General features: G+C 48.8%; 1 protein-coding gene across 3 annotated transcripts; it reads right to left on the bottom strand.

Annotated features, from left to right (window-relative positions):
• Nucleotides 1-1,182: 1,182 nt before the first annotated feature.
• Nucleotides 1,183-99,174, bottom strand: AP2A2 (adaptor related protein complex 2 subunit alpha 2). Of its 3 annotated transcripts, none has more exons than XM_064287552.1 (22): nucleotides 99,034-99,174; nucleotides 46,737-46,805; nucleotides 44,810-44,952; nucleotides 42,767-42,960; nucleotides 37,908-38,037; nucleotides 36,580-36,681; nucleotides 24,519-24,627; nucleotides 21,016-21,166; nucleotides 19,012-19,180; nucleotides 18,436-18,573; nucleotides 16,094-16,276; nucleotides 15,348-15,445; nucleotides 14,301-14,532; nucleotides 14,001-14,174; nucleotides 10,094-10,260; nucleotides 7,145-7,227; nucleotides 6,192-6,281; nucleotides 4,514-4,637; nucleotides 3,656-3,772; nucleotides 2,839-2,908; nucleotides 2,584-2,718; nucleotides 1,183-1,919 (listed from the first exon to the last, which is right to left on the bottom strand). In XM_064287552.1, exons 1-22 carry the CDS (start codon nucleotides 99,098-99,100, stop codon nucleotides 1,842-1,844), a joined length of 2,823 nt encoding a protein of 940 aa, XP_064143622.1. In that variant the 5' UTR covers nucleotides 99,101-99,174; the 3' UTR covers nucleotides 1,183-1,841. The 3 variants fall into 3 exon arrangements, with proteins under 3 accessions (XP_064143622.1, XP_064143623.1, XP_010600741.1); XM_064287553.1 differs by having other exon boundaries at nucleotides 21,016-21,163; XM_010602439.3 differs by lacking the exon at nucleotides 99,034-99,174 and adding an exon at nucleotides 94,290-98,446.
• Between the last annotated feature and the right edge of the window lie 7,717 nt (nucleotides 99,175-106,891).

Genomic DNA, 106,891 nt, shown 5'->3' with positions numbered 1-106,891 from the left:
AGAGTGGCACTCACCTGGCTGGCCAGCACTCCCCTGGAGGGAGTTAACCCGTCGGAGTGTCAGGGCAGAACGGCCACCCATTGCAGCATTGCCACGGGACACAGGGCGAGCATGGGGCCTAGTCGCTCCGGCGCCATCACCGAGCCATACGTTGAGCCCAGCACAGACTACAAGGCGGTGCTGACTCGCACAGGTGGGACGTGCTTCCCAAAGGCTTCTAGACAGCCTGGCAAGACCAGGGCCCACAGCGGACCGCAAGCTTCTGCCGAGTGCCTAGGTCTCCCACAATTCCCTATGACATCACAGCCAGCACACAGATGGCACAGATGAGACTCAGCCCCAGTGAGGGGCTGTCCACTGTGGGTCTGCACGTGTACCCTCAGTAACCTGGGCAACAGGACAAGCGCTCCAAAGCACCAGCAGTAGGTGGTGGCAGAGGCCCCACTCAGTTGGCATCTCCTCCATGTGGCAAGACGACAGAGTGCTCTTCAAGACACACCTGCCACCCACTTCCTCGCCGCTGAGCCCCTCCTGGAGTGTCCTCTCAGTGCGGTGTTGGACGCCACACTGAGCCCCTCCTGGAGAGTCCTCTCAGCGCGGTGTTGGACGCCACACTAAGCACCTCCGGGAGGGGCCCCTCAGCACGGTATCGGACACCACGATTAGCACCCTTAGCCTCTAAACCCTGCTCCCCACCGCCCCCCCATCTTGGTGTCACTGAGGCGTCAGCCTTGGCGACCTGTGCCAGAGACCGCGTGTTGAGGGCTGGGCTTCAGCAGGCTCACATGCAGTGACAGTGCCCGTGCTTCCTCAGCACGTCCCTGTCTCTTGGGCCGTCCACTGGCTACGGTCCGTGTAGGTCCCATGCCCAGGATGCCTGCCATGTGTGCCCCCCACCCGTACAGCTGGGCCACAAGGCCCAGCAGGGGCAGGCCTGCAGCACTGCCAACTGACAGGACAGTTGCTCCAAGGGAAAACCAGCCTCTGCCGACCTCGGAGAGATGCAGGATTCCTTTGATAGCCTTGCTCCGCCACCCTCGTGGGACTCCCATCACACACGGCTGCCGCCAAGCAAATATCAACAGCAAAGAAGACGTGACTTCAGGACACACACGAGGCCTCTCCCCTAGCCTGTGAGTTCACGGACTCAACGAGCAGTCAGAACAACACAACACACAGCCCTTTCAGAACAGTGGTATTAGGAAGAGGAAACCACAGGAGTAAATCTAGCCGGGATAAACATTTTTGCTAACAGAGTCATTAAAAACACAAACGTTTCTGATTTAGAGATTTTAAAACTTGCCCCAGAGAAACTGCCCCATGGGTGCTGGCTGCCACAGAACATTGTAGGCAGCTGCTCCCACTCAAGGTCAAGGACCATGCCTAGCCACACGGTGCTCTCCACACCTCGGCACGCCCAGCCCGTGGTCTCTCAGCCACCCAAACAGCTACAGCCTGACTGAGGCTCCGGCTCCCCACCCACAAACGCGCTGTTCCTCCAGGTCCAGAGCTGATGGTCACCACAGAGCAGGGCAGCTCTATAAAACTGCAAGAAAATTCCAGTTCTAGTCACATGTCTGATTCCCTTTAATATGCAGACTTAGCCAGGGACGTGTCCTGAGTTTCTGCAGAAGTGGACCCAGGACACACGGCTGCCCTGCGTGTGGCACTGCGGTTGGGCCACTCTTCCCAGATGCACACCTGTCCTTCTGTCCACGGCCCCCGGGACAGGGCTGGAGAGGGCAGGAGGTGCCCAGACCGGGACGCTGGTTTTTAGGGTGGTGATGGAGATGACGGTCAGGATGGGGACGCACAGGGACAAGCCAGCCCACGCCCGGGGCCTAGAACTGCTCTGACAGCAGCCCGCACAGTCGCTGGGAGACAGTGTCTTTGCTGGTCCGCACGGTGAGCCGGTACATCTGGAAAAGAGGGCACGGTAGGTCAGGCATGGCTTTGTGAGAGCCCCAGAGGGCAGCGCTGGCTCCCCCGAAGCCTTGTGCAGCCCCCCTCAGAGGAGGCCCTCCTCACAGGGGCCTGAGCATCTAACGTGCTGTCGGTAGCTGAAGGAAAATTATCCAACACTACCCAAGGCCACAGGAGGCGGGGCGACGGTGCCCACGCTGTTGGGGTGGGGCGGTGGGCAGCCCAGGAGGATGCCTGGCCAGGAGGATGGCCGGCAGCCTTGCACAGTGGGCTGCCCACGGCTGGGATCACCCAAGGGAGGAAAACTGACACCCACAAGACTTGTCCAGAGATGGCCATAAACCACAGGAGGACTGAACAGCCCATGGCACTGAGGAGCAGGGAGGGGATGTCATAAGTAAGCACAACACTGAGCAAAGCATGCCGGTCACAAATGCCAGCACACGGAGCACAGTCACGTGACATCTGAGCAAGTGGCACCGGCAGTCACTGCCCAGGGCACAGGGACAGGGTGCTCTGTGCACAGCTGGGGTGGGGCCCCACGGCACACACAGTGACAGAGCGCATCCCACGGCACACTGAGCCCTTGTGCCTCCCTGTGCATCACCCACACCAAGACGGGCCCCGGTGTGCGCTCAGAAGCGCCTCTCGCAGCCTGACCTGGGCTTGCAGGTTGGGCTCCAGGCGCAGCAAGCATCCAATCTGGGTGGTTTTGGTGTGGATAATACCAGCACCCACAAAATTTGCAGGATTAGGATCAACTTCTTCGAGGAGTGCAGAACCAAACCCGATAATCTGCCCAGAAGAAATAAGGAAACCGGGACCTGAGTACCAGAGCAGCAGATGGTGGAGACCCAGAACCATTCTAAGGTAAGGACAGAGCTGTCTCTGCAAAGGCCCGGAACCAGCACTCGCCTTGGCTTTGGTGATCTCCGTGTCCATCGGGTGCTTGGCTTTGAAGATGTTCTGCACTTCTTGCTGCGGACTGTGTAGAACAGCACCGAGCGTGAGCATGAGCAGGGCCACGTCCTGTCCCCCGCCCCTCCAGCGACAGTGAGCGTGAGCAGGGCCACGTCCTGTCCCCCGCCCCTCCAGCGACCGTGAGCGTGAGCAGGGCCACGTCCTGTCCCCCAGCCCCTCCAGCGACAGTGAGCGTGAGCAGGGCCACGTCCTGTCCCCCGCCCCTCCAGCGACAGTGAGCGTGAGCAGGGCCACGTCCTGTCCCCCGCCCCTCCAGCGACAGTGAGCGTGAGCAGGGCCACGTCCTGTCCCCCGCCCCTCCAGCGACAGTGAGCGTGAGCAGGGCCACGTCCTGTCCCCCAGCCCCTCCAGCGACGGTGAGCGTGAGCAGGGCCACGTCCTGTCCCCCGCCCCTCCAGCGACGGTGAGCGTGAGCAGGGCCACGTCCTGTCCCCCGCCCCTCCAGCGACGGTGAGCGTGAGCAGGGCCACGTCCTGTCCCCCGCCCCTCCAGCGACGGTGAGCGTGAGCAGGGCCACGTCCTGTCCCCCAGCCCCTCCAGCGACGGTGAGCGTGATCAGGGCCACGTCCTGTCCCCCGCCCCTCCAGCGACGGTGAGCGTGAGCAGGGCCACGTCCTGTCCCCTGCCCCTCCTGGGACAGTGAGTGTGAGCAGGGCCACGTCCTGTCCCCTGCCCCTCCAGCGACAGTGAGCGTGATCAGGGCCACATCCTGTCCCCCAGCCCTGCCCACCAGGCATGCCAGGCCTCTCACTTGCTCAGCTGCTTCCAGCGCTGGAAGAAATCCTGAGACGCCATCTCCGTGGGCTGGAAAAACTTGTTGAGTGTGATGGGCAGCTTTACAGACACGTTCTGGAAGGTTCCCCCGTACCTAAATACAAAGTTAGGAAATCTGGAACTCAAACAGCCAAGCTCCAAGCTGGCAAAGCGACACAGAACAGGACAGGGTGCACGCAGGTACACACATCCCACTGACTTGGGGCTCGGGGGCTATCCTGGAAACAAAGGCTGACCAGGTGTATGGGGGAGTCATGGGCGTGAGCGTGCCCACTGCTCACGGCTCCAGGTCGGTATCACCAAGGACCAGGTGCACACCAGGCCCGAGCCCGTTCAAGTGACTGCCAGCCGAGGTGACTGCCAGCCCAGGTGACTGCCAGCCCACGCGTGCACATGCCTCTGGTGGTCACTCCTTCAGAGCCTTCACCGCCACCTCACTCCCCATTAACCCAGATCCTAAAACTCCAAATCATTTAAGTTGGGTTTTTTTTCCCCATGAAAAGACTGAAAAAAATTAGAGTCTACCCACAGAACAAACAAGAATTTGTGGGTCTATTTTCCCAAACTCAGCAAGGTACACAACCTGGAGTTCCCCGCTATTTTCAATGTCTGTGTCCTGGTCATACAGCCCCCAGGCAGGGCAGACGGAGAATCGCTCTCAAACCCCAGGAGCTGGACATGCGAGCAGTGGCAGAGACCTGGAGGACAAGCTGAGGGCCCATCGTGTCCCATGGTGCCCCACCCCCACCGCCGACCACCCTCCTCGCCTGCACCTGAGACACCAGGAGCTGGGCAAGAAGCAGAAAGTTCCAACACTCTGGTGACAGCTCCTCACCTGAACTGAATGTTGAGGACCGGCGCCTCGGAGAAGTCAGAGAGGCACTCTATGTTGACCACCTGCTGCACCTGCGCACCCCCGTCCACGGTTGGGTCCACGGGCTTGGTCTGAAGGTTCAGATGTAGGTGCGCGTTAAGGAATTCAGGCCCCAGAGAAGTGTGGGCCCATGCCCAATGCCACACCAACAGCAGAGGGCAGCTGGCAGTGACCCAGGAGATGCTGACTCTCCACAGGATCAGTCACGCCTCCAAGAAGAGCACGCAAGCCTCCACACCAAGGGGACCTCACAGACCAGGAGTTGGAGCCAACTCAGTGACAGCTAACAACATTCCTAAATTAACTGTTCATTTTTCTAAAGTCACTTCAATTACGTATTGGTACTGAGGTACAGATAGCTGTTGTTAGCAGACAGCAGCCTGAGGTATCACAGGGAGAGAACCTAAAGTGAAGAATTCTAGGAACAGGCCTCTGAGTCATGCGTGAGTCACAGAGAATTCACCACCGTTCCACTAGGCTTGTTTTCATGCTGGCGCCAGAAGGGCTTCTCTATGACCCTTCGTGGAGAACAGTCTAAGTGACCAATGCCAGCCCCCTGCCCTGTGCCCATGCCAACAGCTGCTGAGCTCTGCTGTCTCCGCAGAGCCCAGAGACTCCCAAGAATGGGGGCTCTGTAGGAGTCAGGGTTTCCGCTCCTGATCTCAGACAAGACTTTCAGTATAGTCAGTCCTACACATGTGTGTTTTACATGAGTGTTCTGAAACACTTAGCTTTAATGGTCTAAGAGTTTAAAACGTCCTCATCTCAAAAGAGGAAATGGGTCTGGCCGCTTGGAAAGGCGGTTACAGTCACACACGTCTTTTCCACAACCAAGGGCTTGAAGGAAGATGTAGCAGGCTTCCCTTGCCACACTGGGGCTCTTTTTCACCCTAATTTTATTGGGTGGACCTATCCTTAGAGAAGAGTCCTTGGGTGGCGCAAACAGTTAAGCGCTTGGCTGCTGATCAAAAGACTGGCGGCTCAAGTTCACCCAGAAGGGCCTCGGAAAAATCGCCTGACGATCCACGTCTGAAAAACCAGCCACTGAAAACCCCACAGGGCACAGTTCTGCTCTGACACACGCAGATGGAGTCACCACAAGCCAGAGTCAACTCAAGGGCACCTGGATGCTGGATCCTCTAAGAGGTATCTGGATAACCAAAATGGTATCAGTTTCTCCTTTCTTTAGCTGGAAAATGTTCTGACAACATTTTAATATTCATGAAATGACAAGAACTTGGTCTGAATAAAGAGCCCCAGAAGCACAAGGCAAACCCCAGTCTGCCCCCATCGGCAAGGCCCTCCACCCCATGCACCTGATGTGCACATAGAAAAGGGAACCAGAGCTCAGAGCGAAGGGAGATAACCTCAAAGGAGAATGAAATGAGCTGAACAAAGTGACGCAAACTAGCCCGCCACTAGGGAAGCACCGTGGGTGTGGACAGGACGTACCACCACCTCATCCACTGTCGCTCATCCAGACTTGGAAGGCTGACCTCACTACAGACGGACGAGGGCCTGGCGTCACCGCAGCACCAAGAAACTCCATGCTATGCAGACCGAGAACACGGCTTCAAAAGCCTCCTCTGGACCCCAAGCTTCTGTCTAGTTGTGGGCACGAGGGAAATGGAAAGGATATTGGACTGGAGGCCATCTGAACAGATCAGCGTTGGAGTAAAATTTAAGAACTGTGTGGAGGTCTTGTTACCATAAAATATAAACATCCGACCTAGAGGGAAACAATAAGAAACAGTTTATTTCATACACACCATTTCCCACTTGACCTAAACACCAACAGTGGAAAACTCAAGAGCCCCCCAGCCCTCATGGAATTTAAACGGTTGTAATCTACAGCTCTCGTTAAAATTAACAACCAACTTGTCTAGCTTTGCAGATAGCACGCCTAAGTTGGACGATCACCCACCCTTCTACCTCAGAGGTAGCTGCTGCCCCCCCTACTCTTTACACTGTGGGCTTGCACACACCCACCTACATGCATGCATGTGGTGTACACAAGGGTGCACAGGTGCACTCATACATCTAGGCAGGAATAAGCACCTGGAGCTCCACACTGCGCTGCTTCCCCATGTCTACTCGGCACCCCAGGGTCCTCCCAATCCCACTCGTCACACAGGGGACCGCAGTCCACTCCGGAACCCCTGCCCACTGCAAGCACGCCCCTCACTCGGCACCAGCGTACACGCAGGGCGCCTGGCTTCCCCACGCTCACACGACGCTGAACCATCAAACAAACCCTTGACTTCAGAGTAGAGGGTGAGCCTCACATTCCGAAAAGGACGAGCAGCTTGGCATCCCCTCTCCCACAATTCCAAACTAAACCAAAGCGCAGCGTTTTGCCACCAGGACCCAGGGTTCTGGAACTTGGCCCAATCAGGAACAAACACCGCAAGTGTGTTTTCACAGTAGGATTTCTGGGGAGACAGACTCTGCGAGCTCGCACATCATTGCTCGCAGAGCCTGGGGCAGATGGACCACGCTCTGCTTTCCCTCACTCCCTGTGCCCCTCCCAACCCCGACAGGGCAGGCTGGGCAGCCAAGCAGGTACCATTTCATTAAGGAGTTAACACGTACCTAAATTCTGCCGGAATTCCGATTTAAGTCCTATTTGAAGCAGCTGGTTCTCAAATAGCACACCGTTATTTTTACAGACGAACCTAGGAGACAGGAGACAGCATGTGTTACTTGAAGTCACCCCCTGAAAACACAAGGATCAGCCAGAAAGGGGCTTAGCTGAGGCCAGAGAAGCCTGTTGGGGGCACAAGGGGAGGTACAGCAGAGAAGCGTTCCTGAGGCATCCGTGGTGCGCCCGCACTGGGGATGGGAACTGATGGAGAGCAGCGGGTGGACCGGGACTGTGAACCTCAGGCCCCTCTTGGACCCTGGACAGGTGTGTGAGGCCTGCATGTGCTCCAGTGGGACACTCTGGGCCCGTCCTGGGCTGTCCCTCAGCACCCGCCTGCTCTGGGCTCACGTGGACACACACGCACAAGGCTGCCTCTATGCCTGCTGGTCCCCATGCCGTGTGTGGTCCTGCTGGGGCGCTGGGCACCCTGACCCTCCTCAGGGTGGGCTTGGGGTTGGGAGGTGGGGGAGCCAGGGCAGTGTGTGGAGGACACAGTGATAGCGATACGCGGCCCGGCTGCTCTGCGTGGCACCGAGGAGCACCAGGATGCACGCCTGAGGCAGGCTGCCCCACCCTGAGACTGCAAGTCAAGGGTGCTGCCTCGGTCCTCCGACTTTGCTGTCACGCTGCTCGAGGGCCCGCCCTGACAGATGCGAGTGGTGCTTACTTGCATATAAGTTCATCGGCATCGTGCACAGTTTCAGCGGGCTCCTCAGAAACTACCTCAGTGGAAGCCAGGTCAGGGCTAATTCAAGCAGCACAGAAAGAAGACAGAGGGAGCAGCAACAGAGACGCAAGAGGAACAGTTAGTACAGAGAGGACAGCTTTGCTCACGTTCACCTCGGCGTCCGGCTCACTGCTCACTCCATGTGGACACAGACCTCAGCGGGCCCACACATGGAGGGCCCACACATGAGGGGCCCACACATGGAGGGCCCACCCATGGGGGACTGCAAGCACAGCTGCAGCAGCCTGGCACATGCGGGGCAGTGGCCGTCATGTGAGCGCACGCCCTGCCAGGCCACGGCCGGTTCACTCCACGTCCTCCGACAACACTCGACAGCTCGCCATCCTCTCAGCTATGGTTAATGCTTTTCACAGTAAAACACTAAGCCTCTAGTGCAAACACTGCTTTTCCAGAACATTCCAGGACAGAACATGTGCAGCCACTGCCTTGGCATTCGCCACAACAGCCACGGCCCAGGAAGGACGGGTAGCACGAGAGGCCCAGGCTGTACGCTGAGCAATGCCACGGCCCCCAGCACCGCCAACGTTCGATCCAGCCTCTGCAGCAGCAGCCAGCACGCTGTACAGGGCAAGGCTGTGGGTGCCCACAGGTTCTGGCTCAGCCCCTGAGGCTGACATTTACGGACAGGGTGGGGGAGGGCACTGGTTTTCCATCTGCTCAGGGACAGGAGCAGCCCCACATCCACATGACGCTGGGTCATCCCACAGAGCAAATGGAACCAGGTTAGAGGTCCCGTGGAGCACACAGACCTCCCTATGCCACAGGCTGCATGGCAGCAGGTGACCTGCGTGTGAAGAAAGTGCCTATGGCCTTCCACCTTCTGTAAACACACACGGAATGCCCCAGCTGCCAAATGGACACTGCACTAACCAGCTCCAGCCCACCTGCCGGAAGCTTCACAACACAGGACAAGAGCTACCTGGAGACGCTGCCCAGCACAGGGAGCAAGCAAGGAGCATGCCAGCTTCAGACGGTCTCATGGAGGGGCAGGTGCTGGACCGTGCGCCCAGAAGGGAAGGTGCCTCCGCGGGCCTCACCACTGCAGCAGCCTCCCCTGCTCACTGTCCTACCTCTGTGTGGCCCTGCTCAGCCAGGCTGCAGCTCCCACAGACACCAAGAGCTGCCAGCATCACCTGCTGCACCTGCATCACCTGGGAAGCCTTGGAAACACCCTGAGCCCAGCCAGACCAAGGCCTCAGAGGCCTACCTGGAGCTATGCATCCGAGGGTGTCAAGCTCCCAGGGGCTGGACCCGGCCAACTCTGACTCAAGCCCTCCTGTGATGCACAGCTGCTCCAACCCAGGGGCCTGACTGGATCCCTGCAGTCCTTTCAAGTCCCCACTCAGCAGCTTAAGGCCAGTGAGACACCTGTATTCAGCCACAGAGAACTGACACCAATCCAAACTGCCTTTCGAATTCAGTTTTCTCTAAGTAACGAGGTAAGAATTTCTGTGTAATGTGAATACAAACAGGAAAAATTCAAAACCACAAGAATGCTATAATCTCAAAAACAAAATGGAGACAAAAGATCATTTCCTAAAGACTTTATAGTCTCAATTTGGGCCAAAACCTTGCACATACTCCCCGCCAAGGGGCCTGGAGGAGGGCCCACAGGACGTGAATAAGCAGACCAGATGGGGATGGACAGCAAGCAGGAGGGTACAAGACCAACGTGACGAAATGAAGTGAGAAAGAATAGCGCTGGGAGGACAGCTGACGCCTCGGTTTCACTTGGGGGAGGGGCAGAGGGGCAGGAGACAGCACGCGGGCAGAGAACGGAGGCCTAGTGGCCTGGGCTGGCGGTGAAGCAACAGGAGCACAATTCCCTTAAGAAAGGACAGTGCCCAGAGGGTGCAGTCACAGAGGGAGAGCAGCCTGACTAGGGGAGGGCAAGGGGCTGACGAAATCCCGCTACAGATAGTATCACACGCTCCAAGAAAACCAGTTGACACAACACGACAGAACATCACTACAAACAGACCAACCAACATCCACCTGCTGGCTTCTCTGACCTCGTTTTCCTTCTTGAGAAATCATCTTTATCTAATGGAAACCAACAGTCTACAAAGGTAGGGGCAGGAGCAGAAGATCACAGAGCAAAATGTGAGAGAGAGGCGGCCCTCCCGCCTGACAAAGCTGACCCGACTACCTGGCGAAGTTATCTTCGGAGCCGGGAGCCAGAGGTGCGACCGCCGAAGCCGAGTCCGAGAACACGTCCACGAGTAGCCCACCACCGCCGGAGGAGGGTGGGGGGCCTGCGGGAGTAGGGGGCACTGCCCCGAGACCCAGGAGGTCTGCCGACGGCGATGGAGTAGACTGGAAAAGAAGGAAGGAGAGCATTAGCACCGAACCTCCCTGGCATGAGCTGACTCCAAACACACTCCAGCACACACGCGGGCCCCCGGACACGTCCCATGGCCCCCACGGCCATCTCCCTCATGACAGCTGCCTCAAGGTTTTAGATGTCCTGATCAGCCAGGGTGAATGGGCATTTCCTAGAAAACTATTTCTCAGAATCGCACCTCAGAGTCAAGCCTAAACTAAAGCTTAAACCATAAGTCACAATTTCACACAACTCAAAAAACAGCCGATATTTTTTTCACAAATGTTATTTGAATGAAAAATACAGTTCTGAAAAACCCTTTGCCCTGAAAGAAATAAAAAAGAAACATATGTTTAAAAAATAAGACTGTGCACTCCACTGTCCGCTGTCCGAGATTAAGCTTTTAGAAAGGTGAAAAGTAAGAAAGCAACTATTAAGTGTACCCTTATTTAATCGTTAGGGTTTATTTAGCCATACAGAAAAAGCAAATGGAAAGTCTGCAGACCAGACTTTTAAAAAAAGAATAATAGATGCTTTTAGATTTTGGGCCTAAGACACAAAAAAAGCCACAATGAAATCCACGACCGAACCTCATGACGAGGCACGAAACACTGGTAGCTCACCCATCTCCTGCTCACTCTTCAAACAGAGCTACCTTCCTCCCCGCTCCTGGCCACACGCTCACTAGGTGCCCCGAGCTCCGCTCTGCCCACTCGCCAGGCGCCAGCCACTGCCACACCCACACTGTCAATGCGGAGGCACCGTGTGTGGGGTCTGGACTATCGCCAAGGTTATGGAGCGCACCCCCTTGTGGTCGCCGTCCCTCTGTATCACGAGTTGGAACACACTTTCGTCTTCTCCCCACCACGAGCTGCCACAGGCCACTCTTCAGGGGCGACACCTCCTAGCCCACCAATACCTCCCTGGAGCCCAGATGGCACAGCTTGCTCGTCCTCTCTGACAGCAATGGCATGGTAATCAAACACGAGAACCAACCTGTGTGACTGTTCAAGTGCAACAAATGGACTCCTCCACTCGCCCCAAGAACAAGCAAATGACAGCCTCACAGGGACGGTTTCCTTGGACCCATGGAACAGACAACTTCTCAGGGTGTTTTCCTCAAGAGCCACAGGACAGCCTCGTGGGGGGGTGTTTTCCTCAGAGCCGTGGGACAGCCTCTCAGAGCATTTTCCTCAGAGCCATGGGCAGTCTCTTGGGACAACAGGGCACTTCTCCAAGCAGCTGAAACCATATTCCCAATAAACTCAAAGGGCTCTGATGGCCCATGCACCTGAGGGGCTCTTCCCAGACACTGTGTCCACCAGATCCAAGTTCTGCAAAGGAGAAGAGTCTTCCACCTGAAGTGAGAAGGTGTACTGAGTCAGCCTTCTGGAAGGGCCCTGCCCTCCCCACACCAAGAACGGGAGGTTTCTCAAAATGCAAACTCTTGTCAAAGCTCCACCTTAGCCTCACGGGCCTTCTCAGAGCAAGCCGCTCTACGTGCGCTGGAGGTCAGGGACGGTGCATTTGCTGTCTGCCAAGTGCCTGAGCGAGCCCCAAAACCAGGGCCGCAGTTCACCTGGAGTCATGTGACCCTCAGGTGCACTGCATTCTGACCGTGCTCCTCACTCTTCAGGGTCAACTCAGAAAGGAAAACCAGTCACACACAAATACAGAGGCAATAACACTTTCCAAGTAGATGCTGAGGCACACTGGCCTGAACATCAAGCTTGCTCCTTTTAAAGAGCTCCGAAAGAGGACGGAGAGGGCCCAAGGTCCCTCTGCGGCAGAGACGAGCAGGTCACGGCTTTCTCTGAAGGTTAACCCATGGCTGTTACTGACACCAGCAACCAGGAGCCCAGCATGCATGATGCCCTTGTCACCTTGCAGTGAGTGTCTTCCTTCCAAAGCTGCGCCACCTCGTGGGATCATATGGTGCAGCACACGGGCAGGTTTAAGACAAATCACCCCACTCCATCCACCCAGAAGACTACCTCTCTGCTGCTCCAATCTACCAGCACAATCTCATCTCTGGAGCTAGAATGGCCTTCCAGGACACAGTGACGCTGAGAGATGGTGAGAGGGGTCTGCTGGATGCCTGCCCTGTAAGGCCATGCCCAGTGTCCTGACCCTTCAGCTCCAGTTCAGAGGTGCGGCACGGGACCCATAGAGCAAGGTCAAAAGCACTGGCAGCGTTTGAAAAGCAACCCCATTTAAGAGGGCTCAGCAGGGAACAGACCACCTGGAGAGAAGTACAGCCATCACCTACCTGAGTCAACACATCAGGAAGTGCAGCCATCATCTATCTACCCAAGTCAACACACCAGGAAGGGAAGTCTCATCTATCTACCTGAGTCAGCACACCAGGAAGTGCAGCCATCACCTACCTGAGTCAACACACCAGGAAGTACAGCCATCACCTACCTGAGTCAACACACCAGGAAGTACAGCCATCATCTACCTCAGTCAACACACCAGGAAGTGCAGCCATCATCTGCCTACCCGAGTCAACACACCAGGAAGTGCAGCCATCACCTACCTGAGTCAACACACCAGGAAGTACAGCCATCATCTACCTGAGTCAACACACCAGCAAGTACAGCCATCATCCACCTACCCGAGTCAACACACCAGGAAGTGCAGCCATCACCTACCCGAGTCAACACATCAGGAAGTGCAGCCATCACCTATCTGAGTCAACACATCAGGAAGTGCAGCCATCATCTATCTACCTGAGTCAACACACCAGGAAGCACAGTCATCAAATATCAGAGAAAACGCACCACAAAGTATAGTGCCAGCAGCCGCTGGGGAGGCTCCAGAGGTTCAAGCATGGCGTCAGGACTGAAAGAGTCCCTGGGGAGAAGGCCTGAGGCTCAGATGAAGGCAGTGAGCGGACACCACATCAGGGGAAGGGTAGAACGGGATGTCTGTTGAGAGGCTAGCTGCTGAGGAGTGTCAGGGCCCGCACAGCAAGCACCCAGCTGGGCCAGGCTGCCAAGGCCATCTTCCTGTACACAGGCCACAGCACTCCAGCCTCATTCTGGCCACGCACCCAGGTACCAGTGGACAGCCTTATTCCTCTCCCTGAACTAGCGTCCTGGAAAGAAAACCCTCCCCACAGCACTCCTCTCACTGGAAAAACAGAAAATGTGCACAGCAAAGCCACAGAGCACCCTCACAATCTTGTCAGGGCTGCAGGGTCACCAGCAACACCAGGGTTACCTGGGCTCGGCAGGGTGGCAGGACCCTGCTCTCGAGGAGTTCATGCTCTAGTGGGAGAAAGAAAGCAGATAAACACGACTTTCAACATGTACCAGGGGCTACACTTTCATTATGTGTGCATTCTCACCACCTCACACCAACAAAGAATCTGCTACAATTCACCACAGAGAGCTTTGGGGGCGAGTGGGCAGGCAGAATGCCCCAACTCAGCGTGGGGCAGCCACCCAGGGCTCTCCTGCAAGAGGGTGAGTAGCTACTCTCTCCAATCCCAAGTCAGGACGTGCAGCCCTGGGAAGAGAGTCTTAACATGAGCTGGGGGCCAACCGCATCCTCAAGGGGGCTCACTGCTGGGAAGTGGGAGTACAGACTGCAAGCTGCCACCAAAGGCCCCAGGTATACACAATCCACCGAGGACGACGCACCCCCGCACAGGCTGTGCTCGGTTGGCCCTGTGTCTCAGGCCGGGAGTGGAGCAGTGCCGTGCGGCAATGTGGCCATGGGGACCCACCGCAGTGCTGGCGCTGGCAGGGGCGGGCTCGGCACCCCCGTTCACATCGGTGCTCCGCTCCCGCTTGGTCTCCTCCAGGTCTGTCACTGTGCCTGGGCCCTTCTTCTTCTTGAGCTTCGCCAGGATGGAGGACTCGCGCTCTGGGAACGGAGGCATCTCTTCCAGGACAGTGGCCTGAGCAGGAAGCAGGAAAGGCTCAGCTCTACTCAACACCCAGACAAGTGACAATGCCAAGGGGGCAGGGGGCAGGGGGCAGGGGATGGGGCGAGAGGGCCACGGTCCCCGCACAGGTCTCCCTACCAAGATGTCAGTGCTGGCAATGGTGCTGAGCCGCAGGTACTCCACGGCACGCTGCTGCAGCTCCACGTCAGCATTCTTGAGTTGGCTATCACTGCGCAGTACGTCCTGGATAGTGGCCTTCACCTCTGGGAACAGGTTGACGAACTTGATGTAGGTGGACAGGAGAAGTGCCCTGGTGGGGACGCTGCACAGATGGAACTTGGAGTGGAGCAGGCTGAACTGGATCAGGGGGCTGTGGGGTGGAGACAGGCAGGTGGTCGGCAGCAGCCCTCCACTGGCACCCCTTACCTCTACAGCCCCGCACATCCGTATGCCCAGCTCCCTGCCCTCCTCCACTCTCCGCTCCCAAAAGCACCCAAGCCTCCACTGTAAGGAGGCAGGGAGTAGAAGGCACAAGCTCGGGGCCACCACCACGCCTGAACCAGGGCTACTCCTGTAAGGAGGAAGGGTGTGTGTCAGGTGAGGCTCTCACATGGCACTGCAAACCCTGCCTTGTTACCTACGACCACTCCTCTACATTTTCACTCAGAATCCTCACTTTGTGTGTTGATTAAAAGAAATAAAAACATGAAACTGCGTTTAGCTTAATCAACAAAGAGTGCCCTGAGCATCAAGCTCTTTTAAGAACTAACTATACTAGATCAAATTGACAACAGCAACTCAAAAGATCAGAGAAGAATGAGCAGTGAGTTTATGTTAATGGGGAAGAACAACTCAGAAAAAGAAGGTGAGAATGGCTGCACAAATTGAAGAATGTAATCGACGTCACTAAACTGTACATGTAGAAACTCCTGAACTGCCGTATATTCTGCTGTGTATGTTCTCAGTGACATGGACAAAAAATAAATTAAAAAAAAAGATGTATCTCAGGTTGGCGGGGTTCTGCTCTCCTTCCCAACAGAGCCAAATTCCTACCTCCCAGCAGTCTGACAACCCCATGAGGACACTGCCCACCTCCACTGGGACCTTCAGCACAGGCTCGGGGCTGGGGCGTAGTGATGTGATTGGAATGCAAACTCCGACACCAGTTTCCACAAGGGTTCTTACCTGGATCTTGGGTCCCCAGCTATCAAGTTTCCGAACTCCCCTAAGATGTAGCCGCCCACTTTCACCAGATTTTCATGGCACGCTGGTGCTTGGAGAGCCTGCAAAGCCACAAGGGAGGCAGAGAGCTGGCCCACAAGCTTCAGAACCAGGGGACCTGGGCACCTGCTTCTAAGGAATGTGGCTGAATTGTCATTACGGGCCCAAGAAAAGGGTCAGACCACTTTCTTCTGGAGTTTACTTTGTACGTCAGCGCCACCCTTCCCCCCAGAACTTCCTGCACGCCCCGACTCCAGGCGGCCCCTTCTCTCCTCAGCACACATGTCAAGAGACATGAGGCCTCCAGGTGGCAACTGGTCAATTCCAGCCCTGGCATAGGACAGCCTGAGAGTGGATGTTAGGAACAAGGCTAACATCCCAGGTGGGGCAGGTAGGCGTCACATCCTCACGGGCACCCAGGGCCCAATGGCCGCTCCTTCTTCCGCCAACAGGATGGCCCTGACCGTGTACCCACACAGTGTCAAGCCAAGGCGAGAAGCCCAGGCAGCTCCCTGGGGTAGTATCTCACTCGTGGCCTGTGGCTCGGAAATTAGGAAGAGAAGGAGCTCAGAGAATGAGACATGGGGGGCACTGGTAATCCCCACTGCAGAACCCCTTATCCAGCAGAGTGGCCCCCCAGTGGCCCAGCCCACAGCCTCTGCTCTCATCAGCACCCTGTGCCGGCACAGCCCGCCCTCCGAGGCGCCCACCTCAAACACGGTCTTGGCAGCATAGCCCTGCACATCGTCCCTGTTGATGACAATCTGGATGACGCGGTACCACACCTCCTCGCTGACATAATCGCCCGCGATACGGATGAGGTTCAAGATGGTGTCCACGTACCACGTGTAGTCCACGGCGTACTTCTCTGCCAGGATGGCCACCTTGAGCACCTGCAGACAGGTCCTCGTTAGCGCGTCACCCACGCACTACACAGCTCTCCAGATCCCTGAAGGGCCCGCAACGCAGGAGTCTCAGGACTCACGACTAACGGAAGACAGTCAAGCAGAGCCAGACACACAGACAATAAGTCAGTCCAGGGGACGATGGGGAAGGCTGCACAGACCCATGAGAGAGCAGGGGCGCTCCCGGCCCTCCCTTGTACCTGGGCAGGGCGTTGCCTCCTCAGCTGCACTGCCACAGACCATGTGGGTACCACCCAGCAATGGCCGCCGCCCACCATCCACCTTGGCTTCAGCTGAGTACCTGCGCTCCCAGGCCTTTCTTTCTCACTGTCTCCTCAGTGCCCCTCCCAACGTGGGCACCCCTGGGCCCCACACACCCCTCTGCTCTGCCCATGGGACATGCCATCTACTCGCTTCCACGTGCCCTGGCGTTCCAGCCCAGAGGGCTCCCCACATGCCGGACACCCGTTCCTGTGCTGAGGAGAGCAGCTATCAGCCACTCCCCACCCCCCGACACGCTCCCACCCTCACACAGGCACCCTGCCCAGCTCACTGGTGCCCCCTCCCGGTGCCCTCCAGGCCAGTACGCCCAGCTCCGCTCAAGCCCACACCCTCTGTCCATCAGTCTGCCTGCCGTCAGCCCCCAAATCTACCCTCCACGATGCCACAGCAACACCGCAAAACATGTCTCCTCACCACCCTCAGCGCCCACAGTTGCATGCCTGAACCTTTCATGGCACGCTGCCCAGTTCCCACTGCTGCCTCCCCGCACCCCTGCTGGCCCATCTCCCAGCGCTGCCCAGCTGCTGGGGGCCTCAACACTCTGCCCCTCCTGGTCTCGCCTCGTGCTGGGGCCCCTCCCTGCCTTCCTGGCAGCAACCTCCATTGTCCCCTCTTGGCAAGTCTCCTGGCTCCAGCCAAAGCCTCCCTGGCTCCCGTGGGATGAGACGCCCTGTGAGACTCCAGAGCTCCCTGCACAGGGCTGCCTCCTCCCTCCCCACCTTGCAGTGTGCAGGGCTGAGCAGTCCGAGTGAGTCCCAGGCTCTGACACTCCCACTCGCTGTATGGATGGATGGAGCACTTATCCTGGGGTTCAGAGACTGTCCCTGCCTCCTTCTTGGTACAACTAGACTTGACCAGAGGTCATTCCTCAACATTTAAAGGGAAGCACAAGCAAACTCTGCAAACCTCAGAAGCCCCACAATGCACAGAAAAGTGCGCTGCTGCTGTCTCTGCCCCCTAGCGAGGAGGACATCACGGGGACCACAGCCCTGGGCCCCACCGGGCCACAGACGCCTAGAGCGGGCCACAGACGCCGAGAGCGGGCCACAGACGCCGAGAGCAGGCCTCTCGCCCCGAACTCTACCCCTCCACAGGTCGCCTTCCCGCAGCTTCCCACCAGGACCGTCCCAGCCTGCCCACTGCACCCTATTCCGCCCTCTTCTCCAGGTGCCGCTGCCCCCTTGCCCTCCCAGGCCCATTCCTGGCTGACCCCCTGCAAGGGAAGGCCCCATGCTGTTCCTCACGAAATGCTGTCTCAAGGGTGACGAACACACACACACAGGGGTGGAAACACACCTGTGAAGTGAGCACCACCTGGACATTGGGCCGTCTCACCGTGGGTGCAGCACGTGCTCAGGGTCCTTCCTCTCCTCAAGACCCAGCTCAGGAACAGCCCTGACACTGGAGACTGTGACAGCGACACTCACCCCACAGAACTCCCGATTAGCTTCAGATCCCATTCTGCTCCCCACAAAAGGCAACTAAGAAAAAAGCTTTTCATAAGGTCAAATCCTGTCTCAGCCTCAGTGGAAGACAGGGATGCTGGCGAACACAGGGGCTGGCTCCTTTGTAAGTCACAACACACTGCAGCGCTGTCCTCCCCATGGCAGTAACCCTCCACTGTGCATCCGTGAGGGAACTGCCTCAGGTCCCAGCAGGTAAGGTACGGCTCAGGTCCTCTCAGCCAGCATGCCCCTCACGCAGATGGGCCGGCACCGAGCTCCTCAGAACTGTGCTGACAGGCTGACAGACACTGCCCAAATGTTGACAGGAAGCACACACACGGCCTCTTGTCCAGAACCTAGCAGACCCCCAACCCAAGGCTGCGCAAAGCCCTGAAGCCCACGGCTAGTCTGCAGACTCACAATCTCCTCGCGGATGGAGTAGTCGGCCGTCTCCAGGTAGCTCAGCATCTCTGCCACGATCTGCTGGGCATTGCTGCGGTCACACATGGCATACAGCAGGTCCACGGCCCTCTGCCGCACGCTCACATCCCGCTCCGTCTACGGAAACAAGGCGGCCACGTCAACAGCTGCTCCTGGAGACCGTGGCCCACTGGGCCATCACCACCCATCACAGCATACACGCCACAGGCCACCGAGTCACCAAAAGGACACGAGCTGCTTTCCCGTGTTTACCAGGCAGGTGAACCGTGGCACCCACACCAGCACAGACACCTGCAGGTTGGCCATGGTGCCCACACTGGCACAGTCCCCACAGATAGGCCGTGGTGCCCACGCCGGCACAAACCCCCACTGGTGGGCCATGGCACCCACACCGGCACACACCCCCACAGGTGGGCCATGGAACCCATGCCGGCACAGACCCCACAGATATGCCGTGGCGCCCACACTGGCACAGACCCCCACAGGTGGGCCATGGCACCCACGCTGGCACAGACCCCGCAGATAGGCCATGCACTTGGGAGCATTCGTACTTGCCTTCAGGGCATTGATGACGGTCTCGATGTGTGTCTTGACGGCCTCGTGGGAGAATTCGGAGCTGGCCAGCGTGCACATGCTCTCCAGTGCCAGGTAGCGCAGGTTGGTCTCACGGTGCTGCAGGAACTGGCCCAGCTGGTTGCAGGCGCGGACAAGCAGGTTGGGCTCACTGGGGGAAGATGGGGCAGGAGTCCTCAGCACGTCCCACAGACAGGCAGCATGGCCAGCCCTGGCCATATGCCAGGATGGCAGACAGTTGTGTCACACTGAGTCACCATCACGTAGGCAAAGGGAACACCTCAAGGGGCCTCTAGGCCTGAAAGCCCTACCCTAAAGGCTGAAGTCCTGAACTCTCTCTTGCCTGTTCTACCCACGGTCACATCAGCAACCCCTATGCCCACTGATTCCACGCACACTGCAGAATTCCATCCACTCCAGGAGCCACGGACAATGGAAGCACCATCAGAGCCAAGCAACCACGGAACACCCTGCCCGGCCACACAGGAGAAGGCCACCAGCCAGCTACCAGACCCTGAACAGACGCAGCTGAAGCCTCGGGGCAGTTCAGTAAGGAAGCTAGGACTTAGGAAGGCTCTCGAGAGAGAGAGGAGCTGTGAGGAAGAGTCAGGTAGCTGGACTCAGATTCATCCCCTTGGCACATATCTAAAAGTTAGTGAATATTTACCTGCCAGCTACCATAAAATCTAGATTAAATCTATACTTATGCTTTCCTTTGTCCTCATAATTCCTGTTTCTCTTTATTTAATGAGAAGAGGTTTCCTCTGATATTGAAAATCTGGGTTTTTTGTGAGTTGTTTTCTTTGAAGATTTTAACAGTTCCCAAAACTGCTGGCATGTAACTCTGAGACTGGTTTTGACACAGGGACTCATACTCGTCCAAAGTGCTGTGGTAGAGAGCGGTGGTCGTGGCTGCACCTGTAGAACATGCCACGAAGGATGCTGCTGGCCGACAACCCTGACGCGGGCCTGGCACAGCCAGGATACTGAGGTTCCTGCTGCAGTCAGCCTGCGCCAGCCTGCCGCAGAGATTGGATTCTACAACACCCAACGCCACCCCACACCAGGATGGACACGCACAGGAATGCAACTGCGAGAGCCAAGCAGAAAAGGAAGAGTGTAAACTCCGCCAGCCCAACATCTCCGACTATGCTATCCTGGTAAGAGACGGTCACCCACCACTGCCCACGACGGCCTGGGATACATCCAAGTGCTGCTTGGTGCCCCAGCAAAGCTAACGGGACACACGTGCACTCTCACACACATACCTACAGATGTGTGCACACATGCAAACACGAGTGCACACCTCTTTTCATATCCACACACATGTACACATGTGGGCACACTCCTTTTAATCTCTGTACAATAATGGGAGATGTCAGTCAGAAGCAGGAAAGCTTGGGTGAGGGAGAGAGACAAGAGAAAGTGAGACCACAGCAGCAGAGCTTCGAGGCTAGACAGAATGTGAAATACTGAAGAAAAGGGAAGAAAGAGCATAGGTACCGGTGAGAAAGGAAAGGAGAGTGTGAAGCATCAAAGAGAAACGATAAGGTGAGAAAGGAAAGGAGAGCTTGAGGCACCAAAGAAAAGGGATAAGGTGAAAAAGGAAAGGAGAGCTTGAGGCACCAAAGAAAAGGGATAAGGTGAGAAAGGAAAGGAGAGCGTGAAACACCAAAGAGAAGGGATAGGAGAGAGTAAAGTACCACTGAGAAAGGTACCGAAGAGAAAGGAGGGAAGGGTGTGAAACACTGGAAGGAAAGAGGGAGAGAAAGTAGGAGAGAAAGGAGGGAAGGGTCTCACGGGAGCATGCACTGGTCAGCGTGGAAGATGGAGGAACGTCACAAGTGTCTGCTGGATGGATGCCAAGCACCACCTGCCAGGCGTAAAGCCAGCAAGGAAGCACACATGCTTGGGTCTGAGGCAGCTATCTCCCAAGCTCCCCTGGGGAGAAGGCAAGCTGAAGGGGCGCCGCAGCCACCGACTCACCTGTCATGGTGAATGATTAAACTTATCGCCTCGAACAGCACAGCATTCTTGGCGTTTGAATGTTGGACTTTCTTTGACTTTGGTGGCTCCTGGGCCTTGTTAAGGATCGTCTCCAAGCACTCTGTCAGGCGGCCTCGCACTGCGGGCTCTTCTGGGCGAGACAGGAAGTGTCAGAGGGCGGGCTGTGCCCAGTACACCTGCCCCACCACAGTTCATGCTACCCTTGGGGACAAGCCGCTTATTCTGACACTCTGCACGTCTGACGGAAACTTTTAGTACAGTTTATCCACATTTGTGTACAGGGCAGGCGTCTTCACAGAAACGTGTGAGAAAATGGTTGGATTTTGTAGCTTTTATAAATCAGGGGATTAGCAGCCACAGTAAATACACAAGCTGTTCAACACACGCTACACAGAGAACACTTTCGCCGAGATATAGGATACAGACAGAGAAAAAATAAATCTCAGAGACATGGACAAAACACACGACACAAAATTTGGGACAAGTGGGCAAAAGATTTTTTACCAACAGAAACCGAAAAACGTAAACAGCAATAAAAAGACAGAGGAAAATAAAAAAGTTCCATCTGAACCAGAAGAAAGGAAACAACGGACCAAAAGGAATAAGAAAGCGACACCAGCACCAGGACACCAGCCGACTAGTGCGGTGCATCAGCCTGAGGCAGACATGGCATCGAGACAGAGACGGTGCTGAAGCTGCCGGCTTGGCGTTGAGCTCCACCCGAGACAGGCGAGAGGGCGGGCTGGCTGAATCACCTAGCCTCTGACTCAGCATTCCTGGAATCTAAACCTAAGTGCAGACCACCACATAACTTTTGCTGCTGGCACCCGAGAACTACTCGTGATTAACAGACTAGGTGCTCAGATAAGATAAGGGGCTACATTTCAAGGCCCTGCGTGCTTGACCAGCTATAAATTACCGATAATCCTTTTTCAAGACTCCCGAGCTGTTTTTCAAGGCCCCATCAGGTGCAGAACCCGCGCAGTAAAGATCAACATGGCCTATGAATGACCTTCCGCGTGAGACGAACATGAACAGGGACCCCTCGCCAGGGCTCGAACCAAGATCCAGAGGCATCACGCATGCACAACATCCCAGAATACGTCCTGTTCAACATCCCGGAAGCCTTTGTGACAGACTCCATCTTGGTTCCAGCAACCTCTGCGAGGAAGTCCATCTTGAATTCTAACTGCATGTGTATTTGATTTTCATAATCCCTCCCCTTCTGGAAATCTCCACCCATCTAATGAATAAAGATAATGCCTTTTTCCTGCCTAAAAACTTTCATAAACCCCAGGGAAACCCTTTGTTCGGAGAGAGACTGGAGGCTAGCGTAGGTGGAAGCCCCTCTCCGTCTCTCCCTCGCAAGCCTTTACTCTCTTTCTGTCGCTAATAAACCTTTGTTTGTGCAGAACCTCTGAGCCTCTCCTGGTCATTCTTTGTCAGAAGAAGGCAAGAACCTAGGAAGGGCTTAGTCCCGAGCTGGGAAGCCTCGTTGCGGTGTTACAGACAGAGACACCAGTCTGAGAAGGGAGGAGATTCCGCAGACCCCATCGAGAGAATCCTAAACACTGGCCTGAAGGGGGAACAGAATGACCAAATTGATGGGCCTGGGCCTGATGGGGAGTGGGCTCGACCCGCGTAGCCCCAGGGCTCAAAAAGAATGAAGGGGGAGGGGCCCTAAGCAGGCCCTGCTCCTGGGCTCAGAGGGGCCACATGGGCATGTCCCTCCCCTATTCAAGGCTCTGCAGCTGCAAGTTTAGTAAGACGGGTGTTTGCGCTTTAGTATAAAAAGGTATTTAGCATAGAAAGTTACTCAAATTTAACAAAGGAATATCCTGTATGAAAAATGACTCCGATTAAAACTTAAAGGTTACAACAACAAAGCAATCTTTTTAAGAGGGTAGTTTGGAAGCATCTAACGAAACTATTAATGTACATTCTTCAACCGAGAAATCCTATTTCCAGAGACTTACCTTTGAGTCACATCAATGCTTTAGAATGAGACAGGAGCCTAAGACGACAACCCTGATGTACACATAAAGGTTCCCCAGACCGTTAAAATTGAGGGTGCTGCGGTAAAACGCTCCTCGGAAACTCTGTGGGGCAGTTCTACTCTGTCCTATAGGGTTGCTATGAGTCGGAATCGACTCGACTGCAGTGGTGGAGTGGTGGGTAGTAAAATGCTTCCCTTTATGTGGTCTCTGGTTCTTTGGAAAGACATCTTGAGGGACTTTCCCCCGAGCCCTGAGGAGTCACCTTTGCCCTACTTTTCTACTCCAGAGGGTCTGTCGCTTTTGTCCAGGTTGACTGACATTTCCTTGGTAAGCTGTACACAACCTGGTTGGATGCTTTTCTCCGGCCCTAGGCTGCAGCAGGCCCTGTGATTAGCATGCACCTTGCAGGGATTGGCCAACAAACAATGCAGATGAGGTTAGTTGTAGCTCAGCTGCACCTACTATGCAAATGACGTATCTGTGGCCTACCAAGAGGGGATTGGTCAGTTTGTGGCCCCCACTGGAATAAGCCATGCCTTGAAATTGACAAAGAGTTTGTATATATACACAGCCAACTCCCGAGAGGTTTTTCAGACAGAAAGTTGCAGAAATGGAAGCAGACAGAAGAAAGAATAGAAGGGAAGCAGTGAGAGAGAGAGAGAAAGAGAAAGAGAGAGAGAGAGGAGGAGGCAAGGAACCTCTTAAAAGAGGCATAACATGGGTCAGGGGCTGTAACGCTGAAGACCGCGAGAGGCCCAGAAGGGACCCAGTGGCAGAGCCAGCAGCAACAGGCCCAGGTGTCCGATGGCAGAGCAATGACAGATTGCAGGGCCAAGAGGAGGCCTGCCCTCAGGGGGCCGAGAGGAGGCCTGCCCAGCAGGGAAGAGCTAAAAGAGCTGTCCTGTACTAAAGAAGGGAGACTTTGCCTACACGCTTCCTGATCCTGATTCTGAGTGGCTGCCTGTTGATCCCCAGTTGCACCCTGTAACTTCCTCAATAAACCACTTAACTATAAGTATGGTCTGTGAGTTCTGTGTGGCCATCGCAATGGACTATCAAACACAGAAGAGAAGTAGAGAGTGCCATGGTGTCAGAATTGACGAAATGGTCAGAGAGCGGAGGTACGTCTGACTTCTGCCTCACAGGGACCAGCCTTGGGCTGACAGTGATTCCCATTATAGCTGCTGCTGGAACAGGTCCCGATGCTACTGCCGCCGTTTTACAGGCACAAAGCTTCTAAAAGCTTCAGGTTTTATTTAGGAAGGGTTTTTTCTGATCTATCTCAAAGCATGAACAACCCCACATCTTAACCAAACTGTGACTGTCTAGTACTGCTCTGAGGATCCAAAACCCTAAAAGCCGAGACACGTGACCAAGGGAGGGCCCATCAAACAAGCACCAGTGCCGGCTTCAGAAACCCGAGACAGACAACGACCAGGCCTGAGTGGCAGGACATGAGGTCCACCTCTGCTGCCCTGCCATTACCTGGGGGCGGGTAGCACTGCAGCAACCTTAGGAGCTTCACCGACAGCCAAGGGGCCGGGACAAAGTAGTAGGTGTAGTCCTGAAGGTCCGTCGATGCAGACGTCACGATCTGAAAAACAACACAGGCGGTCACCGCTCCGGACACACGTGAACATCCAACATGCTAAGAGTACTCAATACCACCTTCTACACTTTAAAGGACAGAGTCACAGCCTACCCCCAGGGCAACTGTGCTTCCCAACCAGGAGCCTGTGTGCAAGGAAGGCGCCACCAGCTGCTCCACTTGTATGCTGCTCATGTGCCTGCTTTGATGGCGTCCAAACTGGCCACTTGTTGCTCACTATGAACATGAGCTAGATAGCAATTATCTTCTGGGACAAAATGGGATTGGAGCTGCAGCCCTCTCTGGGCTGGAAACAATGAAACGCAGCAGGGAGGGCTCTCACCCCTTAGAAGGGGAAGCTGGCATTCTCTGCTGCCTCCCTCCACACCCAAATGCAGACCTGTGAGCAGCCTCGCCGAGCTCCTCAGACAGCACGCTGACATCATCCTCAGGTGCAGCCCCACCTCTTACAGCCTCACACAGCATATACCTGGTCCCCTATCCCCCACTGTCTCCTGCGGCAGGGAGGCCAGAGCAGCTTCTCCCACAAATCTCACGTGTGCAACTTTTCCGGACATACTGCACACATCAGGAGGCTCACCGTGACCTGGCCTAAGCTGCAAGGCACCAGCCAGCTCCTGCAGTGAGCTGGGCTCCGCTGCTGGCCAGAGAAAAGACTGAGTGGGACAAACAGCAGTAGTGAGACCCAAACAACTGTGTGCCAAGCAGAAGGGACATGGCGCACCATCTCCACATAGCAGAGACACAGCCAGTGCGAGGTGTCTTCAAAAGCAAGGAATAATTCACTTCAAGAGTTAGAAAGAGGCTAGCAAATTAATCCAAAGAAAGCAGAGGAAATAAAATAAAAAGATAAAAACAGAAAGTAATGAAATAGAAAAATTGCAACAGAGAGAACCAACAAAGACAAAAATTAACTGTGAAAAGAAATTATTACACACTTGATGAGACTAAGAAAAATGACAAGGTATAAAAAAATCCAGTGTCAAAAATCAAAGGGGGGACATCACTACAAATCCTATCCATAGAACTATCTTTACCAATTGTCATGGATTGAATTGTGTCCACCCAAAAATGTGTGTATCGATTTGACTGGGCTATGATTTTTTTTTTTTTTTAATGATTCCCAGTATTCTGTGACTGTCCTCCGTTTTGTGATTGTAATTTTATATTAAAGATGATATGGGTGGGATGTGATAACCTTACTAAGGTCACAGCCCTTATTCAATATAAAGGGAGTTTCCCTGGGATGTGGCCTGCACCACCTTTTATCTTACAAGAAATAAAGGGAAACAGAAGCAAGCAGAGAGTTGGGGACCTCATACCACGAAGAAAGCAGTACCAGGAACAGAGTGTGTCCTTTAGAACCAGGGTCCCTGCACCTGAGAAGTTCCTCGACCAGAGTAAGATTGAGGACAAGGACCTTCCTCCAGAGCCGACAGAGAGAGAGAGACTTCCTCTGGAGCTGACACCCTAAATGTGGACTTTTTTTGTGTGTGTGCTTTAAGTGACAGTTTACAAATCAAGTCAGTCTCTCATACAAAAATTTATACACACCTTGCTATGTACTCCTAGTTGCTCTCCCCCTAATGAGACAGCACACCCCTTCTCTCCACTATCTATTTTCATGTCCATTCAACCAGCTTCTGTCCCCCTCTGCCTTCTCATCTCCAGACAGGAGCTATCCACATAGGCTCATGTGTCTACTAGATCCAAAAACTCACTCTTCACCAGTACCATTTTCTATCCTATAGCCCAGTCCAATCCCTGTCTGAGGAGTTGGCTTTGGGAATGGTTCCTTGTCTTGGGCTAACAGCAGGTCTGGGGACCATGACCTCCAGGGTTCTTCTAGTCTCAGTCAAACTATTAAGTCTGGTCTTTTCATAAGAATTTGGGATCTGCATCCCACTGCTCTCCTGCTCCCTCAGGGGTTCTCTGTTGTGTTCCCTGTCAGGGCAGTCATCGGTTGTAGCCGGGCACCATCTAGCTCTTCTGGTCTCAGGCTGATGTAGCCTCTGCTTTATGTGGCCCTTTCTGTCTCTTGGGTTCTTAATTACCTTGTGTCTTTGGTGTTCTTCATTCTCCTTTGCTCCAGGTGGGCTGAGACCAACTGATGCATCTCAGATGGCCGCTTGCTAGAGTTTAAGATCCCAGACGCCACTCTCCAGAGTGGGATGCAGAATGTTTTCTTAATAGATTTTATTGTGCCAATTGACCTAGATGTCCCCTGAAACCATGGTCCCCCGGCCCCTGCCCATGCTACACTGGCCTTCGAAGCATGCAGTTTATTCAGGAAACTTCTTTGCTTTTGGTTTAGTCCAGTTGTGCTGACCTCACCTGTATTGTGTGTTGTCTTTCCCATCACCTAAAGTAGTTCTTATCTACTATCTTATTAGTGAATATCCCTCTCGTTCCCTCCCTCCCACTCTCGTAACCATCGAAAGTATTTTCTTCTCTGTTCAAACTATTTCGTGAGTTCTTACAATAGTGGTCTCATACAAAATTTTTCTTTTGCAACTGACTAATTTCACTCAGCATAATGCCTTCTAGACTGAATTTGGACTTTTAACCTACTTTACTGTGAGGAAATAAATTACTCTGTTTTAGCCATTCACTTGTGGTATTTCTGTTACAGCAGCACTAGATGACCAAGACACCAATATATTTAAATATTTAGATAAATTAGCAAATGTTAAGAAAATGCACCTTACTGATTAAAGAAGAAACAGAAAATACAAGTAGTCTTATAACTTATTAAATAAATTGAATCCACAATTAGAAACTTTCCCACAAAGAAAACTCCAAGTTCAAATGGCTTTGCCAGTTAATGAATGATAAAAACATTTAGCAAACAATTATAGAAAGGAACTTCCTTAATGTGATAAAGAGAGCCAACAACAACAAAAATTCTACAGTAAGCATCACACTTAATGGTGAAATACTGAAAGCTTTCCCTCTGAGATGAGAAGCAAGACATCAGTCATCTCTTAGAGTCAGTGTCATAGTGGAGGCCCAGGTCAGACAGGAAGTGGGAAATATAAACAATCATCATATGGATTAAAAAAGAGAAAAATTAAACTGCCATTATTCATAGATGGTATGGCTGAACATAAAGAAATCTATGTATAAATTACTAAAATTAGTAAGTTAGCTTAGCGAATTTCCAATTTCAAGATACACAAAAATCAGTTGCAAAATTTGAAAACAGATAATGGTGATGGCTGAACACCACGATAAACACAGCTAACGTCACTGAGTTGACGTGGGAACGATGCTGACGTGGCAATTGTTCTTACATATGTATTTACCACCATTTTAAAAAACCCTTTGCATCTCTATAAACCAACATATAATTAAAAACAAGAAATACTTAAAGGTATTGGCAATAGCATTTAAAAAATAAAAGTATATAGCAATAAATCTAACAAAAGGTAACTCAAAAGATTATGAAACACTACGAAATTACAGATAATAAGTGGAGGGATACATTATGTTCATGGATTTAAAGGCTTGATACTGTAAAGATCTCAATTCTCTTGAAACTGACCTCTAGATTAAATCCAATTCCAATCAAAGTCCCACTAGGGTTTTTGAGGGGGGGGGAACAGGTGGGAGGACTCGCTCTACTAGACGGCAAGGCTTATGGCAAAGCTTCAGTAGCTAAGGCAGCACATTACTAGTGCAAAGACAGGCAGACAGACAGACTGATGGGAGTGGAGAACACAGAAACAGACCCACTTGATTTGGGGCAAGGTAGCAGGGCAGGGGGGCTTCAACAGTGGTACTGGGAGAATTGGATCTCATATGAGAAAAGCCATCACCACACACAGAAAGCAGTTCCAGGTGGACGTCAATCTAAACATGAAAACTCAGAAGACGGAACAACTTCTTAACTAGGACACAAGAGCACAACCATAAAGGAAAAGATTAATACATTGACTAAAATGTAGAATTTCTGGTCATAGAAGACATCACTAAGAGAGTACAGTGGACCAAATGGGAGAATATCTTTAGAAGCCATACGTCTGATAAGAATCTAATAACCAAAATATATATAAAGCATTGACAACTTAACAACAAAAAGACAAGTAACACAATCATAAAATGGGCAAAGAACTCGAACAGACATTTCCCTAAAGAGGACACTGAAATGGCCACCAAACACATGGAAAGACGCTCAGCGTCATTAGCCATCAGAGAAATGCAAATCAAAACCACAATGAGATACCATTTCACTCCCACTAGGATGGCTAAGATTAAAAAAACAGAATAACCAGTGTTCACGAGGATGTGGGGATAAACTGAAACCCTTAGCCACTGCTGCTAGGAATGCAAAATGGTGCAACCATTGCGGAAAACAGTGTGGCAGTTCCTCAAAAAACGAAACATAGACCACCACAGGACCCAGCAACTCCACTCCCAGGTACGCACCCAATACTCGAAAGCAAGAGTCTCCACCAGAGCCCTGTACACCAACGTTCACTGCAGCAGCGTTCACAACAGCCAACAGGGGGATACCATCTAAATGCCCGTCGAGAGATGAACAGACAAACAACTGTGGTCCACAGATACAACGCAACACTACTGAGCCAGCAGAAGAAATGAAGTCTTGACACAAGCTACAGTATGACGAGAACTTGCAGACATTACGCTGAGGAAAATAAATCAGTCACAGAAGGACAAATATTCTATGATCTTACTCAAATAAAATACGAGAAAAGGCAAACGTATAGAAACCAAACTTTATTAGTGGTTACCAGGGACAGGAGGGAGGGGAAAAGGGAGGTTAACAGCGATGGAGAAATCTCGTTGATTAGGGGGAGAATTGCACAGATGATTACTGTAATTGCTGTCACTAAGTTGTACATCTGTAAAAACCTGAATTGGCAAAAGTTGTGCGGTAGATAGATTTACAACAACAACAAAAAAAGAGGAGCTGCTGAGTCTGTTTATGAACGACCAAAAACCTCATGAGATTTGGTTCCTTGGTTTGGAGGTTTAGGGTCATGGTTTCATGGAACGTCCCAGTTAATTGGTCTAATAACACGTTTAGTGCTTCTGCTCTACCTCCTAGTTCGTTGCATAAGGCCTGGGATCTTAAATGTTTACAAGCAGCCATCCAAGGCATGACAACTGGTCTCTATTTGCTTGGAGCAACAGGAGAGTCAGGAATAGGATATGGAATGTGTGGCTAATTGCCTCCAAGAACAACTGCCCCCTTTGCCATGAGGCGAGAAGAACTGGAAGGTGCCCAGCTACCATTACTAAACATTTTGATCGAAGATTCTATAGAAGGATCCTGATCAAAAGGAGGGGGGATATAGAACAGAATTTCAAATTTTCATGGACGCCAGACTTTTTGAAGCCAAGGGGGTTGGATGCACCCCTGAAAACTATTACTCCTAGATAGTCTTTAAAACTTAAACCAAAAATATCTTCTTACAACCAAACAATAGTTTAACTTAACCAGTAAAAAAAATGTCTGCCTTGAGCACTGTGCTCTTTTACGACTACATATATGAGATTGAAGTGACAACAGCAACTCAAAAGATTGGACAGGAACCCTGGGAGGCAGTGAGTTTATGCAAATGGCGGAGGAACAATTAAAAAATTAGGGTGAAGATGGCTGTACGACTCAAAGAATGTAATCGGTATCACTGAACTGTACATGCAGAAACGGCTGAAGTGGCATATATTTTGCTCTGTATATTCTCAACAAAATAAAAAAATTTTAAATGGAAAAAAAATTACACGTTTATAAGTATTATATGTACATAAAGGAAATCTTGATGGCGTAGTGGTTAACGCTAGAGCCACTAACCAAAAGGTCAGCAGTTCAAATCCACCAGCTGCTCCTTGGAAACTCTATGGGGCAGTTCTTCTCTATAATACAGGGTTGCCGTGAGTTGGAATTGACTGGACGGCAAAGGAATTTGGTTTGGTTTTTTTAACTGTACTAATGCATAATCATCAGGATAGATCTTGAAACGTTCTTTTAGACGTTGAATGCAACACCATTCCTCTTTGAGCTGTCATTCCCAGCACGGTAGACTATATGATTGTCTGATTCAAAATGACCAATACCAGTCCATTTCAGCTCACTAATGCCTAGGATATCAATGTTTATGTGTTCCATATCATTTTTGACCATTTCCAATTTTCCTAGATTCATACATTGTACACTCCAGGTTCCGATTATTAATGGATGTTTGCAGCTGCTTCTTCTATTTTGAGTCGTGCCACATCAGCAAATGAAGGTCCCAAAAGCTTGACTCCATCCACGTCATTACGGTAGACTCTACCTTGAGGAGGCAGCTCTTCCCCAGTCATCTTTTGAGTGCCTTCCAGCCTAGGGGGCTCAACTTCCAACACTATATCAGACAGTGTTCTGCTGCTATTCATAAGGTTTTCACTGGCTAATGCTTTTCAAAAGTAGACTGCTGGATCCTTCTTCCTCGTCTCAGTCTGGAAGCTCAGCTGAAACCTGTCCTCCATGGGTGACCCTGCTGGTATCTGAACACCAGTGGCATAGCTTCCACAACACAAAAGCCCCCACAGTATGACAAACTGACTATGCAAAGGCATTCGACTGTGTGGATCATAACCAACTATGGATAACATGGTGAAGAATGCGAATGCCAGAACACTTATTCGTGCTCATGAGGAATCTTTACATGGATCAAGAGGCGGTTGTTCTGACAGAACAAGGTGATACTGATTGGTTTAAAGTCAGGAAAGGTGTGCGTCAGGGTTGTATCCTTTCACCATACCTATTCAATCTGTATGCTGAGCAAACAATCCGAGAAGCTGGAGTATATGAAGAAGAATGGGGCATCAGGATTGGAGGAAGACTCATTAACAACCTGCGTTATGCAGATGACACAACCTTGCTTGCTGAAAGTGAAGAGGACTTGAAGCACTTACTAGTGAAGGTCAAAGACCACAGCCTTCAGTACGGACTGCATCTCAACATAAAGAAAACAAAAATCCCCACAACTGGGCCAATGAGCAACATCCTGATAAAGGGAGAAAAGATTAAAGTTGTCAAGGATTTCATTTTACTTGGATCCACAATCAACAGCCATGGAAGCAGCAGTCGAGAAATCAAAAGACGCATTGCATTGGGTAAATCTGCTGCAAAGGACCTCTTTAAAGTGTTGAAGAGCAAAGATATCACCTTGAAGACTATGGTGCACCTGACCCAAGCCATGGTATTTTCAATCGCATCATATTCATGTGAAAGCTGGATAATGATAAGGAAGAATGAAGAAGAATTGATGCCTTTGAATTGTGGTGTTGGTGAAGAATATTGAATATACCATGGACTGCCAGAAGAACGAATAAATTTGTCTTGGAAGAAGTACAACCAGAATGCTCCTTAGAAGCAAGGATGGCAAGACTGCGCGTTACATACTTTGGACATGTCAGGAGGGATCAGGCTCTGGAGAAGAACATCATGCTTATCAAAGTACAGGGTCAGTGGAAAAGAGGAAGACCCTCAACGAGGTGGACTGACACAGTGGCTGCAACGATGAGCTCAAGCATAACAACGATTGTATGGATGGCATGGGACTGGACAGTGTTTCCTTCTGTTGTGCATAGGGTCGCTATGAGTCAGAACCGGCTCGACGGCACCTAACAACCACCACCACCAACCCATTAAAAAATAAATAAACCTAATAAATAATAAATCCTCCATGTGTCTGTCAGTTTGTCGTACTGTGGGGGCTTGCGTGTTGCTGTGATGCTGGAAGCTAAGCCACCAGTATTCAGATACCAGCAGGGTCACCCATGGAGGACAGGTTTCAGCTGGGCTTCCAGACTAAGACAGACTAGGAAGAAGGACCTAGCAGTCTACTTCTGAAAAGAATCATCCCTTGAAAACCTTATGAATAGCAGCGGAACACTGTCTGATACAGTGCTGGAAGGTGAGCCCCCCAGGTTGGAAGGCACTCAAAAGATGACTGGGGAAGAGCTGCCTCCTCAAAGTAGAGTCGACCTTAATGACGTGGATGGAGTAAAGCTTTCGGGACCTTCGTATGCTGATGTGGCACGACTCAAAATGAGAAGGAACAGCTGCAAACATCCATTAATAATCGGAACATGAATGTACGAAGTATGAATCTAGGAAAATTGGAAATCATCAAAAATGAAATGGAACACATAGACATCGATATCCTAGGCATTAGTGAGCTGAAATGGACTGGTATTGGCCACTTTGAATCGGACAGTCATATAGTCTACTGTGCTGGGAATGACAGCTTCAAGAGGAATGGTGTTGCATTCATCGTCAAAAAGAGCGTTTCAAGATCTAACCTGAAGTACAGCGCTGTCAGTGATAGGATAATATCCACACGCCTACAAGGAAGACCAGTTAACAGGACTGTTATTCAAATTCACACGCCAACCACTGGGGCCAGAGATGAAGAAGTTGAAGATTCTCATCAGCTGCTGCAGCCTGAAACTGACTGCACATGCAGTTAGGATGCATTGACAATTACTGGAATGCGAGAGTTGGAAACAAAGAAGAAGGACCAGTAGTTGGAAAATATGGCCTTGGTGATAGAAACAATGCCAGAGATCAAATAACAGAATTTTGCAAGACCAACGACTTCTTCACTGCAAATACCTTCTTTCACCAACATAAACGGCGACTATACACATGGACCTTGCCAGATGGAACACGCAGAAATCAAATCGAGTACATCTGTGGAAAGAGACGATGGAAAAGCTCAACATCATCAGTCAGGACAAGGCCAGGGGCCGACTGTGGAACAGACCATCAACTGCTCATGTGCAAGTTCAAGCTGAAACTGAAGAAAATCAGAGCAAGTCCACGAGAGCCAAAATATGGCCTTGAGTATATCCCACCTGAATTTAGAGACCATCTCAAGGAACAGATTTGACGCACTGAACGCTAGTGACCAAAGTCCAGGCGAGCTATAGAATGACATCAAGGACATCATACATGAAGAAAGCAAGAGGTCACTGAAAAGACAGGAAAGAAAGAAAAGACCAAGACGGATGTCAGAGGAGACTCTGAAACTTGCTTATGAACATTGAGTAGCTAAAGCAAAAGGCAAAAATGATGACATAAAAGAACCAAACACAAGATTTCAAAGGGTAGCTCAAGAAGACAAAGTAAAGTATTATAATGACACATGCAAAGACCTGGACATGGAAAACCAAAAGGGAAGAACACGCTCGGCGTTTCTCAAGCGGAAAGAACTGAAGAAAAAATTCAAGCCTCGAGTTGCAATAGTGAAGGATTCCCTGGGGAAAATATTAAACGATGCAGGAAGCATCAAAAGAAGATGGAAGGAATACACAGAGTCTTTATGCCAGAAAGAATTAGTCGACATTCAACCATTTCAAGAGGTAGCGTATGTTCAGGAAGGAAGAAGTCCAAGCTGCCCTGAAGGCACTGGTGAAAAACAAGGCTCCAGAAATTGATGGAATATCAATTGAGATGTTTCCAGAAACGGATACAGCACTGGAAGCGCTCACTTGTCTATGCCAAGAAATTTGGAAGACAGCTACCTGGCCTACTGACTGGAAGAGATCCATATTTATGCCTATTCCCAAGAAAGGTGATCCAACCAAATGCAGAAATTATCAAACAATATCATTAATATCACACGGAAGCAAAATTTTGCTGAAGACCATTCAATAGCGGCTGTAGCAGTATATCGACAGGGAACTGCCAGAAATTCAGGCTGGCTTCAGAAGAGGAGGTGGAACCAGGGATATCATTGCTGATGTCAGATGGATCCTGGCTGAAAGCAGCGAATACCAGAAGGATGTTTACCTGTGTTTTATTGAGTATGCAAAGGCATTTGACTGTGTGGATCATAATAAACTATGGATAACACTGCAAAGAATGGGAATTCCAGAAAACTTAGTTGTGCTCGTGAGGAACCTGTACATATATCAAGAGGCAGTTGTTTAGACAGAACAAGGGGATACTGAACGGTGTGTGTCAGGGTTGTATCCTTTCACCATACCTATTCAATCTGTATGCTGAGCAAATAATCCAAGAAGCTGGACTATATGAAGAAGAACGGGGCATCAGGATTGGAGAAAGACTCATTAACAACCTGCATTATACAAAGGACACAACCTTACTTGCTCAAAGTGAAGAGGACTTGAAGCACTTACTAATGAAGATCAAAGACCACAGCCTTCAGTATGGATTACACCTCAACATAAAGAAAACAAAGATCCTCACAACTGGACCAATAAGCAACATCATGTTAAATGGAGAACTGAAGTTGTCAAGGATTTCATTTTACTTGGATACACAATCAACACCCAAAGAAGCAGTCAAGAAATCAAAAGACGCATTGCATTGGGCAACGGACCTCTTTAAAGCGCTGAAAAGCAAAGATGTCACCTTGAAGGCTAAGGTGCGCCTGACCCAAGCCATGGTATTTTCAGCAGCATTGTATGCATGTGAAAGCTGGACAATGAATAAGGAAGACCAAAGAAGAGTTGATGCCTTTGAATTGTGGTGCTGGCGAAGAATATTGAATATACCACGGACTGCCAGAAGAACAAATAAATCTGTCTTGCAGGAAGCACAACCAGAATGCTCCTTAGAAGCAAGGGTTGCAAGATTGCATCTTACATACTTTGGACATGTTGTAAGGAGGGATCAGTCCCTGGAGAAGGACATCATGCTTGGTAAAGTAGAGGGTCAGTGGAAAAGAGGAAGACCCTCAACAAGATGGATTGACACAGTGGCTGCAACAACGAGCTCAAGCATAACAACGATTGTAAGGATGGCGCAGGACCAGGCAGGGTTTCGTTCTGTGCTACACAGGGTCGCTATGGGTCCGAACCAACTCAACAGCACCTAACAACAACAACAACCAACCTAATATAACCAACAAAGTGCTCATATCTAAAATATATAAAGAACTGGTATAAAGCAACAGAGAAGGCATCCCAGTAGAAAAATGGGGAAAAGACTTAAACAGGCACTTCAGACAAGAAGACATCCAAACGGCCAGCAAGGACAAAAGCTACTCAAGCTCACTGACAGGCAGACCAGTGTGTGTTTACACCACATGAAAGCCTGCTGCACACTCGCCAGAGTGGTTAGGGTCTCCAAAACCAACAACCAGCTGCTGGCCGCGGCGCACAGCAACAGGAACTCGGGCATGTTGGGGAGCCGACGGGTCCCACCACCAGGCAGATGGTCAGCACCTTCCTGAAGTCGGAGGGCTGGTTCCCTATGCCCACCATCAATCCAGGCACATGGACACCAAGAGATGCCCCGAGAACGCTCACGGTGGGTCATCCATAACTGCCTCCAGTGGAAACGAGCTGAATGTCCAACACCACGATGGACAAATACACTGTGGCACGGCTGTCTGATGGCACTCCACACAGCACCAGAACTGAGGGGACAACAGCTACACAAAGTAAACAGGAGACTCACAAACAATGCTGAGCTAAACAAGTCAAACGCAAAAGAACGCACACTGCATTTCCACTTACGTAAAATTCAGAACACAGGCAAAGCGAAACTGCAGGCTGGGGGTGCGTGCTCGGGTGGTCACAGCTGAAGGAGAGCAGGAAGTGAAGGTGCCCAGGTGAGGGCAGCGATGCCCTCTGGTGAGGAGTGAGGAAAAAGGCCTGGGGGATAGGAGGGCCTTCCAGGTACTCCTGCTAGATCTGGACAGTGGATACAGGTGGCTCACACGAGGACGCCACCGTCAGGACGTCCCTGCTCTGTACACGTTTCCATGTGGACACGACATCTCACAGTTTACAAAAGCTTAGAAAGAAAGCCAATCAACTCGCAGCTGAGAGAGCTTTCATCCTTTACAAATTTGGCCAAACACCCTGCATTCTAAAAGGAGTAAACAAATGTACTAATTAAATAAGTACAGCAGAAACGCAGCCCTGATTGCGTCTCCCCATCAACACACTTACTCTGCTTAGTCTGGAGACAGCCAAGGAGACAGAGGTTTTGAACTCTTCCGGATTCTTCTGTGCTAGTGTGGTGATCAGACTTGTGGCAGCAGTCACCACGCCCTGAAGGAAAGACAGGTGCACAACAGTAACACATGCACACAACAGTAGCACACACACACAATAGTACGTATTTTGATTCCAATCAAAACACTTGGAGCTGACTGTTTTAAACTCACTTTCCAAACAAGAGCAACAAGTTGGCAGGCAGCCCACAGGCCGTCTCAGGCCCCAACACATGGGACTGGCCGGCTCACCGCGTCCTCAAAGGTGAGAGGGATCAGACAGGCTGCTCTCTTCTCTCCAGCTCCTCCTTGGAACTGGGACCTCCCAGTATTAGCCTGGCCCTGCGTGGTAAGGCAGCTGGCAGCAGCCCCCTTCTGGGCCCCGGGAGGCCTGTATGGCTACAGTGCTGCCCTCTCTATCTTCTCACTGTTCTTCACCTCTCACCTGTCTGTCCTCTGTCTCTTTGCCTTTGCCACCTGCTTTAAGTCATTCTATGCTGATTACGGGGCTCTGGTGCCAGAGTGGTTAAGCATCTGGCTACTAACCAAAAGGCTGGCAGTTGATATCCACCAGCTGCTCCTTGGAAACCCTATGGGGCAGTTTACAGAGGATGACATTTTTATCTTTAGACTCATTTGAGTCTTTACTACCCAAAACTAAGATTGTAGAAAAGGTACCTTAGAAAGATCCTCCTTCCCCTTTTTGAGATGTGGTCCAGGTCGTGTCTCTGCAATCTAGCTGAGAACCCGTGGGGTGACATGCACCAAGCCAAAGCAGCACAGCCCCCTCCCTGTGGGGCCTCTGCACGCTGCCAGCCATGGGGAGACAGACGAAAACCCCAGGGTACACACAGTCTTACTCGAAGCATAGGGGAGGTCCTGCTAGAGTCCCAGGACAACTAAAGCCATTCACGGTGTAAACCTATCTCTGGAAAGAGGTTCTGGTTAAGCATGGAAATTCTTTCACAAATATAAAAGACTGAGATAAAGGAACGATACTTATCGACTCTGAAGATGTGAACGACCTAGCTCAGCAAGCATGCAGGTGTAACAAAAGACTTGCTTAAACATCCCTGCGTAGTCCCTGGGCATCGTAAGAAAGTGCACTGGCTGCTTTCACAAGGGCCACTTCAAGACAGCCTACTCAGTGGGCGACGCAGAGCCTGGCCCCAACACTCACCAGATGCTGGTCAGCTTACTCCAGGGACAAGGAGCCCGACCCCGACACTGACCAGATGCTGGTCAGCTTACTCCACAGGCAAGGAGCCCGACCCTGACACTCACCAGGTGCTGGTCATTGAGGAGGTGCACCACTCGGGACGTCCAGTCACCCATGGGCACCAGGTCAGGGGACGTCCGGTAGAGGCGCAGGAGGCACAGGGCAGCGCTCTGCTTCACGCTGTCCATGGTGTCCCTGAGAGAGACAGCCCTGATGAGCGCCACTGGTGTGCAAACCACTCACAGCAGCCACACCGGCCCAGCCCACAGCCCTCCATCAGAGCTGCTCGCAGACCACCCACTGCTGCCACACAGGCCCAGCAGGCTGCTCTCCATCAGAGCTGCTTGAAGACCACCCACTGTTGCCACACAGGCCCAGCACGCTGCCCTCCATCAGAGCTGCTCGCGGACCACCCACTGCTACCACACAGGCCCAGCACACTGCCCTCCATCAGAGCTGCTCGCGGACCACCCACTGCTACCACACAGGCCCAGCACGCTGCCCTCCATCAGAGCTGCTCGCGGACCACCCACTGCTGCCACACAGGCCCAGCACACTGCCCTCCATCAGAGCTGCTCGCAGACCACCCACTGCTGCCACACAGGCCCAGCCCACAACCCTCCATCAGAGCTGCTCGCAGACCACCCACTGCTGCCACACAGGCCCAGCACACAACCCTCCATCAGAGCTGCTCGCAGACCACCCACTGCTGCCACACAGGCCCAGCACACTGCCCTCCATCAGAGCTGCTCGCGGACCACCCACTGCTGCCACACAGGCCCAGCACACTGCCCTCCATCAGAGCTGCTCGCAGACCACCCACTGCTGCCACACAGGCCCAGCACACTGCCCTCCATCAGAGCTGCTCGCAGGCCACCCACTGCTGCCACACAGGCCCAGCACGCTGCCCTCTACCAGAGCTGCTCACAGACCCCCAGAGTCGTCAGGGCAAGAGGGGCCAGGGCTCTGAGTTTGGCGGGCTCAGGACTCGTAGGCTTGAACCACATCAGAACGGTCTGGTGCACTCACACCCATGCTCACTGCCCATGACCATGGCGATGGCACCATCTTCCCTGAAGGGCCAACAGTGCAGGGCCCACAGTGGACTTGCCAACAGAAGTCTCAAGTGTTAACATTCTTGCCTCCAAATGCATTTCTCAAATCCTTCTCGACTGCTGAATACAACTTTGGCTATGCAGCCTGAATGCTATTCAACCGACGTTCCTCATTAAGTGTGTGAACTCGAGTTGGTGTGTTCTTTATCAGCTCACTGAACATACAACCAGCACTGTAAGCACAGAGACCCACACACCACGTGTGAACTCGAGTTTGTTTGTTCTTTATCAGCTCACTGAACACACAACCAACACTGTAAGCGCAGAGACCCGCACACCACGTGTGAACTCAAGTTGGTTTGTTCTTTATCAGCTCACTGAACACACAGTCATCACTGTAAGCACAGAGACCCGCACACCACAGACCTCCCGGGGTCCCCTGGCAGCCTTCTTCCTGGCCTCGCCCTCTCCTCGCCCCCTGCATGCGCACTTCCAGCTAAGGTACCTCTTGCCTGCCAGTGACGAGGGCGAGAACATAACAGCATTGAAAGCACTGGCACTACTACTGTGCCCAGAAAGGGCCAGGGGCTCAAATCCTCCCCACAGCCACACCGTGACGATGTCACACAGCTGTGACTGCTCCCTCTGCCCTTCATCCGTGCACGCCCTGCCTTCCAAACCAGGCTGGGTCATGTTCCTGGGCTGGTGGGGAAAAGCAGCACTCAGGACCCAGAAGCCCAGGGCCTGGAGCTGGAGGTGGATGCTCTCTCTCTCTAGACAGATGGAGGTTATGGGCCAGCCCAGGCCCCGTGGGATGGGCGGCGTTTGTCAGGTTGTCCTCTCTGGTTTGAATATGTGGCGGGGGGGTGGGGTGCAGAGAACATCCTGTGCTTTGTCCGCCTCCCCTGCCCTGGCCAAGTCGCTAACAGCCAGGAACAGGCGGCCGAGGCGCGCCCCTGGCTAAGTCATTAACAGCTGGGAACAGGTGGCTGAGGAGCGCTCCTGGCCAAGTCGCTAACATCTGGGAACAGGTGGCCAAGGCGCGTCCCTGGCCAAGTTGCTAACAGCTGGGAACAGATGGCCGAGGAGCGCCGCCGGCCAAGTCGTTAACAGCTGGGAACAGGTGGCCGAGGCGCGGTCGAGGAACAGCCCCGGAGCTCTCCAGTGACGTCAGCACAGCCGGAACAATAGCCAGCACTCCACTCGGAGGCCTCAGTGAGATTAGGTCGGAACTGCTGCCCGTTTAGAAAAAAGAAAGGGTTTGGGGGCTGTCTTCCCACTTGCCCGCCCCCTTCTGGTTTCTTATTCCTCATCTCCGCCACACACACACTATTCCAAGGAAAGACTTATTTGGATAACAGTCTTCTTTTGGATGCAAAGATCCTAGGGAGTGCAAGGATACCTGCCCCACTTTTTGCTCCCCCACTTCATGTTGGTGGTTTGACGGGCAGCCAGAATGCCAGCAGGGCATCTGCCTGATACGCTCTTGGCCGCCCAAGACCACGCTTCCCAAGAGCTATCGACTGGGAAGTGGATATCCCATCCCTCCAACAAACATCCCCATTTCTGAAACATGACGTCCACTGTGTCTCCGTCTGCATCACTCGCTGCTCCTCTGTCCACCATCCTGTCTCCCACCTGCACCCACGCCAGCCCCGGATCACGGCCTCCATTCCTGAGACCTCAGTTCCAAGTCGCCCATCGCCCAGCTGGATTTCAAGTTGCTGGTTTTCTTCAAACAGGCTCACGGACGCTGTGTTCCTGAGCTTTCTGACGCAGGAGAGCCCGCCTGTTCCCTTTTTCTCACAGGACAGCTCAGCTGGGGCCAGCAGCACCAGCCCAGACTTGGTTTCCCCATATCCTGGAAGCACTGCCCCCATGGCCTGCCTCATCCTCCCATTCCAACAGCTCATCCAGGCTGTGCCGCGACCTGACCTTCCTATTCCTTTCTGCCCACAGGTGCGGTGCGTCTTCTGTTTCAGGGAATGTCCTCTCTCCTTCTGAATACTTTGGCTCACTTACTGGGTTCTCCATCTCAGAGACCACCTTGGTCTGCTTTCGTGTTCATTTACTCAAGCATTTCTACGCACCAAGTACTGCTCCAGATGCTAGAGACAAAGCAGCAGTCAGAGACAGCTACCTCTGGACCAGAAAGCCTGCATCCTGAGGGCAGAGACGGTAACATACATGTGGTGAAAGGGCAGAGAATGCCAGCGTGTAAGCGAGGAGGGGCCAGGAAGACCAGGAGGGACCTCTGTGGCAAGACACACAGGTGGGACCGAGGGCACGAGCGGCCATCGAGGGAAGGCACTCTCAGTGGAGGCGGCAGGAGTGCGAGGCCCCGAGACAAGGCTACTGACATTCCTTCTTATTGCTTTTAATCTCCCCACACACGCGCACACTCACACATGTGCTCACACACTCGCATGTGTGCACACTTGCACACACGTGTGCACACTTGCACACACATTCACACATGCATGCACTCGCACACACGTGCTTGCACGTGCACTCACACACGTGCACAACACCCATGTGCACGCACTTATACACATGCACACGTATGTGCAACCACACATGCACGCACACTCGTGCACGTACACGCACTTGCACAGTGCACTCACGCATGCACACTCGCACGCTCACACTTGCACACATGCAAGCATGTATGCATGTACACTTGCACACATGCACACACACATACGCTCAAACGCTCGCCCTCATACCTGCGCATGCGCACACACACACACACAGACACACCTGCACGCTCACTCACACACGTGGGTCAGCTAGAGCTTCTCTTCCATCCTGGCAGTTTTATTCTAGGGCATCTCCGGAGCTCTTTGTTTTTCTAATCTATGCATTACGTAATGCCATCTTCTGGCTCTCCACTTCCTTCCTTAGTTCCGTTGTGTCCACCTGTCTCTGAGCTCCTATGTGTGGAACCCATGCTCAATAGGTCAGTCTGCAGGTATGTCCCAAGCCGGGGCTCTGTCAGGTCTCCTGTATGACATGCCCCAGGGCTTGCTCGGCTGATGTGTTGCTGCTCTTGGTGCTGCTCGTGTGTGGTCAGGTTCCCCCACTGCTGCACTGCAGGCACTCAGGGCTGGTCGCCCTGGGGCCATCCTTGACCAGCTCTCCACCCACTAGACGGCAGCAGAACCCCAACCCCACTGTGACAAGGATGTCCTGAGATGCTGCCAGATGTCCCCTCAAAGCAAAATCATCCCCACTGAGAACCCTGTTTGCTCTGACTCCCCCTTTCACTGTGAGGCTACAGGCTGTGTTCCACCCACTTTCCTGGGCCCGAGGGGCTGGAAGCTTGCTGGATGCTGCCTGGTCTCTTCACAGGTCCTTCTGGAGCACCCAGGTCCTCTATCTGAGGCCACCCCACTCGCAGGCCATGCACCTATGAGCTTCCCAGCCGTCAGGACACCTGGAAAACGCACGGACGGCACACGTGCTTCTCAACTCCTTTCCGAGCCATTGCTTGTTCCCTCACTCAGTTTCTCTTAAAATTATTGGGGAGGGGGTACTAAGAATTCTGAGAGTCTGGGTGCTGTGCTGCACCCCACCAGAGGGACTGTTTGCCCATGCTCCTCAGCAGCACGCGGGTGAACCTCTCTTGGCAGCTGTGGCTGGCAAGGTTGGGCTGGCTTTCCTTGATCTTTTCTAAACCTCAAAGGTCCTGAGGATAGAAACTCCAGCTGGACTTCACCTGGAGTCTAAACTTGTACTTCTTCATCCAACAGTACACCGTTCATGTCTCCTTAGGACGTAAGGTGAAGAAATTAGTACATTCTACGGGTTCTTTAAATAGTTACACAATCGTAACTGTTTTAACCTGAGACACGCCATGAGACACATACCCGGCCACCAGGATCTTGGGAATCTCCCCGGCAAACGCCTCAGCCATCTCGCGGCTGCCCACATTGGCGATGCAGTGTAGCGCCAGGCCCATGAAGGTGGGGTTCCGGCTCGCCAGGTCATTCTTGATGGCATTATTGATCAAGCGGATCAGCTCACTGTTGGAGTTCACCAACACAGAGATGAAAAGATAGCCCTGTGCGCCAAAGAGAGAAGAAAACAGAGCTCACAATAAGCCACAGCATCTACCACACGACAGCACACCAACACTTCTGTCTGCAGGAGGCCTCCAGCACTAACCCACCAGCCCACGAGCACGACAGGGGAGACTCATCTTCACGTGGACAAAGGTGTTAATCCTGCCGTGGGAGTAAAGAACGTCTGTGTGCACAATTCCACCACAGGACAGGCAAATGCACTCACCAAGTGCTGTCACAGGGACAAGCCCGAGAAGCTGCTCACGTGTCTCAGTGGGATCAGACCCCTCAGTCCCTTCCTCCCCACGGTCCCACTCACTGATCCGCAGCTTACACAGCTGAGCATCCAATGTCACCAACAACCCGGCCTGCAGGTTCTCTTCCCCCCCTTTCTTGAATCTGTATTTCTCCAGCCTCACTACCACTACCCAGGTGAGAGCCCAGCACAGCTTCCCAGTCTTCTTAGAGGGAAGGCCTGAGCAGCCTGGCCCGACCACAGAGCCATACCTTCCTTCCTCCAGCCCAGACACAGCTGCCCTCTTGCCACATGCCCTCCACCGTACGCTACCTGCTCTGTTCCGCATGCCTCCCGTCCTCCTCCCCCTACAGGCTCCTGCTCACCCTTCAGGTTCCACCTGAATACCCCCTCCAAGAGCCTCCCCCAACCCAGTCCCCTCCCTCCCTCCCAGGCTCCCAGGGAATTCTGCACTCCACAGCTATCGTCTCTGGGGGTTGTCTGATGCCCTTGTCCTTCTCCACTGGGCAGGGCAGGCCTGTCTCTCTCTGGAGCTGAGTCCCCAGGGGTCCCCGGCACCCTGCCTGACCCAGAGCAAGCTCTCCATGAACTCTAGTTGAACAGGCACCAATAACCCTAGAACACCTAGGGTTTTCTTTTTACTTTATGTAACTTTCTGACAAATGGAAGAAAATGTTACTTTATAACACTGGGTAAAACACACAGGAATAACATTACTCCAAGAGAGCGAGGACACTAAAAAGCTGGAGCCAGCTCTGGGACCAGGGGCCCAGTGTGTCTGGGGCACCAAAAAAAAACACAAAAAGCCAAATCTATTGCCATCGAGCCAATTCTGAGTCATAGCAACCCTAAAGGACAGAGTAGAACTGCCCCATAGAGTTTCCAAGGAGCACCTGGTGGATTAGAACTGCTGACCTTTTGGTTAGCAGCGGTAGCTCTTAACCACTACGCCACCAGGGTTTCCTGGGGCACCGAGTGACTTTTAAACCACGTGAATGGAGTGTCTCTCCACAAACAAAGGCTGTACAGGGCGGCCAGGCACACTTACCTGTGACAGCGCATTAACATGCATCGTGGGGAAGGAAACCCAGGAGTGACCCCCCCCAGCCCTCCCTTTAGAGGCTGACCTCAGGACAGCTTGACCCACGGGTGCCCAAGGGACCCACCGCACCACACGCTGGGCTCCAGGCAGCATCAGGTAAATGCTCCCCTAGCCAGCAGTGAAGGCAAAGTACACAAAGAGAGCAGCCAGAAAAGCAGCAGCTACCTTACTAAGAGCCTTTCGGAAAAAGAACACCTCCAGGACTACTGAGGCTTTCCTGAGGGTGGCCATTCAGATGAGTTGGTTTGTGGTGCTAGGGGAGGGGTGAGGAAGGGGAGGCCTACTCAGACACATGCCATGGAACCACAGCTCCAAGTGCAGGCGCCTGGGGTTCACACGCAAAGCCCTGCGGTCTACGTGTGCCGTGTTTTGCACCATGCCCACACTGTGTTAAAAGATGGGACTAAGAAGGAAAGGAAACAGAAGGAAACCGTGAGCTAGTGCGGGGCCTCCAACACCATCAGCCCCCAGGACTGTGCACAGTACTCACGATCTGCTTCTCCGTGTATCTGTTAGAACTCAGCAGGTTCACCGCCTCCATGTGTCCAAAGTCAATGTCGTGGCCCAGAAGAAAGATGAAAAGCAACTTGCAGACGTATTTTTTTTTGCTATAGCCATCAAGAGCCTTGTCACCTACAGAAGAGAAGGGGGAGGGCTTACCCTGGGCAAGGGGGAACACTCCCCGCAGGAGCAGGACCACCTGTGGGCACAGCGACCTTTAAGCGGAGCACGAGCAGCACCCTCACCAGGCAGTGCACATCGAGGCCCGGCTGCCGCTGCCCTTTCACTGGGGACTCTCTGCTTCATGCTTCTCATTTCCTTACTTTGAGGCAGTCAGACCCATGCAGTCCTGAGATAAAACCGAGAACACCAGCAACGAGAGCCACGCTATCGTAGCTGAGGGCAGGCATGCCTCACTGGGTCTCAGCCATCTGTCTCAACCCTCTTCAGCCCTGAAGGTGATGGAATTCCACAACACCTACCTGAAACTTGCCCGTCAATCTTTTATTACTAACTCAGGCAGATGAACGTACTCTAAATAAATTAACTTCCATTTCACAACAGCTTCAGAACAAATTGCCTAGCCACAAAAAAAAAAAAAAAAACCAAGTTCCATAAAAACTAAACACAGATCCCAGCATTGTTCTTTTCCACACCAGGGGTTCTTTCACTTGAGAAGTGTAGAAAAGTCCTTAGATTCAACCCTCAGCCAGATGCTGAGTGGCCAACCAAAGGCCTGGTCTTCTTCCTGTGAGTTCAGGGTGACGCCTGCTGCTGTGGATGTGGGAATGCTCCCAGCCACGTAGCCTCGGCCTGGCCATGGTATTCCTGTGGCCTTCACCACGTGAGCCGGCCCCAGAGGGCTCCTGCCAGCAGCAGCAGCCTCGCACTCTGCAGCTCACCTGCAGCCTAGAGGCCCCAAACCTCCCCAGTGCCGACACCATCAGCCTGCACTTGCCCACTTCCAGCTTGCCTGGCAACTACAGCCAAAGGGTCTGAGCCCCAAGCTGCCTGCCTTGGGGATGCTTCCCTCAGCCCTAGGGGTCCTGGGATTTCCTTACAGCTTGTAGTCAGTCCCTCTGATCAGAGACAAATAGTCCTTTGTAGTAACTGTCCCTCCTTAACCAGCCGCATGGCTTCTACCTCCTGACAGTCCCCTGGCTGACCCAGGCTTCAGGGCACAGTGCAGGGCTGCAGCCACGTCTTGTAGCCAACAACCTACCTGTAAGTCCTCCTAGTGGATCCTGGGGCCTGGCTTAAAAATGTTAAAACGGGCTGTCTTCTGCCTGTCCCTGTGGTTCCCCAGGGTTCTGTCCTCGCCTTCCCCTCAACACAGCGTTCCTGGCAATCTCTGCCCCCGGGTGGTTAGAATATGAGACTGGAACCAGGCCTCAAACCTGTGAAAATGTCCCTAAAGCCTTTACACCTCTCCAACATAGGGAAGATGGGGCAGGTGAGCACACCACAACTGCTCTTGGGGTGTCTTCCTCTGTGTGTCAGTCAGGTCCCTGCGGACAGATGCCGAGAGGCTGTGCATTAATGCAGTGAAAAGCACAGCAGCACCCGCTCTGACAGCTCCGTCACACTTGGAGCTCTGAGGCATCAGGTCCGAGCTGCCTCCACCCCGGCATGTCTGCGGAGGGAGACAGCTGCACCCATCAGTCCAGGAAAAGAAGGGATCCTGGGGCGGGGGGGAGTGGGGGCATGCCAGCTACTCAATTAAATGTACACCAAACAACTCAAGAATAACCCATGGCTTGACTTTAAACACTTTCTAATCCTACAAAGCCACAACGGTAACTGTGTACTGACAGCTGAACTTTGGTTTGAGATTAAAAAAATAATATTAAAAGGTTAGTCCTTACTATATAAAATTTACAGTAGACCATTTCGTGGAATAAGTTAAACACACTTACCTTTAAATTTTGATCTAATGTTTGCCAGTTCTTTATTTATCCTCTTTATTTCTGCTTCTTTACTTTTGCCTAAAAAAGAAGGAAACACTTTCTTACTTTAACTGATTTCTAACAGCAATACCTGTTTCGGGATATGGCCCACATTCTGAGAACTAAAGGCACAGCCACTGCTTTAAGGGTGAAATGAGACCCCGGACGCCTCCGGTTCAGCGCCTTTTACGGAAGAGCAAAAGGAGAGAAGCCCTCTGCCCAAATATAAGCCAGGCGGGAGTGCCCATGGCAGAGCCCAGAGGCCCTGACCCGCACCCTGGCCCAGCCTCCACGGGCCCAGCACGGGAGCATCCATCCATATGACGGGACAGTCAGGACGGGGCACATCTGTGAGCACGCCCCCAGGAAAGCAGCTGTCTCCACAGGTGTGGCTGGATGTGATGCTCGGCCGCACAGCTTCTAATTATGACTTTCTGCCACGTTTCTGGGCTGAGAAGGCCCTCAAAATACCTGCTAAATGTTTTCCACAGTAATCATTACCAGCCGATAACAGTTTACTCTGAAAATTGATTTTCAGTGCCACAGATAACAGAAGTATAAAGTTCTAACTACTGTATGCATCCAATTTTCTTTCCTTATGCAACTCACCAACCTGCAAAAGCTGGTAAGTCTACTTTTATACTATCCAATGAAGTTTGGGAATTCTCCATTGTATGAAAACGGTATAGAAAATAAATTATACATGTTACAGGTTGTCATGGATTGAATTATGTCCCCCCAAAAATATGTGCTGACTTGGTTAGGCCATGATTCCCAGTATTCTGTGGTTGTCCTCCATTTTGTCATTGTAATTTCATGTTAAAAAGGATTGGGGCGGGACTGAAACACCCTTACCAGGTCACCTCCCTGATCCAAGGTAAAGGGAGTTTCCCTGGGGTGTGGCCTGAACCACCTTATATCTCTCAAGACATAAGAGGAAAGGGAAGCAAGCAGAGAGTTAGGGACCTCATACCACCAAGAAAGCAGCACCAGAAGCAGAGTGTGCCCTTCGGACATGGGTCCCTGGACCTGAGAAGGTCCTCAACCACCTGAAGATTGAGGACAAAGACCTTCTTCCAGACACTTGAAGCTGATGCCTTGAATTTGGACTTTTAGCCTACTTTACTGGGAGGAAATAAATTTCTCTTTGTTAAAGCCAGCCACTCGTGGTAGTTCTGTTACAGCAGCACTAGATGACCAAGACATAGGTCAGTGTTCACGACCTACTGAATCTACCGCTAACCTTGCATGAAGTCAATAAACATTTGCATTCACGTGTCCAGCACGGGGTGGAGACTAAGCCATATTGAGTTTCACTCCATCGTGACTAGCTGTGCAAACTGAGGCCTAAACAGACAGCATGGGCAATTTTACAAGAGCTACGTGAAGTCACCAAGGATTTCAGTTCACTGGGATCCACAATCAACGCCCATGGAAGCTGCTGCACTCAAGAAATCAAAAGACGCAGGGTCTTAAACGCTAACAAGCGGCCATCTAAGATGCATCAATTGGTCTCAACCGACGTGGAGCAAAGGAGAATGAAGAACACAAAGGACACAACGTAATTATGTGCCTAAGAGGCAGAAAGGGCCATATAAAGAAGAGACTACATCAACCTGAGACCAGAAGAACTAGATGGTGCCCGGCTATAACTGATCACTGCCCTGACAGGGAACACAACAGAGAACCCCTGAGGGAGCAGGAGAATAGTGGGATGCAGACCCCAAATTCTCGTAAAAAGACCAGATTTAATGGTCTGACTGAGACTACAAGGACCCTGGAGGTCATGGTCCCCAGGCCTTCTGTGAGCCCAAGACAGGAACCATTCCCAAAGCCAACTTTTCAGACAGGGGTTGGACGGGACTATGGGATAGAAAATGACACTGGTGAAGAATCAGCTTTTTGGATCAAGTAGACCCACGAGACTATGTTGGCATCTCCTGTCTGAAGGGGAGATGAGAGGGTAGAGGGAGTCAGAAGCTGGCCAAATGAACACGAAAAAAGAGAGTGCAGGGAAAGAGTGTGCTGTCTCATTAGACGGAGAGCAATTAGGAGTATATAGTAAGGTGTTTCTAAATTTTTGTAGGAGAGTCGAACTTGATTTGTAAACTTTCACTTAAAGCACAATAAAAATTTTAAAAAACGGGAAAAAAATAAATCAAAAGATGCACTGCACTGAGCAGATCTGCTGCAAAAGACCCTCTTTAAAGTGTTAAAAAGCAAAGACATCACCTTGAAGACTGAGATGCACCTGACCCAAGCCAAGGTGTTTTCAATCGCCTCATATGCATGTGAAAGATGGACAATGAATAAAGAAGACTGAAGAAGAACTGATGCCTTAGAATTATGGTGTCGATGAACAATACTGAATATACCATGGACTGCAAAAAGAATGAACAAATCTGTCTTGGAAGAAGTACACCCAGAATGCTCCTTGGAGGCAAGGATGGAGAGACGTCTCACATACTTTGGACATGTCAGGAGAGATCAGTCCCTGGAGAAGGACATTACCTTAGTCATCTAGTGCTTCTATAACAGAAATACCACAAGTGCATGGCTTTAACAAGCAGAAAAATTTATTTTCTCATGACCTGTTGCTGTTGTTAGGTGCCGTCAAGTTGGTTCCAACTCATAGCAGCCCTGTGCACAACAGAATGAAACGCTGCCCGGTCCTGCGCCATCCTCACAATCGTTGTTCTGCTTGAGCTCGTTGTTGCAGCCACTGTGTCAATCCACCTCGTTGAGGGTCTTCTTCTCTCCCACTGACCCTGTACTCTGCCAAGCACGATGTCCTTCTCCAGGAACTGATCTCTCCTGACAGCATGTCCAAAGTATGTAAGACACAGTCTCGCCATCCTTCCCTCTAAGGAGCATTCTGGCCGCACTTCTTCCAAGATAGATTTGTTTGTTCTTTTGGCAATTCGTGGTATATTCAATATTCTTCGCCAACACCACAATTCGAAGGCGTCAACTCTTCTTCCGTCTTCTTTAATCATTGTCCAGCTTTCACATGCATATGATGTGATTGAAAATATGATGGCTTCAGTAAGGAGCACCTTAGTCTTCAGGGTGACATCTTTGCTCTTCAACACTTTGAAGAGGTCCTTTGCAGCAGACTTGCCCACTGCAATGCGTCTTTTGATTTCCTGACTGCTGCTTCCATGGCTGTTAATTGTGGACCCAAGTAAAATGAAATTTTTGACGACTTCGATCTTTTCTCCATTTATCATGATGTTGCTCATTGGTCCAGTTGTGAGGATTTTTGTTTTCTTTATGTTGAGTTGTAATCCATACTGAAGGCTGTGATCTTTGATCTTCATTACTAAGTGCTTCAAGTACTCTTCGCTTTCAGCAAGCAAGGTTGTGTCATCTGTATAACACAGGTTGTTAATGAGTCTTCCTCCAACCCTGATGCCCCGTTCTTCTTCATATACTCCAGCTTCTCAGATTATTTGTTCAGCATACAGATTAAATAGGCATGGTGAAAGAATAAAACCCTGATGCACACCTCTCCTGACTTTAAACGAATCAGTATCCCCTTGTTCTGTCCGAACAACTGCCTCTTGATCTATATAAAGGTTCCTCACGAGCACAGCTAAGTGTTCTAGAATTCCCATTCTTCGCAGTGTTATCCATAGTTTGTTATGATCCACACAGTCAAATGCCTTTGCATACTCAATAAAACACGGGTAAACATCCTTCTGGTATTCGCTGCTTTCAACCAGGATCCATCTGACATCAGCAATGATATCCCTGGTTCCACGTCCCCTTCTGAAACCAGCCTGAATTTCTGGCACTTCCCTGTCAATATACTGCTGCAGCCGTTTTTGAATGACCTTCAGCAAAATTTTGCTTCCATGTGCTATTAATGATATTGTTCTATAACTTCCACATTCAGTTGGATCACCTTTCTTGGGAATAGGCATAAATATGGATCTCTTCCAGTCAGTTGGCCAGGAAGCTGTCTTCCACATTTCTTCACATAGATGAGTGAGTACCTCCAGTGCTGCATCTGTTTGTTGAAACATCTCAATTGATATTCCATCAATTCCTGGAGCTTTGTTTCTCACCAATGCCTTCAGAGCAGCTTGGACTTCTTCCTTCAGTACCATTGGTTCCTGATCATATGCCACCTCTTGAAATGGTTGAACATTGACTAATTCCTTTTGGTATAATGACTCTGTGTATTCCTTCCATCTTCTTTTGATGCTTCCTGTGTCAATTAATATTTTCCCCATGGAATCCTTCACTGTTGCAACTCGAGGCTTGAATTTTTCCTTCAGTTCTTTCAGCTTGAGAAACACCGGGCATTTTCTTCCCTTTTGGTTTTCCATCTCCAATTCTTTGCACATGTCATTATAATACTTTACTTTGTCTTCTCGAGACGCCCTTTGAAATCTTCTGTTTAGTCCTTTTACTTCATCAATTCTTCCTTTTCCTTTAGCTGCTCGATGCTCAAGAACAAGTTTCAGAGTCTCCTCTGACAACCATCTTGGTCTTTTCTTTTTTTCCTGTATTTTCACTGACCTCTTGCTTTCTTCATGGATGATGTCCTTGATGTCATTCCACAACCCGTCTGGTCTTCGGTCACTAGTGTTCAATGCGTCAAATCTATTCTTGATATGGTCTCTCAATTCAGGTGGGATATATTCAAGGTCATATTTTGGCTCTCGTGGACTTACCCTGGTTTTCTTCAGTTTCAGCTTGAACTTGCATATGAGCAATTGATGGTCTGTTCCACAGTCGGCCCCTGGCCTTTTTCTGAGTGATGATATTGAGCGCTTCCATTGTCTCCTTCCATATATGCAGTCAATTTGATTTCTGTGTGTTCCATCTGGTGAGGTTCATGTGTATAGTCACCGTTTATGTTGGTAAAAGAAGGTATTTGCAATGTAGAACTCATTGGTCTTGCAAAATTCTATCATTCGATCTCCGGCATTGCTTCTATCACCAAGGTCATATTATCCAACTACTGATCCTTCTTCTTTGTTTCGAACTTTCACATTCCAATCACCAGTAATTATCAATGCATCTTGATTGCATGTTCCATCAATTTCAGACTGCAGCAGCTGATAAAAATCTTCTATTTCCTCATTTTTGGCCTTAGTGGTTGGTGTGTACATTTGAATAATAGTCGTATAACTGGTCTTCCTTGTAGGCGTATGGATATTATCCTATCACTGACAGCGCTGTACTTCCAGATAGATCTTGAAACGTTCTTTTTGACGATGAATGCAACACCATTCTTCCTCGAGTTGTCATTCCCAGCATAGTAGACTACATAATTGTCCGACTCAAAATGGCCAATACCAGCCCATTTCAGCTCACTAATGCCTAGGATATGAATGTTTATGCATTCCACTTCATTTTTGACAATTTCCAATTTTCCTAGATTCATACTTCATACATTCCAGGTTCCGATTACTAATGGATGTTTGCAGCTGTGTCTTCTCATTTTTAGTTGTGCCATATTAGCAAATGAAGGTCCCAAAACCTTTACTCCATCCACATCATTAAGGTCGACTCTACATTGAGGAGGCAGCTCTTCCTCAGTCATCTTTTGAGTGCCTTCCAAACTGGGGGGCTCATCTTCCAGCACTATATCAGACAATATTCTGCTGCTATTCATAAGGTTTTCACTGCCTAACGCTTTTCAGAAGTAGACTGCCAGGTCCTTCTTCCTAGTCTGTCTTAGTCTAGAAGCTCAGCTGAAACCTGTCCTTCATGGGTGACCCTGCTGGTATCTGAATACTGGTGGTACAGCTTCCAGCATCACAGCAACACGTGAGCCTCCACAGTACGACAAACTGACAGACACGCAAGAGTCTCATGACCTAGTAGGTTAGAAGTCTAAATTCAGGGTGTCAGCTCCGGGGAAGGCTTTCTCTCTCTGTTGGCTCTGGAGGAAGGTCCTCATCAATCTCCCCGTGGACTAGGAGCTTCAAGAGGTCATTGAAAAGACAGGCAAGAAAGAGAAGACCAAGATGGATGTCACAGGAGACTCTGAAACTTGCTCTCGAACGTCGAGCAGCTAAAGCAAAACGAAGAATTGATGAAGTAAAATAACTAAAAAGAAGATTTCAAAGGGCGTCTCGAGAAGACAAAGTAAAGTATTATAATCACATGTGCAAAGAGCTGGAGATGGAAAACCAAAAGGAAAGAACACGCTCGGCGTTTCTCAAGCTGAAAGAACTGAAGGAAAAATTCAAGCCTCAAGTTACAGTAGTGAAGGATTCCATGGGGAAAATATTAAATGACGCAGGAAGCATCAAAAGAAGATGGAAGGAATACACAAAGTCATTATACCAAAAGGAATTAGTCAATGTTCAACCATTTCAAGAGGTGGCATGTGATCAGGAACCGATGGTACTGAAGGAAGAAGTTCAAGCTGCTCTGAAGGCACTGGCGAAAAACAAGGCTCCAGGAATTGATGGCATATCAATAGAGATCTCTCAACAGACAGATGTAGCGCTGGAGGTGCTCACTCATCTATGCCAAGAAATATGGAAGACAGCTTCCTGGCCAACTGACTGGAAGAGATCCGTATTTATAACTATTCCCAAGAAAGGTGATCCAACTGAATGTGGAAACCATAGAACAAAATCAAAATTTTGCTGAACATCATTCAAAAACAGCTGAAGCAGTATATCGACTGGGAACTGCCAGAAATTCAGGCTGGTTTCAGAAGGGGACGTGGAACCAGGGATATCATTGCTGATGTCAGATGGATCCTGGTTGAAAGTAGAGAATACCAGAAGGATGTCTACCTGTGTTTTGTCTAGTATGCAAAGGCATTTGACTGTGTGGATCATAATAAACTATGGATAACACTGCGAAGAATGGGAATTCCAGAACACTTAATTGTGCTCATGAGGAACCTTTACATAGATCAAGAGGCAGTTGTTCGGACAGAACAAGGGGATACTGATTGGTTTAAAGTCAGGAAAGGTGTGTGTTAGGGTTGTATTCTTTCACCATACCTATTCAATCTGTACGCTGAGCAAATAATCTGAGAAGCTGGAGTATATGAAGAAGAACGGGGCATCAGGGTTGGAGGAAGACTCATTAACAACCTGTGTTATGCAGATGACACAACCTTGCTTGCTGAAAGTGAAGAGGACTTGAAGCACTTGCTAATGAAGATCAAAGACCACAGCCTTCAGTATGGATTACAATTCAACATAAAGAAAACAAAAATCCTCACAATTGGACCAATGAGCAACATCATGATAAACAGAAAAAAGACTGAAGTTATCAAGGATTTCATTTTACTTGGGTCCACAATCAACAGCCATGGAAGCAGCAGTCAAGAAATCAAAAGACCCATTGCATTGGGTAAATCTGCTGCAAAGGAACTCCTTAAAGTTTTGAAAAGCAAAGATGTCACCTTGAAGACTAAGGTGCCCCTGACCCAAGCCATGGTATTTTCAACATCATATGCATGTGAAAGCTGGACAATGAGTAAGGAAGACAGGAGAAGAATTGACACCTTTGAATTGTGGTGTTGGCAAAGAATGTTGAATATACAATGGACTGCCAAAAGAAGGAACAAATCTGTGTTAGAAGAAGTATAACCAGAATGGTCCTTAGAAGCAAGGATGGGGAGACTACGTCTTACATACTTTGGACATGCTGTCAGGAAGGATCAGTCCCTGGAGAAGGACATCATGCTTGGCAGAGTACAGGGTCAGCAGAAAAGAGGAAGACCCTCAACGAGGTGGACTGACACAGTGGCTGCAACAATGAGCTCAGGCTTAGCAAGGATTTTAATGATGGCTCAGGACCGGGCAGTGTTTCGTTCTGTTGTGCATAGGGTCACTATGAGTCGGAGCCAACTTGAGGGCACGTAATGACAACAGAAGCTTCTCTGCCCAGGAATGCCGTGTCCAAGGGACACTCTCTGTTCCTGGCACTGCTTTCTTGGTGGTATGAAGTCCCCTGTCTCTCTGCTCACTTCTCTCTTTTACATCTCAAAAGAGATTGGCTTAAGACAGTATCTGATCTTGTAGATCTCATCAATGTAACTGCTGCTAATCCATCTCATTAGATCATTGTGATAGGATTTTACAACACACAGGGAAGTCACATCAGATGACAAAACATACAATACTGGATATCATGACCTAGCCAAGCTGACAGATATTTTTGGAGGACACAATTCAATCTGTGACAGATATCATGCTTGGTAAAGTAGAGGATCACTGAAAAAGAGGGAGACCCTCAATGAGATGGACTGACACAGTGGCTGCAACAATGGGTTCAGGCATAAAAAAGAACATGAGGATAGTGCAGAACCAGGCAAAGTTTCGTTCTGTTGTACATAGGGCCGCTATGAATTGGTGCTTACTCGATGGCACCTGACAACAACAACAACATGTCTTTAAAAGGTGCTGCATTAAAAAAACAAGGAATTAAGACAGCAAGGGAAATTAGAAAATACCGTGAAATGAATGAAAACAAAAACACAACATACCAAAACTTATGGGGTGCAGCGAAAGCCATGCTGGGGTAGATTTACAGCTGTAAAAGACAGGTACATCTCCAAGAGTTAGAAAAAGAAGAGAACCACAAGGAAGGGCTTCTGGGTGGTAGGCAGAGCTCTGTTTCTGACTGGGTGGTAGTTACAAGGGCGTCTGCCTTATAATAACTCTGTGATTTTCTATACCTCTGTTTTATTTTACAATAAAAAGGAAAAATAAGAGTAAACTGCCTTGTGAGGCAATGGATTTCCAACTCCCTGCCTTCTGCTGGTTCCTCCCATCCATCTGACCATGGCTTCCCCTGCTTAAAACCTGAGTCTCTTCCAAGTGCAGTGGTGACATCCATGCCTGGTGTGGCCTGTGTATGAGGTCCTGCATTTTCTGGGCCCTGCCCACCTGTTCGCCCCTCCCTAAGGGCCAAGCTTGGAGGGATGGACTAGAACACCGCCGGGCCCAATCCTCAGGCATTCTGCCTCCTCTGTCTGGTACACTTCCCTTTGCACCTTCAGCTGAGCCATCAGACTGTCTCTACTCTGAGAAATCCTCTTCCACCCACTGGCTGGGTTGGGTGCTCCAGAGCACCATGCTCAACCTCACCACAGTGAGCGCGGGACAGCAATCTCATGCGCGTTTAGCTTCACTGTCCCCGCTTGACTACCCGACTAAGCCACCCGGCCCTTAAGAGCTGGGACCAGCACCTCGTCATAGGCACATTTCCCATGGGATGGCTGCCAATCAACACAGACCAGGGCTGAGTGGTGGCAGGAGGGCTCTGCCCTGGCTGGAGGCTGGACGGGATGAGGGGCGTCCCTGGCCTGCACCCTCCCTCCCGCAGCAAGGGCAATCAGGAAACCGTGCAGACACAGGTGTGGACGGCAGAGGCACCACTCCAGGAGACCCATGTGTTCCAGCACTGACAAGACTACAGAGGGATAGAGCCTGCCGGGACCGCTGTGAAGGCTGTGACGGGAGCTATTCAGGAAGGAGCCTCTCACCCTCAGAGTCCTTGTGTGAACATGGAGAGGGGGATCAAGGAGCATAAAGCACCAGAATGGCACCCAGAACACAGCCCGAAACAAGAGCCCTGAACCAACTATTGTTTTCTATCTAGCTGACCAAAGCTATCACTAAGTATCATGCCCTGCCGACGTCTAAAAGAAAACGCGAGGAAACAATCTGCTTCTCTTGGTACACGGTGCCGATCAAAGTGAAAATTTTAAAGAAAATCTGGTCCAATTGTGGGTGACTGGTTTTTTTTTTTTTTTTTTTGGTTATCTAGACACAGACGGGCACACTGCATTGACTAAGATGCTGCGGTAGAGGCGTTCCCGCTGCGTGGCCCAGGAGCAGCCGTCTGTGTACACTGGCGCCCCCTGTCGAGGGTCTCCTGCAAGAGCACGCAGGGAGGATTTTAACCTCCCACATTGCTAGGAACAGGTCTAACAAAAAAATCTTATCTCTTTTTAGATAAAGAATTCTCTATGGGGAGAAAGCAAGGCTGACCTGCCCTGACCTGAGAAGTGGATGGTAAAGGGCGAAGTCTGGGGAGGGGAAGGAGCTGCAGGGGTCAGCCCTGCCCTCCTGGAATCCAATCTTTGCTCCACAGTAAAAAGGTCCTGGTCTTTGCCTCTAAGTTGTCTCTAGACACAGCAAGTCTTCAGGCACTGGGTCACCATACTTATAGCAGGTAATTCCTACAACGGATTTAGGAGCTCTGTTGGCTAATAAGTAATCTAGACCAGCCCATAGCCACTTCGCAAAAGCAAGCTACAATTTACACCAAGTACAGGGTCGCTATATTCGATGACGACGGGTTTTTGTTTTTTTTTTTTATATAGGGTCGCTAGGAGTCTGAATTGACTCAACAGCAAGGGGTTTGGTTTTTTTAAGTAGCAACAAAGGAGTCCTGATGGCGCAATGGCTAAGCACTTGCTGCTAACGAAAAGGCTGGTGGTTTGAACCCAGCAGCGGCTCCATGGAAAAAAAGACCTGGCAATCTGCTCCCGTGAAGATTTGCCACCTTATAGGGTCGCTATGAGTCAGAATCAACTCGATGGCACAGAACAAGTAGCAATAAGTGGACTGCCAAAAGAAGGAACAAATCAGTCTTAGAAGAAATACAACCAGAATGTTCCTTAGACGCGAGAATGGTGAGACTTTGACTCACTTATTTTGGACACGCCATGAGGGAAGATCAATTGCAAGAAAAGGACATCACGTTTGGCAAAGCAGAGGGTCAGTGTAAACGAAGGAAACCCTCAATGAGACGGACTGACACAACAGCCCCAACAATAGGCTCAAACACAACAATGATCATGAGGATGGCACAGAACTGGGTAACATTTGGTTCTATTGTACATGCGGTCGTCCTGAGTCAGAGCTGACTCAAGGCAACTAACGACAACAACTAGTAGCAAAGAATGTGTTCTGTGGGGCCGGCATTTGATAAAGGATCTCAGGTTGTGAGAACTACTGCCCCTGGTCATTCTTCAAGAAGAGCATGTTCGTGAGACTATGCAGGTGACCCCTGTCTGGTGGCGAGAGGAGAAGGACGAGGGGGACAGGGAACACAGGTGGAGAGGAGGAAGGTGCTGTCTCGTTAAGGGGAGAGCAGCTGGGAGCGCGCGGCAGGGTATGTGTGGCTTTTTGAATGAGAGACTGACTTGATCTGTAAACTTTCACCTAAAGCACAATAAATAAATTAAAAAAAAAAATCATAGCACGGTTAATTATTTCCTCTCGCTTGCAAGCTGAACTCATCAACTGACCGTGTTACTATTCCAGAAGCAGTCCAAGTTCCCAAACAAACAATACAGGTTTGGGGAACAGATTGCACCGTGCTATAAAATTCCAAAATCTTAACCGTCTAAGTCTTTGAAATGACAATAAAACTTGGTCGAAACAAAGACCGTTAAAACCAACCACCAGTTGCCGTCAAGTTAATTTCCACTCACGGTGAACCCATGCGTTGCAGAGTAGAACTGTGCCACAGGGTTTCCAAGGCCGTTAACTTTCAGATGCAGATCTCTTGGTCTTTCTTCCCAGGTGCCTCTGGATGGGTTCAAACCATCAACTCTTCAGCCAGCAGCCACACGCTTAACCATCTGTGCCACCTGGGGTTAGTCTTGGTATAAAATGATTTTATTAGGTAACTCAAAAGCCTAAAATTGACAAGAAAAGCCTATTTTTTTGGAGAAAGGTACTATCGTTAAAACTGTACTGAAGGTATTTCTGAGATCAAGCCAGGGCTGCAATTCCACTCCATGGCTTACTAGCCCGGAACGTTGAGGACTGGTTTGGCTTCTTTCAGCCTCAGTTTCTCCTTCCTGAAATGGAAGTGTCAGCAATCAAAGGGTTTTAACGAGGACCGCACATGGCAACATTCAGAAAGCACTCGAGATGCAGAGCATCTGGGGCGTGGGTGGCTACCAGGTCATCAGAGAGGTCTTCTACATGTTCTCTTAATTAACAGATTGGAATAATGGACCCCAGGACAGAAATTCACAGCAACAGCAGATTGGGATAAAAAACATCACAGAATATTAAAACTTTTACTCTCACAAGTCACTGAAGACAAGCCCAATTGGCTCTTACAAATGTTAGTTGGCATATGATTTTTTAAATGTGGCTTAAGACATAATTTACAAACCATACAATTTGCCCCTTTGAACTGTGCAATTCAATGGCTTTTAGCCTATTCACAGAGCTGTGCAGCCACCACCACAAGCTAAAAAGAAATGTCTTATCCATTAGCAGTCACTCACAACCCCTCTCTGGCAACCAGTGATCTACTTCATTCCTTTTTATTGCCAACTAATATTCCATTTTCCTGTCTTTTCAATGACTTCATGCTTTCTTCATGGACGGTGTCCCCCATGTCATTCCATAACTCGTCCAGTCTTTGGTCACCAGTGTTCAATGTGTCAAATCTGTTCTTGAGATGGTCTCTAAATTCAGGTGGGATATACTCAAGGTCATATTTTGGCTCTCATGGACTTGCTCTGATTTTCTTCAGTTTCAGCTTGAACTTGCATATGAGCAATTGATGATCTGTTCCACAGTCGGCCCCTGGCCTTGTTCTGACTGATGATATTGGGCTTTTCCAACATCTCTTTCCACAGATATAGTCAATTTGATTTCTGTGTGTTCCATCTGGCGAGGTCCATGTGTACAGTCACCGTTTATATCGGTGAAAGAAAGTACTGGCAACGAAGAAGTCATTGGTCTTGCAAAATTCTATCATTCGATCTCTGGCATTGTTTCTATCACCATATCATCATACATGAAGAAAGCAAGAGGTCACTGAAAAGACAGGAAAGAAAGAAAAGACCAAGATGGATGTCACAGGAGACTCTGAAACTTGCTCTTGAGTGTCGAGCAGATAAAGCAGAAGGAAGAATTGATGAAGTAAAAGGACTGAAAAGAAGATTTCAAAGGGCATCTCGAGAAGACAAAGTATTATAATGACAGTTCAAAGAGTTGGAGATGGAAAACCAAAAGGGAAGAACACGCTCGGCGTTTCTCAAGCTGAAAGTACTGAAGGAAAAATTCAAGCCTCGAGTTGCAACAGTGAAGGATTCCATGGGGAAACTATTAAACGACGCAGGAAGCATCAAAAGAAGATGGAAGGAATACACGGACTCATTATACCAAAAGGAATTAGTCGATGTTCACCCATTTCAAGAGGTGGCATACGATCAGGAACCGATGGTACTGAAGGAAGAAGTCCAAGCTGCTCTGAAGACATTGGCGAAAAACAAAGCTCCAGGAATTGATGGACTATCAATTGAGATGTTTCAACAAACCAATGTAGCACTGGAGGTGCTCACTCATCTATGCCAAGAAATATGGAAGACAGCTTCCTGGCCAACTGACTGGAGAAGATCGATATCTATGCCTATTGCCAAGAAAGGTGATCCAACTGAATGGGGAAATTATAGAACAATATCATTAATATCTCACACAAGCAAAATTTTGCTGAAGATCATTCAAAAACGGCTGCAGCAGTATATCGACAGGGAACTGCCAGAAATTCAGGCCAGTTTCAGAAGAGGACGTGGAACCAGGGATATCATTGCTGATGTCAAACGGATCCTGGCTGAAAGCAGAGAATACCAGAAGGATGTTTACCTGTGTTTTATTGACTATGCAAAGGCGTTCAACTGTGTGGATCATAACAAACTATGGATAACACTGCAAAGAATGGGAATTCCAGAAGACTTAAATGTGCTCATGAGGAACCTTTACATAGATCAAGAGGCAGTTGTTCGGACAGAACAAGGGGATACTAAATGGGGTAAAGTCAGAAAAGTTGTGCGTCAGGATTGTATTCTTTCACCATACCTATTCAATCTGTATGCTAAGCAAATAATACGAGAAGCTGGACTATAAGAAGAAGAACGGGGCATAAGGATTGGAGGAAGACTCATTAACAACCTGTGTTATGCAGATGACACAACCTTGCTTCTGAAAGTGAAGAGGACTTGAAGCACTTACTAGTGAAGGTCAAAGACCACAGCCTTCAGTATGGATTGCACCTCAACATAAAGAAAACAAAAATCCTCACAACTGGACCACTGAGCAACATCATGATAAATGGAGAAAAGATTGAAGTTGTCAAGGATTTCATTTTACTTGGATCCACAATCAACAGCCACGGAAGCAGCAGTCAAGAAATCAAAAGACGCACTGCATTGGGTAAATCTGCTGCAAAGGACCTCTTCAAAGTGTTGAAGAGCAAAGACGTTACCTTGGAGACTAAGGTGCACCTGACCCAAGCCATGGTGTTTGCGGTCGCATCATATGCACGTGAAAGCTGGACAATGAATAAGGAAGACTGAAGAATTGACACCTTTGAATTGTGGTGTTGGCAAAGAATATTGAATATACCACGGGCTGCCAAAAGAACGAACAGATCTGTCTTAGAAGTACAGTGAGAATGGTCCTTAGAAGCAAGGATGGCGAGACTACGTCTTACATACTTTGGACGTGCTGTCAGGAGGGGTCAGTCCCTGGAGAAGGACATCATGCTTGGCAGAGTACAGGGTTAGCGGAAAAGAGGAAGCCCCTCAAAGAGGTGGACTGACACTGTGGCTGCAACAATGAGCTCAAGCATAACAACGATTGTAAGGATGGCGCAGGACCAGGCAGTATTTCATTCTGTTGAGCACAGGGTCGCTATGAGTCGGAACCAACTCGACAGCACCTAACAACAACAACAATATTCCATTATACGGATACACCATATTTTGTTATCCATTCATCAGGTGATAGACATTTGGGTTGTTTCCGCATTTTGGCTATTATGAATAACATTGCTATGAACATTCACGTGCAAGTTTTAACGCAGACATAGGTTTTCATTTCTCTTTAGTAAATATCTAGAAGTGGAATTGCTGGATCATGTGGTAATGCTATGTTTAACATTTGAGGAAGTGACAGGCTGCTTTCCACAGCAGCAACACCATTTTACATTCCCTTCAGCAATGAATGAGGTTTCCAATTTCTCCCCAACCTAACAAACACTTGTTATTCATCTTTTTATTACAGCCATCCTAGCGGATGAGGAGTGGTAGCTCACTGTGGTTTTGATTTGCATTTCCCTGATATCAGGCTAATGATGTTGAGCATCTTTTAATGTGCTTATTGGACATGTATGTCTTCTCTGGAGAAATGTCAATTCAAATAATTTGCCCACTTTTAATTGGGTTGTCTTTTTATCACTGAGTTCTTTATATATTCTGGATACAAGTTAATTATCAGATTCATAATTTCTAAATATTTTCTCCCATTCTTGGGTTGTCTTTTCAGTTTCTTGGTAGTATTGCTTGTAGGATAAAAGTTTTTAATTTTTATGAAGACCAATTTATCTTTTTTGGTCACTTGTAACTTTTGCTGTCATATCTAAGAAACTTCTGCCTAACCCAAAGTCACAAAGATCTACTCCTATATTTTCTTCTAAGAGTTTTAGCTCTTACATTTAGGTTCATGATTCATTTTTAGTTAATTTCTGCACATGGTGTGAAGTAGGGGGTCCAACTTCATTCTTTCGCATGTGGATATCCAATTATCAGTTTTCGTTTCTTGTATTTGGGGCTTGGTTGCTAGATGGACATATGTTTGTATTTGTTATATCTTCTTGATGGATCGACCGTTTCATCGTTATAAAATGTCCTCCTTTGTCTCTAGCAACAATTTTTGTCTTCGAGTATATTTTAACTGATATTAGTATAGCCTTCCAGCTCTCTTTGATTACTATTTGCATGGTATAGCTTTTTCCATCCTTTATTTGTATCTTTTAAGTGTTCCTTCCTCTTACATTTTTTGGCAGAGTTTGTAAAAGGCTGGTAGTAGTTCTTCCTGAAATGTTTGGCAGAATTCACCAGCGAAGCCATCTGGACCTGGGCTTTTCCTCTCCTTACAGGGAGTCTTGTTCGTTTTTCTTCCAGATGAACGCTCAATTCTCGTTATCTCCGTTGCCACCAACTTCTCTTGTCTGGACCATAACAGCTTCGACTTTCTAAGCCTGGCCTCCTATAAGCTATTTTCTACAGAGAAGCCAGTATAACGTTTCTAATACAAGTGCCATTCACTTACTTATCTGCAGCGGCTTCCTTCATAGGCCCCAGGATAAATTCAGAACGGTTACCAGGGCCTTCAAACCACAGCACTCTCCAGCCACCACCTGGCAATCTGGCTTCATTTCACACTACGCCCTCACTGACTATGCTCTAGACTATGCTTCGGGTCTTGAAACAGAACAAGTTCTTTACCACCTGGGCCCCATGCAGCATCAGGACTCAGCTTAAATGTCACCTCCTCAGAGAGGCCTTTTATGAACACTGTACATTAGGTACCAAACCGAAAATACCAAACTTGTTGCCACCAAGTGAATTCCAACTCATAATGACCTTACAGGACAGTGAAAAACTGCTCCACAGGGTTTCCAAGGCTGTAATTTTTATGGAAGCAGACTGCCAAAGCTTCCTCCCACAAAGCCTGTGGTGGGTTCGAATAGACCTTTCGGTTAGCAGCTGAGTGCTTCACCACTGTGCCACCAGGGCTCCTCTCCCTTTTATTCTTTGCCATGTTGAAGTATATTCTAAAAATTATTTCTATTTTTAAAAGTTTGAGTTCAAGATTTAGACATAACTCTTCGGAAAATTCAGGTATCCAAACTCCTGTGGATTGACTCATCAGTACCAGTAACAGGATCTACTGACTGAACTACAGAGAATTTCCATTCACCGTATTACATCACTGTCAAGAACTGACTCAACAACACAGGCCATTTCTATGGAACAAAAGCCATTACACAGCCACCTGTCTCCCTTGCTTTGATTTCTGGGTTTCAAAGCACTGCAAACTAAACCCATAAGATATAGGTTTGCAAAAATACATACTGTACTGTTCTGTTTAGTGGAGAACAAGGTTCCTGTCCTGCTTACTTGCTTCAGATAAGAATCAGAATAAACGCCAGTCACATTCTCCTCAAAATTCCACTTAGAAACACATGCCAAACAAGCGTCATATAACCACCAGCCAAAGCTGATTTACTAACAATGAAAAACAGGTATTATTATCTTATTTAATAATAAGAAAGTAAAACTACTGAAGTCAAATTACTCTTCCTCAAGGCCTTCTCTCAAAGAATGATTAACCAAAAAATGTAAATAAAAGCCATACAACCCCATACACAGAAAAAGTAGACAAAAACTTAATAAAGAAGGAGAGAATGGTATGACTTGAGAGGTCAACACAATCTTGGCTGCTGGAAAGCAATGGCCAAGTGGTGACTGACTCAGCCCAGCAAAGCCATTGGGGCCCACCTGTCTGCAAGAAGGGAGGAGCAGTCAGAAGCAAGCTTCAAACAGCCTGGAAGAGGCCCAGGAATTCAAAGTGCCGGGTCTCCCAGGAGGTGGGGCACAGGGAGCAGCAAATGTCAGGAGGTGAGCTGAAAGTCTGTATGAGAAGCAATAGACCCCTTCCGCCAGACCCTACAGCCAGGAAGAATCCCCACATCCCAGCAAAAGGCAAGAGGCCACTGAAAACCTACATACTGACAGGTCATGTGGGTGGGGGACCAGAAGCAGTGGGAGAGCCACGCAGGCGAGAGTCTGTGCACAGGAGGTGACGGTGATGGTGAGCCTGTGGGGGAGCCTCAGCACACAGAGACAAGGACAGGTTTCTGACAGCAAGAGACACAGCTCCTTCAACCTAACCATAAAGCAGTATCCCCCCAGTTTCTCAAATGGCCAAGGAGCACCCCATTCACAGGATGAGCACAATGGCGACCAGCACATGCTCTGCTTTCCTCCAGGTGGGAGTTTACACTGGTGCCCGGCTGTGGGCAGTGTGGCCAGAAAGACAGGCAGTGCAGCAGATACACACTGCAGGCAGACTGGCAGGCTCTTATCAGTCAGATGACTTCGGGTGAATCACTTTTACCTTCTCTGTGCTCCAGTTTCCTCAATCGAAAGTGAGGAACTTACAGAGTGTTGAGAATTAAATGAGTTAATATATGTAAAAGCATACAGTTACCAAAAAATATATATATAAGTGCTAGCTATTATTATAAGATCGCTATGAGTCGGGACCGACTCGATGGCACCTAACAACAACGGCAACTATTACGTATTACATATTTATAATTTCAAAGCCAGAAATAGTATCCAACACAAGGGACCTTTCAATACACTATGGGCGCCCATGCTCATGCCCCAGGCTGTCAAAGGAGCAGCAGTCCAGCACCTGAGCTGCCCTGGAGCTCATTATCCTTGGAATCCACTACTAGGACAGGTAGCCTTAGGCTCCTCACCTGACATGACATGACAGCACTCTACCAAGATACAAAGCTGAACAGGATAAATGTGACAGCGCATTGTAACTGTAAAGCGCTCCACAGTGGACAGATGAGTAGGAAGTCTGAGGCCAGCCTCATCAGCAGGCCCTTGACAGGTACCAATGGCACAGAGCGCTACCATCAGGCCTGCCACGAGGACCGAGGAGGCCCAGGTTCAGGCAAAGGTTCTCGCCTAGGAGTTTATGTCAATGAGGGAGAAACAACCCAGAAAAGGAGAGTGAGAATGGTTGCACAACTCGGAGAACGTAACCAGTGCCACTGAATTACACATGTAGAAACTGGGGAACCGGTATACATATATTTTGCTGTGTATATTCTCAACAACTACAAAATAAATTCAAAAGTAAATAAAGTCCTCACCGGGGCACTCAAAGCAACACCAGGTCACATCGCTCAGTAGTCGCTCTAAAAGTCTGTGCCCTGGGTCTGTCTCCAATGACTATGAGCTGCCTGCGGGCGTGTCCCACTTCCCCACCATAGCACCCTAGCACGAAGCCAGGGCAGCAGCAGGTACTCCAGAAAAAACGGAGGTGTCTGCAAGAATCAGTGGGATAACCAAGTAAAACAGAAGAGGTGAGGAACCTAGAAGACTGACAAGTCACAAACGCCCAAAACTGAACCTAAAAGAACACCCAAAGCAAGCTGTGCTTCACGCACTGTGGCTCCACGAGGAAGGACAGAACACCCCGTTGTGGCTTTCCACAGCCACAGGGGCCAGGAGCTTATAAAACCCCTACACCGACCAGATTTCAAATTTCACAAAGCAAAAGTTTCCTACTTTATCAGCTCCATAGAACAAAACTCAAGTTTACTGAAGCGTAAACTTTCAGAGCTTCATAAAGAAGAAATTTTGCTCAGTTAAAAAAGCAAAAGACAGTCAAAAGACACTTAAACATGTAACCAAAATCCGCTGTCATCAAGCGAATTCCAATTCATGTTTGCTTTATCGGGTGACGCCAAGTTGGTTCCAACTCATTGCCACCCAATGTACGACAAAGTGAAACACCACCCAGTCCTGTGCCATCCTCACAATCTTTGTTGTTTGAGCACATTGTTGCAGCTACTGTGTCAATCCATCCCATCGAGGGTTTTCCTCTTTTTCTCTGACCCTCCACCTTGCCGCACATGACGTCCTTCTCCAGGGACTGGTTTCTCCTGATAACGTGTCCAAAGCACATGAGATAAAGTCTCACCATATTCACTTCCAAGAAGCACTCTGGTTGTACTTCTTCCAAGACAGATTTGTTCATTCTTTTGGCAATCTGTGGTATATTCAGTATTCTTCACCAACACTCTAATTCAAAGGCATCAATTCTTCTTTGTTCTTTATTCACTGTCTAGCTTTCACATGTATATAAGGTGACTGAAAATACTATGGCTTGGGTCAGGCACACCTTAGTCCTCAAAGCGACATCTTTACTTTCCAACACTTTAAAGAGGTCTGTTGCACCAGATTTGCCCAATGCAATTAAAAAAAAAAAAAAAAAATGCAATACACCGTTTGATTTCTTGGCTGCTGCTTCCATGGCTGTTGACTGTGAATCCAAGTAAAAGGAAATCCTGACAACTGCAATCTTTTCTCCATTTATCATGATGTTGCTTACTGGTCCAATTGTGAAGATTTTTGTTTCATGTTGAAATGTAATCCATACCAAAGGCTGTAGTCTTTGATCCTCATCAGTAAGTGCTTCAAGACCACCTCACTTTCAGCAAGCAAGGCTGTGTCATCTGCATACACAGGTTTTTAATGTGAGTCTTCCCCCAATCCAGTTCTGATGCCCCATTCTTCTTCATATAGTCCAGTTTCTCAGACTGTTTGCTCAGCATACAGATTGAATAAGTGAAAGGATACAACCCGGACACACACCTTTCCTGATTTTAAACTACACAATATCCCCTAGTTCTGTTCGAACGACTGCCTCTTAGTCTACGTACAGGTTCCGCGTGAGCAGAATTAAGTGTTCTGGAATTCCCATTCTTCACAATGTTATACATAATTTGTTACGATCTACACAGTCAAATGCCTCTGCACAGTCGATGAAACACAGGTAAACGCCTTTCTGGTATTTTCTGCTTTCGGCCAAGAGCCGTCTGACATCAGCAAGGATATCCCTTGTTCCACATCCTATTCTGAATCCAGCTTGGATTTCTGGCAGTTCCCTGTCTATGTACTGCTACAACTGTATCTGACTTATCTTCAGCAAAATTTTACCTAAGAAACCAAACCCACTGCCGTCAAGTCAATTCCTACTCATAGCGAGCCTACATGACAGAGTAGAACTGCCCCATAGGGTTTCCAAGGTTGTAAATCGTTACAGAAGAAGACTGCCACATCTTTCTCCTGCGGAGCAGGTGGTAGGCTCAAACCACCTACATTTTAGTTAGTAGCCAAGCGCTTTAACCCCTGCACCGCCAGGGCTCCTCAAGGGGAGGAGAGGTAACTGAAGATGCCTCCATCAAGTCTTAAACTTGGTAAGTGGTCTCAATCCTATAAAAAGGAGACCCTGCTGGTGAAGGCAGGATTATATTTCAAGTGAAGACCCTTCCACCCCCACAAAGAACAGGCGTGGGGCTCTCTTTGAGAACCAACGCGTGTGCTTTGAAATGGGATAACTTAAATTATGCCAACAGCTAACATAAGACTGCACTAGGGTGGAAACCAACCAGGTAAACACTCCTTCTCTTACAAATGTTTCTTGAGGGCGACCGTAGGCCCAGTGCTATGCTGAGCCCTGGGACAGATTCCTCAGGAATCAACAAGACACTGTGGCTGGCCTCAGGCACAGCTGTCCAACAGGGTGGCGGCCTGGCAACAAGAGTGAAGTGAGACCCCTGCCAGATGCACAGAGCAAAACCAACTCCAGATACGCATTTTAAAAAAACACTGGCATCTCTCAACACCTAAACTGCCAAATCGCTCACCTGGCGAATGTTGATAGTATACAATGGTTTGAAAACAACACTATAAATTTTTAAATCTTTCATTTCTTTTAGTGGTTTCTAATGTTTATAAGAATTTTTGGTAAAAACACCATGAACATTTTAAAACTACTTTTCCTTCTTCAAAAGTTATACATGTTCATCGTAGAAAACCTAGCAAATATAGACAAGCAAAAACTACACAGCAGTAACACCCTGGGTGATTCCTTAGTTTTAAAATATGCTTATAAACCTCTAGCAAAGCTGATCAAGAAACAAAAAAAGTACACAATCTGTCAGCACCAGGAGGGAACTGAAGTCTGCCATTATAGACCTCACGACACAAAACGAGTAATAAAGGAAGATTAGGGAGGAATTTATACCAATGAACTCAAAAATACTTTGAAAAACAAGTCTTACTAAAACTGTAAACAAAAACTGATACTCTTTACATAAATAAAATAAAAACAAAAACAAGAATTTACATACTTGTTTTGATCACGTATATTTTAACCACAAGTTTTTTAATCCACGTCTTACTTTTTTCTCCTTTTCCCACTTAATATAGCAAGAACAGACCATCAGTTGCTCATACAAAACTTCAAGTTGAAGCTGAAGAAAAACAGACCAAGTAAACAAGAGCCAAAGTACAACCTTGAGTACAAACCATTTGAATTTACAGACCATTGCAAGAATAAATTTTATGCTTTCAACACTAAAGACCAAAGAATAGACAAGTTGTGGAATGCCATCAAGGACATCATACATGAAGAAAGCAAGAGGTCATTAAAAAGACAGGAGAGAAAGGAGATCAAAATCGACGTCAGAAGAGACTCTGAAAGTTGCTCTTGAACATCGAGTAGCTAAAGCAAAAGGAAGAAATGACGAAGTAAAAGCACTGAACTAAAGATTTCAAAGGGTGTCTCGAGAAGACAAAGTAAAACATTATAATCACATGCGCAAAGAGCTGGAAATGGAAAACCAAAAGGGAAGAACGCACTTGGCATTTCTCAAGATGAAAGCACTGAAGGAAAAAATTCAAGCCTCGACTTCCAATTCTGAAGGATTCTACCGGGAAAATATTAAACGACGCAGGAAGCATCAAAAGAAGATGGAAGGAATACACAGAGTCATTATACCGAAAGGAATTGACAGATGTTCGGCCATTTCAGGAGGTAGCATATGATCAGGAACCGATGGTACTGAAGGAAGAAGTCCAAGCTGCACTGCAGGCATTGGTGAAAAACAAGGCTCCAGGAACGGAGGGAACACCAACTGAGATGCCTCAACAAACAGATGCAGTGCTGGAAGTGCTCACTCATCTATGCCAAGTAATTTGGAAGACAGCTACCTAGCCAACCAACTGAAAGAGATCCATATTTATGCCTACATCAAAGAAAGGCGATCCAACAGAACACAGAAATTATCAAACAATATCCTTAATATCACAGGCAAGTAAAATTGTGCTGAAAATCATTCAAAGCAACTGCAGTAGTGTATCAACAGGGAGCTGCCAGAAATCCCAGCCAGATTCAGAAGAGGACGTGGAACCAGGAACATCATTGCTGCTACCAGACGGATCCTGGCTGAAAGAACACCAGAAAGATGTTTTATTGACTATGCAAAGGCATTCAACTGTGTGGATCATAACAAATTATGGATAATACTGTGAAAAATGGGAATTCCAGAACACTTAATTGTGCTCCTGAGGAACCTCTACATAGATCAAGAGGCAGTCGTTCAAACAGAACAAGGGGATACTGAGTGGTTCAAAGTCAGGAAAGGTGCGCATCAGGGTTGTATCCTTTTGCCATATTTATTCAATCTGTCTACTGGGCAAATGATGTGAGATTATTGTTGCTGTTGTGAGGTGCTGTCGAGTCGCTTCCGACTCGTAGCGAATGTATGCACAATAGAACAAAACACTGCCCGGTCCTGAGCCATCCTTACAACCGTTGTTATGTTTGAGATCATTGTTGCAGCCACTGTGTTAACCCACCTCATTGAGGGTCTTCCTCTTTTCCGCTGACCCTGTACTCTGCCAAGCACGATGTCCTTCTCCAGGGACTGTTCCCTCCTGACAACATGTCCAAAGTATGTAAGACGCAGTCTTGCCATCCTTGCTTCTAAGGAGCATTCGGGCTGCACTTCTTCTAAGACACATTTGTTCGTTCTTTTGGCAGTCCGTGGTATATTCAGTATTCTTCACCAACACCACAATTCAAAGGCGTCAACTCTTCTTTCGTCTTCCTTATTCATTGTCCAGCTTTCACATGCACATGATGCGACTGAAAATACCATGGCTTGGGTCAGCCATACCTTAGTCTTCAGAGTGACATCTTTGCCCTTCAACACTTTAAAGAGGTCCTTTGCAGCAAATTTACCCAATGCAATGCATCTTTTGATTTCTTCACTGCTGTCTCCATGGCTGTTGACTGTGGATCCAAGTAAAATGAAATCTTTGACAACTTCAATCTTTTCTCCATTTATCATGATGTTGCTCATTGGTCCAGTTGTGGGGATTTTTTTTTTTTTTATGTTGAGGTGCAATCCATACTGAAGGCTGTGGTCTTTGATCTTCATTAGTAAGTGCTTCAAGTCCTCTTCACTTTCAGCAAGCGAGGTTGTGTCGTCTGTGTAATGCAGGTTGTTAATGAGTCTTCCTTCAATCCTGATGCCCCGTTCTTCTTCATATAGTCCAGCTTCTCGTATTATCTCCTCAGCATACAGATTAAATAGGTATGGTGAAAGAATACAACCCTGACGCATGCCTTTCCTGACTTTAAACCAATCAGTATCCCCTTGTTCTGTCCGAACAATCGCCTCTTGATCCATGTAAAGGTTCCTCATGAGCACAATTAAGTGTTCTGGAATTCCCATTCTTCGCAGTGTTATGCATAGTTTGTTATGATCCACACAGTCGAATGCCTTTGCATAGTCAATAAAACACAGGTAAACATCCTTCTGGTATTCGCTGCTTTCAGCCAGGATCCATCTGACATCAGCAATGATATCCCTGGTTCCATGTCCTCTTCTGAAGCCGGCCTGAATTTCTGGCAATTCCCTGTCGATACACTGTTGCAGCCGTTTTTGAACGATCTTCAGCAAAATTTTGCTTGCGTGTGATATTAATGATATTGTTCTATAACTTCCACATTCAGTTGGATCACCTTTCTTGGGAATAGGCATAAATATGGATCTCTTCCAGTCAGTTGGCCAGGAAGCTGTCTTCCGTATTTCTTGGCATAGATGAGTGAGCACCTCCAGTGCTGCATCGGTTTGTTGAAACATCTCAGTTGATATTCCATCAATTCCTGGAGCTTTGTTTTTTGCCAATGTCTTCAGAGCAGCTTGGACTCCTTCCTTCAGTACCATCGGTTCCTGATCATATGATACCTCTTGAAATGGTTGAACACTGACTAATGAACACTGACTAATTCCTTTTGGTATAATGACTTTGTGTATTCCTTCCATCTTCTTTTGATGCTTCCTGCGTCATTTAACATTTTCCCCATGGAATCCTTCACTATTGCAACTCGAGGCTTGAATTTTTCCTTCAGTTCTTTCAGCTTGAGAAATGCCAGGCGTGTTCTTCCCTTTTGGTTTTCCATCTCCAGCTCTTTGCACATGTCATTATAATACTTTACCTTGTCTTCTCGAGACGCCCTTTGAAATCTTCTTTTCAGTCCTTTTACTTCATCAATTCTTCCTTTTGCTTTAGCTGCTCGACGCTCAAGAGCAAGTCTCAGAGTCTCCTGTGACATCCATCTTGGTCTTTTCTTTCTTTCCTGTCTTTTCAGTGACCTCTTGCTTTCTTGATGTATGATGTCCTTGATGTCATTCCACAACTCGCCTGGTCCTCGGTCACTAGTGTTCAATGCATCAAATCTATTCTTCAGATAGTCTCTAAATTCAGGTGGGATATATTAAAGGTCATATTTTGGCTGTCATGGACTTGCTCTGATTTTCTTCAAGCTGAAACTGAAGAAAATCAGAGGTAATAATCTGAGAAGCTGGACTGTATCAAGAAGAATGGGGAATCAGGATTGGAAGAAGACTCATTAACGACCTGTTTTATGCACATAACACAACCTTATTTGCTGAAAGTGAAGAGGACTTGAAGCACTTAATGACAAAGATCAAAGACCACAGCTTTCAGCATGGATTACATCTCAACATAAAGAAAACAAAGATCCTCACAACTGGACCAATAAGCAACATCATGATAAACAGAGAAAAGACTGAAGTTGTCATGGGTTTCATTTTACTTGGATCCACATAAAACACCCACGGAAGGAGCAGTCAAGAAATCAAGACACATTGCATTGGACAAATCTGGCACAAAAGACCTCTTTAAAGTGTTAAAAAGCAAAGATGAAGGCTAAGGTGCACCTGGCCCAAGGCATGGTGTTTTCAATCACCTCACATGTATGTGAAAACTGGACAGTAAGGAAGACTGAAGAAGAATTGACACTTTTGAACTATGGTGTTGTCGAAGAATATTGTATATACCATGGACTGTCAGAAGAATGAATCAATCCATCTTGGAAAAAGTACGGCCAGAACGCTCTTTAGAAGCAAGGATGGCGAGACTTCGTCTCACATACTTTGGACGTGTTATCAGGAGGGACCGGTTCCTGGAGAAGGACATCATGCTTGGTAAAGTAGAGGGTCAGCAAAAAAGAGGAAGACCCTCAATGGGATGGCCAGACACAGCGACTGTTAACAATGGGCTCAAGCATAAAAAGAACTGTGAAGATGGCACAGGACCGGGCAGTGTTTTCGTTCTGTTGTACGTAGGTTCACTATGAGTTGGAACGGACTTGAGGACACCTACCAACAACAACCAATCTTATAGGTAATATCCTTTGTGTGCTATCCTACTAGTATTTCGCTAAAAGTTGATCTCGGGTTAGACTTGATTCTAGGCTTATAGAGTTTCTCAGGGTGACAGTCTTAGGAAGTCCTTTGTTCTCTACTGTTCCAGTGTGTCTGGCAGTTTTGAGGTGAAGACAAAATTAAGTATTAAGTTGTGTTGTCTGTAAGTGCTATTCACCTCAGAAGTTCAGAGCAATAAAAATCAAGGAGGACTCAGACACCACATCCTTCACCTGGCTAATTCCTCTTTGCCTCAGCGCCAGCTGGGGTGCCATCTTACCATACACGCCTCCCCGATCACGTCAAAACCCGTCCTATTTCCTGCCATGTCCTTCTGTGGCACCTGGTGCCTGTCCCCACCACGACACCTAGAACTCGGCAGTGCAGCTAGAAGCAGGCTGGGGCAGACATGACTCTGGTTCATGGCAACAGTCCAGTTTCCAACAGGGCACCTGCACGTAGTAGGCAGCTTCCTCTACAAGTGCTAAAGAACAAAGGGAAGGGGAGGGTCTGTGGTCCCTGGACGGGAGGAGGAAAAAGGGGTGAGGCTTCACAAAGGAGAGGCGAGAGGCCAGGCTCCCTGTATGACTCCTGAATTTTCAAGCAGAGAAGAGGAGCTGGGAGCTGAGGGAGGAAGTACATTCTGTAGTGGGAGAGGAGGGTGGCAGGGGGACAGAAGCAAATCAGAAAGTCAAGGTGGGTCATCCACACGCTGCCAATGCAGCTTCCTCTGCCTCCTCCTCCTCCTCAGTGCATCTAAAAGTGGGGAGCCTACCAAAGAGCTATTCCATCTGCTCAAAGCAGAATCTCCCACAGGTTTTGGTTTTGTTTTAGGATTTTAGTTCTTATTCTCCCAGCAGTTTTTAGAAAAAGGAATCTATACATTATTTTTCTACAAAAATTAGATCACGCCATATATGCTGTTATAACCATTTTTTTAGTTAATAAGACATTCCGAACATTTTTCCATTTCTCACCTATATCATTTTTTTAAATAATATTTTACTGTGTTTTACATGAAAGTTTATACAGCAAATTAGGTTCCCCTTTAATAATTTTTATACAAGTTGTTCTGTGCCATTGGTTACAATTTTTACAATGTGTCAGAATTCTCATTATTTCCATTCTGTTCGTTCTTTTTCCATTGATTAACTTCCCTTCCCCTCCTTACCTTCTCATCTTTGCTTCTGGGTAAATGTTGACCATTCGGTCTCATAGAGCTAATTGTTTAAGGCCGCACATTACTCACGGGTGATACTGTTCACTTTACAAGCCAATCTACTCTTTGGCTCAAAGGTGACCTGTGGAAACAGCTTCAGTTCCAAGTTCAAAGGGTATCATAGGGCGATAGCCTTAGGGGTTCCTCTAGTCTGTATTGGTCCAATAGGTCTGGCCTTTTTTTAGGAATCTCAGTTTTGCTCTCCCTTTGTCTCCCATTCTCTCCGGGACCTTCTACTGTCTCTGGTCAGAATGGTTGGTAGCGGTAGCCAGGCATTATCCGGTTTTTCTGGTCTCAGCTTTAAAGAGGTTGTGGTTCATGTGGGCTATTAGTCCTCTGGTTTAATTTCTTCTTTGAGTCTTTCATTTCGTTTATTCTCTTTTGCTCCATACAAGTAGGGACCAACAGTTATACCCTAGGTGGTTGCTCATAAGCTTTCGAGATCCCAGAACGACTCACCAAACTGGGATGCAGAACATTACCTTATAAACTGTTAGGCAAATTGACTAAGTTTTCCTCCAAGACTACGGTCCCAAGCCCCTTGACCCAGTAAACCAACCCATGAGTTGTCTGGGTAAGTCTAGGAAGCCGCTGTAACTGTGCCCACTATGTAGTTTTGTTACATATGTGGATACGTATGCAGCACACACAAGCGCGTGTACACATATGCCTACCAAACCAAAGCCCAGCCCACGCCGTGGAGTCAATCCCGCCTCACAGCAACCCTACAGCCGAGAGATGGACATGCATTTACTCGCATAGACCTTCCTATAAACATATATATATATCCATATCTGCCTATATAACCACACCCACATTTTTTGGTTGTTTTTATTACTGTTGCAAAATTGTATATGTTATAGCATTTACCAAAACTGTCCCTTTTTCTCATGTACTTTTTAGTGTCTTTATTTACCCTGGTTGAATCGTACTGACTTCACCCATATTTGGGACTGCCTTTCCCATCACCAAAAGTAACAAGTTTCTACTATCTAGAAAGTGATTCCCCCTCCCTTCCCTCTCATCCCTGGTAACCATCAAAGAATTTTGCTTTCTGTGTGTGTGATGCGATGGATCACTTCTGTGTGGCCTTTCTCACCACGACCTTGTAACTCCCACCCAAGTGACTGGGTGGGACTGTGTAACAAATAGAGTAATTGTGGCCCACCAATGGAAATGGTCAGTTTTGCCATCTCACCAGGCTTAAAGGATATCCAATTCCAGAGCAGAGAAAGGATACCACCACAACCAAGACAGGAGAGCCAAGAGCAGGGTGTATCCTTTGCACCTGGGATCCTTGTGCTGAGAAGCTCCTGGAACCAGGAGAATGAGAGAGAGAGAGAAAGAGGGAGCTCTAACACTGAAGATGGTGAGAAGCAGTGGCAGAGAGAGAAACAGCAGAAGGAGAAAGCAGCAGAAGAAAGCATGGTGGGCTTCCCTGCCCACTAAGCAAGAGAGCTGAGTGCCTTTGGGCAGAAGGCTTGCTGGCAGCGTACGGCACCTCCGGGCACTTGGCAGGGCTAGGTTTGCTGACTCACGGAGCTAAAGCTGAGCACCTTCGGGCCAAGGCTTACTGGTGGAGTGGGGTGCTTTGGGACACCTATCGGCAGAGGTAAGAGAGTAACACTTGCTGTAGCAGGGCAGAGGCCGAAGGGACAGAGAGAGGCGTGCCTGCGAGCACAGCTGGGAAGAGGCTGTCTTGAGGGAAGAACTGTACCCTTGAGTGTTCCTGAGACTGAATTGTAACCTGTTACTTCCCTAATAAACCCATAATTGTGAATATTGTCTGTGAGTTCTGTGCAGCCATTGGAATGAATTACTGAACCCAGAAGAGAAGCAGAGAGCATCATGGGAGGGACGGTTGGCGTCAGAGTTGGTAAAGATGGTGCACAGAGGAGCCATGTGTGAGCACCGCCTCACAAGAATCAGCCTTGGGCTGCTGATCTTGATTCTCCTTCCCCCCTGTGCGCTTAGAGACAGTCAGACAGCACCCCACACCTTTTTTTTTTTTAATAATTTTTATTGTGCTTTAAGTTTACAAATCAAGTCAGACTCTCACATAAAAACTTACATACACCTTGCTACCTTACTCCCAATTACTCTCCCCCTAATGAGACAGCCCACTCTTCCCCTCCACTCTCTCTTTTCATGTCCATTTCACCAGCTTCTGACCCCCTCCACCCTCTCACCTACCCTCCAGGCAGGAGATACCAACATAGTCTCAAGTGTCCGCCTGATCCAAGAAGCTCACTCCTCACCTGCATCCCTCTCCAACCCATTGTCCAGTCCAATCCCCGTATGAAGAGCTGGCTTCAGGAATGGTTCCTGTCCTGGGCCAACAGAAGGTCTGGGGGCCATGACCACCGGGGTCCTTCTAGTCTAAGTCAGACCATTAAGTATGGTCTTTTTATGAGAATTTGGGGTCTGCAGCCCACTGCTCTCCTGCTCCCTCAGGGGTTCTCGGTTGTGTTCCCTGTCAGGGCAGTCATTGGTTGTAGCTGGGCACCATCTAGTTCTTCTGGTCTCAGGATGATGTAGTCTCTGATTCATGTGGCCCTTTCTGTCTCTTGGGCTCGTAATTACCTTGTGTCCTTGGTGTTCCTCATTCTCCTTTGATCCAGGTGGGTTGAGACCAATTGATGCATCTTAGATGGCTGCTTGCTAGCGTTTAAGACCCCAGACGCCACTCCTCAAAGTGGGATGCAGAATGTTTCCTTAATAAATTTTATTATGCCAATTGACTTAGATGTCCCCTGAAATCATTATCCCCAAAACCCTGCCACTGCTACACTACCTTCGAAACATTCAGTTTATTCAGGAAATTTCTTTGCTTTTGGTTTAGTCCGGTTGTACTGACCTCTCCTGTACTGTGTGTTGTCTTTCCCTTCACCTAAAGTAGTTCTTATCTACTATCTAATTAGTGAATACCCCTCTCCCACCCTTCCTCCTTCCCTCCTCTCGAAACCACAAAAGAACGTTTTCTTCTCAGTTTAAACTATTTCTCAAGTTCTTATAATAGTGGTCTAATACAATATTTGTCCTTTGGCAACTAATTTCACTCAGCATAATGCCTTCCAGGTCCCTCCATGTTATGAAATGTTTCACAGATTCCTCACTGTTCTTTATCGATATGTAGTATTCCATTGTGTGAATATACCATAATTTATTTTTATCCATTCATCTGCTTATGGGCACCTTGGTTGCTTCCATCTTTTTGCTATTGTAAACAGTGCTGCAATAAACATGGGTGTGCACATATCTGTTGGTGTAAAGGCTCTTATTTCTCTAGGATATATTCCGAGGAGGATTGCTGGATCGTATGGTAGTTCTATTTCTAGCTTTTTAAGGAAGCGCCAAATCAACTTCCAAAGTGGTTGTACCATTTAACATTCATTTCCTCCACAGCCTCTCCAACATTTATTATTTTGTGTTTTTTGGATTAGTGCCAGCCTTGCTGGAATGAGATGAAATCTCATTGTAGTTTTGATCTGCATTTCTCTAACAGCTAATGATTATGAACATTTCCTCATGTATCTGTTAGCTACCTGAATGTCTTCTTTAGTAAAGTGTCTATTCATATCTTTTGCCCATTTTTTAATTGGGTTATTTGTCTTTTTATAGTTGAGTTTTTGCAGTATCATGTAGATTTTAGAGATCAGGCACTTATCGGAAATGTCATAGCTAAAAACTTTTTCCCAGTCTGTACTAGTCTTTTACTCTTATGGTGAGGTCTTTGGATGAGTATAGGTGTTTGATTTTTAGGAGCTCCCAGTTATCTAGTTTTTCTTCTGCATTCTTAATACGGTTCTGTATACTGTTTATGCTATGTATTAGGGCTCCTAACGTCCCTATTTTTCCTTCCATGATCTTTATCGTTTTAGATTTTATATTTAGGTCTTTGATCCATTTTGAGCTCGTTTTTGTGCTCGGTCCTGTTTCACTTTTTTGCAGATGGATATCCAGTTGTGCCAGCACCATTTGTTAAAAAGACTGTCTTTTCTCCCATTTAACTGTTTTGGGGCCTTTGTCAAATATCAACTGCTCATATGTGGATACATTTATGTCTGGATTCTCAATTCTGTCCCATTGGTCTATGTATCTGTTGTTTTACCAGTACCAGGCTGCTTTGACTACCATGGCGGTATAATAGGTTCTAAAATCAGGTAAAGTAAGGCCTCCCACTTTGTTCTTCTTTTTCAGTAATGCCTTATTTATCCGGGGCCTCTTTCCCTTCCATATGAAGTTGGTGATTTGTTTCTCCATCTCATTAAAGAATGTCGTTGGGATTTGGATAAGAATTGCATTAAATGTATAGATCGCTTTTGGTAGAATAGACATTTTTATAATGTTAAGTCTTCCTAACCATGAGCCAGGTATGTTTTTCCCCTTACCTAAGTCTCTTTTGGTTTCTTGCAGAAGTGTACTGTAGTTTTCTTTGTATAAGTCTTTTACACCTCTGGTAAGATTTATTCCTAAGTATTTTATTTTCTTAGGGGCTACTGTAAATGGCATTGATTTGGTGATTTCCTCTTCATTGTTCTTTTTGTTGGTGTAGAGGAATCCAATTGATTTGTGTATGTTTATCTTGTCTCTCGATACTCTGCTGAACTCTTCTATTAGTCTCAGTAGTTTTCTTGAGGATTACTTAGGGTTTTCTGTGTATAAAATCATGTCATCTGCAAATAGAGATACTTTTACTTCTTCCTTGCCAATCTGGATGCACTTTATTTCTTTATCTAGCCTAATTGCTCTGGATAGGACCTCCAACACAATGCTGAATAACAGCGGTGATAAAGAGCATCCTTGTCTGGTTCCAGCTCTCAAGGGGAGTGCTTTCAGGCTCTCTCCATTTAGGGTGACGTTGGCTGTTGGCTTTGTATAAATGCCCTTTATTATGTTGAGGAATTTTCCTTCTATTCCTATTTTGCTGAGAGTTATCATGACTGGGTGTTGAACTTTGTCAAACGCCTTTTCTGCATCAATTGATAAAATCATGTGATTCTTGTCTTTTGTTTTATTTATGTGATCAATTACATTAATTGTTTTTCTAATGTTGAACCATCCCTGCATACCTGGTATGAATTCCACTTGGTCATGGTGAATTTTTTTTTTGATATGTTGTTGAATTCTATTGACTAGAATTTTGGCGAGGATTTTTGCATTTACGTTCATGAGGGATATACGTCTATAATTTTCTTTTCTTGTGGTATCTTTACCTGGTTTTGGTATCAGGGATATGGTGGCTTCACAGAATGAGTTTGATAGTATTCCATCCTTTTCTACACTCTGAAATACCTTTAGTAGTAGTGGTGTTAACCCTTCTCTGAAAGTTTGGTAGAACTCTGCAGTGAAGCTGTCCGGACCAGGGCTTTTTTTGTTGGGAATTTTTTGATTACCTTTTCAATCTCTTCTTTTGTTATGGTTCTATTTAGTTGTTCTACCTCTGTTTGTGTTAGTTTAGGTAGGTAGTGTGTTTCTAGGAATTCATCCGTTTCTTCTAGGTTTTCAAATTTGTTAGAGTACAATTTTTCATAGTAATCTGATATGATTCTTTTAATTTCAGTTGGGTCTGTTGTAGTATCGCCCATCTCATTTCTTATTCAGGTTATTTGCTTTGTCTCCTGTTTTTCTTTTGTCAGTTTGGCCAGTGGTTTATCAATTTTGTTGATTTTTTCGAAAAACCAGCTTTTGGTCTTGTTAATTCTTGCGATTGTTTTTCTGTTTTCTATTTCATTTAGTTCATCTCTAATTTTTATTATTTATTTTCCTCTGGTGCCTGTAGGTTTCCTTTATCGCTCTCTTTCTATTCAAGTTGTAGGGATAATTCTTTGATTTTGGGCCTTTCTTCTTTTTGGATGTGTGCATTTATTGATATAAATTCACCTCTGAGCACTGCTTTTGCCGCGTCCCAAAGGTTCTGATAGGAAGTGTTTTCATTCTCATTGGATTCTATGAATTTCTTTATTCCATCCTTAACGTCTTCTATAATCCAGTCTTTTCTGAGCAGGGTATTGTTCAGTTACCAAGTGTTTGATTTCTTTTCCCTGCTTCTCCTGTTATTGATTTCCACTTTTATGGCCTTATGGTCAGAGAAGATGCTTTGTAATATTTCAATGTTTTGGATTCTGCTAAGGCTTGCTTTATAACCTAATACGTGGTCTATTCTAGAGAATGTTCCATGTGCACTAGAAAAGAAAGTATACTTGGTTGCTGTTGGGTGGAGGGTTCTGTATATGTGTATGAGTTCAAGTTGGTTGATTGTGGCATTTAGATCTTCCGTGTCTTTATTGAGCTTCTTTCTAGATGTCCTGTCCTTCACCAAAAGTGGTGTGTTGAAGTCTCCTATTATTATTGTGGAGTTGTCTATCTCACTTATCGATGCTGTTAGAGTTTGTTTTATGTATCTTGCAGCCCTGTCACTGGGTGCATAAATATTTAATATGGTTATATCTTCTTGGTGTATTGTCCCTTTAATGATTATATAGTGTCCTTCCTTATCCTTTATGATGGATTTAACTTTAAAGTCTATTTTGTCAGAAATTAATATTGCCACTCCTGCTCTTTTTTGATTGTTGTTTGCTTGATATATTTTTGTCCATCCTTTGACTTTTAGTTTGTGTCTTTAAGTCTAAGGTGTGTCTATTGTAGGCAGCATATAGACGGATCTTGTTTTTTAATCCATTCTGCCACTCTCTGTCTCTTTATTGGTGCATTTAGTCCATTTACCCTCAGGATAATTATGGATAGGTATGAATTTAGTGCGATCATTTTGATGTCTTTTTTTGTGTGTGTGTGTTGTCGACAGCTTCTTTTTCCCACTTAATTTTATGTGCTGAGTAGATTATCTTTATATATTGCCCTTTCCTCATATTTGTTGTTGTTGATTTTGTTTCTGCTGAGTCTCTATTTTTTTCTTGTATTTTATTTTGATGAGTAGAATACTTTGTCTCCTTTGTGGTTACCTTATTATTTACCCCTATTTTTTCTAAATTTAAACCTAATTTTATTTCTTTTTATCACCACATCTTCCTCTCCATATGGAAGGTATATGTTTACATTACTCAGTCCCTTTTTATTATTCTAATGTTGTTTTCTTTTATATAACAACATGGCTGTTACCTCTGTTTGAGCTTCTTTATTTATTTTTTTTTTTTTTATGATCTTGCTTGGGTTTTATGGATTTCCCTGTCTGGATTGACTTCTGGCTGTTCTGTCCAGTGTTCTGGTCTTGGGTTAATACCTGATATTATTGATTTTTTAACCAAAGAACTCCCTTTAGTATTTCTTGTAGTTTTGGTTTGGTTTTTATGAATTCCCTCAACTTGTGTTTATCTGGAAATGTCTTAATTTCACCTTCACATTTAAGAGACAGTTCTGCTGGATATAAGATTCTTGGCAGGCAATTTTTTTCCTTCATTCTTTAAATATGTCATCCCATTGCCTTCTTGCCTGTGTGGTTTCTTGGTTTCTGCCGAGTAGTCTGAGCTTATTCTTTTTTTTTTTTTTTTAATAATTTTTATTGAGCTTTAAGTGAACGTTTATAAATCAAGTCAGTCTGTCACATATAAGCTTATATACACCTTACTCCATACTCTCACTTACTCTCCCCCTAATGTGTCAGCCCTTCCAGTCTCTCCTTTTGTGACAATTTTGCCAGTTTCTAACCCTCTCTACCCTCCTATCTCCCCTCCAGACAGGAGATGCCAAAACAGTCTCAAGTGTCCACCTGATACAAGTAGTTCACTCTTCGTCAGCATCTCTCTCCAACCCATTGTCCAGTCCCTTCCATGTCTGATGAGTTGTCTTCGGGAATGGTTCCTGTCCTGGGCCAACAGAAGGTTTGGGGACCATGACCGCCGGGATTCCTCTAGTCTCAGTCAGACCTCTAAGTCTGGTCTTTTTATGAGAATTTGGGGTCTGCAGCCCACTGATCTCCTGCTCCCTCAGGGGTTCTCTGTTGTGCTCCCTGTCAGGGCAGTCATCGGTTGTGGTCGGGCACCATCTAGTTCTTCTGGTCTCAGGATGATGTAAGTCTCTGGTTCATGTGGCCCTTTCTGTCTCTTGGGCTCACAGTTATCGTGTGACCTCGGTGTTCTTCATTCTCCTTTGATCCAGGTGGGTTGAGACCAATTGATGCATCTTAGACGGCTCCTTGTTAGCATTTAAGACCCCAGACGCCAAATTTCAAAGTGGGATGCAGAATGTTTTCAGAATAGAATTATTTTGCCAATTGACTTAGAAGTCCCCTTAAGCCATAGTCCCCAAACCCCGACCCTTGCTCTGCTGACCTTTGAAGCATTCAGTTTATCCCGGAAACTTCTTTGCTTTTGGTCCAGTCCAGTTGAGCTGACCTTCCATATATTGAGTATTGTCCTTCCCTTCACCTAAAGTAGTTCTTATCTACCAACTAGTAGGTAAATAACCCTCTCCCACCCTCCCTCCCTCCCCCCCTCGTAACCACAAAAGTATGTGTTTTTCTCAGTTTATACTATTTCTCAAGATCTTATGATAGTGGTCTTATACAAAATTTGTCCTTTTGCCTCTGACTAATTTCGCTCAGCATAATGCCTTCCAGGTTCCTCCATGCTATGAAATGTTTCACAGATCCGTCGCTGTTCATAAGCTGATTCTTATTGGTTCTCCTTTGTAGGTGACTTTTCGTTTATCCCTCGCTGCTCTTATAATTCTCTTTTTCTTTGGTTTTGGCAAGTTTGATTATAATATGTCTTGGTGACTTTCTTTTAAGATCTACCTTATGTAGAGTTTGATGAGCATCTTGGATCGATATCTTCTCATCTTTCACGATATCAAGGAAGTTTTCTGCCAACAAATCTTCAACAATTCTCTCTGTATTTTCTGTTACCCCTGCCTGTTCTGGTACTCCAATCACTCTAAGGTTATTTCTCTTGGTAGAGTCCCACATGATTCTTAAGATTTCTTCATCTTTTTTTTTTAATTCTTTTATCTGATTTTTCTTCAAATATATTAGTGCCAATTGATCTATCTTCAAGTTCAGAAATTCTAGCTTCTACTTGCTCAATTCTGCTCCTCTGACTTTCTATTGAGTTGTCTACTTCTGCAATTTTATTGTTAATCTTCTGAATTTCTGATTGCTGCCTCCTATGGATTTTTCCAGCTTATTAAACTGTTCATTATGTTCCTGAATAATCTTTCTCAGTTCTTCAGTTGCTTTATCTGTGTGTTCCTTGGCTTGTTCTGTGTGTCGTCTCATTTCTGTATATTAAACTTTTGTATTCTGCATGTGCTAATTCCAGGAATGCTCTTTCATCTAGAAGATCCCTGGATTCTTTGTTTTGAGAGCCTGTTGAGGTGATCATGGTCCATTTCTTTCTGTGACTTGATATTGACTGTTGTCTCCATGCCACCTATAAGTTATTGTATTAGTTTATGCTTGCTTGCTGTGTCGTAGCTGCTTGCTTTGTTTTGTTTTGGTATACCCCTACGGGTTGCTTGAGTGAGCTAGCTTGATTGTTTTCGCCTTTGGAGCTCTGATGTCCTGTCTCCAGATGGCTAGAGCTGTTATCAGGTATATCAGTCTAGGAGTCCATTCACTTTTCTTGTATGAATTCAGCTCAGGTTTCCAGGTAGCTGGTCATCAAGTATGTGGTACAGGCTCTGTCCAACAGTCTTAGAGGGGCAGGGGTGATCACTGTATGTACTGGTATGTGATTGCAGCAGGGGGTCACGCTCTGAGCAAGGCAGGGGGCTGAGAACCGACCCCCAAGTGTCTCTGAGGAAAGCACGTCCCTGTTCCCTAGAGCGTGCAGGTGGATGGGTTCTGCAGACGGACCATGGGCACCCAAAGTTTTTGGTTGCAAGGACTGGGAGGTACCAGTTATCTTTGGACCCCTGTCACGGGTGGCTGGGTGACCTGAGTGGAGTTACCAGTCCTTAGGTCCCTGACGTGGGTAGGCGAGGACCTTGTTTAATAGGCAAAGCAATGTCAAACATCAAACACCCACCTCTCCACTGCACAGCTGAAATGGTTGGAGTCTGCCAACAAGGACCTATTCTCCCAAGATAGTCTCACACAGGACCATGCAGAAGGGAAGGTGCTCAAAGTCCACGGACAGTTTATGCCTAGACAGGAGCTGCTTCTGTCCTGAGTTCCCCTGGTTAGTGTAGCTAGCAAATTATCTTTTCCCCAAATACAAATTTTTTCCTTCCTCAAGGCCGGGAGGATGGCTCTAGGTGCTCAACAGTGCCTATCTCAGGCCCACGGAATTCAGCCACTGAAGCTGGTTTGCGGTTGGGGAGGGGACGTTAAAATATACGCAAGCACTTAGCTTTTGCCAAGAGCGCCATTCTCCTCAAGTTCCAGAGCTGTGAGTAGACTGTGTGGCTGGCTGCTTCTCCCTAAGGAAACTGCAGCCGAATGCTAGTACCAGCCCATCGCCACCACTCCGGGAATGGTGCCTGAGGGCTCCCCACGATTCGGGTCTGGTAACTCCTCTCTGCTTCTGAACGCTCTCTTCCTCCCCCTGCCCCTCAGTTCGTCTTCCAAGCTTGCCTTTGAAGCTCAGGGCTCCCAGCTTGTTACAAATATACTCGTTTCACTTGCTTTTTCGGCTCTTTGTTGTAAAGAGGGCTCGCCGGAAGTGTATCTAGTCTGCCATCTTGGCTCCGCTTCCCCCCATACCATTTTTACAGTGTGTATCTATTATTGATTTTTTTATAATAGTGGGACCGTACGATATTTGTCTTTTTTGTGATTGACTTATTTCACTCAACATAATGTCCTCCAGATTCATCCACATTATAAGATGTTTCATGGGCTCCCTTGCATATTATTCCATTGCATGTATGTACCACATTTGTTTATCCATTTATCCACTGATGGGCACTTAGGTTTTTTCCAGCTTTTTGCTATTTTAAAGTATGCTGCAATGAACACAGGTGTGCATGTCCATTTGTGTCACTGGTCTTATATCTCCAGGGTATACACCTGGTAACAGGGTTGCTGAAATAACCACCAAGGTATTTCTATTTCTAGCTTTCTGAGGAAGTGCCATACTGTTTTCCATAGTGGTTGTACCATTTTACAACCTTGCCAGCATTTGTTGTTTTCTCTGTGTGTGTGTGTGGGTATGTGTGTTTTAATCACTGCCATTTTTGCAGGGGTCTCCCACAGATTTTGAAATGGGATCGCTTAGAATTACATGGTTCTATGTCTTAAAATTACTTGGGAGAAAAATATAAATCAAAAAGATTCACCTGACGAAAACAGAAAGAAGTCAAAGACAGCAATATAATTGTACATTTCTGACATTTACCTAGATGCTTTTTAACAAAAATGAAAAACAAAACACACACATGCTCATTTTGTTGAGTACCTACTTTCACAAAAATATCTAAAAGTCGACTTTATAAAAATGACGTAAAGTCTGTGCTACAGGGTGATGGCTGTTACCCTACTAACAATCAGCCCTCAGCCCCAACGGGGGAGGGCTGTGCCTGGGCTGACAATGGCGCACCCCCAGAGGCAGCACCCATGCTCTCCCCACCTCACCCACTAGCTCAGGAAGCCAATTACACAAGTGATCCCAAGAACTGACTAGGGCTGCTGTCTGTGTGTTCCGCCAGCCAGCCAGGCCACCCACCAACCTTACTGTAGACTCCTCCCACTGCACCCTATGACCTCCCAGGCCAACCTTTCCACTGTTCGCATTTGCTGCCCCTCCCACCCAGAGTGACCCTTGTTCTACCTTCTCTAGGTCCGACCTTCAAGCCCACCTCCACACACTCCCCACCACCTCCCATCTGACTCCCTGTGGCACAGCAGCTCACTAGCAAACTAAACCATATTCCTCCACTGGGGCTGCTTTCTCATCCAGCCACCACTACACAGCACTCGCCCCCAGCAGAGTTAGGCTCCTGATGACTCCAGGGATGAGGGCGTGATGCTCCCAGCACACCACTGGTTGCCAAACGCTTATACTGATCACTGATCATCCCTTTCCACGGTGCTCTTGAATTCAATTCAGATTCAGTTAAAGCCAGCTCTTTGCCAGCCCGGCCCTGAACCTGTGCCAAGTTGATATTCTCACATTCTCCTCCCACCTTCGCCCCCCTCCCCATCTCCACCAACCATCTGGCTATAGAGTTTACAGACAAAAATCAAGGCAATCTCAAAAAACAAAAAGGAAAGAACTCTGTCAGTCAAGTGTCCCACAACGCCTCCTCTGCCTGCATCTGCCTGGCGCCGGCTTCCCCTGATGCTGTGACTGAGCCATCCCTGTCTTGGGACAGCTGGCCCTCATGCCACCTCCCTCTGATGGCCATTCGCAGCCTTGTCCATCTCTCCGGGAGCCCCCACCTCTCACCTGGTTTTAGGGCAGGCTTCCTGCTCCTCCCCCTTCTCTGCACAGCAGCAGCAAGACTTCAAACTGAAGTCCCATTGGGGTGAAGCCAGGGTTCCCACATAAGCCATCTTCCTCTCTTCCTCCTCGTGGCCCTCCCGGCCCCTCCACGCCCTCCAGCCACATGGGTCCCCTATGGTCCTCGGCCCTCAGGGTATACCCCCCAGCTACAGGATCTAAACTGTGATCCCTCCAACAAGCTTATCCCCGTTGCTGGCTTATTTTTCTCCCTGACATAGTATGCAAAGTACTATATAAAATGTTTACTCATTTTATGTCTATCTCACTAGAATGAAAGCCACGTGATGGCAGGCGTTTTGTTCACTGCAAAAGATGGGCACTCAGTAAATTTAACAAATGAATTAGCCTAAAAAAAAAAAAAGGTACTTTCCTGGCCTACTGTGGCAGGCAGACTGGCCCACAGATGTCCACACCTGGCCCCAGGTCCCGAGAATATGACCTGATGAGGTACAAGGACTTTGTAGACATGACTAAGGGAAGCCATAATGGATCCTCCCGGTCAGCCCCATCTAGTCACACAAGCCCTTAAAAGTGAGATCTGTCTCACCTGGAGGCAGGATTTGAGACAGAAGAGGATGCTGGAGAGACTCTAATCTGCAGGGATATGCAGAAGGGGCTGTGCAAGTGCAGAGGGACTCAGGCGGTCTCCAGACTACGGGGCAACAAGGGAATGCAGCAGCCTCCAGACTATAGGGCAGCGGGTTTCTCTTTATATGGAGCCTTTCTGGCCCTGGGTTTATAGTTCTGCCAAAATGATTCGCTAGGCCACCATCTTGCAATGGGATTGGACAGTTTACTATGCAAGCAAGGAGCATAAAACCCTTTCAACAGTTGGTCGAGTTAGGTGATTGTAACCTGCTGAGAGAATTGGTCAGTTCGTGGTCTTGATGGAAGGAGTACGCTTAGAAAAGTGCCAATCCCACAGAGTTTGAGGGGGGCCTCACTATCATTGAGAAGAGCTAGGAGTGGAGCGTGTGCTTTAGACCCAGGGTCCTTGAACTGGGTCCAAAATAACGTTAACTATGTGCTTTGGGGTGATGGCTGCTATCCTACAAACAATCAGCCCGTAGCCCACAGGAGAAAGAGAATGCTCTGACACTGAAGATGGCACGAGACGGCACAGCAGTAACAGGAGCAGCAGCGGTGTGAGACAGTGGGAACCAGGAGACTGAAGCAAGTCAGCTGCGGTGGGGCTTGCCAACCCACAGAGTGAGGGAACTGAGCACATTTGGGCAGGAGGCTTGCTGGCAGAGTGGCATGTCTCCTGGCTAAAGAGCTGTAACACTTGCCCAAGCAGGGCAGAGGCCGAGAGGAGGCCTGCCTGTGAGCACAGCCAAGAGGAAGCAAGAGCTGTCCTGGTTGGAAGCTGTTCTGGTTGACGAAACTGATCTTGCCCTGTGTTGTTCCTAGCACTTCCAATTTGATCCTGATCCCAGACTGTAACCTGTCACTTCCCTAATAAGCCCACGACAGTGAGTATGGTCTGGGAGTTCTGGGTGGCCACTACAACGAATTATCAAACCCAGCAGAGCAGTAGAAAGCGCTGTGGGGAGGATGGCTAGTGTCAGAACTGGTAAAGGAGCTGGCCAGAGGAGAGATGTAAACAGTGTGTTTCACCTCACAGCAGTCGGTTTTGGGCTGATCTGGGCTCTTCTCCTACTTCTTCCTGAAGTTAGAGGACCTCTGACATCACTAGCTTTACAGGCAGCAAACAGCCAACAGGGAAACGGGCCCCCTCCCTCCCAGAGCCACACCAACTGCACTCAGCAAACAGCATGAGTGGGCTCAGACTCAGCCCCACAGCCCCCAGGAAGGAGCGCGCCTGCTGACACCCTAATTTCAGTCCTGGGAGACCCTAGGCAGGGCCACACAGGGCTTCTGATGGACAGAGTTGAGAGGTAAGTTGTTGCAGCTGCAACAGAAAATGGAGCTGCCCTCTGCAGTCACCATCCCATTTCTCTCCCTTTTCCGTGGTTAGACTTACTTTTTCCGGTTATTCCTCTCTCCTACCAAATGCTGTCTCAGGTGACCTGCCAGCAGCACGTGCGCCTGCCCGCTCCCCCGCCCCCAAAAAGGTGCGACACTTGGCTTCCAGGACAGCATCTCGCCAGGGCTCCTCCTACCTCAGCTGTGGCTCCTCTGGTCCCCTCGGCTAAACCCCCACATACCCTCACCCTTTCACCCCTTCAGGCCAGCATGCCTGCAGCCGTCTGCAGAGCGGTCTTCTCCGGGCAGCTGGTACAACAGTGTGGTTCAGAGAGAGGCCTCTGGAGCTGGACCACCTGAGTCTAAGTCCTGGGCTCGTTGAGGGTCTTCCTCTTTTCCGCTGACCCTGTAATCTGCCAAGCATGATGTCCTTCTATAGAGATTGATCCCTCCTAACAACATGTCCAAAGTATGTAAGACGCAGTCCGCCATCCTTGCTTCTACGGAGCATTCTGGTCGTACTTCTTCCAATACAGATTTGTTCGTACTTTTGGCAGTCCATGGTAAATGCAATATTCTTTGCCAACACCACAATTCAAAGGCATCAATTCTTCTTCAGTCTTCTTTATTCACTGTCCAGCTTTCACACGCATATGATACAATTGAAAATACCATGGCTTGGGTCAGGCACACCTTAGTCTTCCAGGTCACATCTTTGCTCTTCAACACTTTGAAGAGGTCCTTTGCAGCAGATTTACCCAATGCAATGCATCTTTTGATTTCCTGACTGCTGCTTCCATGACTGTTGATTGTGGATCCAAGTAAAATGAAATCTTTGACAACTTCAATCTTTTCTCCGTTTATCATGATGTTGCTTATTGGTCCAGTTGTGAGGATTTTTGTTTTCTTTATGTTGAGGTGCAATCCATACTGAAGGCTGTGGTCTTTGATCTTCGTTAGTAAGTGCTTCAAGTCCTCTTCACTTTCAGTAAGAAAGGTTGTGTCATCTGCATAACGCAGGTTGTTAATGAGTTTTCCTCCAATCCTGATGCCCCGTTCTTCTTCATATAGTCCAGCTTCTCATATTATTTGCTCAGCATACAGATTAAATAGGTATGGTGAAAGAATACAACCCTGACACATACCTTTCCTGACTTTAAGCCAATCAGAATCTCCCTGTTCTGTCCGAACAACTGCCTCTTGATCTATGTAAAGGTTCCTCATGAGCACAATTAAGTGTTCTGGAATTCCCATTCTTCGCAGTGTTATCCATAGTTTGTTATGATCCACACACTCAAATACGTTTGCATAGTCAATAAAACACAGGTAAACATCCTTCTGATATTCTCTGCTCTCAGCCAGGATCCATCTGACATCAGCAATGATATCCTTGGTTCCTCGTCCTCTTCTGAAACTGGCCTGAATTTCTGGCAGCTCCCTGTCGATACACTGTTGCAGCCGTTTTTAAATGATCTTCAGCAAAATTTTGCTTGCATGCGATATTAATGGTTGTTCTCTAATTCCCACATTCGATTGGATCACCTTTCTTGGGAATAGGGATAAATATGGATCTCCTTCAGTCAGTTGGCCAGGAAGCTGTCTTCCATATTTCTTGGCATAGACGAGTGAGCACCCCCAGTGCTGCATCTGTTTGTTGAAACATCTCAATTAATACTCCATCAATTCCTGGAGCCTTGTTTTTCACCAATGCCTTCAGAGCAGCTTGGACTCCTTCCTTCAGCACCATTGGTTCCTGATCGTATGCCACCTCCTGAAATGCCTGTATAGAAAACATAATTGCTACCTCAGCCACATCACATCCCGGACAGCTGCCCACAGAAAGAACGGAAATCCTAGCGTGGCACCGCTGGCCCTAAGGAGCTCAGGGTGCTTTAGACCTAGTAATTAACTAATCCTCACTACACTCTGGTGCTGTCATCAGATAAGACTTTAAGGGTTAGAAAAATGCCCCAGGATGCAAAACAAAAACCAGGCAATTTCAACTCGGATGTTGGTCTGCAGACTGTTAAGCAATCCTGTACACAGAGAACATCAAATCTTGGGGTAGGTGGAAAGAAAGGTAAACAGGAAACATTTTGAACACAGGAGAGGGATGTTCCAAAAACACCGCAGCTCTCACTGGGCTTGAATTTTGGGCAAAAATGAAGAGTCCAGGCTCTGCTCATGGCCACAATTTGCAGAAGTGGAAAGAAAAGGGAGCAGAATCAGGGTCCGACCCAAACCACCAGTTACAAGAGTTTTTCCTAAACGAACATCCAGCAGAAAGTCAACCATTCAGCCAAGGGTTCACTGCAGTACCGGGAGGCTGAGTGAACGCACAGGCCCAAAGAACTCCGGGCCCAAAGAACCCCATAAGGGAGGAGAATCACCAGCTCTCCTAGAGCCCATAACCAAGGTGAGCACAACACTGCCCTTCTCAAAACTCTGTAGCTTCCTGCTACCACAGTGAGAAATAACAGGGACCAGCACCTTCCTCCCCACCCTGTACCCCATGCTCTCCTACCTCCCACCCTGTGGCTCCCTGGGCTCCCACAGAAGCCCTGATGACCCATTTTCCACACCATCATTATGAGCTGACTGGGCCCCTGCGCTGTTCCTCTGTGCTGACAGTGCTGGAGGAAAGAGCATGAAGAACTCAGAAGTGATGTCTGGAAGGCAAGCAAGACCACGGTGCTACTCAAAGAGCACACTGTTATCTCCTGGACCATCAGAAGCCAGCAGCCTCCAAGCAAGGGGTTGCTACTGGGCGGCCTCTTCCTTTGACGCTGGGCACCCCGCTGCCCCACAGTCTCCCTAGTCCACATCCCAGCTCTAGTCTCCAGGGCACCGTTTAAGCTGGTCTGCATCCATCACATACTACTTGCGCTGTGCCTCTCCGTGAGCACCCCGTCTCACGGCCTCAGCTCCCACCTCCACACAGGACGCCATGGCAACTATCTGCCTGAGCTGCTTCTCACCATAAACCCGCACGCGGAGCTCCTCGCAGCACTCAGCAACAGCAAAGTCAAGATGGAGTCAGCGTAACATCGGTTCACAATTTGCAGCTTAGGTACCTCGGGCATCCCATGAGCTGGTGAAAACTGCTCACTTCTGTTTTCCTATGTAAGCTCATTTATTTTTTAAACTGGGGGAAAGTTATTCACTTAAACACAGCACCCAGAGGTAATAGAAGCCTCAAACGTGTGATTTCAGTACCAAATCTTTGACACTGCTTAAAATCAGGCCGGTCGCTGTGCTGACCCAAGACGTGAGAGGGGAAGGAGGGAGGACAGTCCTACCTTTCTTCGTTCTTTCTAGCACAGTGGATGGGGGCAGGCAGGGTGTGGTGGAGCAGGAGCAGACAGGCTTTAACAGGAAAAGGAACACAGAATACAAAGCATCCCCAGTATCAACGTGGAGTTCCTTTTTTTTGGATGTCCACAGCATACTGAGGCCACTATTGCTCCTTCTCTGCCCTCTCCCTCTAGGGTCTCCCCACCTCCAATTCAGAGAACTCCTCAGGCCAAGACCTGTCTGGTCCCTCTTGATGGACTCTCACCACCCACACCTGGAGCCTGAGTAAAGGAGGTGCAGGCACAGACAGGACCACCTCCCACTGGTCTGCTCGCTCTGACGCCCATGGGAACCATGTGCCCACTGCTCCTAACTGCACACAGCACCACACATAACCAGACCAAGCCTACCCTGACCCCTTTTCCAAAGCCCAGGCTGAAACTCTTCAGGGTTCAACGTGCTCAGACTGGGGAATGCTGCCTGTCATCTACCCACCGTGGGCTAGGCAGCACCGGCCAGCGTCCTGACAGGTCTGTGGTGAGACCTGCGTCCGCAGGAGGGGACATGGGGAGCCTCCTGGCAGTTTGCATACACCTTTTTTGCCAAATGAGGTAACCACAGATTTGCAAAAAGGACTTTTGGTTCTCAAAGCTTTCTAAGTTTTGCAATTTGAGATGAGGGAAGGTGACCCCTTGCTCAAGAACCTGCTAAGTGCATGGAGTCTATTCTGAGGAGCCATCATGAAGGAGAGCACCTCCGCCCACAGCCCACAACCATTTACTTGAACTTCTCTATTCCTATTTAGTGGAAACCCTGGTGGCACAGTGGTTAAGAGCTACGGCTGCTAACCAAAAGGTTGGCAGTTCAAATCCACCAGGCACTCCTTGGAAACCCTATGGGGCAGTTCTACTCTGTCCTATAGAGTTGCTATGAGTCGGAATTGACTCAGCAACAACAGATTTGGTTTTTTGGGTTTTATTCCTATTAGTGTAAAATCTTACACCCAAAACATCACTTCCTACATTGGACGCTAACCTTCCCCTCTGCTTTGATCTATTTGATTGTTATAAAGCCAAGGAAGTGCCATTTAATCCCACAAAGATAGCCTTTCCAAGCCTCATTTCTATATAACTGTGACTACAAACTTCTGACACATGCTGTTGCCAGAAGCCTGTTAAACAACGAAAACCACGTTAGGAGGAAGGAGAAGGAATGCTAAGCACCTGCATGGGAACACACTCTCTGGGACTCTGCAACTTGTCCCATGGGAAGCAGACCAACACCCCCTTCAGAGGAGAGCACAGCCCAGGGCCAGTGTCCAGTTCCTAGAAGCAAGCAACCACCAACTCGGCACAAAGGCCGCATCTGGAGCCAAGACCAAGTTCCCCTCTGGCACCGGGGCTGGTTACTCTCGTCACTCTCCCTTCATCAAACGCTTCCGGAACCAGTTTCTCAGGAATATAAATAATGCATAAGACTGCAAAAGAAGATACGCAAGAAGAGCATTCTTTTTTAAAAAGTCAGCACTTTAAAAACATAGTCAAGAGCCTTGCAAGTTAAAACACAACAGACAAACTCTGATTCTGGTCTTTACTACTAAAAAAAAAAAAAAATCATCACCATCAAGTCAATTCCAACTCATAGCAACCCTATAGGACAGAGCAGAACTGCCCCATAGGGGCTGCAAAGCTGTAAATCTTTACAGAAGATTGCCACAACTTTCTCCCGCAGAGCAGCTGGTGGGTTCGAACTGCCGACCTTTTGGTTAGCAGCCAAGCACTTTAACCACTGCGCCACCAGGGCTCCTTTACCACTAGTCAGGAAAATTAAGTATAGATTTTATATTTAATTTTTACACTAAAGTTCAAGCAGAATTTAAATTTCTATGTTCATCATTTCTCCGTGTCCAACTTATGACTCATAACCAGAATTTTATGAACAAATAACATTTTTTAAACTTTAGTCATGCTAAAGAACAATTCAAGGAGTGCCTAAATTCAACAAAATTAACAGAAATGGAAGGGATCAAGTTCTATAACCCACAATGAAAAAAGCACAGTGACCATTCTGCTGGTTCATCTTTGTGCCTGCAGCAAACTGCATTGCACTCTTGAGAACACGGGTAATTTGTTTTTGCCAGCTGGGTTGTTACATCTCTCCCTCCACTTGTTTTCCTTGTCTGAGTTCCTGGAGGGATTAAGTAAACGCCTCCGTGAGATGGAAGTCTCAGAATTCATCCTCTCATCTGCACACCCAGCTCCCCGTGCTGCACTGCCAGGAAGGATAAATGGCAATTCCTACCCACCAGCCACTTGAGTGTCTCGCAACAACCCATAATTTCTCCCCTTCGTTGAAGTCCCTGACACTGTGGCAGTCGATTTTCAGTCTCACTACACTCTCAGCAGTGCTCCACACTCACTAATGCGCAAGTGTTGTGGCATCAATAGTGATGCACAAAGATGTGTACCTCCCATTCGCTGACAGACCACATGAGCACAAGACAGTGAGTTCCAAAATAACTGGATAAGTACAAGTGACGGTCACCTCATTGCCCCGTTTCAGCAGTTGTTTTTCTTGGAATTCATTGCTTCAATATAACCCAATTAACGCAATACTCCGGATGGACCTCAAGGGAATTACGCTGAGTGAAAAGAGCCAATCTCAACAGGTCATGTACAGTATGCTTCCACCTACAGAATGTCCTGAAATCACAAAATTACAGAGAGGGAAAACAGATCAGCAGTTGCCACGGATGGGCTGGCTATAAAGGGGTGGCACAGGGGCTTCGTGTTGATGGAACAGTTGTGTACCCTGACCGCAGTGGGGCTAACACCAAGCTACACCCGCGATGAAACTGCCCAGAAATACGCAAACAAATGAGCGCAGGTAACACTGGTGAAATCCGACTACGCGCAGTACGTGCACCAGCGTCAGCTTCCCGGCGATGAAACGGCGCTGTAGTCGTTACCGAAGGTGCTGGCTACCGAAGGTGCTGGCGCTGGGGGAGGCGGGACGAAGGGTGCTGTGGGGCCCCCCGTACGTTTCTCTGCAACTTCCTGTGAATTCATGACTATTTCAAAATACAGGTTTTCTTGTTGGAAACTGTAAAGAAATAAAAGGACTAGAACTTTCTTTAATGTCAATTAAAAACAAAGAAACAGACACCTCAGTAACTCCCACACGCTGAGCTCACGCGAGCGGCCCCTGGATTGACGTCAGTTAAATAGGAAGTGAACTGTTGAGCTAAGGAATCCACAGGGCCACAGGCCCACATGGCCCAGCAGGGAGCACCTTTGCAAACCTAGGGTGTGTTCACTTCTGCTCATGCTACGGGATAACACTGAGAAGAATGGGAATTCCAGAACACTTAACTGTGCTCATGAGGAACCTGTACATAAACCAAGAGGCAGTTGTTAGAACAGAACAAGGAGAGACCGCGTGGTTAGAAATCAGGAAAGGTGTCCACCAGGATTGTATCATTTCACCATACTTATTCAATCTGTATGCTGAGCAAATAATTCAAGAAACTGGACTGTATGAAGAACATGGCAACAGGCTCAGAGGAAGACTCATTAATGACCTGCAATACGCAGATGACACAACCCCATGAAAGTGAGGAGGACTTGAAGCACTTACTGAAGATGAAAGACTACACCTCAACATAAAGAAAACAAAAATCCTCATGACTAGACTAACAAGCCACATCATGATAAATGGAGAAGACCGAAGTTGTCAAGGACTTCATTTTACCCGGATCCACAATCAACACCCATGGAAGCAGTAATCAAGAAATCAAACACACCACGTTGGACAAATCTGGTGCAAAAGACCTCTTTAAAGTGTTGAAAAGCAAAGATATCACTTTGAGGACTAAGGTGCGCCTGACCCAAGCCATGGTATTTCTAATCACCTCATATGCATGTGAAAACTGGACAATGAATAAGGCAGGCCAAGGAAGAATTGATGTCTTTGAATTAAGGTGTTGGCGGAGAACACTGAATACACTATGGACCGCCAGAAAAATGAACCAATCTGTCTTGGAAGAAGTACAGCCATAATGCTCCTTAGAAGCAAGGAAGGCTAGACTTTGGACATGTCATCAGGAGGGACCAGTCCCTAGAGAAGGGCACCATGCTTGGTTAAGTAGAGTGTTAGCGAAAAAGAGGAAGACCCTCAAAGAGACTGATACGATCGTTGCAACAACGGGCTCAACCATAGTAAGGACTGCGAGGATGGTGCGGAACTGGACGGTGTTTCATTCTGTTGTACGTGGGGTCACTGTGAGTCAGAACCGACTCGACGGCACCTGACAACAACAACATTTCAGGAAGGTAAAAAGGAGTTGCAATTTTATACCTGAAGCAGACTTTACTGATATTTGAGCTCAAACTCCACCCTCTCGTATGTCAGTTGAGGAAACTGAGGCTCAGTAGCTGTTGGCTTCCGGTCATGGAGCTGGTGAGTCAAGGTCAAGCCCCTGGATGGCCAGCTCACTGCCCTCTCCACAGCGAGCCTGGCTATTCCTCGCTCACCCACATCACTGAACAATGTGCACACAAAATCAGGGGCCCAGGTGGGGAAGAATGACCCCTCTCCCTGCATCAGGAACCAAGTCACACCAACTCTGCCCGGCCTCACTCTCTGGCCCCACCTCCAGCCACCGGCCAACACTTTGCCAAGAACATTAACTCCCTGCTTGTCCACGCACATCCTGGCCTTTACCCCTGCCACCTCTCTGCCTGAAGTGTCCTTTAAACATTTCCAAAAATCAACCTCAGAGTCACCTCCAAGGGGGTGTTCTCTGGCTCACTCATCTATTGATTTACTCAGCACACACCACGTGCCAGGCACCATGAGAAGTGCACACTATATGCCAGGCATCGTGACAGGCACAGGAGACAGATGGTCCCTGCCCTCATGGCATTTACAGTCTAGGAGACACAAACTCAGACATGTAGCCCCATGAGCTGACGGCAACTGCTATGGAGAGCAGTTCAGTACAAGTGCTATGGCTATGACAGGGTAATTGAAATGAGAGATGGCAGCAGTGTTTCTGAGGAAAGGGCCATGCTGAGCAGAGACCTGGCTCCCCCAGGATCAGACAACCCTTCTTATTCAAGCTCCTTCAGGGTAGGAATCGTTTTACTCATTGGTCTACACTAGTGGTTCTCAATCAGGGGCAATTTTGCTCCCCAGAACATACTTGTCAATATCTGCAGACATTTTTGGTTATCACACTTGGGTAGGGAATGCCACTGGCATCTAGTGTGTAGACGCCAGGGAGCTGCTGAACATCCTACAATCCACAGGACAGTCCCTACAACAAAGGGTGACCCAAACGTCAACAGTGCTGAGGTAGAGGAAGCCTGGTCTACATACTGTCAGTCAACCAAAGCGTACCAAGCACTTCACGTGTGGCAGGGACCATCTAGTCAAAGATAAGACCTGGCACAAACGTGTATCCAATGAGCGTGTGATCTGCTGTAGGAAAACAACTCTGAAGCTCACCGTCCCAGTCCTGCAGTAGGCCACGTGCAGCGCGATCTTCAAGAATTGGGGGCAGAAGTCATAGCTTATTTAAGGCTGCTAGGAGTACCTGGGTGGCATAAATGGTTAACGCGCTCGCTGCTAACTGAGAGGCTGAAAGTCTGAGTCCACCCAGATGCACCTCAGAAAAAAGGCCTGGTGGTCTACTTCTGAAAAATCAGCCATCGAAAACCCTGTGGAGCATAGCTCTACTCTGACACACGTGGGGCAGCTATGACTTGGAGTTGACTTGACAGCAACTGATAAGCCTTTGCCTGCGGGGTGCTCTCAATAGTAACACACACAGACACACATACACTTAGTTTTACAAAACATCTTATGATTACGAATAATATTGTCTTGGACAAAAAAACAGAAAAGTGCCCTACTTGTAAAAGCACTGATCTGAGGTGTGTTTCCACACCTATTTCTGCAGGGCAGGGGGAGGAACAGACGGTCTGCTAACCTTCCAGGGTAACCAGCCCGGTCTCCAACTCTAGTCTGAGATGAGAATGGACTTACCAGTAAATGAGATTATAAAAATTCCACAAAATGTACGTTAAACCTCAGGTAATAAAAATCACAAGGTCAACTATTTGGTGGATAACAAGGAAAAAACAAAACACCGGGCAAGAGACTGGCTTCTACAGTTAATAAAAGGGGATGCCCTGTGAGTCAAAGGAGTTTCTATACACACACTTCAGTGGCGGAGGGCACACCCACCCCGCATCCTCTCAGCAGGGCTGCCTTCCTGGCTCCTTGGCTCTTTGGTGTGGATTTTTTCCACCCTGAGAGGCCCGCTGTCGCAAGAACGGGTCTGGTTGGAGGCAGCAGGCAGAGCAGTCCCCTGGAGTCACGGCCTGATGGCTCTGGTGTTCTGGCTCCCTCAGGGAGTGAATCATTTTAAGCTTAGATCTAATCAGGGTGTAACAAGCGCCTTCTAGAAGCCGAGTCCCATAGCTGTTTCCCGTTTCACTAGCTGCACTCCCAAAGCGAAAATCCACAATATTTTGGGGAACGCTGGGTTAAATGCTCGGTTACTAGAAAGGCTGAGCAGACACCATTTGAGATGACATCATCCTGGGGACGGGTGTCTTCGCTGGAACCCCCTCGGCGGTGCCACAGCCCCCCGCGGGGGTGACAACGCGGAGGGGGCCACTGGGGAAGGCGACGGGGCGCTGGAGGGGGTGCAGGCCGAGGCCCTGCCGTCCCCCACCCGCACCCCAGGCCTAAGCCCCCTGCATCTTTGGGGGCTCCATCCCAGGCCCCGGGCTGCACCCCCACCTACCCACCCCCCAGGTCTGCATCCCCGGACACACGCTGGCACCCGGACAGCCTGATCTGCACCCTGCATCCCTGACACCCGCACCCCAGCCTGGACCCATTAGCTTTGCAACTCCAAACACTCGACTTCGCCCGCCGCACCCCGGCTGGAGCCCCCGCAATCCCACCAGCCCCCATTCCAGACCCCGAGCCTGCGCCTCCGGGCCCCGCGTTCCCGGACCCCTGCCCCCACCCGCCAGACTCGCACCCCCAGGCCCCCCCCGGGCCTGCGCCCCCAGACGGCGCCCCCCCCGGGCCTGCGCCCCCAGACGGCGCCCCCCCCGGGCCTGCGCCCCCAGACGGCGCCCCCCCCCCGGGCCTGCGCCCCCAGACGGCGCCCCCCCGGGCCTGCGCCCCCAGACGGCGCCCCCCCGGGCCTGCGCCCCCAGACGGCGCCCCCCCGGGCCTGCGCCCCCAGACGGCGCCCGGGGCCGCTCACAGTTGCGGATGTCCGAGATGAAGACCGCCAGGCCCCGCATCCCGTCCCCCTTCGACACGGCCGGCATCTTCGGGCCCGGGTGGCGGCCTCGGCCGGCGGGCCCGGGAGGAGGAGTAAGGGCAGCGGGGAGCGGGGAGCGCGGGCCGCCGTCGCCGCCGTCACCGCCGCCGCCGCCGCCGCCGCCCGAGGAGGAGCCGCCTCAGCAGGAGCCGCCTCAGCCTCCGAGCGGCGCTTTCTGGGCCGCGCACGCGCACGCACGCAGCTCGCGCCGCACGCACGCACGCGCACGCACGCGGCGACGGACGACGGCCGGGGCGGGCACCACGTGGACGGCGCGCGCGCGGCCGGCGGCGCGGGGACGAGCACGCCGCGGAAAGCGCATAGAGGGAGGTGCGTGGGCGCCCCCTGGGGGCAGAGCGCGGCGGCTGAGTGGTCTGGAACCACGGGTTCGCGTCCCGGGGCCGCCGTTATCCGTGGAAGGCGAAGGTGCAGACTGAGCCCGACGCGTGGCTGCTTTTGTTGTTGTTATTACTATTATTCAGGCCAGCGTGTGCTGCAGAGCGGCCGAAACCGGTGAGCGGCCGGCGCACGTCAGCTCAGATCTCAGCAGAGCGGGCGTCATTGCCGGGATGGCCCTGGACGTGGACTTTTCTTCACTGCGTTCTCCAGATGTCCTATTTTTCCAGTTGGAGTGAATGGATAGCTCCTGCACGATTCCGGGTCGTGTGCAATGCACAGGCGACCCCGGGCGTGGAGCCCCCACGCGCGCAGGGCAGAGCCGGGAGGGGCGCGGGGCAGAGGCAGGCAGGCGGGCGGGGACAGCCGCCTCAGGAGGCGACCTTTGCCTTCCTGACCCCAGTGAGGAAATCCTCCCGCGACCCAGGATCCCCAGGTCTGAGGAGTACCCCTCCCCCACCTCAGGACTTAGAGGGGGCACGGCCAAAGGCTCTTGCAGCCTCTGAGCTCGGGGGACCCGGGGGCACCCAGGGTCTGGAACTCATGCTGTACTCTCGGGGACCAGGTCTGCGGGGAGCTCGGTGGACCTGCCCACAGCCAGCCCCTTCCTCCGGGCAAATTGGGAGACTGAAGCCTGAGGAGGATTGGCCTCGCCCACCGCCCCCGCCCATGCCAGCACCACGTGACTGCTGTCCCGGGTCTGTCCCTCAATACCCCAACCTGCGCCCGGTGGTTGCTGCCGCCATCCCCACGGCTCCCAAGTCTGCCCTGTGGCCCTGGCCACGTAGGCTCATCCAGAGTGGGCAGGCGCTGCAGGGGGGGCCTGGCCTCCACTGACGGCCAGAAAGTGTGTCTGCAGAGGAGAGGGCACCCACAGCTCTCCTTCCAAAGCAGGATGGCTTTGAAGAGGCGGCTGCCTCCTCAGCAGACTTGTCCAGCCCTGTACCTCGAACCAGCCCAGACCAGGAGCTAGACCTTTGTCCCCGCTGTGGCTCACTTCCCCAGTCCCTGTGAGAGCTAGTCGGGGTAGATCCTGGGGGCACAGCCAGACGGGGCTCCCTCAGACCATCTCACTGTGGTTCTGGGCCTCCCGTACCCCCAGGGGAAACCAAGACCCTGGACCTGTCCGGGCGAGGGCTGTCTGGGCCACTTGGATGACCACCAAGGGCCACTCTGATGCAAGGGACCTATCACAGGACACTTCCAAGGCGGCAAAGTCCCAACCTCCCAAGACAGACAGGTGAAGAGCAAAGGGCTCCCAGGAAGAAGGGGACCTCCCCAACTTCTGTCACTCCTCAGTGAGTGCAGTGCTTGGAAACAGTTTCATTCCTCATGTCGTCTAAACTGGACATCTGCCACATTTTAGCCATTTGTGGTCATGACACTGTTCCCAGGGGTAGGATGAGCCATAAGTCCCTTTCTTGGACCTGTGACCCATGGAGGTTGAGGGCATGGGAGCTGCCCACAGATGCAAGCCCAAGCCTTGTGCCATGGCCCCAGGACCGAAAGCCAACCCCGGCATCCCAAACAGACCATGTCTGTGGTGTTTGATATGTCAGGACTCTTGCTTGGGCCTCCCACCTGCTTTGTGAGTGACCCAGTTTCCTCCCCATAACCTGGCTCCTGCTTAAATGAGCCAGAGTTGGTTTCCGGAGTTGGCTTCCATTGTGCCCACGACGATGGCAGGTGAATGAAGAACGTGTTCCTGGAATGGGTGGAAGACAAGGAACCTTTTGGAAGATGGCAACCTGAAGGTTGAAGGTCTGACCCAAGCGTGGCTAGAGGTCTTGAGCAGCCATGAGTGTGGGGGGACAGGGATGTGGCAGTCCTTGGCACCCAGTGGCTACCCCTGGGATCACACCATCACTCATGGTCTCCATGAGTGACATGCTTGGGAAAGGCAAGAACCTGGGGACTAAGCTTTCCTGCCGTGGACGCTGTACAAGCAGGAAGAATTCAAGAACTCCGTGGGGGAAGCTGTCCAGGACTGTACAGACCCCGCCTCTTGTAGCCACACACACAGCTGGGTTCTGACAGTTGCGAAATAGCCACAGAAGACAAATGTGCTGCCTCACCAATGTCTTACGGGAAAGCCAGAGCCTTGTCGGGGCAACAGGGCCCAGAGAACCGGAATGGGTTAAGTGGGATAATCCGGGGACCCCATTCCCGAGGAGTCCTCTTCCCCCTCATAGGAAGTTGTCCCTGTGCTAGAAGACCTGGTAATGACATTAGTTGAAGGAGTTACTTTGTGAGTGAAAAGTCAGTTCCCCTCAAATTCCCTAGCACCCCTTTCCCAAGACCAGGGAGTAGGGTCCCAACAAAAAGTCGTGCCCAGTGGGGCAGCTCAGCTACCGAGCACAGCAGGAGCTGCCGTGGATGTGGGTAAAGCTCTGCAGAATGTGTGCAGGATAGATTCCCAGAGCCGGCCAGCTCACACTGCCAAGTGTCCTTCTTGTCACTACTGGGCTGCCTACCTGGAACCTGGACTCAGGGTGACCCATGTTAACACCACAGGATGCCAGGAACTCTTTGATATAATGTAAATAAAGGAACCGAAGGCCTCACAATGATTTAACTTGCCTAGCCACCTGTCATGGGTTGAATTATGTCCCCCCAGAAATGTGTGTATCAACTTGGTTAGGACATACGTGGTTGTCCTCCATTTTGTGATTGTAATTTTATGTTAAGAAGATTAGGGTGGGATTGTAACACCACCCTCACTCTGGTCACCTACCTGATCCAAGGTAAGGGGAGTTTCCCTGGGGTGTGGCCTGCGCCACCTTTTATCTCTCAAGAGATAAAAGGAAAGAGAAGCAAGCAGAGAGTTTGGGACCTTGTACCACCAAGAAAGCAGCGCCAGGAGCAGAGCATGTCCTTTGGACATGGGGTCCCTGTGCCTGAGAAGCTCCTCAACTAGGGGAAGATTGAGGACAAGGACCTTCACCAGAGCTGACAGAGAGAGAGAAGCTAACGCCCTGAATTTGGACTTGTAACCTACTAGACTGTGAGAAAATAAATTTTTCTTTGTTAAAGCCATCCACTTGTGGTATTTCTGTTATGGCAGCGCTAGATGACTAAGACACACCACTGAGGAAACCCTTCTTCCACTATGGGTGTTGTTAGTTGCTGCTGACTCGCATTTGGGGACATGGTTTCCAGTCCCCACCACTCATCCATCCTACTACTTGGAACACGGTTTTGATAGCTGGAGCTCCATCCTGGACTTGGAGGATGACCACACGCCCTCATCCACACTGGCCTGGAAGCTCCTGTGTGTATGTATACCACAGCTGTTGGGCTCTGTTACACCAGCCAAAGTGGGCTCCCCATTCATACCTAACATCAGGCCTAGGCTGCAAGGTGAAGGCTAATGTCTTAGTTTCTTAGGTATTTAAGAAATACCACAAAGCGGGTAGCTTTAAGGAACAGAAATTAATTTTCTCACAGTCCGGAGGCTAGATGTCCAAGTCAGGGTCTCAGCTGTGTCAGTTACTTCTGTGAGCCTCTCCTGGTTTCTGGCTGCTGTCAGCAATCCTTGGCATTCCTTTGCAGCTTGTAGATGCATCTTCCCCTGGCATCTCCTGGTGTGTGACTGTTTGCATGTCTGTCCTCCCCTTTTCAAACACCACTCAGCAAGGACTAGGACCCACCCGCTCTGGTATGACTTCAAAGAAAGACCCTATTTCCTCAAAGTGTCTTAATTATCTAGTGCTGATATAACAGAAATACTAAAGTGGATGGCTTTAACAAAGAGAAATTTATTCTCTCTCAGTCTAGGAGGCTACAAGTCCAAATTCAGGACACCAGCTCCAGGGGAAGGCTTTCTCTGTTGGCTCTGGAGGAAGGTCCTTGTCATCAATCTTCCCCTGGTCTAGGAGCTTCTCAGCACAGGGGCCTCAGGTCCAAAGTATGCAATCTCCTCCTGGTTCTTCATTCTTGGTGGCACGAGGTCCTCCTATCTCTCTGCTTACTTCTCTCTTTTATATCTCAGAAGGGATTGACTCAAGATACAACCTAATCTTATAGACTGTGTTCTGCCTATTAACATAACTGCCTCTAATCCTGCCTCATTAACATCATAGAGGCAGGATTTACAACTCAGGACAAAATGACAAAATGGAGAATAATTACACAATACTGGGAATCATGGCCTAGTCAAGTTGACATACATTTTAGGGGGACACATTCAATCCATAACACAAGGTCACATTCACAGGTACAGGGTTAGGACTTAAACATATCTTTAGGGGGACACAATTCAATTTACAACAGGGTGTGTTGTGGCAAGGGTGTACATCCCAACTCAGCATCCACACACCATGTGGCCCAGCTCTGACTCCATCTTCTAAGGGCCCCTACAGGGTGAGCTGGTAGAATATTGCAGTCTGGTGGATGGCTTTTTCATGGCCTTTCTCGGCACGGTCTTGTAACTCCCACCCAAGTGATTGGGCAGGACTGTGTCATAGGGTAATTGTGGCCCACCAAAGGGATTGGTCAGTTTTGCCATCCTACTGGTTTTTAAATAAGCCACCCCAGAGGCAGGAAAGAGAGTCTACCACCACCAAGGAGGGACAGACTGGCAGGAGAGACCCACAGGAGACAGCACAGTAGGCTTCCCGGCCCACAGAGTGAGAAAGCTGAGTGCCTTTGGGCAGAGACTAAGGGCCAGGGAGAGGCATGCCTGTAAGCACGGCTCGGAAGAGGATGTCCTGATGGAATTATAACCTGTTACTTCCCTTTTTTTTTTTTTTTTTTTTTACTTCCCTAATAAACCCCATAAGGTCTGTGAGTTCTGGGTAGACATTACTTCCCTAATAAACCCCATAAGGTCTGCGAGTTCTGGGTAGACATTGCAATGAATTATTGAACCCAGCAGAGAAGTAGAGAGTGCCGTAGGAGGGATGGTTGGTGTCAGAATTGGTACAGATGGTGGAGAGGGGAGGCATGCCTGACTCTCGCCTCATAGGAATCAGCCTTGGGCTGTTGATTTTAATTCTTCTTCCCCCTTGTGAAGTTAGAGAAGGTCAGACACTGCCCCCATGCCATTTTTACAATTATAGATTAGCTTTAAGGTTGGCCAAAGCAAAAGTTTCAGGAGGGAAAACATGTTGTTAGCTGCTATCAGGTTAGACCCCTACTCATGGAGACCTCAAGCATAATGGAACGAAATGCTTCCTGGTCCTGCGCTGTCCCTGTGACTAGTTGTGGATTGGACCACTGAGATCCATAGGGTTTTCACTGGCTGATGTTTGGAAGTAGGTCCCCAGGCCTTTCCTCCTAGTTCACGTTATTCTGAAAGCTCCACTGAAACCTGTCCAGCATCACAGCAACATGGAAGCCTCCACCACCAGGTGCTCCTTGGAAACCCTCTGGGCTAGTTCTACTCCGTCCTATAGGGTCACTATGAGTTGGAATTCACCCGACAGCAATGGGTTGTTTTGTTTTGTTCTTTTTACCGACAGATGGTTGACGGCTGCATGTGAGGTGCATAGGCCCGGAGTTGAGCCTGTCTCTTCCACATGGAAGGCAAGAATTATACCACTGAATGCCTTTCACAAGAAAAACATACTGACCTAGAAAATCAGGCCCTTGTCGCAAAACAATGTGTATATAAATTTTTGAATGAGAAAATAACCTGAGCCGTAAACTTTCACCTAAAGCACAATTTAAAAAAAAAAAAGAGAAAATCAGGCCTTTTGGTACCACCAAGAAATGCTCCCTCTTTGGGTTTATCAACACCACTCATGCTGCCTCTCCCTTTTGTCATCGGGGTGCTCTAGGGTCGGATTCGGGATTTTGAGCAGCGTAATAGTCACAGCTGATGCCATTAAGCCCTGTCTAAAGCACAAACGCACCTCTAGCTGCACCCAACAGCTGAGCAGATCCCTGCACACACGTCCTGGTCACACGTGGGACACGTGCGTAACCACAGGCAGAAAATCTGCTGTGCTGACTCTGGAGTTCTTTCCGGAAGTTCCCGAGGCACACGAGGGAGCCCCACTCCCCCTTGTTCTCTCTCTTGACTTTGCTTATCCCAGCACCCATGGAGGATGTCTCTGTCCACAAGTGGGGGTGGGCCCAGCAGCAGGAAATCCTGACGTGGGTCCCTCTTCCTGGGCTTCCGGCCTCCGAGCAGGAGTGTTTGGAGGCCCAAGAGAGACAGGACATAGTCAGCAATAGTGGCCTGGTCTCTGTCCTAGGGGTGACCTCTGTCCAAGGCTCCCGTTAACACAGAATGGAGTCATGGGGCTGCCACTGCTGGGAAGGGCTGGACCTTGTGCTGATTCAGCAAATGAAGAGACTCCACCTTCCCCCACCCCAGGAGACCTCATCAGCCCTAGGAGAACACAAATCTGGCTCCCAGGAGGCCTCACACTCACCGGGCACCTCACCAACCTGGTACATGTGTTCTCGGGGTGCCAGCCACACACTGGGCTCCCCTCAGGAACCTAAGATGAGTGTCGGGAGGATGACCCCAGACTGGGACCCTCATCTGAGCAGGGGCACCAGGGAGGGGCTGCCTGGCCTTGCAGATGTTGCCACAGCTTGGGTGGGGGGGCTCAGCTGGCACAGGAGAGCTGTCTCTGCAGACACTCACTCCGCACTGGCCTGCCGTGCCCTTCTCTGTCCCCCATGTGCCCCCAGGCAGGCAGGGACAAGGAGGAGGGCTCAGCCCCATACCACTCAGAGCTTGAGCCTCTGCCTGGCCACCCATTGCTTGCCTCTGGCAGAGAGGCCTAACCTTATATGCAACAGAAGAAAATGTTGCCCGGTCCTGTGCCATCTTCATGATCATGGGTATGTTTGAGTCCATTATTGTGGTTATTGGATCAATCCAACTCAGGAAGTGTTTCCCTCGTATCCCCTTACCCTTGACTGTACCAACCATGATGTCTTTTTCTCCCCCAAGTATCTGTCAGTTTACTGTGGGAGCTGGCGTGTTTCTGTGATGCTGGAAGCTATGCCACAGGTATTCAAATACCAGCAGGGTCACCCATGACCGACAGGTTTCAGCTGAGCTTCCAGACAGACAGACTAGGAAAGAGGACCTGCCAGTCTGCTTTTGAAAAAGATTAGCCAGTGAAAACCTTACGACTAGCAGCAGAACATTGTCTGATACAGTGACAGAAAATGAGCCCCTCAGGTTGGAAGGCACCCACAGTATGACTGGGGAAGAGCTGCCTCCTCAAAGTAAAGTCAACTTTAATGATGTAGATGAAATCAAGCTTTCAGGACATTCATTCGCTGATGCGGCACTACTCAAAACGAGAAGAAACAGCTGCAAACATCCACTAAATCAGAACGTGGAATGCACGAAGTATGAATCTAGGAAAATTGGAAATCATTATAACTGAAATAGAACCCATAAGCATTGATACCTTAGGCATTCGTGAGCTGAAAT

This window comes from Loxodonta africana, chromosome 7 (assembly GCF_030014295.1).
Source record: "Loxodonta africana isolate mLoxAfr1 chromosome 7, mLoxAfr1.hap2, whole genome shotgun sequence".
Taxonomy (NCBI): domain Eukaryota; kingdom Metazoa; phylum Chordata; class Mammalia; order Proboscidea; family Elephantidae; genus Loxodonta; species Loxodonta africana.
This window is presented reverse-complemented; position numbering and strand designations above follow the sequence as displayed.

What these genes read in the sequence shown, in the direction of transcription:
- AP2A2 (XM_064287552.1), bottom strand. Translation starts at nt 99,100, where the DNA reads ATGCCGGCCGTGTCGAAGGGGGACGGGATGCGGGGCCTGGCGGTCTTC. An exon ending in GCAGTGCTACCCGCCCCCAG is followed by an intron (nt 21,167 to 24,518) that starts GTAATGGCAGGG and finishes TGTCTCGCCCAG; the next exon opens with AAGAGCCCGCAGTGCGAGGC. An exon ending in GTCCTCAACATTCAGTTCAG is followed by an intron (nt 3,773 to 4,513) that starts GTGAGGAGCTGT and finishes CTTTGTATTTAG; the next exon opens with GTACGGGGGAACCTTCCAGA.